Raw genomic sequence first — 144,179 nt, 5'->3', positions numbered from 1 at the left:
CTGTACATTGAATGGCTCTACCCCTTAAGCTGCTACATTCTGGCAGTCAATTTTTAAGGGCATTTCTCACATGATCAGCCAAGTGCTCTGCCCTACCCTCTTGATGGCTCTGTTGGGGGTACAAAAGGGATATTCTAGTTCGGGCTCGGAAATGCACACCTCTTTCATTGCACCCCACACAATAGGAAGTAGTAATGCCCTGGGGACAAGGGCAATGCTTGTCAGCCCAGGACTAGCTGAAGGATTTCATATCCTGCAATGACAACATGGATACTTAGCTAAACATACTTCAGCAATCTTCAGACCATGAAACAAATGGGCACCAACATGATTCTTTCCAATTGTACATTAAAGTAGCCCTTACTCATCTGTCCAATATGCGGATGGATTACAAGTGAGCATATACTCACTTGGGTGGGGGCTTCATGTAGAAGTCTGAATAGATTTGAATAATTCATTGACATGGCATTTTTAGGAGTATCACTCATTTAATACATAACTATAAAAGTTCAAAACTCAGATAGAACATTGTACCGCATTGCTGGACCAACTACTCAGTAGCATACTATGTGAAGTGCTATGTAATCTGTACAACTGCAATTGTTTTAATGTTTGATTACAAGTTACGTACCATAAACCTGAATAAAATAAAGAACAGCTCAGTAGCTGAAGAAAGACTTTTGCAATATGGGTGGACAACACTAGCTTTACCATTGAAGACTTGGCAAAACAAAGTACTTGATGGAAGGAATAAACTCCTGATTTTTTATCAAGAACATAAGGTATTGGGGAGAAAAGTGTCTATTTATACTTTCAAAATTGTCGACCTTACCCATCACAGAGCATCTTGTCTGGAGTGGTGAGTGACGAAAACTGTTCAGTTGTGCTTGCAGTAAGCATACTCTGAAAAGGGTTGTCATCTAGATAAATAATGTATACACTTGAATACACTTGATTTGAAACTAAGATTTGCCATGTAATGAGAGAGATTAGTAAAGTTTCCAACTATGCACATTTGTGGAAATGACAATGTTTTTTTATTAATCGATGGCTCTTACCTTTAACAGGGTAACAAGTCAGGGTATTGCATCAGGTTCACGCCATTAGGCAGCTATGTTTGTATAAAGGTATACATTTTATGTACACTAAATGTTGCTGATTAACACATTGTTTGGAAAAAGTGTAGTTATAAACAAACTTTCACATATTTGATTTACAAATGTCAAGTTGAACTTTATTACCACTGTGTAAAGGCCAACTATAGAAACCGTTGCTGAACGTCTCAAAGGTTACATTGCAGATTCAATTTACACAGGAAAGCAAATAGGGCTATGCTGCAAAGTCCTACTTAATGAGATTTTAAGTCACTGCATGGATTTAGCTCTATGTGCTCAGGCTAAATACCTTGAATTTAACTTTGCTCATTAAAAGTCAGCATGGCACAAACCATATGTAGTGTGCAAATCCACTGAGTGTGAAATTGTATTACCTTTGTTGAGGGTGGTGTCTCACCGCCACTTTCCTTCTTGAGTTGTGGCCAATCTCCATATTCAACACTGGAAAACCGCATAATACAGCCAGCACATTTAAATATATACATACCTTATCTCTAGAGAAAAAAGCATGCAGCATCAGTCAAAAATGGTTTCCTGAGAAATCGATCAGACAAAGATTTTTTAACCTCCGTGGCTGATAAATACGCTCTGAATTTATTTTAGATCAGAGAGCTGCAGATGATCCTTCTGAGTTCTAAGTATGCTGTTGAGGTCCTCGGAGTTCAAAGCCCCATACTCGTTGGCATACAATCGCATCTTGAATGCCTTGATACTGTAAAATTCCAGGGAAAGCAAAAAGTCAGGCACCACAGCAACTGGCAACTTACTTCAACCCTAGAAACATTGACAATGATCTATTCTGTGGAAGAAAGCAATCAATGGTGCTAGGGCTAGCAATGTTGAGATATTGTAATGTGTAGGAATATTAACGTCCTGTGTTGGGAAACTGCTCTAGTACATACTTTTTGTTAAATTTAAAAATCTAGAATATTTCAAAAATATTCAGAGCTTAGAGTTAACATGAGAAGAATCTGCTTGCGTATGTACACCTCTTATTCAACACGAACTAGGGGGAGACAGTTGTATGATCTCACTCACCAACTTATTGGAGCAATCAATATTGCTGTACAGGAAAAATCCTCTTGCGGTTCTTCTTTTGATGTGGCCAAAGCTTTTGACTGCATGAATTGGTCACTTCTGCAAGAGGCTATCCTTTAGTATGGCCTAGGGGAAAATTTCTCAAGAGTAATAGTGAATATATACTCTGCTCATGTGGTAAAAATACTTATTAATGGTAGCTTAACAAAACGTTTTCAGATCAAAAGAGGCACCAGACAGGGATGCCCGCTCTCCCCCCATCTTTGTAATCTCTATATAGAACCTTTAGCTAACATAAGGCTGTCTCATGAAATCATTTTTTAATTTCATGGGGTTGGAATTCGAAAGTGGCATTATACGCCGACGACAATGATCTATACAAGCAGCTTGAATAAATCCCTCAACAGCATAACGTGTCTATTAACGGAATTTGGGAGCATTTCTGGTTACCAGCTCAACCACCAGAAGACCGAGGTTATCTATTGGAACACAATCACACCAGTGATAGAATCTAAAAAAACATCAAATATTTGGGGATAGAAGTCTTAGAAAATATTGATGAAATTGCCTAAGTAAATTTGGACTTAAAAGCTAAAGAGATGAGGAAGCTACTAAAATCATGGAGCTGTTTATTCCTTACTTTCATGGGGAGAGCTAACGTTATAAAAATGGCTATTCTACCAATGTTTACTTTTGTATTCAATGCTATTCCTTTGGAGTTTAAATCACACTGGATAAAAAAAGATTCAGGGCAAGATAAATACTTATCTGGGCCTCCAGAGGAGTAAGGATAGCCTGGAAAAAGCTCTGCCAAAAGAAACCTTGAGGGGGGATAGCCAGCCCAAACCTCATGATTTACTTCAAAGCCTTACAATTTAAGAATATCATATCTTTTTCGACCGCACAAAATCTACTCCACCTATTTGAAAGCAGTAACTGACCATGATCATTGTTTTTATAAGTTTGTCCATCCTAAGTATTTTTAACAAATCAGATTAAAGGTACTGGGATCAGAGTACAAGTTATGGTACAAGATAAGGAAAATATGGAAGTTCCCATACTACAGTCCACTAGCACAGATATGGAAATCTCCAGGAACACCAGAATGCTTGAAAGACTCCCTAGCAGGCCCTCTAAAAAGAACAGGAATAGAGAAATAGGGAGAACTTTTAGAACATGGTAACTTGAAAAGTTGGGACATTTTATCGGAAAGAACTAATGCGGAAATATCAAAGTTCAAATATTACCAGTTGGCTAGCTGGTCTAAAGAACAAGTGACAATATCAGAACATATTGGGAAGCTAGAAGAAGAAATACAAAAAGAACCAGCTCGAAAAGAAATATGGAAATGGTACAGGTACTTGACTCAGAGGAAAGTGGTTGAATTCTACACACCAAACGTCATATGGAAGAATATCTTTCCGGCTCAAGACTTGCAACAACTTTGGCAAGTATCCTGCACTTTTTTATGGCATATTATAGTTTCTGCACCCCTTCAGAAAAATCATCGTTTCACTTTGCACAGGGCCTACTGGACGCCTGAAAGACTAACAAAATGAACAAACAGGTGACTAAAAAGTGTCCTAAATGCGGCGAGATAAATAAAACATGCGGATATTATTTGCATTTATGTGCCCATCTTGATGTTTACTGGAATGAAATTGGTAAGATTGTTGATAAGGCTCTAAACACCAATATTAAGGTAAGCACCTTTACTGTTATTTTTGGCATTTTGAACACTAATGAACCTAATATTTTTTAAGTAAAAACCAGAAATATCTTTCATTTACTTTAATGTTATTAGCCAGACGTGAGGTGTGTATAAATTGGATTCTTCCATCTCCTCCTAAGGTGCAAGACTGGCTCTGTTCAGTTGACAAGTTTAGGAAATTGGAGAAATCTAAAGGAGAAAGCAAACGCACAAGTATTGGGAACTTTGGGACATGATCTATGTGGCAGGGTAGGATGGGACGTCCAATGATTCCAACTAACGCGATCAAACTAATTCAAAGGAATCATCATGGTGGCTCTGTGGTGGTAATACTGTAAGAATTTGTAGGTTTTTTAAGACCTGGCTTTACCTCACTATCCAAGTGCGGTCTTTTCCAATGAACAGGAGGTGACCTTGCTTGCCATAACCATAAATGAGGACTTAACAAAATCCATGAACTATACTTTTTTTTGTTTAAGCTCTAGCACGCTGCTAAAGTGCACCTAAAATGGTCTTTTGGAAAAATGGGTAGGCTGAAATGATTCCCAATTTGGCTGAGAATTGAAGTATTTTGGAAAACCAGGCAACGCCAAGTAAAAATACTTCACTACTGGACAAACCGAGGTCTACATTTCACAACTTGGATAGTTTACAAGATTAAACAGTGAAAAATTATGAAACGGCACATAAATTAAATTAACATGCAAGTACCTGAGCAGGATGTAGCTCCTTCGGAATCAATGACTTTGAGGAATCCGCATTTTGTTTACTGCCTTTGATCAGTTAAATCACTAACCCATAGCAAAGTCCAAGACTAGAGGTCACATAACCCAGATAGGCACCGGTTTCTACAACTAATCTTTTCAGTAAGCTAATCAGGATATGAAAATGTATTTTTTAAGGCAAGGATACAATGTAATGTAAATGTATGTAATGAATAGGCTAAGGGCGCACTACATTACTTGATTACAACCTCTTTTCTAATATCCCCACACCCTTCGGGTTGTGCACTACAGGACTTGATTTCAACCTCTTTTCTAATATCCCCACACTCTTCAAGTTGGATCAAATAGTCTGTGCTTTAATGCATTGCCTCGTGAATTGCATTTTCTGCATCAATACATCTGCCAGCTGGTGGAGAGTTTGGTAGTTTCAATATTACTCCAATCTACACCATAGAATTTGTTCTTAATTTGTTGTATGTGTGACTAAGAAAAGGTGCCGATACTCCGTTTTACACAATCACATTTTGGAGTAACTAAAAGTCAATTTCTAAGCCATAATGAAAAACACAGACTAATGGTTAGATTACAGTAGTGTAAATGAGAATAAAGTGTGCTTTTGGACACCATTTTATTAATTGCACTACTTAAGTCTGCCCATTAGGTTCCGGCCAGATGGAACTTAAACAAACCATGTTTAAGTGAGCAAAATCTACAATGGCGGCATCAGTTACCAGGTCATTCATTGGTGATTATCAGAGGTCTGAGTTAGAGCAATGCTCTAAAAAGTGGTGCTCATAAGTCTGAGCCTGTGGCCCCAAAAATTCTTTATATGACACCATGGTGCACCACACTCAAATTTTAAAACTGATCAGGAGATACTGGTCAGCGGTTAAAAAAAAACAGGTTTAGAAAAAGGGCAGGGGTAGGAAATGTGAAAAGAAGAATTGGGTGGAAATGAGATGATGAAAAGCAAGAAGAGGGAAGGTGGATAAAAAAAGGTGGGGAGGGGAACAGGATAGAAAATAAAAGTGGTCTTATTCAAATGGTAACATTACTTAATGAGGAGGATGGCCAACCTTACATTTTCAGCAAGGAGGAGATCAAGCGCCAATTATGTTGTGGCAATAAAACTTCCTAGTAAAGTGAATCAAAGGGTTAGTCTAGTTCACAACTAATATTCCCAAAATACTGATCGTACCGCTTGTCTACAGAGGTTACAGTGTTGTGTATGCCTCAGAGAGAAAGCCTGTAAGCACTATGTAAAGACTTAAATTCATGCATTTGAGGGTTTTATGTAGCGCATGCATGGCCCCAGTGTGTCTGTGCTTCATATGAAGTACAGTACCATTAAACATAAGCAACAAAGAAATTACACAGGGAGTATTAAAGATATACACAATGATAAATATTTGTAATACACCGTTTCAGTGACCATAGAGACAATTAATGTAACATACCTGGTGAGTCTGTACCATACTTGAACTCAGCCCATCCACAGCCTTAACAGACCACGCCTGCAACCTCTGCATCATGTTGGACAGCAAGCTATCTGTGAAGAAACAGGCAAATGCGGTCTCATCTGCCTGCTTCCACACCATACATATGCTCTGCCAGATCTTCAGGTGGCTCCCAGTCAACACCAGATGGACCATCATGCAGGCAAGCGTCACCAGCAGGCAGGACTATCGGAACACTATGCAGGAATTACTGCACACCTCTAGAAGAGACTATACAAAACTTGACGGCAAGACTCATCCTTGACCTCCCCAGACTACCCCCACATCTCAACCCGCCTAAAAAAGCTACACTGGCTCCCGATCAAGAGGAGATACCAGTTCAAGATGTTGACCTACACATACAAAGCCCTGCACAATGAAGGACCAGCTTACATCAAACTCATCTTCCACCAACCGACCAGATACCTACGATCCACCTCCCTCTTCCCTGCAGACAAGCCCAGGTTCTGCTGAAGCAACAGCGGAGGACACACCTCTTCGCACCTGGCAGACAAAGCTTGGACTGACCTTCCCCTGCACCTCAATACCACCTCTTTGCTCAAGAAGCTCAGGAAAGGACTAAAGACTGTTTGTATGAACAGATCACCTTAAAGCAGTTAGCATCTCCAGCACCTTCAGACCCTGCGGGTGATTTGTCGCGCTCTACAAATCCTAGATTGGCCCCTGCCATATTCGTTCCACAGCATATTTTACATTTAGACTGAAAAACTATTGAACAAAGTGCAGATGGTGTAGGGAAGTGGGTTTCTGTTGCAGTAACCCCCCCCCCTTTTTGCCCGATACCTGATGCACTTTTCCTTGGTGTACTCTGGGTCCCTGCAAATCAGGTACTCAGGGGCCTGTGTTCCTTCCCTAAAAACTACCCTAAAGCCTAAACACAATTGGCATCTGTGGCCACAGGTCAGCTACTGGTAAATTGTACCCTAGGTACCCAGGACACTGACCAGAGAAGACCCCTAAGGGCTGCAGCACTTATTGTGCCACCTTAAGGGGCCCTGTACCCTGACACCCATACACTGCCTTGGCAGGCTGAGTGTCTTGGCACAAAACTAAACAGAGTAGACATACTTGTGTGCCATGCCCACAAACACTGCCCTGGCATACATTAGTCACCCCTCTAGCTGGGTGCCCTATGCCAGTGGTGTGGACACAGGTGCATGAGCCCTCTGCCCCTACAGTACCCAGGGCCTTTCCTGGGCACTGCAAGAGCAGAAATGCCATTAAGAGTATATGGTGCTGGGAGGTTGTCATTACGAACTCCACAGCACCATAATGGCTACACTGAAAACTGAGAAGTTTGGTATCAAACCTCAGCACATTAAACCCACCCTGATGTCAGTGTGGGATTTAATTTAAAAAGCACTACAGAGGGCATCTCAGAGATGCCCCCTGAAACCTAACCAACTATCAGTGTCCTGACTGAGAGGCTGCCTCACAGCAGACTTGTTGCTGGACCCCTGCGTAGAGCCATCCGCTCTCCTGGGCCTGCAACAATGCACATCCTGGGATGAGGTGCTAGGTCTCCTCCCTCAGGATGGGCAGGTAGAGCTATAAAGGCATGCCGCCTCAGCTTCTCCAGGCCTCTTGCTGTACTCAGCAACTGGCCCCCACTGGTTCTGACCCTCACTCTGGCTGGAAGACAGGCGGGAAAAACAAGGGAAGGGGGTGTGCCAGCCTCTGCCAACCGCACCCCTCAGGTGGGGGAGGCAAGGTTAAGCACTACTCTGGGCTCCCGCCATCTTGAGGATGGGGAGCCCTGCTCAATCAGATAGGCTCCTGCCCTCCTCCCAAAGGAGAAGAGCAGGATAGGGACCCATTCGTCCCTGCCCTTACCCTACCTGTAACGCCCCTAGATTCAGTATTTAGGGGCACCCTGAACCTTACTTAAGCAGATCCAGATTTCAAAACAAGAAAGAAGAACAAGAAGATCTGCCGTTCAGCTGCTAACAAGAGGACAACACCAACTGACTTGGCCCCGGCCCCACCGGCCTGTTGATCCTTGAACCTGCCCCTACTAAATCCCGGCATCTCCTGCGGACAGCAACCTCGGGAACCCCGGAGGACCTGCCTGCCTTCATTGGCCCTCTTAGAGACTGGGAATCCCATGAGCAGTAGTTCTGCTCAAACAGCAATACACCTGGTGCCAGCCAGGAACTGTGAATCCAGCACACACTGCACCCACTGAGCCCGGCCTGTGCCAGAGTGGACAAAGACCCTGAGGACGTCCCCCCCGGCAATTGTTAACTGGAATCCAGTGCCCAAGGACCCTCCTCGATGACCGAGATGACATCTGCAGCCTCACAGCAAGGGACCCCCCCAACCGCGACCAGCAGAGGGTAAGATTTCCAGACGTCAAAAGACACCCCTGCACCCAGCGTCCCACGGCCCCCTGTGCCCAACTCCTGGGTGCCTACCTATCCTCCAAGATCCCAACTTACCTCTGGAAGTGTTGGTTGCTCCTGAAGAATCTCCATCCCCGAGCCTGCAGCCTTTGTTCCTTTTTCAAGATCTCCATTGAATAACATTGAGCACCTGACTGATCAAAAGCACCCTGCACCCAGCCGCCTGAGTGCCCCTGGCGGTGCAACCTTGGTCCTAACCTACTTCCCCATTTGCCCTGAGCAAGTGACCAGGAGCCCAGCTCCCACTGCTGCTTGGACTGCTAGCCAGCAGCCACCAACCGAAGGCCCCCTACCTCTCATTGGATAACATTGGGCCTAACTACCTCTGCACCCGGTTACCCCTGAGGGTGTACCAACTGCACCTACCTGACCCTGGGAGACCCCCGAGTCTATGCCCAGAACCTTAATTGCCAGTTGAGTACTTACCCAAAAGCCGATAACTCACTTTTCTTCCATAGGGTAACATGGGCTGGTTTCACTTGAAAATCCTTCTAAATGTGGAGTTTTGAAACTTTAAAATATTCATCTAAATCAGCCTAACAACGAATTTAGATTTACTCACCTGTTATCAGGAGAGAACCCAGTGCTGCATCTGTTATCCCAGGACTGACTTTGAAAAGTAATTTTAATCGCACTTACCAGTAACTTGAATTTCCTTCTATAGGATATCATTGCCTGCTTTTTGCTGAAAAAGTTTCTAAGTGTCAATTTTTGAAACTTACAAATATTCTTTAAAAATCGTGCAAACGATAAAAATGTAATTACTTGCCTGTTTTAGATAGATATCCCAGTGCTGAACCTAGGAGCCCAGCACTGGATTACAAAAGTAACGCAAACCTAATTTACCTGCAAATTGAATTTCCTTCCATAGGATAACATTGGTAATTTCACCTGAAAAAGTTTCGAAGTGTCAACTTTTAAAATGCAATCTTCCTTAAAAATCTCCCCTGTAACCAAAACGCTTTTACTTAACTGTTTACAGGATGTTCCAGGACTGAATCTAGGATCCAGCCCCGAGGTTAGACAAGTAATCTACAAAGCAACTAATTGCATTTAACTAGCAATTCCCATTGAGCTCAATGTTGCATTGTGTTTAAAATTGTGTTGCCTATTGCAACAACTAACTATTGTAATCAAGAAGTCTATTGCCTATTTGTAAAAGTATTTAACTAAAGTATCTCATTCTGAGAAAGTATATTTTGATACCTTGTTGTTTCTAAAATAAAACTACTATCTTTTGATACAAAACAATTGGCCTAGAGTTCAGTCCTTGAGTGTGAGACCATTTGCTGACTGGGTGTGTACAACAGATGCTTTACACTGTCCTCCGATACGGCCTTACTGCTCGACCAAGCTACCACTTTAGAGAGTAAGGTTATATCTAACTTTAGTCTCTGCCAAACCTCTGTGGACTCTATGCACACTGTACCTTACTTGGGTCCAGTATATACAGAGCCACTTTCTTACAGATGGTCAGTGAGGAGTCAACACATTCAAATATGTTCATAAAGGAGTGCTCATAGCACGACCTAAACAAAGTCTGAGGGCACCCATCATAATTATTGTGTCAGTGTGCTTCGGAGTATTTCATAATGCAGCAATTGTCAATATATAAACAACCATTATCATGGAGTTTACCCAGAGAACACCCACAATGAGCTGATCACCAATTGTCTTTGTACAATCCATGTAACAGCTCAGTGCTCTTCTGAGGGTCCAAAGAAGGGAGTCTCTCCTCTACTTTGGCGGTGTGAAGTCGAGCAAAGAACGTCAGAAATCTGATGGACTGTCCACCATGAAAGGGAGTAACAACCTTTGATAGAAAGGCCATACTAAACCTCAGCACCAGTTTGTCTGGAAAGAAGGCAGTTTAGGGCAGCTGGACAGCACTTTACTCACAACAAGCTGAAGTTATTGCAATTACCAAGTCTTCAGTCAAGAGCCTTAGAGACAGGTTTGCAGCTCAAAAGGGATGCAAAGAAAAGTAATAACTAAATTGAGGGACCACTGTGGCATTACTAAGGGTTTAGGAGGAAACATGCAGAGTAAACCTTTGAGAAATCACATCACAACAAGTGATTTAAATAAGCACGGTTGGTTAGGAAAAATGCAACAAAGTCAAAAGGGGCCACAGATAACCTTTAACTGTTTTACTGCTAGTGCTCGCTGTACCAAATATAAACCCAGTAACAAAACATCGAGCAGTTTGGCTTGCAATGGGTCTGTATTATGGGTGCCACACCCACACCACAAACCTACCCCAGTGTGAGCCAATTTTGGTAAAGGGCACCTGGCCCGAGTATGACATTCACTAGTAGAAATATTGAAAACAGTCAACTGCTGCCACTCAGCTTCCACGCAATGAGGTGTAATTTGAGCAGGCCCAGTTGCATGACAGTGCCCTGCTGGTGTGACAAAAATATTCCCAAAGCAGCAGTCTGACTGGGGGACAGATGCAAATGCACACAAGTTCCAGGTACTACACTCTCATTGCCCAATCTGGAGTCACTAGGACAACTTTGGCACGGTCCTCCTTGATCGCCAGAACTCTGGGCTGGAGAGGTAGCAACACGAAGGTATACATGAGTCACAAGCTCCACTCTAAGTGGAATGCTTCTCCTAATGAGCGGTCTTGTAAACTCAGGTGCCCAAAAGTGTGGACACTGCACGTTCTCAGGAGTGGTGAGACTATCAAGATAGGGTTCTTCCCATTGCTGGAAGACACCCTGTGTCACCTAATTGTTACTGCCCTAATTTGTCTGGTAGATATCAGCCAGCTGAGTTCACCCACCCTAGGGTTTAAAGATTCGGCCAGGTGGTGTAAGAGGGAAACGCCCTGATTCAGCCAGTTCCATAGATAAAAAAACCTCCTGGCACAGGGTCCAGGATCCCACCCTTTCCTGCTGCTTGGAGCAATGCACATGAGGAAAGGCGTTGCACACCTGTTCATCAAATTTCTCTTATTTAGCATTATTATTCCTTTATATGCGTGCAGCCTGGGACCGTGCCTCGCCTCATTGCACGTACAATGATTAGTATCAGCAAAATGCAGCATGACTATGCTGCATACCCATTCGCACAGCTTCAGAAAAATAAGTTGCAAGCTTTTCGACTTAATTCATTTTATTCCGAGATTCGCATGTAATCCAACTTGACTTTATTCATACATGATAAAACTGTCCAAATATCCTTATGCTTCACGTAAAATAGTTGTGCCAATGCAGGCCTCTTACTACTTCAGGCCAGGACATTTAATTCATGAATTGCAGCACACATCATACTCCCAATGCATTTCGGGCATCTTTTCTTGCCCTTCGTCTGGGGAAGCTGTTTAAATAAAATAAAGCTCATGTTACTCTTCCACATTTCTGCTCCATGCTGTTAGTTTAAACGTACATACTGTAATCATAACCTACGTAAGTTGCCCTTTTAAATAACTAACAAAATCGTTAACCCTCGAAACCCTTCTAACTGTCAAAAGTGTAAAGTTTTCGAAGGTTACTGATTTCGTTAATTATTTAAAAGGGCAATTTACGTAGATTATGATTACAGTATGCAAGTTTGAACTAACAGCATGGAGCAGAAATGTGGAAGAATAACATGGGCTTTATTTTATTTAAACAGCTTCTCCTGACGAAGGGCAAGAAAAGATGCCCGAAATGCATTGGGAGTATGATGTGTGCTGCAATCCATGAATTAAATGTCCTGACATGAAGTAGTAAGAGGCCTGGATTGGCACAACTATTTTACGTGAAGCATAAGGATATTTGGACAGTTTTATCGTGTATGAATGATGTCAAGTTGAATTACATGTGAATATCTCAGAATAACATGAATTGAAAGTCGAAAAGCTTGCAACGTATTTTTCTGAAGCTGTGCGAATGGGTATGCAGCATAGTCATGCTGCATTTTGCTAAACGACTGCTTGCAGCAATGCCACATAGCAGTAGTGTTATTTGCAAGGACCTAAACCAGCCCCAATGATGAATAGCAGAAAGGCTTTTTTTTTAAAATGTTTTTATTTAACAAAGAAAACATGATTCAACAATCTGTGCACGCCGGGTGAGTCACATAGCATGGGGGATTTCGTCGCATCACAGGATACATTACAGTAATAATCACATTTAGGATAAAGGGGAGTCAGACATTTCCAATGCAGATACAGGAGCAGGCGGTTCATAAAGGTCTCCCCTGTATGTATTCCAGAGTCCCCAGACCTTCCCCCATTTGCCCAGACAACCCCTAGCTACATATACATTCTTTTCACGCATCATGCACCAATCCAAGTCTTCGGACCATTTGGAGAGGTCCGGGGCTCGGGCGGCTCCCCACAGTTGTGCAATGTTCCGCTTTACCACCTTACATGGCAGGGTCACGCATTGCTTCTGTGAGGCATTCAGATCAGTCGGCTCCCACACATTCAACAAGCACCGATGGGCCTTTAACGGAACCTCTATCCCCGTCACCTCTTCATCACCTCATGGATCTTGCGCCAATACACACTAACATTCACAAAGCCACAGTACATGGAGGAAGGTTCCCAGCTCACAACAACCTCTCTTATAATCACTCACTCCCCGTCCCATCTTAACCAGACGAGGCCCGGTTATGTAGATCCGATGTAGGATTTTTAATTGAACCAGTCTGAGTCTCATCTGGATGGCAACTACCTTTGGGGGGGAGACTGCTTCGACCCAATCTTCGTCATCCAATATCAGACCATCCTCACTCCACTTTTCACGCAGCCTCTTTAAAGGATCATCCATATGATTAACAAGCTTCCTATATATTAGGGAGATAATCTTTTCAGGGAGGTGGCCATCGAGCACTGTCTTCGAGAGGCGATGCCTCTATGAGCACCTCACCCCTTGGGACGCGAGCCATCAAAGCATGCCTGACCTGGCGGTAGCGGAAGTGCTCACTATCATTCAGTTCATATTTTGCTTTCAGTGACTCAAACGTGTGCATCTCCGTCCCGTTCCAGACATCCTTCACCTGGGAGATACCAATCAATTCCCAATTATGAAATCCTTTTGATTTCCACAAACTCCCCAATTGTTCTGAATTGATCAATGGCGTTGCTAGTGTTAGTTTACCCTCCCAACCCAAAGACTTATTCGCAATGTGCCAGATTGTTACCGCATGGGCGGTTGGACCAGTCAAATGAAATCTTCCATCCTAGCGTATAACGCTCTACCGATATCTCCCCCTGGTGCCTGTTCCCTATCCATAGCATATCCCAGGTCCCCTGGGAGTCCGTATACAATTTGATTGATGGCTGCCAGTTGGGAAGCCCAATAATATTTCCTCAGATCGGGGAGTCCGATGCCTCCGTCGTACCAGGGAAGGGTCAACTTTAGAAAGGCGATCCTTGGTCTACCTTCCCATAGAAGCTCCCTCTGCAATCCTTCTACTTATTTAAAGTAAGATATGGGGATGGGGTCCATCGCGTTTTGCAGTGCATACAGAAATCTAGGAAGGGACATCATTTTTAACGTCCCTCTTCCGAGCAATGAGAGTGGAAGAGCCCTCCAGCGCACCACATCGTTTTTCAGTCAATTCAGAGGTGAACCCAAATTACGCTCAAATCTAAGCTTTGCATCAAACGTTATGTATATGCCTAGGTAAGTAAATCCCACCTTTTCTATTTGAAGAGGACACGACCGCGGGATTACTGGTGGCTCCCCGGACAAGACAGAGCACAGATTTTGACCAGTTGATCATAAATCCAGAGTATCTACCAAAGATTGCTAGAACGTTCAAAAAACACTTCAGGGATGCTCTGGGCTTGGTGAGGTAGAGCATAATATCATCTGCGTAAAGTGAGATCTTGTCTTCCCACTCCCACGTCCACCTCAGGCCTCGTATTGGTAAGTCCCAGCGGACCCAAGCTGCCAAAGACTCCAGCGCTAGCGCAAAGAGTAACAGGGATAACAGACACCCCTGTCTCGTGCCTCTCTGCAATAAAAAGTCAGCCGATTTACGGTTGTTGACCATCACTCTTGCCAAGGGCTTGGCATAAAGGAGTCTCACCCACCCTACGAATTCCTCCCCGAAACCCAACTTTGCCAGCACCGCAAACAAATAAGACCACTCGACCAAATGCCATGGTGGCATCAAGTGACACCAGAGCCGCGGGCTCCTGCAAGGTCGACGAACGACCGAGGATCCCATGCAGTCGACGCAGGTTGAGCGCTGTGTTACGGCGTGGCATAAATCCCGACTGATCTGAATGTATCAAGGTGGAGACTACCTTAACCAATCTTACAGCCAGCAATTTAGCAAGGACTTTCGGCTCCGCATTAAAGAGGGAGATGGGCTTGTATGAGGAGCAGAGTGTCTTGGGTTTCCCAGGCTTATGAATGACGACTACGTTAGCAACCCATTGGTCATAGGGTAGTTCACCCTTTTCCCTACACTCCAGAAACATCGAGCGCATGTAGGGCGCGAGTCTCTGGGCGTGTAGTTTGTACAGCTCAATCGGTATCCCGTTAGGGCCGGTGGCTTTTCCGGACTTCGTGCCTCTTATGGCCTGTGCAACTTCGTCGTCAGTAAAAGGGGAATCCAAATACTTTCTGTCTTCATCAGACAAAGTCGGCATAGCAATATCCTTAATCATAGCACTATTTTGGTCCTCGGTATAAGAGGCCGCCGAGGTGTACACCTCTTTGTAATATGTAGCAAACTCCTCCGCCACCTCCTGCGGGTCAGTAACACTGCACGCTTCACTAAGAGACATCTCAGGCACCAATCTGGAGGCTCTCTCCCCCCTCTCGAGCCATGCTATCAATTTCCCCGCTTTATCACCATGCTCATAGATCCTGCTCTGTATATCGTTGTATTGGGCAACTGCCTTCTCCCGTGCCATACTCTTTTACTCATCCTGACGGAGTTTCAATCGGTGGAGACCATTCTGGGTCGGCGCCTCCGATATTTCTTTCTCTAAGGACATCACCTCTGTCTCTAGTCTAACAATATCTGCCTGATGTTTCTTTTTATTTCTCGCAACCAGGGACAGAACCTCACCTCTAATAACAGTTTTGTAGGCCTCCCAAATTATACCTGCAGAGCTTACACTACCAACGTTTTCACTAAAACATTGATCTGTGAGGCGTATAGTCTTTTTCACACACGGGTCTTTGAGATACCATGCGTTAATGGGGGCAAATTTACCCGCCGACGGACCACCGTAGTCTAGCCGCAACCACACGGGGGAATGATCAGATATACCTCTGCTCATGCACCCGGTTTCCCTGATGTTCACCGCTTCAGAGGCTGATATAAGAATATAATCTAACTTTGACATGCTACTATGCGGCAGAGACGTGGGATAATTGTTTCTGTTTGGGGTGTCGCGTCCTCCAGCTATCTACCAGACCCAATGTTTCTAGAAATTCAGGGAGCCACCACTGGGAGTGACGGAGAACCCTTCCTGGGTGTCTATCAAGCTCTCCATCTAACACTGCATTGAAGTCCCCTCCTACTACGAGGGGGCCCAGGGGGAGCGTGAGAAAGACCGCGCCCAGGTCTCGGAAGGTATTAGATTGCAGGCCAGGCGGTACATACGTCGACAAGAATGTAACTGCCCGGGGGGGCGTGGCCAACAGCATGGCCAGCTAGGACGTGTTCCCTCGTAGCTCTGGACGAGCTGCAATTAATCAGACTTCAAACTGATGCCCCAAAGCCCCATTTCGACTTTAAAAGGAGCATGAGCCCGCTGTACCTCTTTGTGGACTGCAACCATCCAGCTGAGCGACAAAAATCGGCCGAAAACGGCGGACCAAAGACAGAAATGAATCCGGCCGCGAGAACAAAGATCGCGGCGGTGCGCTGATCGGACAGAATTTGCCCAGAGAAGGGAGAGCTGATCGGGCCGCTACACGGGTGAGGGGACAGCCGCTGAGTACCTGAAGCCGCCTACAAGACCTTTGCGGCAGTGTGGAAGTGGCCCACGCCTCTAAGCGTGACGCTCCTGGGACCAGCGGCATTCCGCGGCAGACCCCAAACTGGACCCCTACACCCCCTCCGGGAGGGCGACGTGGACGCCGGATTGTACCATGCCGCACCGCAGAAGCAGGACGAGCAGAGAAAGCACCCGCTGGGAGGAGAGGACCTCGCCCGCGACGTCCAGTGCGGCGCTTCCCAGACGCTAAGGTATCGCCGGCAACCGGGAGGCGGGAGGAGTGTACGAGACTATACGCCACGGGCGCCTGGCCTGCAAACACTCGCTCGGTGACTGGGAGGCCCCGCAGGGAGGCCCCTTGGAGCTTGTGAATATTGGCGGCTTGAATAGGCCTGTTGCCCGGCGGCTGCACTGCTGTATTGGCTTCCCCCCCCCCCTATTCGGACATAGGAACTGGAGCCTGGAGGTGGGACGGGGAGGGGTGCGGGGACCTGGGCCTCGCTGTGGCCTAGGACTCAAGTCTGAATGTGGGCCGCTCTCTAAGGGCCGGAGGTGGAGGCCTGGCCTGCAAGAACTCAGAGGCGGCGCCTGAGAGGCGCCCTACCAACACAGGCTCTTAAGCCACATCTGCCGCTTTGCACTGCAGTACCGGTAAGAAGGGGCAAGACGAGGAGGTGAAGAAGAGGCACGTTCTAGCGAGAAGTTACATGTCCCCACGGCGCTCCCTAGGAATGTACCAAGGTGAGGATATATGCTATATTGTTCAGACTCAGCAAGACGAGCTGCGGACTGCGAGCTGAGACCGGGCTACAGGGCTAAGCGCAGAACGAGACCAAGGGCACGAGATACAAGACCCAAGACCGCAGACTTACAGCGCAGGTAGAGGGAGGTGTCGGTTCCACGCTGGAGTCGCTGCTTGGCATCGCCAGCCATGGGGACGAAAGATACTCTCCCCAAACCTGCCAAACAGGGCCCCATGGATAACTTCGCTGCACCACGGCCGACCACTGAGGCCGCGCCCATGACAACCGGCGTGCGTTCCACGCTGGAGTCGCTGCTTGGCATCGCCAGCCATGGGGGCGAAAGATACTCTCCCCAAACCTGCCAAACAGGGCCCCATGGATAACTTCGCTGCACCACGGCCGACCACTGAGGCCGCGCCCATGACAACCGGCGTGCGTTCAGACACTGACCTGTTGATGGCTGCCATCCAATCGTCCAGGGCCGACATTCAGGACTCCCAGGCAGCATTGGAGGTTAAAATTGGCGAAGTTGGGTCGGAGGGGACGCTGCGGAGGCAAGATTTCCGGAAGTTGACGCCCGGGTGACTACGGCGGAGACGCGAATAGGGGAGGCAGAAGACTCAATCCCCACACTGAGGAAGGATATGGCGGAGCTCCAGGCCTCACATCGTCAGCTGCTGTGGAAGGTTGACTATCAATAAAACAGGGCGCGACGCAACAACCTGCGCTTTGTTGGCTTTGGAGAGGGAATTGAAGGGACGGACATGGTGGCCTTTCTCCACTCTTGGTTGACGACAACCTTCCCGGCGGCGCAGTTCTCAACCTGCTTCATCATCGAAAGGGCCCATGGGGGCCCTATTGGCAAGACCACCAGAGGGGGCGAGACCTAGACCAGTCATTGCACGCTTCCTCAACTTCGCAGACCGGGACCTGATACTGCGAGAATCCAGAAAGCTGGGGGAAATCTGCATGGAAAACACGACTATTATGATCTTCTCGACTACAGCCAGTAAGTACAAAAGCAACGCCGTTCCTTCGACGCAGGCAAAGCAAAGCTGAGAGAAATGAACATTACATATATGCTGCTTTTTCCGGCGAAGCTGAAGGTGATCTATAAAGACATAGTGCACTTCTTTAACCATCTGGAAGAGGCCTGGCAATGGCTGGAGTAACGACCCATATTCCACAGACAGGAGAATAGAGGGGGCGGGTCGGACAGGCCGACTCCTCACAGACCACAATGGGAACGGCCGAAGGCCCAGCGACAAAGGGCACAAAGAAATAGGAGGCAGATGCAGACCACGCGCTACCCGGGACGCGCCCAGGTGAGCAGACGAAAAGGACAAACGGCATCACCCGGAGGGAGAGGCGCAACGGGATCTAGATTCAGTCTAGACAGAACCGCCCGCTCGGAAGGAGAAGAGAGAGAAGACTCGGAAGCCCGCTCATCGGGAGAAGAAGAGGGAGGAGCGCACTCTGTCCATCCACTGGAAAAGGCGATCCGGGATTAAGAACGAGACGCTTCGGGGCATACGACGGATACGCAGGACTCACATTCTTGAACAAGGGCAGCTTGGGCAGCTGAGATTGCAGCTCGTCGCTAAGAGGACACGCAAGTTGTTACACCATCCTTATACCTATTGGTTTCTATTAGTTACAGACTCTTTTTGTACGCATTTTTTGCCTTTGACTCTGTTTAATGGGGAATGTACTACATGTTCTGCATTGAGTTGGATAGAGTAGGTTGAAAGGGAGGGGGACCTCTGGGAGGGCGACAGACCCTCTCCTACTGACAGTTCTCCCTTGCAGAGGGATGGGACTGAAAGGGGAGGGAGGTGGGGTGGGGGTGAAGGCGGGGGAGTTCAGTTGTGTTGAATCAACAGGTTGGGGACAGCACAAGGGGGGAGGGCGAGAGAGTTGGGGGGAGTTGGGAGGGAGCGGGGAGACAGGAACTCAACATGAGTGACAAACTCATCTGTCGGACAGACACACGTACGAGGCAACACATTCCATCACAAATAGTCAGAGGCTACCAAACACTACATAGCACATCACGTCGACCGTTGGCTTCTGTCCCATACCGAACACCTTCACAGGAGATCCAGGGTCTTCCACTTACTCACCACCAATATGACTATGGGGGATCATGAGAGAGAAGCTGACCACGAGGGGGGCATTAAGGTGATGACCTGGAATGTTAACGGCCTGGGCTGCAAGATAAAAAGAGGCTTGGTAAACAACTACATCTGGAGGTCTGGGGCGGATGTGGGACTCCTTCAGGAGACAACTACAGGGCAATAGATGCGCCTTCCTAGCAAGAGGACAGTACAAAGTTTTGGCGCACGCAGGGTTTTACTCGGGTTCTAGAGGGGCTGCAATACTCATTAAAAAAAATCCACCAATGAGTGACACAAGTCTGAACTGATAGACAGGGCACCTATGTAGGTGTGCGGGGGACATGAAGAAGGGAATACACACTCATATCAGCCTATGCCCCGCCTAAACTGCAGGCAGACACTATGAAAGGGGTATCAGACATCATTCTCAATACATCGGACACGATCCAAATCCTTGGGGGGGACTTTAATGATGTAATGAGTCCTACCGCAGACCGGATAGGGGAGCGAGATAGACCCCAAACTATGACCCCACTAGCTAAATCCATGGAGACACTGGGCCTTCTGGATGTGTGGCGTTGGCTGAACCCGGACACAGGCGTTTTCCTTCTCTGGAGCACACAGTCTATTCCCACCTGGACTATATCCTCATGGCGCGACAGGCACTACAAGTGTCGGATTCAGCAGAATACTATGCTCGAGGGATATCGGACCACTCACCCCTGGCGATTCAGATTGGTAGGCGGAGGAGGGGGGGCCCGCGACCCTTCGACTCTCGGCCTGGGATTTACAAAACCCGGACATTATGAAGGGTCTCTGGGCACACGTGAAGATGTTCTTGATGGAAAATGTAGGATCTGTAGACTCGCAGGTAGTCCTGTGGGAGCCACTCAAAGTGGTGCTTCGTGATAGGGCCCACTGTAGACTGGCAGAGGTTAGAAGGAAGAATCAGACAGAGATACAGACCCTAGAAGCGCAAATACTACAACTGGAGCAAGAACATCTACTCACGAAAGACATAGGGACACAGCGACTCCTTGCGGATACCCAGGCACAATATAGACAGCTGGTGACGGGAGAGGCCAGGACGCGAGCGCTGGCTACCTTACACTGCATATATGATGTGGGCGATAAATCGGGGAGACTACTGGCCTGGCTCAGTAGGAAGGAGAGAGACGATCGCTGGGTTGAGAGAATAAGGGTAGGCCCTGACGCTTGGGTCTGCAATGATAAGATAGCTGACGCGTTTGCCGGCTGCTATGAAAATCTATACAAGGCCCGCGATTTAGGCTCTAAAACAGAGGCATTGCAATATATGGCATCCATTACCCTCCCAGCACTCGAGGAGACCGATTGCGCAGATCTGGAGTCTGACGTCACGGAAGAGGAAGACCGAGTGGCTCTGACCAAACTTTGCACAGGGAAGGCCGCGGGCCCCAACGGCTTTCCTGCGGAACTCTTTAAGAACATAGCCGACCTCCTGACTCTACATTTACTGGGCTTGTTCCAGGATGCTGAAGAAGAGGGACAGTTCCCTCCGGATATCAGACAGGCCACGATTGTCCCAATTCACAAACCGGGGAAACCGACAGAGGACTGTGCCTCATACCGGCCCATTTCCCTACTGAATGTAGAGGCCAAGATCTATGCCACCAAACTGACTCTACGCATGAGAAGGGTCATCCCAGGCCTGATACATATGGATCAGACAGGGTTCATTCCCGAAAGGGCTACCAGACATAATCTAGGGAAGACACTTAATTGGCTGCATGTGATAAGACAGAACAGAGCCACATTGGTTCATCCCTGGATGCAGAAAAGGTGTTCTATGCGGTTCATTGGCCCTTCTTAGAGGGAGTACTAGAACAAATGGGTTTTGGACCCAAATACAGAAGGAAAATTAGTCTACTCTATGCAGGCCCTGGTGCCCAGGTAAGGGTCAATGGGGTGATGTCGAGGACTTTTCCCATCCAGCGGGGAACCCGACAGGGATGCCCCATGTCACCCCTGCTGTTCGCCCTGACGATCGAGGTGATGGCCACCGCGGTCACACAAAATGAGAGGATCACGGGGTTCCGCATAAGCCAAGCAGACACGCAAGATGAAAAATTGTCCCTCTACGCCGATGACGTCCTTCTCTATGTCACGCAGCCGGAAAACACAATACCGGCGCTGTTTGATGAACTGACAAGGTATAGCGCGAGGTCAGGATACCAGATTAACTAGCACAAATCGACGCTCTATGACCCCCCAAGGGCGTAAGGACTGGCCTCAATTGCCGCAAAATCTACAGACGACCGAAGAAGGCTTTCAATACCTGGGGATATTTATCACAACTGACAGACGCCTTGTATGATCGTAATATTGCTCGTGTCATACGTGGCTTCAAAACAGACGCTAGTAGGTGGCAGTCCCTCCCTTTGACAATACTTGGTAGGGCAGCGATGTTCAAAATGATCTCCCTCCCAAAATTTCTCTATGCCTTCCAAAACTAATACTTCCCAGTACCACCCAAGACTTTTTGGGACATACACGCGGAGCTCCGGTCATTCCTATGGTTGGGGAAGCACCCTAGAGTCGCACTGGCAACGCTGCAGAGACACCAATATGACAGGGGGATCTCACTCCCTGACCTAGAGACCTACTATTGGGCAGAGCATCTGGCCCCCATTAATGATTGGCTCCACGTACCTGCCACTCACCCCACGTATGCCCTGGAAAGGCACCAAATGGGTACACACTCAAGCCTACACTACATATATGGTGGGAAGGGTCAGGCTAGATTACTGACAGCCACAAAAATTACACTGGGGGCATGGAACAGAGCCACGAATGTCACCGGGTGGGCTCGCAGGACTACGAAGCAAACACCACTATGGGAGTGCCCCTGGCTCAAAGAACTTGGCAAATTGAAAGGGTTCCAGGGATGGGACGACATAGGCATCTCTACCCTAGGGGAAGTCATCTAAAGTGGAGCACTAAAACCCTTTGCCTCACTACAGACCGAATTTGGGCTACACTGCTCTCAGTTCTTTAAATACATACAACTATGACATGCTTGCCAGGTGGAGGGGGCACTGCGGGAGCCGCTCCCCGAGTACGCACCGCTGGAGGGCAGTCTACTGCAGGAAAAGATCCCGGGGAAAGCGGTCTCCCTGACCTACAAAACTATTATGAATGATAGACCGAATACACTAGAGGGCCTTCGAAACAAATGGGAGCAAGAAGTGGGGGAGATGGATGAGGTAGATTGGGGGGGGGGTACTGATGCACCCCAGAGAAGTAGCAATCAAGTCACGCCTACGCCTAATCCAGTTTAAGATCTTACACAGAGTATATTATGACAGAGTAAGGCTCTGTAAAATGGGAAGGGTGTCGGACCCCAGCTGCTTACGCTGCAGACATAACAGGACTTTTTTTTTTACACATAATATGGTCATGCTTAAAAATACAGGCCTATTGGAGTCCGATCACCACGGAATTGAGTAAAATATTGGAGATAGACATACGACTTGATCCGAAGCTTGTCCTGCTGGAAATGACCAATGACATAGATCTGGCCCGCCCACTACTAATCTTTCTGGTGCTGGCCTTGGTAGTAGCTAAGAGAGACATAGCTAGGAAGTGGGGGGCACCTGACACGCCTCAGCTTGGGGAATGGAGGAGGGGACTGGACGTCTACATGGCAGCGGAGAGGGTCACATATAAAGCGAGAGGTTGTCCGAGGAAATTTCGTAAAGTATGGAGTAAATGGAGACGTTATGGTCTGGACTGGGGTCTTTGAAGGGACCAAAGCAAACACGAGCTGGCCAGCAGGGGTGGGGAAAGTTACACAAGTCAAGAAGGTGGGTGGGAACTACAGGGAGAATGGTTATGGATGAACATTCGGACTACGATGATGGGACTTTGCACTTTGACGAAAGAGGAAGGGATGTGGGGTTGGGGACACGGGGTTACTGCCTGATGATGACATGCATGTTCTATGTACTACCTTGTGATAAAACAAAAACGTTTAAAAAAAAAAATGTAAATGTCCTACCCTCTAACTGTCCGGATACACCCACATATCTGCCCCTCTGGTCCACCCATGTCGACCGAATCTCAAAGGGGAAGGAGTTTTTGACCAGTATTCCGACACCCCTCGAACCTGTGGTAAACCCCGCGTGTGCCACCAACTTATATCCTCCCTTGTGCAGTGCCATACATCTATTGCCTATCAGGTGTGTTTCTTGCAACACCACAACATCTGGGGAGTGTCTTCGTATGAACTGATTCACCATTCCCCACTTGATCCTGTCACCCAGTCCATTAACTTTCCAGCTCAGTATCTTCATCCTTTCGATTCTTGCGACATTTACCCAATTCACATGACCGTAAACACCAGACGTGAACATGCAACACTATTCAACGGACTCAGAAAAATTGAACGAAAACCAAAAACAATAACCCCCAACCACCAACCCCATCCCACCAACCTGCACCCCTTCATCAGGCCTGAGCCCCACCCCAACTCGCAGTGTGCCTGTCGCCCCCCCACTAATCTGGGAACTAAAGGTAGTAACGGGGAGGAACCCGAAGCCCAGCCCCTCCCCCTCCTCATTCTAATTCCCGAAGTACACACATCTGCCGAGTCCCCCTGAGCACTACATTAGTCCGCTACCTAAGTCCATAAATAAAACAATTAACGGCGACACCTTCCTCATCCCTGTCCATCTTCCTCAGCTGCGCGCTGGTGCTCTTCGGGATGTTCCGAAGCAATACTGTCCGCCCAATCCGCTGCCACCTCCAGAACAAGGCCTTGCCATCCACTGCCACTCGCAGTTTCGCCGGAAAGAGCAGAGTACCTCAGTCCATTGTCCCATAGTTTCCTCTTTACCGGAAGAAAACTGTCTCATTTTCTGCACGGCCTGCGTAAAGTCTGGAAAGAAGGATAGAGTAGTGTTTTCATAATGCAACGGTCCTGTGGAGCGGGACGATTGCAGAATCGCATCCCTGTCTCGAAAGTTCAGTACCCTGGCGATCATCGGGTGGGGCGGTGCTCCCGGATTTGGCCGACCTCCTGGCACCCTGTGTGCCCGCTCGATTGTGAAAAAGTTGCTGAGCCCCCTTGGCTTCAGATGGTAGAGCACAATATCTTCCACAAAAAGATCAGGTGTTTGGCCTTCTGCTTTCTCCGGCACACCAAGGATGTGTACGTTATTTTGCCGATTGCACCCTTCGTAGTCATCCAGTTTTCGGCGGGTATCTTCCCGCGCCGCCTGCAGATCACGTACTTCCCTTTGCAACTCCGCTACATCATTCACCAAGCTAGAAGTTTAAATGTCTAGGGCTTTGACCTTTTCGCTGGTTTTGGCGTGGTCAGTCATCAGCAGGTTGACTTCCAACTTCACAGAATCCAATTTGGCGTCAAGTGCGTCCATTTTACCGACCATGGAGGCCTGTATGTTATTTATCGCCGCCAAGAGATCTGTCCTTGTCGGCTCGATCGGCTCGCTTAGTGGGTCCCCTCCATGCGGTGGGGTCCTCCTTTGCTCCGAGGGCGACCCCTTGGGCTGAACATATCGGTCCATCTTGTGGGTCTGCACATTTTTCAGCCCACGTCCTGATCTCGATGCAGGTTTCTCGGCTTCAACGCCATTACAGTATTCACACCTCGCCAAGTGAATCACTTTAGTACCCCAGGGTACCACAGTATCTCCACTACAGACTCAAGCCCAGCTCGGAGGGCAGCTTTCAATTATCTTCGCCAGACTTCTAGCCAAAGTCATCGCATCTTCAGCGAATGAGTTACAGCTGTGGCCGCAACTTCCGGTTGGACTAGCCGCTGTTGTTCAACTAGAGTCCGGGTGCACGAAGCACCGTGGTCCCCGGATGAGATGGGGTGTAGGCCTCAAAACTCACGACGGCGTTACGATGGGTAGGAATGCTCGATTCAGTCCCAATTTTCATCAGGGGGGGATCAGCGTCTTCTCCCCTACCGATTGTAGGGTTCGGGCATCAGGATTAATTCAGGATAGGCTCGACGGAGGGACAGAGGCTCCGGAGCTAAGCCTTCACGCGGCCATCTTGGTCACGCGCTTCGCAGAAAGGCTTTTAATGCTAAGTGAATGGCTTGCAACTCCACAAGTTTTTTGGTGATGGGCCTGCGCCTCTGATCTCCACCTCTCCCAGTTAACCTCCCGCAGACAGCAGTGATGAGTCTTTCACACCATCACTGCTAAGTGGTGGTGGGAGAGGGGTCTGCTGCAGGTCCAGTTGCAGTCAAGAAGCCACCACTGCAGGTCTTTAGCAGTCTCCCACAACCCGTGGGAGAAATCACTGTTTCCCCTGGTGCTGGGACTACTGAGGCTTCAGATTACACTGCAGAGCCTGCAAATGACAACTTGCAAGGTAAATTAGCAGAATGCAGTAAGGAAATAGTCAAAAAATTCGCACAGCACCCTTACTCCGATCCAGGACAGGAGATGAAATATCAGGATCATAGCTCAAACTACTGGACTCTGATCCAGAGGGAAGGCCCTGTAACGCACAATATCCAGGATGGCTCAGATGAAAGGGAGGCTCAGCAAATGCTGATAGTGAACCCAAATGATGGATGTCTGTCAGCTGGAAGTGGTCCATGACTCGCTGAGGTGAGCTCACCTTCAACAGCCAGTTGTTGAGGTAGAGAAAGACTGGTACACCAGACCTACAAATGTATGCTACGTCCCTTACTTTCATGAACACCTGAAGGACACTGGCAAGAGAAAAGGAGCACCGTAAATTGAAAATGCTGATGGCCCCCATTGAACTACAAGTAGTACCCGTGGACCTGCAAGACTGGGACATGGGAATCAGCATCCTACAGGTCCAGTGCTATGATCTATGCAACTGGAGCCAGAGCAGATAGAACATTGTTCAGTGTTCGCATCATGAATTTGTCCTTCTGCAGGACCAAATTGAGAGGTCAAAATTCTAAAATGGGATGAAGGCCTCTACCCTTTTTCGGCTTAAGGAAATAACAGAAGTAACATCCAGGTCTGAGTTCTGCTGGATCTCCTAAACTCAAAACTGAAGTTTGTTGTGGTAGTGGGCCATGGCATTGCCTATAAGCAAAACCCCTCAAAAGACTCAAAAGGGACAAAACTGTTGCAGATACTGCCTTGCAGCTGTGATGTGATAGAGCATGCATGCTGTGGCTGTACTCTATAAAGCACTGTAGGTCAGAATCTGCCTTCTTACTAAATAGGTGAGACCCATCACAAGGAATAACCACGAGTAATGACTAGATGTCACCCAAGAAGCCTGTGTATCTCATCCACATGTAGCGCAGGGGCACCACTCTTTTTCCGGATGCTCTACCTAAACACTTGGACGTATCCAGGCTTGCCCAGACCACATATGGCTACATCCTGCCCATCCTCCTTGAGCTGCACCACGGTGGCACAAAGCTTCTCAGGGACTGCTAGCAAGACCTCTGCGTCATGTCCTATAAGGCATGGGAGTACCTACCGAGCAAACAGTTGGCATTGACTGACCGAAGGGCAAGGTGATGAGAATATCCACTTAATGAATGGCTCAGGTCAAGTGTCAAGAAATAATTTATTCGGTTCAATTTTCAAAAACCATAAAAGTACAAGACACATAAAAAATGGTCCAGGGATCACAATACATCATTAAAAAAGTTACATTTTGCGGTTAAAAAGAGGCAAGCGTTAATAAAAACATTACAGGATAAAAAACTAGATTCAGTTGTACAATAAGCAGTATTAGTAGTGGGTATTCTACGTCCAATTGATCTTTTTACCCAATCTCACTGCAATAGTTAAAAATTTGGCCACATTATAGATTTCCCAGATATCAGTTAACATCTGAAGATATAATAAAGCTGGTTTAACCTGCCTGAACCCTCTCCCCTTTAACAGGGGAATAATGAATTTTTTCCTGATATCTTTGAAGTGGGTACAAAAGAACAGGTAATGGGCAGTGTCCATAATTGAGTAGCCGTCACAGTTACATATGTTCAATTCCAAGTCCCTGGTCCAGCCAGGACGGCCAGAAATTAACAAATGGACTTTGTTCAATCGGAACTTAGTGAGAAGGTACCTATGGCTTGGATTGTTAACGACCTTCAAATAAAGTTCCGGTTCATGGTCTGAAGAGACAATCAATTGATGAGACCTAACAGAGGGTTTTATCAGCTCCCCGTTTTCTCTGTCCATTCCACTATACAACAGAAAAGTGTTCTTTGTCCACTTCAAATCAGTCTTCACAAGGGCGGATGGATTGTGAAACAGTTCAGGCCTTCCCAGCTTTACACACAACTGTTCAACATATTTCAGCCAAGGGATCTTGTTCCAATGATCTAATTTTAAGCAGTCCTTCAGGATTTCATGATTAACTTCAAGCTCTGGATTGAGCCACACAGATATCCATTTCAAAAGGGGGGCCATAGAAACTCGATCTTCCAAAAAATCCACCCCGCATTCCTGATGTACAATAAAGCTGGCCGTGGATTTTGGCAAGGAAAGAATGGATTTAAAAAAGTTATCTTCGATCACTTGGAGAAATTTAACAGGCCTAAAGCCCCACAGGTCAGCACCATACATAGCGATGGCTATACATTTAGCAGCATACGCTTTTAAAAGTGCCTCTATGGGCTTCACCCCAAGTTTACGTGAGAAACCAAGGACTGCAGATATGGATCGTGCCAAAACCTTCTTTTTCTCCAGCATTTGGGGGTGCCATGTAGAGCGGTCGTCAAACGCAACACCCAGATAAGGGAATCTGGAAACCCTTGATAACTTGTGGCCATTACAGTGTAAAATCATGACTTTTTTTTGGCCTTTGCATGGTGACCTACCACCATTACATGGGATTTGCCAAAATTGATACTTAAATCCAGTTTTGTCATAAAATTATAAAAAGAGTTCAACAGGCTTTGCAGACCCACTGCAGTTCTAGCTATAAGAGCAGCATCGTCTGCGTACAGTAATGCGGGCAATGTGTATTTCCCTGCCCTAGGTAGATCTTTACATGCTGTGCCCAGTATTCCACCCAAGTCGTTAATATATAGTGTAAAGAGCAGGGGAGCAAGAATGCAGCCCTGCCTTACACCGTTGGTAGTACTAATTTTCCCTGTGCAGTTCCCTTTTCTGTCATAGCGGACTGTAGCGGTAAGGTCCTTATGGAGGTCAGCTAGAAAATACACAATGTTTGGGTCAATTCCTATACTAAGGAGCTGGCCCCACAACTTGGATCTGTTAACTCGGTCAAATGCCGAGGACAGATCCATGAAGGCAATGTACAGGGATCCCTGCTTTACTTTAGTGTATTTTCCTATCAGCAGTTGTAGGTTTAAACTCTGATCAATGGTGCTCCGTCCCTTTCTAAAACCATACTGAAGGGGGGAGAGGGTGTTAGTCTCCTCTAACCATTCAGTGAGTTTGCAGAGAACCACTCTCCCTATGACCTTAACCGCAGAATCTATTAGGGATATAGGGCGATAATTTCCGGGTTCCCCCTGTCTCCTTTTTTAAAAATAGGGACAATTACTGATTGGGTCCATGATTCTGGGATACCTGCTTTAAAAATTCTGTTGAAAACTCTAGCTAAAATTTTGGACCAGAATAAAATATCCACTTTAAAAAGATCGGCGGGAACCCCATCCGGCCCGGGAGCTTTATTATTAGTCAATTTTTTGATGGCTACGGCCACCTCTTCCTCATCCACCGTTAGGCTATAGGGGAGTTGGTATAAACTAGTCATGTCCTCAGCCCCAGGGGTTTCCTGTTCATAAACAGATTTAAAGTGCAAGTGCCATTTCTCTTCTTGGATGCCACAATCCAGTTCATTGTTGCTTGAGTCCGAGAAGAATGGTTGGTTGACCACGGCCCAGAATTTGGCGCTACTTTTCAGGACATCAGTTGAGGTCAGATCGGCCCAAGCATCCTCTCTAATCTCACGCCGCCTTTTCTCAATGGTGGTCTTGTATACTTTCCTGAGGGTAGCCACGAGCTTTCTGTCTACTGGTTTGGATTTTAAAGCTACTTTTAACATTTGTTGTCAAACCAGCCTACCTTTCCTTGAGTTTTCCTTTTACACTGTTGTGTCAGGTGGGACACGATGTCGGCGCAGACCCTATTGTACGCCTCTATCACCTCTATGTCCCCCGCCTGGTCATTCAAGCAAAGTTTAAAGGCCTCCTGGCTACTTATACACAGATTACCAAAAAAGTCCTCAGGAATTATTTTACACCATTTAATTCTGCGGGCCTGGTCAGTTGGTCGTAAATCACATTTATCTACTAGACTCAAGCTGCTTTCCTTAATATCAAATACATTCTTAATTTTTAGTACAACCAGATTGTGGTCACTAAAATGGGACCTTACAACAGTGTAATAAATAATATGACTGCCATAACTACTGCTCAAAAAGATATAATCAATGGTGGACCCACTGCCATGACCCGTGAAAGTTGGAATGCCCTCTTCCCCCCCGAGTGGCAACATTAATCCGTTTTCAGCTAGCAGGGATTCTAAAAAGGTTCCCTGCTCTGAATGTTCAAAATGGATGTTTTCTTCTTCTGGGGGGCCAAATAAAATATTGGGGGGACATTTTTCCTGGCAACCATGGACATTAAAATCTCCCAGTAGAATAACAATACAATCAGGCTCCATAGACTCCTGGAAGTTGACTAAGAAAGAATTTAACCTCAGCAGGTTGTCAACTGGATGTTCTCTATCAAAGGAGTTGTAGAAGTTCACTAACAGTACAGCATTAAAGCCCCTATGTGTAATTAAAACTGCAAGACAGTAGGGACTACCAGTAGGAATTTCTTTATAGGTGCCTGAGATTTTTGCAGATATCAAAGTAACCAGACCACCTTTGGCCCGCCCTCGCTTTGAATTAACAGCTGGGAGAAAGAAGGTGGTGAAACCGTCCACTAAGTAAATTTTCGGTGGCCCACGTTTCCTGCATGGCAATTATGTCCATAGTGCCTATGAGATCTCTCCAATGAGGGTCATCAATTTTATTCCTAAGGCCCGCAATGTTCCATGTGGCCAGTGCGATCCCCCGCCTGCCCCTTTCATTCCCATCTGTCGCACACAATGCTGTCCCTCCCTCAGTACCCTGGCCTATAGTTAACATTGGATCAGTACTTAACTCAGAGTTTAGTTCTTGTGCAGGCTGACTGCTCTGTGGAGAAGTATAAGGGGCATTTTGCAGTTGTTTAGTGGATGAGCCCAGTGTATGTCAATCTACCCATTCCGTAAATGACGGGTAATCATAGTGATTGAACGTTGGGACATTAAAGTAGTTTTCTTGCCCGTTTACATAGTGATAATCATAATGTGGGTGATTATTTTGGGGCCCTGCAGCAAACCCACCCTGGAAAGGTCTAGCCCTTCTTCTCCTGACCAGATTCCATCCGTCCTCACCACCCTCCTCCCAGCCACGGGGTTGAGCCTCCCATGGGGGATTGAACTTCTGTCTGTTTTTATGTTCCTGGGGGCCCTTTAACCAACTCCATCTTCTATCGGGTTGATTTCCCTGAGCATAGAAGTAGGAGAGAGGCCTGGCAGTGACCGTGCTCGCCTGATAGCGCGGTGTGCCGGCACAGATATGATTTGCTACCTGTGGGTTCTCAAAGGTGACCACAACGCAGTCACCTTGTAGGTTTTTCCTGTTACCTCCAACCCAAGGAGTTCTCTCCACCATTAGGATGTTACTGGGCATGCCGGGCGGTAGTGGGTGATTTTTGGACAGCCAGTGACATACCTTATTTTTTAGGGTTTGGTAGGACTGTTTCAGTTGGTGCAAGTTCAGTGACCCCGGTCAAGATCACAACGTAGGAGCATGCATCCGGGGGAAGGTGGATGTTTCTCCGTAGTTCTCTCTTTTCTTTTGGGGCCTGATCTAGTTTAGGAGTCGGGGTGTGGGGTCTTTAAACTTGACCTGGGGGGTTACCTTAGGTTTAGCAGGTGTCTGTTTTGGGTCAGGGGTTTTCGAAGTAGTGCCTCCTGAATTGATGGTATTAGTGGGATTGCTGGGCACATTTCTTTTGATAATAGGGACATTTTTGTCAACTATGGAAGGCTTATTCGTGACCTTTTTTGCGTGGGGCATCTTATTATCCAAACTGAAACTGGGAGCACTTATGTCTTTATGAATGTTTTTTAAGATAGTTTCTAAGCAACGTAGCCTAACCTCAATGGGTTCAAGGAGGATTTTTAACATTTCGAAGATGTTATTTACCATGTTTAAGCTGTTCCTGTCCTCGTTGCTTCCGACATGATTATCTACTTCACCACTTAAATCCAAAATTTCCTCTAAACTGCTGTCTATAACAGTATCATCTGGTAAGCTTAGGGGTAGGCCCACATTGGCTTGGTGAGCTCCATCAGTGTCAATAGTATGAGCAACCAGAATGCTGTTTGAGTTTAGAGGCACCGGATCTAGGGTAGTTTGATCTAAGTTATGAGTAGTCTGTGCTTTTTTCCCTTTACGTGTAACAGGTTTGGTCTTTTGTTTGGGAATTGCCCCCTCTTTCATGCCCCTTTGATGTGCGTTAACCTTAGAGGCACTTTCAGACTCATTTTCAGATAAACCGCTCTCTACTAACAAAGCGAGATTAGGTGTTGCCTCCAAACCTTCTTGAGAGCTTAAATCATCATGGCCCCCCTCATTATGTACAATAGCAAGAGTATTTGGACCTGTTGCGGCATGTGGGGTGCAAGCTTGAGCTATAAGGCCTAAGGAAGATCTCTTGGCCATAGCCAAATCTTGAGACACCCTTCTAACCATTAAAATGATCCCTTCATCTATTGGGGCATGAGTCCGAACAATAAAATCATCAAGGGTACCAGTCAATTTTTTGGCTCCAGCAGCTGCCATGCTTCTGGTCTCTCGACAGTTCATAACAGACCCCGAAAAAAGGGCAGTGGGAGATTGCAGAGATTACGTGTAGGCAATCACAAATGTTAGTCTGTAATATTGGTCCCGGTAGTAGTAAAGTGAACAATAGGCAAACTTAGTTGTTTTGGTTGTCCGTAGGCCCAAGGGCTGGGAATCAACTGACAGAGTGTGTGGCCCAGGCCAGGCTCCTCAGGCCTCTGAGGGCCACAGAGGGCCCGCCCTTTGCCCGGGCTTAGCCCCACGCTTGGCCCCGCACGCGTCCCACTACGCGGAGGTGGAGACGTTGTTTTAAGCGCCTCCGGGCACCTTCTTGCGCGTCACTGTCGCGCGCCCCCGCACAGGCTCCTGGGTGTTGGAGTCCCCCCGCTCTGCTTCCGCGTAGATGTTGAGATGCGGCGGCAGGGGGGGACTCGGCTCCTATTCCTCCGGACACTGGCAGATTCAATCTCTGCTACGGTGAGGTGGCGGTCACTCCCTCTGGTGCGTGAATTCTCCAGGAAAGGCTCAGGTCTTTTCAACTCTATGTGGGTGCGGGGGGATGGGGTCATAGAAAATAATTTAGATTAACCCTGCTAGTAGATGCCTGAACTACCAGACTTTTGGGAGCAGGATACTGCCTCAGAAAAGCAGGGTCACCCGAAGCAGGTCTGTGACATTGTGCTACCTGTAAGTTCCAGGCAGACAGGAACAGGGTTTAGCCTAAGTACCCATGATGATGTCAGTCAGGACTTTTAAATTGCAGCAAGGGCTTGGACGAGGTATGCCAGGTTGTAAGACTTCAGTAGGGATGTTGGTTTTCACTTGAGTTGGTAATTGTAAGTTCAGGACTTCAGCCACTTGTCCTATGACTACAGCAAAGGAAGCTGTATTTTCCGTTTAAGGGCCAGAGGGAGAACCAAACCTCATGTCAGGGGAAGTATCTAATGCACTACCCTGGTCAAATTGTGGGGCAAATTCATCCCCATCATCAGTAAAAAGTAGTTGCCTCTGGTCAGAGTCCAATACAAAGAGTTATCGTAGCTGGGGAGAATAGCCCCTAGGCAAAGGCACTGTCTTAGAGTTGGAATGAGCTGGGTGTGTCAGAACTGTTCCAGGTTAATGATTTTGATGTTGAGACGGATTGGATTCAGAATCAGGTAGGACAACAGGATTGGCGTAACGCATAGTCAGATCTTGCTTCAACATAGCAGGAACTGGCATGGATCATGGTGCCAGATGTGAAGTCTGTTTTGGAGTCTGAGCTGAACCCAAAGCCAGTTTGGGAGACACAGGCAGCGCAGAGGGTGGACCCACCAGTGGTAACCCAACTGTAGGCCTCCATGGATCTGCAGGGTCTGAGGGTGCACCAGCAGGATGGCAAAAGTTTGCAACATGGCATCCTTAAACAAAGCTTCAATTTGTTGTGGCGTCGCCAACAGCCCCAGAAATTTGCGGGGTGAGCAGGCATCAGGATCAATGGTGGAATTAGATCCTCAGTGGGGGACTAGGACTGAGGGGACCTTGATGACATGGCAACTTCTCAGAGGAGTGGCAAGGCTGGAACACATTCTTGGACTTTGTGCTTATTTTTGGACCTCAACTTATCCAAAGGCTTGGACTGTGACTACTTGTTATGAGAGCAGCCTGAGCGCAGGAATGGGACCGTACACCCAACTGAGCAGTAGCAGATTTTATGTCACCACCTGCTGTGTTCGACATTGTACAGTCCGGCTTTGTGATCGAGAATCCCCATTGGAGGCATTATGATGTATTTCTCACCACTTGTAGTTGTGGCCCGAATCCTAACACCAGATAGACCTCATAGGAGTCTGTCATATACATCTGCTCGAAGCAGTCCCTCAAAGGTTTAAACCCTGTCGTTTTAGGAGACGACATGTCCAATTGAATACTAGAGAATAAATTAGAGGAAAAAAACTCAGAATTTCAGATTACTCTAGGGAGTCTTAGCACCCTTACATCTGAACATGGGCTGACAGCTAGTGCATTATTATCTTATTTTACTGATCATAGGAACTGTGAATTCAAAATGAGATACACCATCATCCACCCAAACTTTCTAATAATTTTGAGTTCTTTCAAGTAGGGCTGTTACAATTCGTAAGCGGTTGAACAACCCACTTTTGTATCATATATTGTTGATATTGAGAACTATAGAATGATAGTGTGAACAATTGTAAGAGAAATTATATATATTCTATAATGAACACTACAAATTTCTTATTGTACAATAATTTAGTAACCCTGAATTACAAGAATTTTTATAATCCTACAACTCAGTAAATTTAAAGATCGCAATTGTTTCTGGAAAAGACAGAAATCTACCACGTAGTCTTTGGAAGCAAACAGTGTTGTAGGTTTTGGTTCCTGTGTAAATACAGTATTTTCCAGAATGCTCCAAACAAGTTCAGACAATTTAAATGTGTCGCGAACACATTTCACTATTGTTGGCTGTATGTCTGGAGCTTTTGTCAATAAGTATTATTTCAAGAAATACTTGACTAGACACTACCACAAGTCACTACTTGTGTAACAATACATCTGTAAGAGATATTAGTTAGTGATAGATTCCTTACCGTAGAATATCCCCAGGCGTCAGACTGGATCCGGAAAGTTTTGCTTAGCAGTACCCCTGTGCATCAGTAGGTGGTGTCATGCGGCTAGGGATCCGTCGCTGGTGTCTGATGCGCCGAGATGACGGTACGGAGACTTAAGCGCCACCCCTGTGCGCTGGCATCAGTTCAGTACACAACTTTCCGCGTGGGAACGCAGAGCCATGCAAGATACTGACCACTGGTGCATTGAAACTAGGGCCCTGAAAGGGATGACCTTAACCCAAGTAATCAGTTCGCAGAACAGGGAGGATGGGAGGGGAAGTATGGAATCTATCACTAACTAATGTCTACAGACATATCGTTACACAAGTAGTAACTTGTGCATCTGAAAGACACATTAGTGATATATTCCTTATCTTAAAATAGATACCCCAGCAATACCAACCCTGGTCGTGGGTCTGTGAACAAGTTTACACCAGAAAGTCTGGGAGAACAGAACGGCCAAAGAAGCAGTCTCTCCAGACTTGACTGTCGAGGCAGTAATGCTTAGTAAACGTGTGCGGCGAGGCCCATGTAGCTGCCTGACAAATGTCCTGCAGGGGAACGCAGTGTCCCAAAGCAGTAGTGCCCACCGTCGCTATAATGGAATGGGCCTGCAGCACCACAGGAGTCTCCTAAGCAAACGCGTAACAGGCTTTGATTCAGAAAACGACCCATCAAGAGATGATCAGTTTGTGCACGGCCCGACCTTTTTTGGCGCCCGTGTAGCAAACAATGAGCTGGTCATCCATCCGGAACTGTTGTGTGTGCTTCAGATAGAATGAGAGCAAACGTTTCAGTTCCAGACGGTGGAGCCTCTCCCTCTTTTGAGGGATGCGGAAAGAAGGTGGGCAAAGTGATGGTCTGCCCAATGTGAAAGGGCAGAACAACCTTTGGCAAGAAAGAAGGATGGGTCCTTAATACCACCTTGTCCGGATGAACAGAAAGGAAAGGAAGTTTAGAAAAGAGCCTGGAGCTCACTCACTCTTCTGGCAGAGGTGATAGCTATCAGGAAAGCAGTCTCCAGAGTAAGAAGACGCAAGAGTATTATGAAGGGGCTCAAAAGGAGCGCACATCAGATATGTCAAGATGAAGTTTAAGTCCCATTGAGGCATTATGAACAGCACAGGAGGAAACTTATGCGTAATGCATTTCAGGAAACGGTTAACAACCGGGACTTAAAATGAGAAGGCTGATCAGGAAGCCGCAGAAAGGCGGAGATAGCAGAAAGATAACCCTTGATAGTGCCCAGAGCAGAACCCTGCTGTGCCAAGGAAAGTAGTAACAGAAGAACCTCGGAAAGAGGGGCAGAAAGGGGATCCACAGACTTATCTGTGCACCATGCCACAAATTTATTCCACCTACAGGCGTATACCGTTTTTGTGGAGGGACGCCTGGCTGCCAGAATGACATTAATTACAATAAAGGGGAGAGGGTCAAAATATTTATGCAACTCCACCACCCTGAACCCCCAAAGCACAGTTTTAACACACAAGAAGGGGTGTGGAGACTAGAAATACATGTATAACTGCATGAGACAGAAAAACACAATTGTTTTGAAAATCTGCCCTCACTCACACACCGAGGTGTGACATGCTTCATCATCGGGTCTGCTTACACAACGCCCTGGTGTAGCCACACTCAGGGCGGAGCATAGGGGAAGGGGTAGAACGTAAAAAAATCACAAGACAACACAAAAACAAATATGCCAAAGACAGTGATGGAAAGGTGAAAACCACCCTGTGACTGGGAATAGTGATACGACAAAGTGCAGTTTATGGACAGAACTTTAAAACTGGTTTGAGGATACCAAGCGAAACTTTATTCATAGGTTCCTCCCCCAGGATTAAAAAAAGAATAAGGTAGGTAGTGTTTAAGGGAGACTATTAGGTTCGCTAAACACCCCCCCCCCCCCCCTACTACTGCTAATGCCAACATGTTTCGACCAACTCACTGTGCCTTAAAGGTCACCCGATAGAAAACGGAACAAAAAGCCAATACTGCACACTTGCTTTCTAAAACCTATTTTTCAATACTTGTGATTTTAACAACAAGTAGAACCACACTTGTTTGGACAGAGTCAATCTGTTCTTTTATTTCTTAATTTTGTATTCTTTGTTTGGTTAATTTTCATTAATTTTGTATTCAACGCATTTTATACAAACATCTTTACATATAATACAAAAAAACTATTCACATATTATCAAAACTACGCCCTCCACTTATACATTTACATACCATAATGACAGTGATTACACTCACCTTACATCCATTCACACATACAAAACAACTTATACAATCTATTTACAAAGAACTTTTCATTTACAAATATTCATGTAATACCATAGACTCTTAATCAATACAATATGTCTTGAAATTTGGAGCGTTTGTTTACAAATCACCACTCATAGTCTTATGGTTTCAACAAAAACGGGTCTACGCGTTTCGAACTCTGGTAAATTAAGAGTTCTCATCAGGACCAAAGCTGCGAAAACAGAAAGGAGGAAAAAGACCTATCTTTAGTGTTTGCTCATTCTTTTTGTGTTGTGCTTACCCAAAGTTATTGTCTGCATCTTACCTCCAATTGAGGAACTTCTTGTAGAACCCGACGCTTAACATTCGGATAAAAAAACAAAATATACCAATCAACTTTGTCATTCTTCATTACCACAACAATTACACAGCAGTTATACTGCAGACTTACATGATGTGTATCTCCACATGAAACCATTCAAGAAAGTGATGTCTGGGCCCTACAAGGAATAATGTTTGAAATTAGAATTGGAATGGCTAGCAGCATGTTAGTTTGGGCTCTCGTGATTTTATGGTGTACAAGGGCAGCGCTTACTTAAAGGTAAACTAGTCTCTTGTGATCATAGTTTGATCATCACGTGTAGAGGATGTTACTCAAATACGAGTTTACCCATAGTAAAAACTCGAAATGGCGTCCGGCAGGGGAGGTTTCCCGAGAACACAACTGTTCCGAGGGAATCACCCCTCGTGATAGCCTGCTTCCGTAACTGCCAGAATGACATCACAGACTTCAGAAGGAAGATCGAAAGCTGTAAACTGTCGCCGCTCAATCTCCACGCATGGAGGTGGAGGCTAGACAGGTTCGGGTGAAGGACCGTCCCCTGCTGCTGCAACAAAAGATCCTCCAGAAGAGGCAGTCAGATCAGGGGATCGATCGCCATATTATGTAGCTCGGGATACCAGAACCTTTGTGCCCAATCCGGAGCCACAAGAATGACCTGGGCTTGGTCACGCCTGATCTTCAGCACTCTAGCCAGAAGTGGTATAGGCAGAAAGGTGTACAACAGACCGCTACTCCACTCGTGATGAAATAAGTCGTCGAGCGAGTGCCGCCTTGGAAATTCCAACGTGCAGAACGGATGACATTGCGTGTTCTCTTCAGTGGCAAATAGATCTAACCAAAGCTCTACCCACTGCTGTAAGAGACCTTGCACCACATCAGAGTTCAGACTCCATTAGTGATCCATCATGCACCAGCGGCTGAGTTAGTCCGCCCTGACGTTCAGAGAACCTGCCAGGTGTTGAACCACCAAGGTAATGCCTTGATGTTCCAGCCATGCCCAGAGGCACCGAGCCTCCTTACATAGGGTCCACAACCCCATCCAGCCCAGTTTGTTGCAATACCACATGGCAGTGGTGTTGTCCGCTAACACCTGCACTACACTTCTCCGGACAGAAGGAAGAAATGCTTTCAGTGCAAGCCGGATCGCCCGTAGCTCCAAAAGGTTGATATGGAGCCAGGACTCCGCTGTAGACCAGAGACCTCTGATCTCTGCCTCTCCCAAGTGGCCTCCCCATCCCAGGAGGGACGCATCAGTCACCACTGTGTGCTCCGGTTGGGAAAGGGAGAGGGATCTGCCATTGACCCAATCGCGATTCATGAGCCACCACTGCAGTTGTCATGCAGTGCCCTCTGAGATCTAGACATGATCGGACAGGCTGCTCTGATGCTGTGCCCACTGGAACTTCAGGTCCCACTGCAGAGCCCGCATACGCCATCTGGCATGGTGCACGAGCAGGATGCAGGAGGCCATCAGGCCCAAGAGCCGGAGGGTCATCCTCTCTAAAATCCAGGATAGAGGCAGAAAGATCGGAATCATAGCCTGAATATCCCAGACTCGCTGCTCGAGAGGATAGACCCAAAACTGCGTCGAATCCAGAACCGCTCCGATGAAGGGGAGCTTCTGAAAGGGACTCAGGTGCGACTTCGGCACATTGATGGAAAACCCAAGCAAGTGCAGGAGGTCAGCTGTAACCTGAAGGTGGGTGACTACTGCCTGGGGCAGCCAGCCTTCAATAACCAGTCGTCGAGTTAGGGGAAGACTAACACCCCTGACCTGCACAGATGAGCTGTGATCACCGCCATCCCTTTCGTGAACACCCAAGGAGCACTGGTAAGGCCAAATGGGAGCACAGCAAACTGAAAATGCTCCTGGCCTACCGTGAACTGCAGGTAACGCCGGTGGGCCGGCAATGTAAAAATATGCGGCCTGCAAGTCCAACGCTACCAGTCTCCAGGGTCAAGGGCAGCCAAGACCTGAGCCAGAATCAACATCTTGAACTTCTCCATCCAGAGGAAGCAATTGATGTCCCGGAGGTCCAAAATGGGGAGCAAACCCCCTTTGTCCTACTTGGGGACCAGAAAATAGTGGGAACAACAACAACGTCTTACTTCTGGCCCAGGAACGCGCTCAATTGCCCCCTTTGCCAAGAGGGCCGCAACTTCCTGTTGGGGAAGCGCAAATTGGTCCCCCGCCATTCGGTGGAACTGAGGAGGCATGGCCGGGGGATTAGACTCGAAGGTGAGAGAGTAGCCCCTCAGAAGAAGCTGCAAAACCCACTTGTACGAAGTGACAGAACGCCATTGGGGAAGGGGATGGCGGAGCCTGCCACCCACTGGCATGGGATGCAACCCAAAGCACAGACTAAGAAGGCTTCGAGGTAGAAGTCGCGAGGCGGAGGTGGACTGAACCTCACGCCAGTCCCTGGAGCCACAGCGGCAGCCGACACGCCAAAGGGCCTGCGGAGACTGGGTCTGCACAGGCTTCCGGCTGAACAGAAGGCCTGGGCTTCCTCTCCCATGGCCACGAAAGGAATGAAAAGTGGACGCGACCGGTTGCGTGGTGGAAAGGCCCAAGGACTTGGCCGTAACTCAAGAGCCTTAAAACATTCCAGTGCAGTGTCAGCCTTATCACCAAACAGGCGAGTGCCGCCAAAAGGCATGACCATGAGTGAGCTCTGAACGTCCAGGGAGAACCCAGTGGCCGAAGCACCACGGTCCTAGAAATTGCCCTCCCAAGGGAGACCGCGGTGTCCAAGCCACAACGAATGGCGAATCTAGCCGCGTCCTTACCCTACGCTACAGCCTGAGACAGCACAGTCTGGACCTCCTCCGGGCACCGAGGCAACACCTCAGCCACGGAATCTCACCACGTGAGAATAGCAGCCCAGAAGGCATGCAGTGTTTACTGACAGCAGTCCTAAGCCGGCCAAAGAGAACAACCGCTTGCCAAACTGCTCCAACCTTTTAGATTCCTTATCTGGCAAAGCTGTGGGAAAGGCACTCTGGCGTAGAAGCCTGAATGACCAGACTTTCGGGTGTAAGATGAGTGGTCAGAAAGGCAGGGTCACCCGGCGCCAGGCAAGGACGCCTGGTGACGTTCTTATCCACAGTGGCCCCCGTGGCAGGCCAGGACCAAGTGCCCAACAAGACTTCGGTGAGGGCATCATTAAAGGGCAGCAGCAGCTCCGAAGAAGTGGACATCGGTTGGAGCACCTCAGTGAGGAGGTTAGTCTTAAGGGTCACTGTGGGGAGATCGAAGTTAAGGACCTTCGCAGCCCGACGGAGCACCACCGTATACGAGGCACCTGCCTCCATAGTGGGTGGGGGAAGAGGCAATCCCCGGATCCGAGGAGACGTCAAGGCCCCCAGCCTCCTCCAAGTCATCCACCCAATCTTGCTCAGAATCACTGACGAGCAAGCGGTCCTCAAACCCTTCCCAGTCGCCCTCGTCCGCCAGCCACGAAGGCACAGGACTCGGCGGCAGGGCAGGACCTGGTGAAGGAATAAACTGCGCCGGCAACAGCGCCGGCCGGGGCTGAGCCAGCGCCGCCTCCCAATTCGGATCCCAGGAAGGGACAAAACCCTCCGTGAACCGGGGTAGAGGTGGAACCAGCGGTATCCACTGTAGTGCCGCAGAGTGCGGAGCCAGGGCTGGAGCCGGCAGCATGGGACCTCTTGACGCCGAGGCCGGAGCCAGGAGCGCAGGATCCTGTGGTGCCAGGGCTGGATCCGCTGAAGGAGTCGACAGACCAGCAGGATCCGGACACAGGACTGCAGAACCCGAAAGCAGACCGGCAGGAGCCAGAGGCCTAAAAAGGGGGTCCATAGCAGCAAGGAATCATTGCATCTGTGCTGGAGTCGCACACAGACCCGGGCCAGGCGGGTAGACCGCAGAACTTCAGGCTCCAAAGGAGACGCAGAGGCAGAGCCCCACCCCCCCTAGTCCACATCCAGGGACCAATGGGGGGGACAGAGCGAAACCGCTTCTACTTTTTTGTGCCGTTTTACCCGAATCCGAAGGGGAAAAGGAGTGGTGGTGACTACTCCGCGAGCGGTCACGGGAACGACCCGTGGATCTGGAACGGCGCGGGGACGAGTGCCAAACTTTGAAAACTTCCGGCGTTGTTCCCTCAGGTCCTTCGGGCCATAGACCTACAGTCCATACAGGACTGGGAGTCATGGTCGCGCTCCAGGCAATAGAGACAGACGTCATGAGGGTCCGCCACAGACATTTTAGGGCCTTTTCGGTAGAATCACTGACTTGCAAAGGGCGACGACTTTGGCCGCCATTGCAACAGAAATAACGCGGTCAGCGCTCTAGCGGTCGGGCGAATCACAGCCCGGGCGTATAAGAGCAGCAGGCTGCCAGTTACTCTCCTTGCTAATTTGCACTTGTGAACACTAAGCGCTCCTGAGGCGGAAGCCGGGAGTTAGGCATTCTCCTCTGTTTTTATTCTTTTTAACGAAATCACTATCGCATTTTAACCTAAAATTGTGTTGGCTTCGAAATTTACGTGTGTAATTTGTTTCCCGCTTCCCGCTGTCTGTCACAGCAGGGCGCTTCCTCCCACCTCATTTGTACATACCGGGGGCCGATTTTAGGGCCTTTTCGGTAGAATCACTGACTTGCAAAGGGCGACGACTTTGGCCGCCATTGCAACAGAAATAACGCGGTCAGCGCTCTAGCGGTCGGGCGAATCACAGCCCGGGCGTTACTTATGAAGTCTGTTTTCAGTCCGCGCAGCGGGCGGGCGCAGCGGGCGGGCGCAGCGGGCGCGCCGATGGCGCGCCGGAGGCGCGCCAGAGGCAAGCCCGTCTGGGCCCGTCCGGGCCAGACCGGGCCTAGGGCCAGCCACTATGCCCGTGTTCCCCCTTGGACCCACAAGGTTTTCTAGGGAGGAACTACTTTCACTTCGACTCACGGGCAACCCTGGATGCCCGCACTGGGTTGGTTCTAGCCTTCCTTTCTGCCGATGCCCTGCCTGTCCGGCCCCCTGCAGTGGGGAGTCGGTTGGTAAGAAGGTGGGTAGAACCTTGCAGATGGCTCTCTTGAACTGCAGATCGCTGCCGAAGCATGCGATCGAGATCCACTTGCTATTAGAAGATAGCAAGTTCGACCTGCTCTTCCTGACGGAGACATGGTTATCCCCTCACTCAGACTTTGATATTGTCTCGGCGCTCCCCAGTGGTTTCAATATCCAATGCTTGAACAGAGATAAAGGTATGGGGGGGGGGGACTCGCCATAATCCATCGGGAGTCTCTGACCTGCAGATTGAAGGAGGGTGGAATTTTAGACGCAGAAAGTGCTAGCTTTAACATTCAGCTCTCACCCACCCACTCCCTGTCAGGTCTTCTCATCTACAGACCCCCGGGGAGTCTAAAACATTTCCCTGACTCCCTCTTAGAAATCTCCTTATGAGCTACCTCTCAGGCCCCGAACTTTTTGATCCTGGGCGACTTGAATATACACTTCGACGACCCCAAGGATAACTCTGGGGCTGAACTGATCACCAATCTTAGCTCCTTTGACCTGGAACTGGCAAATAAGGAAGCCACCCACAATAAAGGTCATTTGTTGGATCCGATCTTTTCCAACATCCCCCAGCTCGCAGCCAAACCCCCTCTGCCCCAGTTATGGTCAGACCACTTCCTAGTTCCTTTTTCATGGGAATTTCACCATGGAGGAACCAAGGTCCCCTGTTCCCGTACGCTTCAAAGGCCATGGCCAAGGCTGTCAGTAGAGAATGTGTCAACTGCTCTCGAACAATCTACACCCCCTACAGAATCTGATGTTCTACAGGCAGATATAAACTTTCGAGACTGGCTCTCTAAATCCCTGGATTCGGTTCTGCCTCTTAAGCTTTGCACTAAAAAGAGCAGTACTTTCAAATCCCCCTGGTTCTCGCCTGAACTAAGAGAACTCAGGAAAGATTGCAAAAGAGCAGAGCGCGCTTGGCGCAAAGACTGGGCACCTATTCACAAAACTGCATATAAAGCAGCCCTAAAACTTTACAAACTAGGACGGCAAAAATCCAAAGCTGCCTTTTTTGAAGAAAAAATTTGTCTCTCTTCTAATTCTTCCAGAGAAACATTTAAAATTGTGAACCTGCTTCTTAAAGTCCCAGCTCCCTCCCTGGTCCAGAATGACCCAGTACTGAGATGCAACCAGTTAGCAGAATTTTTCGATACCAAAATTCGGAAAATTCTAGATAGCCTTCCTCAATCCTCTGCCATTGAACTCACCGAGACACCCTCTCCTGACCCTACTTGTCCTCAACTTGAGGCTTTCAGTCTTATATCCACAGAAGACTTTTGTAATATCTTTTCCACTATCAAAAGCGCCTCTCCCTCAGACCCAGTCCCGATGCACATTCTAAAGCAAACTTTAAACATCATTGCCCCCGTAGCCACTGAGCTACTTAACTCTTCATTATCTTCGGGCATAGTGCCCCCGAGTTGGAAACAGGCCAGAGTTAAAACGCTTTTAAAGAAACCAGGATTAGACATCTCCGATCTGGCCAACTTTCGCCCGATCTCGCTCCTACCTGGACTGAGCAAAGTGGCCGAAAAAGTGGTGAATAGGCAGATCTCAGAGTACCTTGAGGCTAACCATCTCCTCAGTGACTCTCAGACTGGTTTTCGCCCGGGTCCGGGCACAGACACCGCCCTTTTGGCGGTGACTGAAGAGGTAAGATGCATCTTGGATTCAGGGGGATCAGTGGCTCTGATCCTCCTGGATCTGAGTACTGCATTCGATACTGTGGATCATGCAGTCCTGGCCCAACGCCTGGCCCTGCTGGGCATTACAGGATCATCCCTTAAATGGCTGCAGTCCTACCTGGAGGAGAGATCCTTCAGGATCTGGGAAAATGGGTCCATGTCGGAGGCCTTCCCTCTTCAGTGTGGGGTGCCGCAGGGCTCCTCCCTCAGCCCCACACTGTTTAATGTCTACATGGCCCCGTTGGAGAAGGTGATAGCCCCATTCGGGGTTAAATCCATAAGCTATGCTGACGACACCCAGCTTGTCGTCTTGTTGTCACAACATGGGGGCAGCCCGGTCGATCTCCCAGACTGTCTTACAGCCATTTCCTCCTGGATGTCCAACACGAAACTTAAACTAAATGGATCTAAGACGGAGATCATGCTCTTAGGCAATCAATTCACCTCTCTGCCCCCTGAGATGTGGCCTGCCTGTATGGGAGATCTCCCACCCCCCAAGCAGCAAATTAAAAGCCTAGGGATTTGGTTCGAACCCCAACTGACCTTCAAGACCCATGCGCAGAAAGTGGTTGGAGGCTGCTTCGGCCTGCTTCGGGCAGCCCGGAAGGTCCTCCCTCTCCTTCCGTTTCAATCTAGAAAGCTGCTAATCCAGGGTTTGATTCTGTCCAAACTGGATTATGGTAACTCCCTTTTCCTCGCAGCCCCTCTTGCTACTATCAATACTCTTCAGCGAGATCAGAATGCCGCAGCCAGGCTGCTGATGGGGGCGCCGAGACGGGCCTCAGCCAAACCATTGCTGAAAGCCCTGCACTGGCTCCCCATCCAAGAGCGGATCTCTTTTAAGTCTCTCTGCATCGCACATAAGACTCTGCAGGGTAAAGGCCCTCCGGCCTTGAGAGGACTGATCCGACCTTACAAGTCGACCAGGGCTCTTCGCTCGGATGGAGAAAATATGGCCATTGTTCCACGAGTGAGGAAAGCACGAACAGGAGGCCGACGGTTCTCACTGAATGTGTCAAACAAATGGAATGCCCTTCCTAGAGAACTTCGAATGGAACCGGATCACCTGAAATTTAGAAGAGCACTCAAAACCTTTTTGTTCCCTACCATCCCCTAAACCTTGCTTCTCGCTTGAGTTCACCAGGTTCAGATTAGGATTAGCGCTGGGACGCTCCAGGGCAGCCATGCGCTCTACAAGTCCAAATCAAATCAAATCACATGTCCCGCAAGACTTAAAACCAGGCATCCCTACTCGCACCAGAAAAAATCAAAATGAGAAAATAGTCAAAAAATGACTAGGGGACGTGCTCTAACCGGATCAGCACTTACTGGCCCTGAAAAAGAAAACTGACGCCAGCATGCATGGGTGGCGCCTAAGTAGTCTCTGTGATGTCATCTCAGCGCATACAACGCCAGCAACGGACACAGAGCCGCAGGACGTCACCTACTGACGCGCAGGGGTACTGCTAAGCAAAACTTTTCAGATCCAGTCTGACGCCTGGGGATATTCTAAGGTAAGGAATCTATCACTAACGTGTCTCTTTCAGATTCCAGACGCTGACCAGGTTAAAGATGTCAAGGAGGCGCCTGCCCCTGCCACTGAGGCAAGAAGCTTTCGGGGAATAGTCCATTATTGTGGCCGGTTCATACTAGACCTCACTACCCTGACTCAGCCACTCGGAGAATTGACCAAGACAGCAATCCTGTGGTCTTGAGGCCCGAGCAAGAAGCTACCTTTCAAGCCACTAAAGATGTCCTGTCCACCAACACTACCTTGGCTTACTTAGACCCTCGAAAGAACACAAGTGTTGTGGATGCTGGCCCAAAGGGGCTTGGAACTGTGTTGATTTGGTTCCCAGTCACATCTGCGACTCGCTCCTTAACCTCACATAGCTAACTAGATGGACCCTACTGTAAGGACCCCACTCGCCTAAAATTAACCCTGGGTCAAAACGTCGACAGCTTCATCTTATGTTTACCTTTTTGGGACAACTGATCGATTCACCAAGTCTTCTTTTATGGTTTTGTAAATATATTAGCTGTTAATAAGGCTGGATTTGCTTTTTAATATTTTGATGTGTATATATATATTAAATGGAATCAGAGGGTTTGATATCGAATGAAGAGTACAAATTTCTATTCAACGCTCACCCCCGGCTACCCTTCCTTTATTTGCTACCAAATATCCATAAGAATACTACCCCCGTTCCTGGACGCCCTATAATTTCGGCGATAGGAAGCATGACTGAGAATGTGGGCTCTTATATTGACTTCTATCTGCAGGACTTGGTAAAAGCTTTGCCCTCTTATTTGAAAAACACTGGGGATTTTCTAAGACACCTCAACAACACAATTTGGTCAAAGGATTGGATCTTACTAACTCTGGATATAGAGTCCCTCTATACCAGCATAAGACACGAATGTGGCCTGCGTGGTGTTGAATACTTTTTAAACACACGTCCTGCTGAATATGCTATGCATAATAAGATGTTAATGTCTCTTATCTCATGGTGCCTGAATAATAACTACTTCTCTTTTGAAAAGAATATATATAGACAAAAACAAGGGGTAGCCATGGGGGCCTGCTTTTCCCCAAGCTACGCGTGTTTGCACGTGGGTTTTTGGGAAAAGCAGGTCCTCATGAACGTACACAGGGCTATGTTTGAAAATAATGTGATTTCATAGCTTCGTTATATAGACGACGTGTTCGTTATTTGGAAGGGTAGCATGCAAAGTGCACAAGAGTTTGTTAACTTGTTAAACATCAATGAGTTTAATCTTCACTTCACTTCCAACATGAGCGACACTAAACTAGAATTTTTGGATGTCCAGATACAAATAACTGACAAGACACTCATTACCTCAGCCTACAGAAAACCATCTGCTGGGAATGCAATACTACATGCATCCAGCGCGCATCCACGTCACTTAATAGCTAGCATACCCTACGGGGAATTGTTACGGCTTAAGCGTATCTGCAGTACATCGGAGCAATTCGAGGTCTGCAGTCAATCATGCTTAGAGCGTATGCGCCAGAGAGGGTATAGTGAGGAAATTCTCAAGAAAGCCATGATAAAAACAAGCGAAAGACCCAGAACTACCCTATTACCTAGCACCAGTGTGAGTAACATAAGTACAGCGGATGAGAACAATTCACCTAGACTCATCACCACTTACTGTAGACAGGAACGCAAAATACGTAACATCATAAATAAAAACTGGCCCATAGTTCTAACTGACCCCATTCTGAAAAACACGTTGCCAGAACATCCCAGCGTGACGTTCAGAAAATCTAAAAACATGGCCAATCTCTTATCAAGGGAGATTCCTACCGGGTCCACCAGTATTCAAACTTGGATGCCCACGAGTAACGGCTTTCGCAAGTGTGCCACTTGCAGGGCATGCAACTTTGGAGCCAACACTGCCACATACAAAACCCCTTTTAAAACAAAAGAAGTATCTATCAGGGGAAAATATGACTGCCGCACTGAGTACGCTATATACGTCCTCACATGTACATGCGGCTTGCGTTATGTAGGCAGCACAAAAAATCCTGTTTACATGCGTATTCTACAGCACCTTCGTGCAATCATTAACAGTGATCCAGCTTACCCGGTAGCCCGACATTTTAAAGTGAGTCACAATAAGAATGTTAACTGTTTGACATACTTTGTAATTGACCAGGCACCGGTGTTAAAGCGAGGTGAGGTGGGGATAGGGACAAGACTTTGAGGCAGTTAGAGACCAGATACATTTGAATCTTAACAGTAAGCATCCTAACGGCCTCAACGATAGGGAAGACATGCATACCTTCCTTTAATTCGAGTCATAGCTGTCTTGTCCTATATTCCATCTCTACAGTCATGTGATCACTGAAATTGTATCCATTCCGGGCCTATTGTAACAAATTAATTTAATAGGTGCCCTAGTGACTCATCCATGATTTACCACGAGTTTATCATTTTTTCTATCCTGTTAATTTTATCCCTCTCCTCAATCATCATTTTAAACCTCCCACAATTTTTGTTGGTTGCACTTATAACACTTAGCACTTTACAGTTGGGATTGCTGTTTGAGCAAGACCAGGTTGTGCAACCCTCCTGGGTTACCAAATGGGCAAGGGATAGGCGACTATCCCTGTTTACGTGGTTCAGCACTGGCACTTTAATTTAAGCAAGTTTTATACATTGTAACAGGACATTAGATTGTAATATTTGAGTGAGCTAACTTAAACTTAAATGAATGAACTAGACACACTAAGGCTATTTCAGCGAACGTGGAACACACTGCCATTTTTGCACAATGTCTTTGTTAGCATAATATTTATGTATTTATGCAATATAAATTATTATGGACTTTTGTATATTGTCTTTTTAGAATTTTAACATATTTATGTGTTATATATTTGATGCATTGGCGTTAGAAATTGCTTCGCTGTACAAACGTGTGCAGCAATACTTTTCTCAAAAAGTGTTGTTTACATAGTAATATGCTGCTAGCTCACTGTTGCACAATTTTAACACGCATTTAGGCGGTTATAAATGTTCATTGTTACTTAATTGTGATTTTAAAATCTTGGTTTTGATGTGCCCTGTACAAAAATGCTGCCAAGATTTATAAGTGGCCCATACACAGCGCCCAATTGTATGCACATGTAAAACACCTCACATTGGAAGTCTACTTTTTATGTCTATGATTAGATCACGTGGTGTCATTGTGAAATGAGAAAAAAATGAGTGTGTGCTCTATTTAAATGATGAACACTGCATGTCCGTCATGTGATCAAGGGCAGACCCCGCCCGAAACGCGTCATGCCAAAACCTAAGCTGCAAAATGGTTAAATAAACGCCTGCTGTGACACTCTGCAATTCGTGTGGTGGTCCGTACTCTGTGGGTTCAACCTGGAAACAGAATTCGATCCATATATATATATATATATATATATATATATATATATATATATATATATATATATATATATATATATATATATATATATTTTACCACCCTCACTCACTTTCCTACACACTTGCAAATTGATGCACCTTCCTCCCCTCTGGGGCACCTGTTCATGATTGCATCTAACAAATGTGATGGTTCTGTACATTGGAACCTATTGTTTAACATGAAATAAAATGTTAAAACAGGATTACCATTGTTTGGATTTGACCTTTTGGGTGTTGTTGATTTTCCTATGTTAATTTTGAAGTTCATATCCACTGGGACCATGGTCTCTTGTACCGTATATCACCCAGTTCCTAGTGTCCGGGTTTAACCCATTGTTTTGTAACTTGCTCCTTAACCAGCACGGAACAGAGGTATTCTCAGATCGAGAAAGAGGCAATTGCTATTCATTGGGGCTGTCGCCACTTTCCCCTTTACATATATGGGAACTCATTCACTGATGACTGACCGCAATCCATTAATTCTACTCTTCCAGGGTACCACTGTCAAGCCTCTGAGAATCAAAAAATGGATGCTGCAACTCCAAGAATGCAACTGTGATGTGGAGTATCAGCTGGGATCTCTAAACCCGGCTGAATATCTGTCACACCATCCCCGGGATGCAACTCCTGAGGAGGAGGCGGACACTGATGAAATGGAGGAATATGTGCGCTATGAGGCCGAGCAGTCACGTCCCATTCCACTCTGTAGATTATCTATGCCAAGTACCTCGCCAAGATGAATGCCTGCAAAAGGCTCTGCAGGCTGTAAAGAGCAACCAATGACAAGGTCAGAAGAAATTGGTCCTCGCTTACCACCTAAGCAAGGAGAGTAACGGAGAGCTTGTATCATGTACGGAATCAACTGAGTGAAGAACTGAATGGATGTACCGGCTGCCCTTAGTGATCGAATCATTCAACTAGCCCATGCTGGGCATCAGGGCATTGTGAAGACAGTCGACTGTGAACCAAAGTGTGGTTCCCTCTAATGGATGAACAAGTCGAAGAGGTGGTAAGATCTTGTTCTTGGTGCCAAGCGGCTGGGGCACCAATTCTCCCCCACCAGTGATTACTAATGAGGGGATGAGATGGTCCTGGGTGTATGTGCCAGCCTGGACTTTGGAAGTCCTCGATGGGCAACACTTTCATGATGATGGACTACGCCAAATATCCGGAGGTTGAAATACTCTGAGTGCCAGCAAGGTGCTACCCAAGTTGAAGGCTACGTCCATCCATGGGTTAGTAAAGGAATTGCGAACAGAAAGGTCTATCTTGATTCTTTGGGGATCTTCACAAAAACATCTGCCAGAGGTGGCCTCAGGCTAATGGCGAAGCCGAACAATGCATGCAAACTTTGAAGAAGGTAATCCAGATTGCCTCGGCCAGCCAACAGTCCGTGGGACTCAATATATGCTTTCTTACAAGAATATTGAAAAACTCCTCTCTACTATGGGGAAAGCCTCCATACACTTGTCCATGAGCAGAGTGGTTGAGGACACCATTACTCAGCACCCAACTTGGGTGCGTGATCCTGTCAGCCAGTTGAAAGTATATGGTCACCTGAAAAAGTCCAATGATCAGGCTAGTCATTGAAGACTAACCCAGGTGCCTGACCTGCAAGTGGGAGATAAAGTGCTTGTTCAAGACCGATGCACTGGCTACAAATTCCAGTTACCATTCTAACAGCATCCATGGAACATCATCTCGCTTCATGGAACCAAAGTTGCTGCTCATCAGCAAGTTATCACTCTGAATGTTTCAGCCTTGAAGAGATCATCAGGCACACCACAATCGTGGAGAGGACACGGATACCCCTTGCATGTATCTGTCAAAGAGGAGCAGGGATAAAGAATGTCCAGACTGGGAGTCAGTGGAGAGACATGCATCTGGCTGTAGGCCTGGTGATGGACCCGGACTGGACATTAATGAACTCCTCGGATCCCGTTCCTGAGTCACTGCCCAGCCAGGCTCCCTGCATGCGATATGGTTTATGCAGCAATCCGGTACCATCCTTCAGACAGATCATGTGGTGTAAGTGGACACGGTGGTGGTCCAAGTAAGGTAACTAGTGGTCTGTACAGGTATGTGTTGAAACGGTTATAACCTGGTGTCTTCACCCATCAGCTGTTTGGACAATAAACTTCATGACTGGTATGAGGCTGTGGGTTGATAGCACCGGGGAGTTTTTCTGGATATGGTATTCTTTTATTTTGGGGAGGAATGTTGTCGCTCCTGTGACGTAACAGGAGCGACCCAAGTAGTGCTAGTCCACAGAGGGGTGCCTCGTGAGCCCACTCCGCATACCCCTGCTATCATCGTAGGAAATGCTTTGTTCGGCACCACATGGTAGTTAGTTAATAAATACTCCCTGGACGAAGGGGCTGTCAGACACCCAGGCCAGGGCATGCAAACACTACACCAGAGGACCAGTACAATTATTTAATCAGCCCAAAATCAGCTATGCAACATGTTGGGTTGCCCGATGCCCGAACTGCAGTGTTGCTGAATGCAAACCACACTGGCCACAGGTTTTGCAGTGCAGGGGATGCCATTGCATGGCAGTGGGGCCAGATTCTCCCGCAGGAGGTAAAAGGTTTCATCTGGGGCAGACGAAGCTCTCGCTCTCTCTCGGTTCACCCATCTTGCCAGCCATAGCCACCAACATCTCTAAATTGTGGAATTACAACTCCCAAACCTGCATTACTGGCATCCATGCTTAGTAGGTTTTTGTAACCACTATCAGTTTAAACACCAGTACTAAAGCAATACATTTCTTAAAGTTCAAACTCCTTTCAAACTTCACACCGTACATCTTTTTTATAAGCCTATTTGTGACTTTAGTTTTACCAAACATGGGAATCAAACACCTTGTACACTGCTAATCCCAGAATTATAATGGAGTAGATCCTTAGATTGAGTAATGCTGTATCCTCAACCATCTTTATTAAAATTTCTTTTGGGAGAAATTCCCTGTATATTTAACTTAAGACCAATATATACACACATATACATACACACCTTAGTGCAAAGAAAAAAATAGTCTGAATACCATGCTATTACACTGGGGAATCCTTTAAACCTCTGGTGCTTTGCTCTATGAAACAGCAGCCGCCAAGGCAACCCTGAAAGGGTTTTTTTTAATCAATGGGAGACATTTAGCATGACAAAAACTCTAGAATAGACTCCAGCTGTAAAATAGTTTGAGTAAGCTAAGAAATCTAGCGTTGAGAAAACCTCAGCAGTTTGTCATTGGCAGTTCCTCTAGGCTAGTTAAAGAAGTCTTAACCCACATGCCAACATTGAGCGGTCATCTACAGAGCCAGAAAACACCAGTAGGGTTTATGGGCCAAACCAAGAGCCAGGCATTCCATTTCCTCAATGCCTTCTAGAATATGCTCCCCAGTCTTGCTAATTTGTTCCATAACAGCTCATGCATCAAGAATGGCAAATTATCACCATGTATGCTACAGGAGTCACTTTGGTTCCAACATTATTTTGCAGGTTAAAACCTTCAATAGGCCAAGTCAATCTCCGAACACTTCAGGAAATTTAGCCTTTTAATCTATCTATTACTCTAACCTCCTCAGGTCGCATACTGGATGCAAATGGTTGCAGGGCACACGTTATCCAAAGCCGGTTTTTGGAACCACCGCAATAAAACCAGACACTTTGGACCAGACCTTGTCCTTTTTTTTTGACCTTGTCATTCTTAAACTCCAAGTTTGTCTCAAAGCATAGTACCAATTCGAAAGACCTGTTTCAACAGGTCACCCATTTTATGTCCATTGGTTCCAAATTTAACCTCTCAAACCTAGGTAATAAATTCTCATTGAGGGTACATCGGGCAACTGAATCCGCTACAATTTGCTTATCCAGTCAATGCTCAAGGTGCAGTATGGACTATCGTTCTTACTACAGCCCACTACATCATTGTGCATAACAAACTTCCACATGGTCTTATGATTAAGAAATTTGGTCCATTGAAGTGATTTTCATACTTCCGCCTGATGCCCATTGCTGGATGTTTGACTTGTAAGGGGGCAAGCGTCAGTTGCCAAGGGTCCCTTGAAGCCACATTGGAAACATGTAGAATGACAATTAGCTTGGTTCTTTCCTTTGAATGCTTTGTTGCTTAAAATAACTTTTGCACCCCGCCCACATTTCCCCATTTCCATGCTTCCTACTTCACCCACCTCTCCTTTATTCCTTCAGTCTTATCTTCTACCTTTTGTACCATTCCTATAGCTGTTTTGCTAAGTCAAATCTACATTCAAAACTCTAAACTAAAATCTTTTGGACCAATTGCTTACTTCATGAAAACTTATATTTGTAAGTGGTTCTTCTGGTCTCCTTAAACATTTCTTCTCCTTTCATGAACATTCCATTCACATTCCCATAGAGGTTGGGGGGAAAATGCTTTAAAAACACTGAATCCCTATGCCCTAAAGAAAGACTCAACCTGGGCAATTTTCTTGAAGCTGTGACTGGGTTTCCTACAAGAGCTTCTACATAGCCTTTAATGTCTTAATACAATTCTTCCAATATTAACGCAATTCTGCTCAAAACCAAGGAAGGTACATGGATCCCTGCCATATATTTTGTGGCATGAAGGGAAAAAAAAACATATTTAGTGATTACTACACTCAGTTTGAAGTAACACTGTAAAAAGACAATTTACAAAAGTTCTTTTTCGAGGAAAACTTGCAATTGTCCATATTGAACAGGTTACTTACATTTGGTAAGCTTCTGGGGAATTCTCCAATTGCAGATGCCTCACCTTGAGAATACCACGAGGTGCAAGGCTGGACCCAAAGATTGTCAGTATTGTTATGTTAATGACTTATCGCGCATGACTCACCCAGGGGCATCTCAGCGCTCACCAGAAAGGGGGGATATCCTGTGGTTAGGAAGGTTCAGAACAACCAAGTTTTTAATTGTTTCCTAAAGGTTAGGTAAGTTGGGGATTTTTGCAGCGTCACTGGGAGGGAGTTCCAGTATTTTGGTGCTACAAATGAGAATGCTCTACCTCCTGTGCGGGTTAGCCGTATCCAGGGAATGTTCAGGAGGACTAGAGCATTTGATCTTCGGTTGCACTCGCTTGTGTGCTTGAAAAGTTTGTCCCCAAGATATGCTGGACCTTCACCTCTTAAAGCCTTGAAAGACAGGCAACAGATCTTGAACATGGCGCGTTTTTGGATTGGCAGCCAGTGCAGTTGTCTGAGCAAGGGGAGGGAAGGGGTTTCAGGGGGGCAATTCAGGACCATTCTGGCCGTGGTGTTCTGTATTACTTGCAGCTTTGATAGGGTAGTGATTTCTACCTCTGCCAGTAGGGAGTTACCATAATCCAGCCTGCTTCCTATCATTGCCTGTACTACAGTTCTACGGTGCTCGAGGTAGATAGGGAATAATTCTGCGTAATAGGCTTAGATTGTAATAGCATGATCCTGCAATGTTTTTCACAATTTCCTTCATGTCTAGTTTGGCATCCAGTTGGATTCCCAGGCTTTTTACTGAGGTAGGAGGTGTTGGTGCTGAGCCCAATTGGAGGGGCCACCAGTCTGGAGTCCAAAGGACTGCTGACTTCCCTAACAACATTAACTCTGTTTTCCCCGGGTTGAGTTGTAGGCATTGCTCCCTCATCCAATTTGCGATCGCCAGCATACCATCCATAAAACGTTGTTTCTCTTCAGTGATGTTTTTACCGATTGGGAATAGTAGCTGCATATCGTCGGCGTAAGATAATCTCAAAGCCGAAGGATTGAATCAACTTGGCCAGGGGAGCTAAATAAATATTAAATACGGTGGGGCTGAGACATGAGCCCTGTGGTACCACCTTATCCTGTAGGAACTTCTTTTTGGAAACAAAAGGGCCAAGCATGATGTTTGCCATCTATCCTTTAGGAAGTTTCTCAGCCACTGTAGGGCAGTGCCACTGATACCACACTCACTTAGTCTCTCCGCTAGCCTCTGATGAGATATCGTATCAAAGGCCACAGAGAGATCTAAAAGAATCAAGATGGAAGAGCCCCCGGCATCGAGGGTACGTCTTAGTGAGTCGGTGACCGCCAACGTAGCTGTTTCAGTGCTGAAACCGTTGAAACCCTGATTGGGACGTGTCAAGTATGTTATTTGCTTCCAGGTATTGGCCAAGTTGAGTATTTATGTTTGCTTCCAGTAGTTTCCTTAGTAAGGGTAGCAGGGATATCGGCCTACAGTTACTTAATTCCAATGGGTCTGCGGATGGCTTCGTCAAGATTGGCCGCACAACGGCTTCTTTCCAAGCCCTCGGGATGAGTCCAGTCTCAATTGAGGCATTAAAAATACGTTGGATCATTGGGGCACAAAATGGGGAGACAAGGGCCATCGTACTAGGTGGACATAGATCCTGAGGGGACCCGGATTTGGCAGCTAGTAACAATTTACTAATCTCTGCCAGTGAGACATGATTGATTTGACCGAGCATAGCACTATTTGTTGTGGGGGGAGTTTCCGACTCATTGTTTAATTGGATATTTTTTATATCCACAACTGGGAAGTTTGCGTAGATTTTAGCGATTTTTCATGAAAAAAGTATGCAATAGAGTCACATAATTCCTGGGATTCTGATGGCAATTGCTAGCATACTGGGGGGAAGCGAAGTCTCTAACAATATCAAACAGGGCTTTAGTAGGATTGTTGACTTTTGTATTTGGGTTTGAATATAGAAGCACCAAGCGTTCTTCATTTGGTGATGATAGTGGGATAGCGCTGTTTTATATGTTTCCATGTCTTCCGTGAGCTTTCTCTTCATCCATTTCCTCTCCAGTGCTTTACAAGTGGTTTTCAAGGCTTTTAATTCACTTGAGTACCAGGGGGTTGATGGGCCTCTTTGTTCTAAAGTCGCCTTTTTGGGGGGGGGGGGGGGGGGGAGGGGGGGGGATCACTGCGTCCAGTGTTTTCCATTGCTCCCACATGGCAGCAGGGGGCGTTGAGCGGCTCTACGTGGACTTAGTTTTGGGATTCACGTGACTTCGCTTTTTCTACTTTGTACAGTAGTGAGGTCAATGATTAATTTTGAAAAAGATGCCAGTGCCCATAATATTTCTCAGGTGGCCTCTGCAGTTTGCACCAGGTACAGTCCCTTTCAGCACTGACAAATACCAGAAGCAACGACACCTGATTACCATTATAGTCACACATGTGAAAATTCGGACTACACTAGGTGACCCAAAGCTGCAAGAATGGCCTGAGCACCCGGTTAGTTCTAGGTTTGTAATTGTATATTGAATTGTTAATCAGTTTCATCACATGCTTTTTTTTAAATAAAAAAAATTAACAAAGCCTGACCACGCCACAATCTGGACTTTCAAATATACAGGGTTACAAAATTAGCACCGGTGTAGAGCACCAGCAAACTGCACAAATTAGGCACAGGGTGAGGTGCAGCTACGAATGTCAGAAAGGTGATGCCCAACATCTAAAGGAATCTTAATTAAATTCAATAAAACACTACCACGAAATGTTATGGGTAGAATAGCACTGACCAAAATGGTAATACTACCCAGACGGCTGTATTTTGCAAATCACCCTTTATGTACCGGCCAAAACGTTCTTTGAGTTGGAGCAAATGATACATGATTTTATTTGGAATACAGGCCGGCATAGAATGGTACTATGGAATCTATTTGCACCCACGAACAAAGGGGGGTTGGCTGCCCCTAACATGGAACTCTATTTAGCTGCGCAGCTACAGTGGGTAACGAAGTGGCTTGCTGCACTAAACGTAGCGGAGACAGCCACGATGCAACCAGCGTGGACGCTAGCTCAGACATATCACTAGTTCCATCAGGCAGCAAGATCTCCGGCCCCATCACCCAACTTTTTGGCCCTGGCTTACCGTTGTCACAAACGTAGTTTATATCTGACCAGACACACAACTCCATATGTACACGCATTCCCCCTTCTCTGCACCCCGAGAGTTACGAGGCACTTCCAACAGGGAACTAGCTCCCTGGCATACCCTAGAGATACACACTGGGTGACTTGTATGAGGACGGTACATTATTGCCTTTTGAAAGACTGGCTCATGAGGCAGACCTACCGGCAGGCCAATTTATGATACATACTTCAATTGTTAAAGCCCTCACAGCAGCATGGGGAGCCATGAACGCTGAACCCCAGCCACACCTGGTAATTCAATACTTATATGTATGGGAAATAGAATTCACCTCATACACTGGCTGACAGAAGCGTTATTAACACACATGCTGCAGCCCCTGTCGTCCCTACGTGTAAAGTAGGAAGAGGATAGAGTCACATGGACGGAGAAGGAATGGACACAATACTAGCCAGGGCAGTGCAGATTCCACGTACACAAAATGTCTCATCCAGACATTATGCACAGGGCGTGTTTGTCGCCAGACAAGATAAATATTTCCAGCTTGCCTACTCCGTTTGTCAGTGCTGTGCCCATGTAGGAGCAGACTTCCTCCCCATGACATGGCCCTGCCAATCGCTGCAATTCCACTGGCAGGGTGTGACAGAGGGCCTGTCTGAGTACACTGACCCCCACCCCCCCACACACAACTACACACATGGAAGTGCATCTCCGGCTATGTTCCCGGACCTAAAAAGCACAAAGTTACCTCCAAATTTACAGACTTAGGACTTATAGCTGCAAAAATATGAATCGCCAGACGGTGGAAAAGTAAACATCCCCCTACAACTGAAAACTGGAAATATTCACTAGAGGTGTGGGCCCCAGCTGAGAGCGCTGCATTGTACAGGGTGAAAATAGCCGGACTACGCAAGTACCCTATTGTCCAATACTGGGATGCAATAAGAACAGCGATGATGCACCCTGGGCATGTGTTAGAGTATGACATTTCACAAGGTGGGGAGGAGACTGGAGGTGACACGGGTACATTATCTGTTCACACTGCGGATACTAAATGCAAGCAACAGGCACCCAGTAAGCACGTAACAGACACTCAAGGCCCAGAAACTCCAGTAGATGCAAAACTTGCATCAACTGGTTGATGTGAAGGACACAGGAATGAGTGGGTAATACACAAGACAAACGCTGAAACTGAAATAAGAGGCATGTTTCCGATGCGCGATGAGACTGGTGTATATAATCTAATGTTCCAACCACAAATTGAGATCTGAGCAGACTACAATGTAAATTATCAGCATTGGTTGTCAAGCAGATTGGAAAAGATTTAGGGACACTGGAGATAGAACGAAGCTTTACCCTTTAACAAATGCCAAACCAGTGCAACATATATTCAATGCTATTTTCATTTGCAAACCCCACCTGGATGGATGTGCTCATACAATACACAGCCGAAGGCAAGTCAAATGACATACGTGTCTCAATTGCTTAAATTGTTTAAGCCCAATGCTGGAATATATTTGTGACCCGTTTCAATTCTCCCCAAACAGAGGGATAACTCCCTGAATTGAAACATGTCACAAATATATTCCAGCATTGGGCTTAAACAATTTTCTAAATGGATTCCTGGCTTCCAGAAGGCCATCCACTAGTTTGGGAGGGAGATTGAAATCAGTCAACGTTCATTGTGCAATCTCCATTCAGATTGAGAATGTAGAGGTCTGGTTGCAAGACCTTGCTCTGCTACTGCGACAGAACATCCTCCTGAAGCAGAAACCTGATACATATGTTAATTCCCAGAAGTTCTGGGTACCACTCTCTCCTGGCCCAATCAAAACCACTAAGACTTTGGCTCAGTTGGACCTCATTTTCAGAACTCTGGTAGGAGAGGCACAGGCATGAAGTCTTACAGAAGTCTCAAGCTTGGGGTTAGCGAGAGGGGTCTGCTGCACATACAACTGCATTTAAGCAGGCACAGCTGCAAGTCTTTTGCAGTTTTCTCCGAAACCTGGATAGAATCATACTTGTTTCCTTGGTGGTGGGCCCACTGGTGAGGCGATTGCCATCTGATGAAGTAGACAAGGAGGATGCAGAAGGCCCAGGACAGACGCTGAACACTCTGGATCATAAACTGAACATCCTAGACGTGAACTAGACGGAAGGCTCAAAACTGTATTACGTCCAGGATGGCTAAGATGAATAGGAACTTCTGCAAAGTAATCAATTGCGCCTTCAGCATGTTGATCAAAGATCAAAGACTCCAAATATGTTAGGAGGTTTACAGTCATTCTGAGATGGTCTAGGACCGACTGTGGTAAGCCTGCCCTCTGTTAGTTGTCGATGTAGTGAAAGACTGGTATCTGAAACCTCCAAAGATCTGCTGCAATCTCCGGCATACATTTGTGAACGTCTTAGGGGCATTGGCAAGTACAACGGGAAGCATGGAAAATTAAAATTGCTCCTGGCTCATCTTGAACCGCATCTAAGGCCAGTGGGACTGCAGGTCCAGGAGATATAAAAGGTGAATTGCAGGTCCAGTGCTACAATCCAGTCTTTTGCATCCAGGGCAGATAGAACATGGGCCAATATTAACATATTACTTTTTTCCTTGTGTAGGAAGGAACTGATCGGGTGAATATCAAATAGAATTAAGTGCTCAGACCTTTTGCATCAGAATATAATTGCCACCGAGCTAAATAATGGGGGGGGGGGTACACAAGGCGCTAAAAAATGGACTATTCTAGAAACCAACCCCATTTGGAATACCACAACACTGCTCCAAAGAGAACAAAGATGGGTCCACAAGCTACGAACCAATGTAAGGGGTCATAATGATTAAATACCCTGGACTGAACTCCAATGAGGCCATTCAGCTATATTTACCACACTTTAGGCTCTACAGGAGCTTGCTGTAGGGTCTATTCACCAGACTAGGATGCTGCTTATGCAACAATATGACCGTCTCTGGCTGACATAACCACTACACCCCAATGCGATGGAATTTATATAATTATCACTCTAAATACGATCCCTTACGTCACCCTAAAAATATATGGTTACAACTGGGACTATCCATGCTCTCTTCCTGTACAATCACCATCGCCTTTAGCATGGCCAACTCGCATTATAGCAACACCTATGCAAAGACTGAATGAACACAAACTATACACGCTGTTCGCCATGCACCTTATCAAGCATTGTTTGACAAATAACACCACTGCCTTCTGACGTAGGTCAATTAACTTGTGCACACATAACATTGACGATTGTGTATTTTCCATAAATGTGTAAATGCTATACACAAGAGCAGCACAACTACTACCATCTACACATGCTGCTTGTTGGTTCATAAACTAATACACCATGACAGCGCCTCGATGTAGTATTCAATCCCGATAGGGTAAACACTCCTATAATGGCAAACATGGGACACACATTCCAGTCACCACTGGCACTCATGCTCCACAGACCCTTTTAACAAAAAAGAACCTCCGACCATTCAAATATGGCACCCGCGCATGCTCAGGCTAATGTGCAAGGGACCCCTTACTTCTAACAAACAATGGCGCCTGCGTTGACTTTTGCAATACGATTGCAGAGTCACTTAGCAACCAGCACACGATCCGAAAGCAAGCAGCAGCCTTACACGCCCACCTGCTGGTCTCAGCACCACTACAAAAACAGAAGCTGCCCCATAACAGCCTCTACAGAGACAGCTTGAGGTTGGGTAGGTGATCAGGCCTCTCATACCTATGAGATACTGTAAGCATGGAATAGCTCTGCCACAATGAAGGTACAGCAACCATGCAGTACGGCCGCACTTGTTTTTCTTTTATATGTTGCCTTACCTAATGCTACAACTCCTCATAACGGGTCTCGAGGATACCCACTGCTGCATCTCAAGGGGTATTTTTCCCTTTCTGACTAGGTAAGTGCAAAATGATAACTATGACACTTGAACTTACACAGTGACCGGAGGTTTGACATCAATGGGGATACCTAGAATAGACAACGTGTGTACACTAGATCTTACCTACCGACCTTGGCGGCCATGTAATGATTTTCTATCACTACTATATGTCCTTTTAACGATTTATACTATGCCCAGAGTACAAATACATGTTTGTCTAGTAATGTCAAAATATGTCTATAGCCCACAATAATTTCATTTACTGGACAATAGCTGATCTTATACCACGTGAACCTGGCTCACCAATGGAAACCCAGGCTCACGTTTGCTTTGTTTTTAAGGAACACTCTTAATATAGAGTATAAATGCATCTACTATACATCTCTTCCCTCTCCTTTTCTGTCGTTTGAGAATACTGTAGTTATTTCCAGTAGCACTAGATTAACCAATATCAGCCACTTATTCTTTACACACACTGCATCCTTTTCTGGTCCTGAAGAAGCGCCTGGGATCTCCTCCTGAGACCAATAGGCAGCGCGAAACATGTAGACCACTAGACATGTCCATTAGGGGCATGCTACACCTCTCTAGCTACTGAGGGCCATTACCTCCCTCTAAGCAGCTGATGGCAGAGGGACATTCTCTTTAACAAATTGCTTAGCCACCCCCTCAGTCATCTTTTAGACTTCACATTAGGACTTCACTGCCACTCACCCCCACGGCTTTATCTTGAGAAGATCTCCGACAAAGTGACTCTTCAGGGGACCCCTAGGGCATTGCAGTGCCGGCCCGATGAGGAGCACTGCCCAATGATGAAGCATGACATCCTTCGGGGTGTGTGAGGGCACCAAGATCAGGACACACTGTCTCCAACAACCACAGTATTAGAAAGACCATAGTCTCTCTCTATCCCTTCTTTATTAGGAACAGTGACTCCTGTGGCATTTACATTTGCCACTGAAGCCAAGCTAAAGTAGTTTGACCGGGATAGCAGAAGGGGCAGGGGACTTTGAAGCTTTCTGTTCCTGATGGGCTGGACATTGTCAACTGGATGCCAGACACTAGTCTTGAATGGGCATGGGGGGTCTGCTGCTGTGGAGGTACACCAGAGTTTTCTTTATCCCAACCCTCTTTCAAAAGTCTCAAAAAGGATAAAACTTGGTGGATATTGCTACACAGGTGCAGAAATGAAGTGTGAGAACACTGACCCAGCTTTCCTTGAAGCACTCTATGGCGAAGTCTGCTATATGTCCAAAGAGACTAGTTCCATCAAATTACATTGCCAATAGTAACACCCAACATCCCCTGATAAACCTGTGTAGCTTATCCACATGTGCTGCTGAAACGCAACACTGGCAGCGACTTCCCTGCCCAAGGAATCTGCTGCACCAGCCTTGAGTGGATTTACTTTGCAGTGTACTTCACTTCTTGAATGAGCAGTGCTTCATTCATCAGGGACTACTGGCAAGATCTCTGGTCATCCCATGATGCATGCAAATATTGGCCCATGCGTAACAAAGGGTGAGACTGGTAGAGAAATATATCTTCCTAAACGCCTACATGAGTTTGGATTCAACATCCAGAGATGTTGGAGGGAACGAGGTAGGATCAGTCTATTCATGGATGCCCGGACCAACAGACTTACAGGCAAGGGGTGTTACAAGAGAAAAGGTGGGGCAACAGGAGCAGCTCTCTTCTGGCCACTGCCCCATTTACTAGTGGGCGAGAGAAAGGTTTGGCCCAAGAGCCCATTAGTGTGGGTGTATAACAGGTTGCTGAAAGGGAGAAGTTCTGTGGAAGCCTGCCCAGGTTGCAGGACATTGGTCTCAACTTAAACAGAACTGCAGGGCTAAACCTTCGTCAGCCCATCGCATAACCACTGCTAAATAGGCAGATTACTCTGTTGAAGGGCAAGCTTGGGGAACATTCAACCAGGCTTTCAAGGAGGGCAGGGTTTAGCTCACTACCCTCTAGGAAAGTCCATATAGAGATTATTCTAATCATAGTATGTTGCATCATCCCAATAATCTCCAGTATCACCATGCTGGCTATGTTCAGATTCTGACGCAAAAGGAATTTGAGGCATGAGTTCTGGGGTCACGTGAAACCAGTGCTATACCAGTGGGATTGTCTTCAAACCACACAATGCAGGAATTGCTTCCAATTTCTACAAAGGCAACCGTCACATTTCTTACAGCAGTCCATTGACCTCTTATAGATTTTGCGGGCCCTGGGCAAGACATTTATGGGGTCTCTGTCTGGAACAACTTTGAATGCAATTCATTTTTTGTGCTAATTCAAGCCCACATGATGCCAAACTATGCTTAATCATATGCAAAACGCTCAGTAAATGACAACATCATATTTAAAGACGTAACTGGATAGCTAAAGACAGTAAAAGATAGAGAAGAGGAAGAAGTTAAGAAAAGGAAAAAGGTGAAAAAGATTAAGTTATTTTTTCCAGGGGGCCCCCTTGGAAGGTGTGAGCCCTGGCAATTGCCCACTTAGCCCATGCCTTATAATGTCAGTTACAACTCTTCGATCCTGGGACGGTTTCCTTCAGCAACAGGAACCTTTCCCAATATAACCAGTTAAGAGCAACTGGCTGGTGACCACTCTACGATCATTCACAACACTTCCAATCAGCTATGGGCCCTCCACCAGCAAGGCCCTACTGTTGCTACAGAAACATGTTCAGTGGGAAAACACATTTTTCAACAGCACTGTACAGAGAGCAACCACCAGCCAACCAGATAAAATACAATACCATCCCAAGTATAGTTATATCTAGAACAATGTTTTTCACAGTTCGGCTTCTCAGGCAGGATGCTACACTAAATTTGGGAATCACAGATTCTACTCTACCCCCCCCCCCCCCCCCCCCCCGCAAAAAAAAAAAACAGCAGTTACAAAGGCTCTGAACAATCACTGGCTGGTATCCAACTTACCACTTATTTCCATAAACATTTCATAGATTAAAATGACCTACATTCAATAAGGTTTTAAGGCAAGCACACATATAAACATAAATGGAAGTGTGCATGCTTGTTAAAGCAGACCATTGCCATTTCAGCAGTGTTTAACACTAATCACACAACTCATTAACAGCCTGAAATAAAGAATGGAGATTAATACCATCATCGATTGGTCCTCTTATTTTCTGCAAAATAGTTGACAAAACTCAACTCCAATTATTCATCAAGAAAGAGCCCCTCAATATCTACAATGCTCAAACACTACAATATAGCTTACCATTTCGACGAGACAAAACATATGCAAATCACCCCTCCCCCAAGGATCTTCAACAACCTGCCCTAGTCTTAGCTGAAACTCGGTTTTAGAGAACGGCTGAAGCTCAACCCCCTTAAAACCATGGTCAACAGCTCAGGAGAAATAACCACCCCCCCTCGAAATCCCTTACTGTAAAAAACAGCTCTTATTGACAATGCCCCCATAATGAATGCGCTCCCCACCTCAAAACAGTCTACTGCTTCAGGTCCATATTCTTGAAATGGAAATTTTACTCAGATTAATAATTATGTGCATTTGTAGTTAGTATTTATCTTATCCATAACCAGAGAACCAATCCATGCTTTTTTCCTGGACTATTTTTGCATGTCTTAACGTCTCAAATTCTAACTTGTAGTCACCACCTTTGAAAAGTGACCGGTCACTGATGTTTAGTATACATATACGCACGTATATACACATTTCTATATGTTCAATTCAAAGAATCTTTATTTCGGCGAGAAGCCATAAAAGACGACAGCAGCAGTATTTAAAAAACAGTGTAAACAAATGACAATAGATAGTGCAATACAGTTAGCAGCAACAAGTTAATTCTCAAACAGGTTGAATTAGTACCTAGCAATGCGACACAATTTACATCATACACAGTTAAAAAATAAAATAAATTTCATAGTGTCAATTAAAAGCAGATAAAAAAACCATTGTAGAACCGTAAGCAAAACCGGCACAAGATCAGGCAATTAAGAGCATGCGCTTATGCCACATGGCAGCAAGAAATTGAGACAGCGCATACAATTACGCCAGTAGAGTCGGTTTTAAATATTCTAAATGCGTGCATACATTGTTTAAGGGCCACATTTTTGCAAAGTGGAACTAACCAGTAGTTCCCAACCTTATAATACCCTGGGCAGAAGAATAACACATGTAATTCATTTTCTTCCTCGCATTCCCAGTCCGGGCAATTTTCTGGGGCGTTGGGTAGCCACCTACTAGTAAAAGCTCTCAGTGGGAGCACACCATGCCTCTACTGGACATACCATTATGATAATGGGGTAACCCAAAAAGGTACAGGACCTGGGTATAGCACGTTATTAGAAGACAGTGGTCCAAGACCTCTATAATTCATACACTGACTTCATCAGTAAATATTCATTATTTCAACTCAGTTAGGAGCATGTATGCATTACTCAGCTCTTTAAAAAATGCTTATATTTGTGAAACAAAAAAGGGGGGGGTTGGGCATGGAATAGAAAACAGTATCAAAGGAAAGCAATCTTTGAATTTATTGCTCCACAGTTACACAAATTAAACTACTGTTAATTTGTGTAACTGGAGCAATAAATTCAAAGATTGCTTTCCTTTGATACTGTCTATTCCATGCCCAACCCCCCCTTTTTTGTTTCACAAATATAAGCATTTTTTAAAGAGCGGAGTAATGCATACATGCTCCTAACTGAGTTGAAATAATGAATATTTACTGATGAAGTCAGTGTATGAATTAGAGGTCTTGGACCATTGTCTTCTAATCTACTGGACATACAGTTTTTTCGCTAAGACAGGGTATATATCATCGGGAAACTGCTCAAATAGGTAAGAGTCTTTGACTTGTAGGAATGTGGCAGTGATTGAACCAATTTGAGGATTGAATAATGCAATATTCAGTCTGTCTGCATGAAATATATGCGTCAACTGGGTGCGAGACAGTCTTTTACATCCATCCTCAGGGTCAAGCCATAACTCCGGGACCTTTAGCCCAGAGAATTACTTTATGTAGACGAGCCAAGGAATATCTCCTGAGCCATTGGCGGCCAATATTTCCTTGAGTTCCTCTCTGTAGGGTGCCAACTCAGGGGTAACCCATAGCCTACGACAGAATCTCAGCGGTTTTAGGGCTAGTTCTTCATCAATAGGTCTAATTCCCAGATCTAACCTTAGGGGAAACAATGGGGAACTGAGCGGTAGAGCCAAAAGCCCCCTTAGAAATTTATCCTCAGTTTTAACAATTTCAGACCCAATACTGAAGGCCCATAGTTCACAAGTACATTATAGCACCTCTTGCTTGTATTTTGTACACCTCCAATGGTTGACTCACAGGTTTAATAGTGGACTTATTTGAAAGCCTGAAGATTCCGCCAGAAAGTTGGGCCAATTTAAGTTGTGATTTTACCTGCTGGGGTTCCCATGTCAGATTTTCATTTAGAGTGACCCCCAGGTAGTCAAAAATATTAACCCTTTCTAGCGTTGCCAACCCAAGGTTTGGATTTGGGCGCAAGGTTCTTGGTGGATTAAAGATTATATATTTCGTTTTTGAAGTGTTGATCTCTAAACCTCTGGCACTACAAAACTCAAAGCCGTCCAGAAATCTCTGTACACCCATTGGAGATTTAGAGAGCAAGAGGGTGTCGTCGGCGAACAATCGCTGGAACCCTGTTCGCTGCCAGTTTCGGAGCATCAGTTTTCTCGATCCTGTTAAGGTGCCCAATTACCCCATTGACAGAGGCAAAACCGGATCGGCGCAAGTACGCAGCCCTGCCTAACCCCCCCTGCCAACGGGGAATTTAGATGAAAGCCTGCCGTTTTTCCCACATCTGACTTGGCCATAATTGGACTCGTGCAGCCTTATCAAAATAGTCAGGAGATGGGTGGGGACACAGCCAACAGTTTCCCCCGAGGTACACTGTCAAAGGCCGAACGGAGGTTGACAAACACCAAATAGAGGCTGCCACCCTCTAGTCGCACCGTTTTCCAATATAATAGTTGTAAACGGAAAATTTGGTCCACGTGGAGATGTTTTTTCTGAACTCTGCCTGGTACGGACTGAGAATGTCTGACTCATCGATCCAGTCCTGCAACCGGTCCAGTATGAGTCTTGCAAAAATCTTTTGGGGGACATCAATAAGGCTGGTCGGTAGTCGGAGGGGAGCAGAGGAGAGCCCTTCTTAAAAATGGGCACCATCTCTGCGCCCAACCAAGTACCTGGAACAGACATACCACACAAGACCGCATTAAACAATATTTGAAAATATGGGCCCCAGATTTTAGGCTCTTGCTTGAACAGGTCCCCTGGCAGGTTATCCAGCCCGGTGCGGAGAATAAGTAGCCCATATCCTCCCGCTATGTCAGTGCTGCGGGTGGGCGTGGCGGATGCAGCATGTGACTGCGCATGCGCCAAATCGGTTACCAGATACGAAATATCCACTAGGCCGTACCGAGGAGTCTAGAGGGTGGAAGTGGCGGCCATCTTGGGTGTTGCAGAGGTCTAGAGGGTGGAAATGGCGGCCATCATGGGTGTTGCAGAGGTCTCGAGAGTAGTGTACACCTGTACAGGGGAAGAGCCAAAGCACTGTCAGCAATGTATGGGCAGGAATAAAAGTAAAGTCCCGGGAGTACAAATGTAAAGCAAACTAAATGTACAGAGTCAATGGCCAGCGTGAGTAGCGATTGACACAGGTATCTGTAAATAGCAAAGGTAGTTCAGAGCGGGTAACAGTGTATGGACGCTTGAGTCAATAACAATAGTAAATGAAAGCGGTAAAGGGGGGGATTGTTTAATTATTGATGGTGTCGTGACAGCCACTAGCTAATTACCGTTGAGCGCCAAAAGGGTGATGGCCCTCAATGTTATGGCAAAGTTAAGCAGTCAATATGACTGATGTAAATAGGGTGCAGTTAATACTGACGACATACCAGTGGCACGGTATAAGTGGTCGACTGAAGGCCAAATCGCACACGTGGACATATATGCTCAGGGGCAGCCAGACTGATTCATCAATAGAGTGGGCATGATATTCAAGGTGTGGTAACAGTAAATGAGAGATGGAGTGGGTGCCCAGGATCCTCTTTGTCACAGATGGTAGTGGGACAGTGCCTCAAATGTAGTTGTATTGTCTGTGCTCAAACATAACAGAGGAATACAAGTGTATAAGGGATAGGACACCCAAGGTTTCATCTACCGTGCCAATGATGACCATGGGACAGAGTCATTCAAACCCATTAAGTCAAGATTGAGTCGGTGGACCCATCTTTGTTCAATCCTGAACAGTGCCTGTTGTGTAATGGCCGGGTGGGATTCTAGTACCAACCAACAGACACTATCTGCTTTATGACCATGCTGTGTGTAGTGTTCGTATAATCTTGTGTGTCTTGGAGCATCTAATGTTGCTCTGGTGCTCCATGATTCTTAGTTTGACTTGTCTCAGTCATCACAATGTAGTGCTTTCCGCAGGGGCAAGTGAGCATGTAGATGCATCTTGTACTGTTGCAGTTGGTGTGTCTCTGTAGGTGCCACAAAAAAGTGTCAGTAAGACTGATTTCCTTGCACTGGATTGTTTGGGGCAGACAGCGCATCCACAGCAGGGAAAATGACCTATTAACGGTGGGAGGCCCCATAGTGTGTTCTGGTTACTCATTCTGTTTCTTAGGCCGTGTATGGATCAAAGCATCCTTCAAGTTAATGTCCATTTGAAAGCTAAACGAGGGCGTGGAATGTCTAAACCCCCCCGAGTGAATTATATTCCAATGCTGGTTTATTGCTTTCTTCATGAAAGCTGAATTTTTGGTAAAACAAGTCACACAGGTTATATGCTCTTCAGAAGCTTTGGGGCGCGTTACAAGCAGTCCCTCCCTCGGGTTATTCAAAGCTCGTTTGCATGAATTGTGAATGAGTCTGGTGGGGTACCCCCTATCCTGTAATTTGTGTTGGAGGAGCTTAGCTTCCTGTTTGTAATCAGACTTGGCAGTACAGTTCCTGTGCACCCTGAGGAACTGTCCGAAAGGGAGGTGGTCCCTCAGGGCTCTCGGATGGTGGTTCTCAAAGCAGGAGACTATTCCTGTCAGTGCTTTTGCGGTAAAGGGTGGTACTGAGCCCTGTATCGTTTAGGTTGATACTCAAGTCTAGGAAAGGTATTGTTGTATCCGAAATCGTGCCAGTGAATTTGAGAAACGGATTCTGAAGGTTAATCCAAGTGCAGAAGGCTTCGCAGGTCATGCGGTCAACTTTCCATAGAACGAGAAAATCATCTATGTATCTGCGCCAGAGGGTGATGTTGTCACAGGGGTTTTGTGCAGATCTGATGGTGTTCTCTTGGAAGGTGGCCATGTAGATATAAGCCAGACTAGGGGCAAAGGTAGAACCCATAGAAGTCCCCCGGATCTGGTGGTAGAGTTGTGGCCCGTATTGGAAAAAATTCTCAGTCAGGGCTAGGGTTGCACAGGCTATTATAAAGGAAACTGGTGTAGGTGTGGACCACTCTTCAAGTAAGAGGGTAGACTCATCAGAAGAGTAGCCGTTCCTGTTGTTGGTATAACCTTCCTTGAGGTACGGATATACCTTCTCTTTATCGAATCTAGCCACATCCTTCTGTAGCTTGGACATTTTCGGTTTAAGGAGAAACTCTTGGTTCTCCGCGATTTCCTGATTAATCTCCGCCACTTTTGTAGTGAAAGGAGTTTTGGTTAACGTTCCTCGGATGGCCGTCTCAACTGCTGTGATTTTTACAAGCAGAGCATCTGCCAGTCTCTTGGCTGTTTTCAGAATCAAGAAAAGTAGGTCTTTCGTGCATTTCCACGAGACTTGGCACCAGTCTCCCTTAAATTGACCATCCTCAGGGAAGAGTCTCGGCATGATGTTGACAATAAGTCCCAGGGGAGCAATGTTAGCTCTCAAATATTCAGTCATCATAGCCCCATGGACAGTAATCTGAGCCACTAATTTTTCATTATAGTAAGGGTCGCCCAGTCTTCATTCGCAGAGCCTGAGGCGGTCGCTCCTCCTACCCCAAAGAGTGAAGGAGCGGATATCAGAGCCTCAGCTATTACATCTTCGTCAAAACTCAGACCTGTGACGTCCTCCATAGTTGGTAGGATTTGTCGCAGACAGGTACCGAGTACGGTGGATGTGGACAAGCTAGGTAGGGTCCCTGGAGTACCGGATTGGTATCATAAGGGAATTGATGGTCCTCTCAGTAAATTGTTACTGTAGGTAACCTCAATGGTTCCGCGGGGAAAACCCTGCGCACAGTCCATCAACAAAGGGGGGGGAACCGTAGCGGACCATCTTTAACGGGGTCCAGTGTACAAGTCCGAACAACTAGTAACACAAGAAGGGTACAAAGTTCCCCGGTAGGAATGTAAAGGTCAGTGTGCGTGTGTAGCGTAGAAGAAAGAAGAAAGAAAAGGGGGAGAATTCCCTTTGGAACTAAAACCCTCACACACCCAGCGAGCTAGGTGTCATGCTTAATCATATGGATTCTGCTCCTAGTCAGACTGGCGCTGCAATGTCCGATGGGCACCTGTAAAGGGGCTCTTTATTGGAGATCTTTTGTTCCAGCCATATGGTGCATGCGTGTGAGAGGGCGTCCTGACTCTGGACGTCGAAGCACTCTATACGAACATCCCGCAACAAGCCACCTTGGAAGCTGTTGAGTCTACCCTCTTACTTGAAGAGTGGTCCGCACCTACACCAGTTTCCTTTATAATAGTCTGTGCAACCCTAGCCCTGACAATTTTTTCCAATACGGGACACAACTCTACCACCAGATCCGGGGGACTTCTATGGGTTCTACCTTTGCCCCTAGTCTGGCTTGTATCTACATGGCCACCTTCGATGAGAACACCCTCAGATCTGCACAAAACCCCTGTGACAACATCACACTCTGGCGCAGATAAATAGATGATATTCACGTTCTATGGAAAGGTAACCGCGTGACCTGCGAAGCCTTCTGCACTTTGATTAACCTACAAAATCCCTTTCTCAAATTCACTGGCACTATTTCGGTTACAACAATACCTTTCCTAGACTTTAGTATCAACCTAAACGATACAGGGCTCAGTACCACCCTTCCGCAAAAGCACTGACAGGAATAGTCTCCTTCATGAGAGTCACCATCCGAGAGCCCTGAGGGACAACCTCCCTTTCGGACAGTTCCTCAGGGTGCGCAGGAACTGTACTGCCAAGTCTGATTACAAACAGGAAGCTAAGCTCCTCCAACACAAATTACAGGATAGGGGGTACCCCACCAGACTCATTCACAATTCCTGCAAACTAGCTTTGAATACCAGTAACCAGTTGTTCGGACTTGTACACTGGACCCCGTTAAAGATAGTCCGCTACGGTTCCCCCCCTTTGTTGATAGCACTGCACAATTGACAATGTAAAAAATCTTTTACTTCAGCTGCTTGCACATACCTCGACTTACACAGAAATAAAATCACAAGGTTTCTTCAGTGGTATTTTACCATATGGCACAACTTTCACTCATTCCTTCCTGGCTTTGATTCAATATATTTTGTGTAAAGAAGCATATATGAATAAATACCATGCATTAACCACATGCAAATTGCAGAGTACAATACTCCATTTATTACCATTATAAAGGGGAGAGGCATCCAGAATTGCTCAAGGCTTCACCTCGCAAGTCATTGACCTGGCCAATACGCATCACTAGTAAACAGCACATTTCACTCTGCTTCTCCACATATCAACTGCTTAAATAACACTAATTCTATTCAGTCTTTCATACACTAGGCCTAATTTAACAAAACTCAGTTGGAATGCATATTTTGCCCACATTTAGATTTGAATTGATGCGCTTGTCTACAAGAAGTCACTAGATTTAGAGAAACCATTTGTAGTACAAATGGAATGCTCCAGAAACCCACCACTTCGCACAAACAACTTTTCAAAAGGCTCCATGTTCAATTTGTCCTACAGATATTTAATCCAGGCTTGAAGTTCAATAGACTAATGCCAACACGTCTACCAATGAGCATGGTTTTAATCTTGATTTCACACAAAAATAAACAGACTTCAGACTACTTTGGACATCTGTAGGATTGCTACATTGCAGGCAATATGGTTATTTCCCCATTGTTAAAAACGGAAGCACCACAGGGTTTACTCTTATGAAAAAATAGCCATATTTTCAAATATTTAAGCATGTTTTGTATGTGTTATGTCCCAATTGGAAACGGTCTAAACTGACACCTTTACTTGTATATTACTAGGTTACTAAAAGTGCACAAATGTTGGATGAATGAACAGTAGAGCTGTGTAGGTGCCTCGTGTGTTTTATTAGTTTAAAATACTGTGTTTAAACAATTGAATGACATTGGTGAATTGTATGCTTACAGTTCACAATCAACTCCTTTTATGCTTTTAACACTGGATGTGGTTGGCCTGTTTACATTAGAGAATCTAGCAGTCTTTTCTCCTTTTCGTGGCACAGTCTGTGCTTACTGGGCAGAGTACATTGTAGGAACTATCTGCTAACCAAGGGCTTTGAATGTTAAGGTATTACACACGTGGCTGTCCAAGCTGTTCTCTTTGTACACCCAGACTGAATGTGTAGAAAGGTCAAGAGGTCAAAGCTTACTCCTGTAAGTATTAGAGTGTTTTGAGTGCACACGATAGATTACACAGATAGATATTTAATAAGAGCTTTATCTGTTTGAAAGAATATGCTCTATGTACAAACCAGAAGATATGGCAGTTCAAATCAGAACAGCACCAAAATAAATTGCCTTAGCAATTTATGGGTCTCAGATACAACCCAAGCATAGTTCTCATGCACAGCATGGTACTGTAATACAAATAGGATTGGCCAGGCACATATATGAGCTCACAAAGTTGTGAATGGTAGGAAAGATGGGGAGGATGTCAGTTCACCTTCCCTCAGTAATGGAATAACCTATGTCTGACCCTCTTGATGAAGAGGTCCACGGGTTGTTCAGGTCAGCTGATACAAAGTCCTCAACAGCTCCCTTCAGAAAGACTAAATGCAGTTCCAATTTGCAGAGCACTCATTGTAACTACCCTGTATCGCTACACACCAGGCAGCAGAGTATCACGTTTTAAGGGGTTTTAGCCTAGGCCTGAGTGCATGCCCGGGGAAGCCAGTAACTTGCCCTGTTCTTGGTTAGTCAGTCTGTTGGCGTACCAGAGCCCCCTGATGTTAAAATATAATTCAATGAGATTAAAAACTTGCCTACTTCAGTATCCGGGAGAGGTTTCCATTGTCAGTCCAGCTTTTTATTTTTTATTTTTTATAGTCCACCACCTCAAATCCCACTGCATCGACATGGTTTTTCTTCCCTGGCTTCTGCAAGGAAGATGCAGAACCAAATGATCAGTTGTAGGTTTCAAGGGTAAGCTGGTCAGCCACTCCAAGCCAGCATCCTTTTACTGGAGAAGGTCCAACATTCCAAGGGAGAAAGGTAGTTCAGTTAGAATGTATGCCATGGAGACACTAAATTACAGTAGAGACTGGTTCTGGCGGTTGAGCTTCAACCAAATTGAGAACTTCCGGTAGATTATCAAAATATATAGTCTTTAGTGGTGAAGGAACAAGTATAAAATAATGCAGCTGGTCAGCAAAACCTAAAAGAGGGTCAGTGTAGACCAGCTGTCCCAGCAAGGGAAGACCTTCATCCATACATTAAAAAAATCAACATGAAGATGATTGCAATACTTCACCATCATGATTTTTAGAGTCACTATTGATAAAGGAGCTTCAGTTTTGCAATACCTCTAGGATTTACCCGGTACATTAAGTCAAGAAACTACCATACACCTACACAAGGGTTTAGTTAGGCATTCTTGACTAGGAAGATGTCTGACTGCATTCAAGATTTAGGGGGCACTAAATTCAAAGTCTGTACAAATAATATGAAATGTATTGTTTCTCAGACAAACTCCAGACTTATTTAGCAAATAGACCACCCAGCAATTGAGTTAGGAGGGCAAGCTGCCAGGTACCCAAGACCTTCAAAGCAGTGTTAGGTTGACGACTGAGGACAAAGCAAACCTGCATCCATCTTATCAGACAATAGGCTGAATGCAATTAAACTTTCAGAAGTTAAATTGTTAAGATTTGTGGATGGGCTCCACAAACTGCAATGAAAGCGTAACAGGCGTTTGCTTAAGCTCCAATGCAAATGTTTTTTACATCAGGCCCTCCTTTTGAGGAGGTGGTTTCTCATTTGTATAGGGATGCTTCCAGGTAAACGAAATGCTATTTTTACTCGCCAGAAAAGCAAGCGCACTGAAGGTGGTGCTTGTTCACTGCTTTCCCTAGCATTCACTCTGCATGGAGTTACTTTATCCTGCACACCAGGTGGAAAGGAGACATCATCCAAGTCTGGGAGGTGGGGTTGGAATGGATGAGGTAAACTTGAAACAGTCGGTCTGGAAGGGTTTTTATCTTAAGACCTAAGCTTTAAATTCAAACTCAACAAGTCTGGTCTGAGGGAAAAAAAATAAGAAACATGGCCAATACAGAGTTAGGCTATTTTTCCTCTCAGATTACGCAATACAGTTTGGATTCTTTTATCAGAAAAAAAATACCTTAAGCATTGTGGCAAATTTAGTCCTCCAAGAGTTCATGCACTAATAGCTGTACATCAAGTGCTACAAGGAGGACTGACTGCTAACGGGATCAGAGTTTACAAGTACGGTAGCTATTGTGGTCTGCCCCTCAGTGACTTAAATACAATTAAGTAATTTCCCCTGATGAATAGATCTGTGGCATACCTAGAGAAATTTGGTATTTCTAGCAAATCTGAAATATTTCCAGAAAACCATTACTATACATGCTCTACTGCTCAAGATATTTACAGGAAAGACCCATTAGCATTAGATTTACCGTGTTCAGGAAGAGCACAGAAGTATAACCGGGAACAATGGCACACTTTTGCAAGCAATGCGACGGCTGCTGTTCCATCAGGCCTTTAAAACACTATTTGCCACGGGGCAGGCAAGTCTCCTCTCCCCTTTAATATCAGTTCTAAGCACAGGAGAGAGGCCAATACAGTCCTACAGCAAACACTGTATAAAACTTGCCTCTTCACCACCAAGAAAGCACAGCCTAGTTCTGAGAGTTTATGAGCTTTATTTACATTTTTGGAATCAAAGGCACGATCATACACAAACATAAGGAAAGAGTAGAAAACAATAAAAAAAAACGAACAGAAATGTCCAAACCCATTACACGACAGATGGGACAGAGCTGTGACCTATAAGACCCACCTTTCCTGAGGCATGGAAGAGATGAGTGACATGACTGCACGCATGCTGGCGCCTTTCAGGTGGATCTAGCCCAGAATCATGAAGTCCATGGAGCCACGAGAATTTACCAGTGGATCCCATCCAAAGATTCCATCCTTTCCCTGAAGGAGACAACCAAGTTACTCTGTGCCTATAGCATGAAGTAAACATGCAGTTGATGGGCAAGTGGGGTGCAGGTAAGGACCAAAGCTTGAAGGACATTCCAGGGTAAGAGCATGGTCTTTTGGTGGAGCAGGAACAGGTAGACATTTAAACAAATCGCTCATGATAGCTTTTGGCAGATGATGCAGTCAGGAAATTCTTTCCTCCAATGCAGGATACTATTCATTAGAGGACAGTCTGCTTAAGCACATAGGCCCACTGCAACAGTCAGTTTGTCTTTAACTGATAAAACGGTGCAACAAAGTTCCCACAGCAGAAGTGCATCACAGATGGCACGCAACCAGATCGCTATCAAAGCACCCATAAGTGTACCTTTAAAGGGTGGGTACCTCATGAGGGATGTAGCGCATAAATACGGACCTTTGTACACATCTGTACTGCATTGGCAAACAAGACATTGCTGAAGTTTGTGTTGGGATCAGGAACTAAACCTTGTTCAGGAGAAAACAATGATCAAAGAGCCGTACACCAGTATAGATGGGAGTTCTACATGTTCCATGGCTTATTTCCAAGTCATATGGGAGGAGAGGGTGCCCCTCACCCTGGCTCTCATAACCACATCCAAGGACCATTCTTGCAGCCTTCGGCTTCCTCCAGGAACTTCAACCAGTTGAAAGAAGTATCCTCAGATTCCCAAAGCTGGGAAGATGGGCATATCTGCAGGATAATAAATACAAACATACTTAATAGAACTGGTAAATTAAAATGTAAAATTCATATTGACCACAGCCATAGTTACATTGCAAACCTTTTTCCTCTCGAGGTTAAACAGACCTGCAGTTGGATGGAGGAATATTCAGTGGGCTCAACAGAATCAGCAAAGAGCTGAACTTAAATTCTGTAATGCAGCTGATAGTCATCGGTCTAACATGGTTATTGTAGAGACCATTGTGGAAGTGGATTTTGGAGTGCTCTGCACAAATATCCCAAAATAACTAGGAAATGACAATTCATTTAACTTCAGTGGGTAAGAGTGAAACATAGAAAAAAATTCAAATAAACTTGTTGCAGAGATTCAGGAGTATTTCAATGCATTTTTTTATAAAATAAATTAAGAATGGTCTTTTAAGTTAGTGGAAATGGTGGGGTTTAACACCCCTTGTTGGTGGTTGCAAAGCTCTGGGGTTCTGAATCTAGCCGCTACCACGGTACATCATCCTTCCACTGGTGGCATCTCCTGACTGCAGGCTGGGCCAACTTAAAGGTAGATTAAGCGTAGCAGCTTTCCTTTCCTCAGCTGGAACCCCATGCAAAAATGGAGACAGTCACAGCTGACTGCATGGAAGACCACATACGATGGGGAGATCGGCTGGCAAATCCCTGTACCATTTTTGCCTTTGATACTGGATGAAGGGATTCGGAGCTGAATGGCTGTGCCTAGAGGGCGGTCCAGGCTCTAAGTGGTGGCTTCTCAGACAAGTGAAGCTGCCACGCATAGATTGTGGCTCGACAGACCTGGCCAGGACTGAAAGATATGTCCGCTCAGCATGAACGTGAATGCTGTAGAGGGTAGAATGGGGCAAATCCCAAACTGATAGACACCAGGGCTGCTGCAGGCTACCCATCCATTAGAACACAGGAACCGCGGTGGGCGCCAAAGTTTCTTTAGACGGAGGTCAGGTCCTGCGCCCTTGGAGGCCCAGACCAGCAAGGCCACTTGGGAGTAAGAGCAGTTCCAGGTGGTGACTTTCCTCCTTCCTCTTTTCTGCAGCAGAGGGGAGTGCAGCCCAGACACATTAAGGGGCCTATTGTTAAGTGAGCCTTTGACCTAAAAGGAGAAAATTGCAGCCTGCAAGTATCAATGGCCCCAGGAGAAGATGCTGCTAGGGCTTAGTGGGGGGCTTCCCTATCCTATTGGTTATGCTCCTAGAGGAGCTAAGGAACAACAGAAGGCCTAACCACAGAATGTAATGTACCCCAAGCAATCAACAAAGGGACAACTGGATCTTGGCCCAGAGGGTCTGCCAATAATTGAAGTCCGAATGCCACTCAAACTGCCGGAGCCTAGCTGTTCAGAATCTGGGGCTAGATCCTGGACTGACAAATGGGTTGGCGCTTCGGGGTGCAGTACCCACCCTACCTGTCCCCACACATTACCCAGTGCTAGTCAAGGAGTCACCCCCTCCCCCTGCAAGTGGGTGACTGGGGTGTATTTCTGGGCCCGGACTCTACCTTTCAGAGTCTACCAATGGTGTACTGGTAAAGGCAGGGACCAGCACAGACAAGATGAGCAAGGATATGGCTCAGGGGCGTCATATAAGGGAAAAATTGACAAGTCTGCCAAGCTCCCTATGGGATGCCCTACCGAAGTGGCCACCCCAGCAATCATCCTTAAGGCCATCAGAAAGAAAAGGGTGGTACTCTAGGAGAAGATCTGGAGAGTCTAAGTAGATGTTTTGCTGCTACTGCTGAACCATCGGAATGTGGCAACCACACCAGAGGCTGAAACCTGCATCTCTACAGTGAATGATAAGATACAGATGCTAGAAATGAAATGCTTGCAGATGTCAGCTTTTCATAAACAGAAAGCAGAGGATGCAGATTGCTGATCTAGGAGGAACAACTTTAGCCTTGTCAGGGTCCCAGAGGGGGCGGAAGGCAACGGACCTGAGCAATTTCCACAATTTGGTTTGAATCCTGGATTCTGGAGACAGACCTGCCTCCAGTTTAATGCTAGAGATGGCTAACCATGTTCTGGCCCCTAACGCCCCCCCCACCCCAAGGGCCCCACCAGATCCAATATTTAGGAGGATTTAAAACTGTGTTGACCACGTCACCATTCTGAGAGCAGCATGATACACAACCACCGACAGCACCAAGGACCTAAATTTCCCAGCTTAAACAACCTGGATGCAGCATCAGCAAAAATACTTCATGAAAGTCAAATTCTTTCCTATCAAAATCATGTAGCTGTACATGGCAAAACAAGGCGCTGTCCCAGGGGAAAACTAACTTGAGATTATTAAAATCATGTGGGAAAGGTGGAGGAATGAAACTTCACACAGTCCGGATATTCCCAGCTGACCCAAGTCAAACCCCCTCGTCCCCCCCCCCGCCATGGCCCCACCTAACCCCCAAATAGATACACCATGGGATGGCGGGGAATGATATCTGGGCTAATAGCAGGTAGATCCTGGACTACCACCAATATCTACATGCACCCACATTAATTAACCTGGGCCACTACCTACTACACTGTACTCTTCTTGTGCCAGGGTCACAACCCTCTGCAAGTGAACATCTTCACTGGGATTCAGCCATGTCCGGTGAGTGAATAACCCAGTAGAGGAATTACCCCCTTTCAGACCACCATCACTTGCAGTCCACACTAGACTTTTTGTATCGGTGACAGATCTTACAAGTATTAGTGACAGCAGTATCTTAAAAAACAGCTCTTTGACTAATCTTCAAATGAGAACACCAACCCCATCCATAGAGAGGAAAAGTTGCAAACGGAGACAATGTTACACTGCTGCTAGATGAGATTTGTTTAATTTCTGAAAGAAATAAGCTATTCTGAATTAATAAAGGATTGGTCTCCTCTGAAACAGTGCTATGGGACGTTGAGCTATAACAAGGGGTGGGATAATCTCATACATGGCTAAACAAGAAGTCAAGTAGACATCACATTGCTAGAGCAGTCGATTGTCACACTTGTCACAATTCGCAGCATGCCCTTAGAAAGAGTGAACGAAACACTTGAGGCTAAGCTGCTGGAGTCAGCAAAAATAACCCAGATTGCATCCCAGCATAGGATAAATGAGGTGGTGATAAGAGCACCAAACTTCTATACTGGTTTTCAAACAGGGATGCAGAAAGCAGATCCATCTCCCATGTTCAAGACACCCAGCTCGGCTGACCACCAACTCTTAAGATATTGTGAATGCATTCACCGGTTATTACAAAACACTATATGCCAGGCATGAACCATATAAACTAGATTGGAGAGGCTTATAATACAAGACTTACCTATAGGTAAATTAGAAGATGAGAATATGAAAGCACTAGACCTTTACATAATGAGTTATGCGGTTATGAAAGCTATACTCACAGGGAAAATGCTTGCCCCCAACAGCTACTCATTCAAGTTGAATAAATGTAATGCCTGTGGTCTGGTACCCCATGGGAAACACTTATTTAAAGAACCAACCCACAAATGGAATACTGCTGCAGAACCTGCATGGGCCACGGTGGTGGTCGTCCATAAACCTCAGAACAAACTGACAAAGTGCTTTCAACAGACCTATTTTGCAGATTAACAGGTCAAAATACTATCTACAAGATCAGTGAACAGACTAAAGTAATAAAGTTCCTAATTCAATGAGAAAAAAACGACTTTATGCCAGGTAGGGGAATAAAACCCTATCTGGGGGTTGCAAGTTGCATTGGACAGTGTTGAAAATGTTCAAGAGTAAACAGTGCTGTAAGTAGATTAAGAAAATTTACAGGGCTGTTGATCGGTCCTTACACCACATGGCCTAGAGAGGATTAACTTAAGCCCTCTTCAGAGCATATATGAAATTACTTTATGCATTGCCATGGACACAGGTATGGGACAGTCCGTTCTGATAATCTGTTTATATGTAAAGAGGCATGGTTGCCCCCGCTTGCTTGCCCTAGTTATGGATTTCTTGGCAGAATGGCAAGCTGCACCAGTGTGGGGCGTTCAATGACCTGGAGGACACTAATATCGTATCGCACTCCACACAGAGATCCGAAAATATGTGCAACCACCATACACTCCATTGCATGCCTAATGCACATGCAGAGGTCTTTGTGGAGGCTTCAGGACAAATAGAATTGGGAAAAAGCCATGCTAGTTCAGCAAATGGGCAGGGTGAAGGTAACATGGTTATCAGACATGAGCAGCTCATTAAAGTACCAGGGCAGAGTTATCTTAGGGTCTACAGTTGTGTTAGGATGTAAATATTGCCCCTCTGTTACAAAAAGTAGAAGTGTGATATGGATATGTAGAGCAGACTAAGTGTATTACAGAGAGAGGTGTGCTATTTAAAATGCCAGCATTACCTAATCTGCTGCAGGTTCTTCAAATTACTTTTTTGCCACATAGCAGGAGGGAACCCAGTAGGTTGCAATTACCAAGTGTGTACAGTCTACTTATGATGGTGGTCTGGTTATTGCAGACACAGTTCTACTAAAGGGGAGCTCAGCTACTCCTGGTGAATGGCCGGTCCTTTGTGAATAGTAAAGGTCACACTAAGATTAGAAATGCACTTTAGGTATTTCAAACTTAGAATGAAGTAAGTAATCACAAATGTACGGTAGAAAACGAACACTGGCATTTCTTCCAATCACTAGAATAGCACGGGAGAGCAGACACCAGGCCCTAAAGATGACCGGGTTGTCATGAGCTAATAAAAAACCTTGTGGTATAGTTTGTGGCTTTCAGAAGCTGAAAGGCTTCCAGGCACAGGATACCAAACGGATTTCCACAGTAGGAGACTTCTTGGATTGGAATCTAGTCAAAAATATTTCTGTCATTGACTGAAGTTTGGCCTCCCGAAATCTCAGTTCTTTAGATTTCTACAAATCAGACACTCCTTACAGGAATAGTAGACATACCTCATATCAGTTCCGAACTTAGACCCACTACAATCCAAGTTCGTCCTTGAAAACTCAAAAGGGAAAGTATATCTAGATCATAGAGAGTAATAGAGAACACCCCAGATCACCTACAAACACTAAAGAAAGAAAATGGGAAGCTTCAGGGGTGCGTGGCCAAGTTGGCGGTGTGAGCAGACGTGCCTCGCCGAGCTCCCGCCGTTGGCCGCCGTTCCACCGTTTCGAACGCATCCCTTCTGGCCCCGGGTGGTTCCCCGGGATGCCCGGACCCGACGCTAGTGCAGCGGTGACCCTGAAGGGTGGTACCGCGGACAGGCGGTGCCTGGATCCTGCCGAGTCCGTACGGACTTGACGCGGCCCTTTGGGGCCTGTGGGGGCCGGAGCGGCGAGAGCGAGGCCGCGAGGGGCGGAGCCAAGCGGCCGACGCTGAAGCATCCCCGGCGGGCAGTGGCTGTGACGGCAGGTCCGACCCGTGCGGCTGTGCACGAGGCCTCCCGCGGCTCCTCGGCGGGGGCTTCTGCGGACCTGCTGTCCTCTGACAGCACTGCCGGAATTACTGGGCTGCGCACGGAGCTGCTGGTGAGCAACAGCGGAAGAGAGGTACAGCAGCATATGCGACCGGCAGGAGGTCCGAGGTAAGGAGAGAGGGGTGACCGGATGACCCCCCCTGCGGTACACCAGATAAAGACTGCAGCATGGTGGCGGCAGGGGGGAGCTAGTGACAGCGCCGACAGCCCTTACGCGGTGTATTGCGCCTGGAGCCATCCTCGATCCTGGCCGTGGTCGACTGTCTGAGGGCTGCCATTTTGTGGGACGGGTAGCCGCGGCCCGTGAGGTGCTCTAGCTAGGCCTAGCCCTTTGCTCTCCCCTATTTGGGGCAGCGGACCACCCCTGCGGCCTTGCTCCTACCATAAAGCGTTCACAAGACCAGGGTGCGGAGCCTTGTACCCGCTCGGGCCCCGGGGACTGGAAATGTATCAGGGGGCCCCCCGTATGCGCAGCGGATGGTAGCGGGCCGGCAGAGGCAGCGTGGAGACTCCACGACGGAGCTGTGACCTTGGTGGCCCCCTGCACACACTGAGCTATCCTTAACCCAGGTGGTGGTCGGCTGCCTCGTGGCCTCCCGGGTTCTGCGACCCGTGGGCCGCCATTTTGTGACCTTGCCCGGTCCTGCACCTTGCCCTCCCACACGGGCCGTACTGCCTAGGGCTGGACACTGAACGCTATCTCCGGGAGGGGGTGAGGACCCGTGCGCCCCTCGGCTGAGCGACTGGCCCGGCGGGTGGAGCCGACGCTGGTACCCCTGGAAGCAAGAACAAGTGGCACCGAGGGACTCCACGACAGTCTGCTAGGGCTGGTCTCTTCATCCCTACTATAATGGACCTAGATATTTGAGCCGCGACGTACTGACGCCCCGGTCTGCCCTGCCCCGTCCTGTTGGCGGGCCTGGGGGGCATGGCTGCTGGAAGAGCGCGCAAAGACAGGACCATTAAAGACTTGTTCACTCCTGCCACTATGGGGAAGAAAACCGACCTTCACATAGCTGGACCCCAGGCGATGTCCGACAAATCAGTAGCCGGCTCGCCGGGCAAAAGCCCCCAAAGCACGGATGAACCTGTCACTAGGTCCTTCTTGGAGTCTCTGTTTAGCGGCCTAAGGGAGGATCTCCAACTCCTTAAGACGGAACTGAAGGGAGAGATTCGGGAGCTGCGACGGGACACGGACGCCATTGGTGAGCGAGTGGCAGACCTCGAGACGAAGAGCGATGGCCGAGATGTCGAGATGGAAGCGCTCCAGCAAGAAATCATCCGCATTCATGACCAACAAGTTGACTTGCAATCGCATGTTGAAGACCTGGAGAATCGTTCTCGAAGGCATATTATCCGAATCCGAGGGGTGAAGCCTACCCCAGACACAGCGGACCTCTTCCAGTTCACACAAGGCCTCTTCAACCACATTCTGGGCAGGCCGGCTGACTCAGTTATAAATCTGGACAGGGCACATCGGGCGGGGCCGCCCAGGGCCTCTAATGCCCTGCCAGCAGATATCTTGGTGTGTGTCCAGGACTTTCGCACCAAAGAGGAGATCCTTAGCAAAGCACGACAGCTAGGTCCCATCACATATGGCGATCACTCACCAACGCTCTCAGGACCTAGCCGCCATCACCCTGGAAAAACGCAGGTCGTTCAGGCCGGTCACTGCTGAACTGAGGCGCCTTGGTATCACATACAGCTGGGGGCACCCGTTCCGCCTGGTATTTATATGGGACAATAAAGTGCACCAGCTGCGGTCCCTCACTGATGCTTGCCGGTTGTTGGGCATTGAGGAACCAGAGTCGGAGGGAGGCCCGCAACCTGGGAACGGCCCGGAGACTGGCTCCACCAGCCGATGGCGGCAGCAGAAATGGCGGTGCCTGAAGCGTCGCCCACCCCAGGAGGAGATCCAAGAGGGCCAGAGAGCGGCAGTTGAGACAGCGGCACTGGAGGTGGCAGCAACGGATAACTGCTAACGGGCGGGCACCGGGGGCCCGGGACCCCTCGGGCTGGACATGGATTGCTTCGGTGGTCAGCGGCGGGAGGGAACTCTATGGAGCCGGACACATTAACCCTGCTTTATCCACTCATCTGTGAGAGATGAGGGACAGCATTGTACTTTCTTAGCACTTTGTTTTGTGGTTCTCAATTCTATGTCAGGACCGGAGGCTTCAGATTATGCTATATCTTCCTTCGCTTTATTAACATAAAGAAACCACAGCAGCTCAGGAAAAGATATAATAAGAACAAAAAAATGCTTTAAACATAAAGCATTGACGTAATGTTCAACAAAAAAATCAACAACTCCCAAGAGTCTCTTTGCTTATAATAATAGTCCATAGTCCTTTGTCTCTGTCCATCATCACTATATAACCGGACTTCGCATCATCTTCCTCCTCTTTCTTCGCTGCTCCCGCAGCCAGATAAGTGCTTTTCTGTTTCGACTGCTTTTTATTGTGATTGATTGTCTTGTGTGCGGTCTTTAGGGACTCCTTGCATGGTTTATTCCCTTTCAGAGTCCCCGGTTGCGGGAACGTTCTATCGTTCCTACGCGACTTTATTCCCACTTGTGTGCGGTGTGTACATAGACCGCAAGGGGGCGGCCTGTCGTCTCGCCGACCCTCCGGCGCGCCTCCGCAGTGCGAGGAGCCACGCCGTGGGGTCTGCTTGCGCAGGGGCCGACCCTCGCGTACCCCTCTGACACCTGGTGATCCGGGTCTGTACTTTACCAATTTTGACGCCCTCTGGGGTCTGTATAGCGGTTCTGACCGCGTGCATCGCCCTCGGGCGAGATCTGTGCACCTCTTTTCCGTGTGTGGCCTAGCGCGCTTGAGGGGTACGTAGACCCGGTCCCGGCGAGGAGGGTCTGCGCGCTTGGGGGTTGGTGCAGCCCACCTGCCACGTCAGCTGGCCCAAAAACGTGATCGCAGCCGCTGGGCCTGCCCACATTCGAGAACTTTCTCGGTTGCCGCCCTCTTGGGTGCCCCGCATTTGCCCCTTGGTTCCGAGATGGAAGGGGAGTACGATGAGGAGGCCTGCCCCTATCTGCAGGATGATGAGTTTTATCAGGCGGTGGACAACTCCATCTATCGTTGCGTGACGGAGGTGGTAGGGCCCATGGAGGACCGCCTTTCTGCCCGCATCGTGGAGGAGTGTGCGAAGCTGGCAGCGGCGCAGGTGCCTCCGTCCCCTGAACTCCCGGGGACGTCCGGCGGGTTGCCACCCGCTCCGAAGAGACCCCGTGGTGAGGGACCTTCATCGGAGGCCCAAGGCGTGGACAAGGGCGCTTTCGAGCGACTTCGTGACGCCTTCCTGGCCAAGGCGACGGCGGTGCCTCCGGCGCCCTTGGTGGACCCTGGCACTTCGGGCGACGTGTCTACGGCGCCCGCCTCCCCGATCTACGACTCCCCGGACACGGATGACGACGGGGAGTCGACCCGCTCTTGGCTCCCGACACCTTCAGCGAAGGAGATGCCCCGAGACGAGTCGGGCATGCTGGACCCGGACGAGATCGTCCACCCCCGATCCGCGGCCTGATACGGTGGCGAAGTTTGTCGCGGGCAGGCTGCGCAAGCCCCTGGAGAAGGAGGCGAGGGGTTGCCTGCGCGGGGAATGCCCTCCGCCTACTCTGGAAGGGAAAGTGGCCATGACACCAGAGTTGGACCCCAAGATGGCCACCTTCCTGGCGAAATTCATGAAGGACCCCAGGAAGGGGATCGACCGGTCCTGGCGGGCCTGCCAGGACAAGCTGTTGGATGCGGTCGGGCCCGCCACGAAGATCCTTGATATGGCGGAGGAGGCCCGAGCGAATGGCACCGCCATTTCACCGGAGGTGCTCTCCAACTGGGCCCAGAGGGTGATCGTATTTTTGGGCAACGCCAACTGTGCCCTATCCACGGAGAGGCGGCGTTCGCTCCTTATCAAGCTGGATCCGAAGCTGGGGGACCTGGCCTCGTCGGAGGCAGGTGCCGTGGCCCAGGGTGGCCTTTTCGGTGAACCTTTCATCCGCGAGCTGGGAAAGTTCGTGAATACGTTCACGTCGCTGGACAAGGCCCAGTCCAGCATCAAGAGGGTGTTCCACCAGCGTTTTTCTGGAGGGGCCGGTCGCGGCAGGGGCCGCGCGATCGGCCGTGGTCAGCAGACCAACTACCGTGGACAAGGCTCCGGAAGAGGTCAGTACCAGACCTCGGCCAACTACACCAACTTCTACCCCACGAGGGGACAGCGCTATGGTGGCAGAGGGTTCAAGAAGAACTCCGTACAAGGAAATGCCCCCGGTAAGTGTACTTTGCTTGGATCAAGCACCGATTGGGGGGCGGCTGGCAAGCTTTTACGGGGAGTGGGAATTGCTCACTGCCGATGCTTGGGTTTTGCAAACTGAGAGAGGTTTCCATATAGAGTTTTACGACCAGCCAACTCAGGCGCGGCCCACGCGCCCGATGGTTTTTTCAGACTCCTACGCGCGATTGATAGACGAGGCGGTCTCAGACTTGCTGCGCAAGGGAGCCATCCGTCTATCAACGCGCCACCCACATGGGTTCCTCAGCAACGTCTTCTTGGTAGACAAGACGGATGGGGGCAAGAGGCCTGTGATCAATCTCAAGGAGTTCAATGGGTGGTTGGTCTACCGTCACTTCAAGATGGAGGGGATCCACCTCCTTCGGGACGTGCTCCTCCCTCGGGATTGGATGGTGCGACTGGATCTCAAGGATGCCTACTTGGTCGTTCCCATCCACCCCCCTCATCGTCGTTACCTACAATTCCTGTGGGACGGCAAGGTGTTCGAATTCACCGCCCTGCCGTTCGGTCTTTCTTCGGCCCCGTGGTGCTTCACGAAGGTCCTCCACCCGGTAGTGGAGTTTCTCAGAAGTCAGGGGGTCCGTATGCTGGTATATTTAGACGACATCCTCCTCATGGGGCAGTGCCCGGAGGTGCTGGCAGGACAGCTGCGCCAAGCTGTCGGCCTGCTTCAGAGACTGGGGTTCGTCATCAACGGCTCCAAGTCGGTTTTGGTTCCCACTCAGCAGATCACCTTTTTAGGTTTCGTGGTGGACTCGGTACAGGCGGTCTTGAGCCTTCCGGGTCGGAAGGTCGCAAAGATACGTCACCTGCTTCGGCAGACGATCGCGAGGGACCGTACGTCACTGCGCCATGTCGCCAAGGTGGTGGGTCTTCTATCGTCCTCCATCCAGGCGATTTTCCCGGGCCCGCTGCACTACAGGGCTCTTCAGCGCCTGAAAGGCGCAGCATTTGCGCCGTGGGATGTGTTACGATCAGTGGGTCCCCCTCACGGACGACGTGGAGGAGGAGATGTCATGGTGGCTGTCTCACATGGAGGCATGGAATGGGCGAGCGATCTTCGGGTCGGCTCCGGACTTGATCATAGAGTCCGACGCCAGCAGGTCGGGCTGGGGCGCCCGGTGCGGGGATTGTTCCACCGGCGGCGCCTGGTCGTCAGAAGAACAACAATTGCATATCAATTGTTTGGAGCTCCTAGCGGGCTCCTTCGCTGTTCGCTGTTGGACCAAGGATTCGGTCAAGGCCTGTGTCCTGCTGCGGATGGACAATATTTCGGCGGTCCGGTATGTGAACCACCTAGGAGGTCCTCGGTCCCGCGCCTTGGCGGACTTAGCGAAGGACTTCTGGGATTATTGCCTGTCTCGTCACATTGCGGTGACGGCGGAGTATCTGCCAGGCCAGCGCAATCAGGTGGCGGATTGGCACTCTCGACATCTCAGGGATGCCAGCCAGTGGAAGCTGGATCCGGGAGTCTTCCGGTGGCTACACTCCCTTTGGGGCCCCTTCTCGGTGGACCTCTTCGCGTCCCGTCTCGACCACCAGCTGCCGCGGTTCTACAGCTGGAGGCCGGACCCTCTGGCGGAGGCCACGGACGCGTTCTTGCAGGATTGGAGTCGGGAACAGCCGTTTGAGTTTCCCCCGTTCTCCATGATCATGCGAACGGCGGCTCAAATACGCCGCCAGGGTGCGGAACTGGTGTTGGTTACACCGCTGTGGAGGTCTCAAGTATGGTTTCCGGTTCTTCTGGAACTTTCTTGGGATTTTCCAATCCTACTCCCCCTGTTTCCTCTGCTCCTGATGAGCCCGGATCAGGAACCTCACCCTCTCGTCATGCAGAACACTCTCCGCCTCGTGGCGTGGAGGCTCTCAGGAGACGCTGGACGCTCCCGGGCCTTTCGGGGTCGGCTGCGCACTTGCTCTCCAAAGCATGGGCCGATAGTACGACGAAGCGTTACAGATCCGCTTGGCTTAAGTGGATGCGTTGGTGTTTACGAAGGGATTTGGATCCCATGGTAGCCGGCCTTGTTCCCGTGCTGAATTTCCTGGCTCATTTAGCCGACAAGGGTTTAGCGTATAGGACGATCAATGCTATCCGGTCGGCGATATCTGCGGGCCATGATAACATCGATGGCCATCCGGTAGGGGAACACCCTTTTGTGTGCCGGCTTCTGCGAGCGGTTCGCCTCGCACTGCCGCCGGAACCCAGGTACTCCGTCCTTTGGGACGTCAATTTGGTTCTGAATCTGTTCCTGTCGTGGCCAGCGAATTCTTATCTGTCTCTTAAGGAGCTCTCGGCGAAATTAGCCATGTTGTTATGTCTGGTCTCTTGTAGGCGCGTCTCGGACGTGCGCGCGCTGGATGTTTCTGCACGCGTTTTTTCCCCCGGATGGGGTTACTTTTACGGTGGGCCGACGCACTAAGACGTCGTCGCGTTCCATTTCTAATCCAGCCTTTACTGACACTCCTAAGTTGTGTGTCGTGCAATGCCTCAAAGCATATGAGGACCTGACTTTGGATCTGCGCCCTCCGGGCGAGCGTCAGTTGTTGATTGCCCTGCGGAAGCCACACAAAGCTGTCTCCTCCCCCACTATTGCTCGGTGGGTGCGTTGGGTCATGCAGGAAGCGGGCATCAATACTTCTCTCTTTGGAGCACACTCCGCCAGGGGGGCCATGGCCTCTAAGGCATTCTCAGTGGGTGCTCGTCTGGAGGACCTAATGCGAGCTGCGGATTGGTCCTCGGATTCCACCTTCAAGAGGTTTTATTTTAAGCCGGTGGTGGATTTGGCTCAGTTGGTGGTAAGTAAGCTTTAAACTAGCATAATCTGAAGCCTCCGGTCCTGACATAGAATCGAAATTTGCCTAGCTTACGTAACGGTAAGTTTCAATTCTATTAAGGACACGGAGGCGAGGATTATCCCACCCGGACTACAGTGGTGTCTCTACCCACCCGTAGGCAGTAAGTAAAGAGTTTTCCTTTACGTTGTCAGTACTGTGTTGTTCACTGAATGCTCCTCGCCTTGTTGTCGCATTTCCTGGGCCACCTCGCTGATGCTGTTCCTTTTTTGGCAGGCAACGACGGTGCTAAACAGGACCAATGAGGCTTAAGCGTGATCTGCGCGAAGAAAGAGGAGGAAGATGATGGGAAGTCCGGTTATATAGTGATGATGGACAGAGACAAAGGACTATGGACTATTATTATAAGCAAAGAGACTCTTGGGAGTTGTTGATTTTTTGTTGAACATTACGTCAATGCTTTATGTTTAAAGCATTTTTTTGTTCTTATTATATCTTTTCCTGAGCTGCTGTGGTTTCTTTATGTTAATAAAGCGAAGGAAGATATAGCATAATCCTCGCCTCCGTGTCCTTAATAGAATTGAAACTTACCGTTACGTAAGCTAGGCAAATTTCGATTCAGGGGTGTTGGGGGGGGGGGGGGTGGAGGGAGGGAGCATGGGGGTTTGAAAGGGGGTGGGGTAGGGGTAGTTCATTATCGTGGGTTGCCGAGGGAGGGGTTCCAGGTCCAGGCGGTACTACAGAGTCGGGTCGTTCGGTATCCTGGGTTGCAGGTGACAGACCACGGCGGGATATGGCTCCGCGTGATGGGGGAGCCGGGTGGGCACGAGGCTGGGTGCACTGAAGGCCGACATGAGAGCTTAGAGCGGGCGGTACGGACGATGACTTATGGCATCCACTGAAGTAGGCATCCTCTCGCTAAACGTGCGGGGTCTCAACAACCCTATCAAACGAAGGGCGGTACTGTCTTGCCTTGAGCACACACAGGCGGACATCTGTCTCCTCCAGGAGACGCACTTATTACAGAAAGATTGCATGAGAATGAGGGCACACAACTTTCCGCACAAGTTCTTCTCGTCCACACCTCATAAGAAAGCTGGGGTTGCAATATTGGTTGCAAGGAAGTTCCGGGGGAAGGTTCTGAGACAGGGAGCGGAGATAAAGGGAAGACTCATCATACCACTTTTCCTTGGGGGGCTCAGAATTCACGCTTTGCTCAGTCTATGCCCCTAACGAGGGACAAGAACAATTCTTTCATGATGCGCTTAGTATGTTGGCGGCTTCTGCAGACAGACATGTCCTAATGGGGGGTGACCTTAACCTGGTGTTCGACACCACTTTAGATAGGTCAGCGCAGCGCTCTGAACAGGCTGGGTCTCTGTCCGAAGGGGGGCTAGCGAGACTGAGGGAGCTGGGTATGGTGGATCTCTGGCGCAGCTTCGATCCTGGCACCAGGACCTACTCATTTTTCAAGCGCGCATCGCACTTATGCCAGGCTGGACTACTTCTTGGCCTCCTCCTTGCAAGCGCTGACATCCACCGTAGAGATAGGCGTAGCCTCCCTTTCGGACCATGCTCCCCTGCTGGTGACTTTCCTTCTCCCTCCAGCACAGCGGCCCTCACGGTGCTGGCGCCTCAGGGACACGCTGTTGCACCGCAGGGAAGTACCGGAGAAAATAGGCGCGATACAAGATTACCTGCTACACAACAACACTACAGACACCTCCCCGACAACACACTGGGCAGCGCTAAAAGCGGTCCTGCGAGGTGAATTTATAGCCTTATCCGCAGCGGAGAATAGGGCACGGGCAAGAAAAAAGGGACGAGCTGACACAAAAAGTCAGGGAACTGGAGGGCATGCACCAACGGACTTGCGCCCTGAGGATCTGGAGGCAGTTGACCATGGCTCAAAAACAGTTGAGCGCGCTGGACCAGGATAGGGCGGAATTTGCGGCGCTAAGGGTGCCCCACATGTACTACACAGGGGGATAGATGCGGGCGCCTCTTGGGGCAAGCACTCAGGGAGAAGCACCAGCGTCAAGTAAAAGAAATCAGAACACCTGGCGGACGCCTAGTTACAGAAGATAGGGAGATCGCGACCACCTTCAGTGATTTTTACACCTCGCTGTAATCGGGGGCCACGTTGGAAGGGGAAGTGAGCGACGTCTTTCTGGATGCTGCCCAGCTCCCTGCACTCACTACGGATCAGGCAGCAGCCCTGGAGGGTGACATCAGACCCGAGGAGGTCATATCGGCCATTGCCAGGCTCAAGTTGGGGAAAGCCCCGGGGCCGGACGGCTTCACGGCCCTCTTTTATAAAAAATTCTGTGCGCAAGTGGTGCCGCTGCTTACCACCCTGTTCAATCAACTCTCAGAACCCGGAGCGATCACGGAGGACTTGTTAGATACTACCATTTCCGTGATCCCTAAACCAGGGAAAGACCATTCGAGATGCGACGCATATCGGCCCATCTCGCTGCTCAATATAGATTTGAAACTGTACACGAGCATCCTTGCCGCGAGACTTGGCCCACTGATGCAGAGACTGATTGACCCTGACCAGACGGGATTTATCTCGGAACGTCAAACCATTGACAACACCAAACGGGCGCTACATCTCATAGAAAAAGCCATGCGCAGAGGGGGAATACATGTTTTTATCCATCGACGCGGAATAGGCCTTCGACCACGTCCACTGGCCGTACCTGGAGCGGGTCCTGACGCGGGCCAGCCTGGGTGATCGTTTCCGCGCTTGGGTGCTCAATTGCTACTCGAGGCCCTCGGCAACGGTTCGGGTCAAAGGGTGCTCATCACCCCGTTTCCCCATAGAACGTGCAACGAGGCAGGGGTGTCCACTCTCCCCCTTGTTATTTGCCCTATATATGGAGCCCCTGGCACAAACAATAAGACTTGACTCTGGGATTAGTGGAATCAAGATGGGAGCCTTTGAACATACTATTAGCTTATATGCGGACGATGTTCTGCTATCCCTCTCTTCCCCCCGTGCATCACTTACGGCCTGTGTGGCAGTTCTGGATGCCTTCGCTGAGGTGGCTGGTTTTAAAGTAAACCTCAACAAATCTGTAGCACTTGACCTCTCCCTGGAAGCACCCACAAGGGTGCACTTGCAGGGCCTTTTCCCCTTCCCATGGGCATCTGAGGCCGTTCCTTATTTGGGTGTTCAGTTAGCCTCTACACTACACGGCACGGTCCGCCTTAACTACACGAAACTTAGGCAAACGATTCGTTCGGAGCTCGGACGATGGAAGCACCTTCCGTTGTCATGGCTTGGTAAGGTGGCAGCAGTCAAAATGACAATTCTACCGCAAATCTTATATTTATTCAGGGCTATCCCTATGAGACCGCCGGAAGGTTGGATTCGTCAAGCCCAAGCTGAACTAGCTCAATTCATATGGAATGGACGGCGCCCGCGCATGAAGCTGCGCCTGGCAACATTACCTCCTGAACACGGAGGATTGGGCCTTCCGGATCAGTTACTATACTACCAGGCAGCGCAGTTGAGGACACTCATGGAGTGGAGTAAATGGGAGTTGGAAAAGCATTGGCTCTTCCAAGACCAAGCGGTGGCGCGTCGCACTTTGCAGGAAGTCCCTTTCCTGCGGCGGCAGCATTGACCCACGAATCTTTATGCCTCCTTCATCACGAGAACGCCTCTGGAGGAGTGGGATCGGGTGAGCATACCACATGAACTAACGTCCTTCCCGTCCCCACTGACGCCTCTGGTATCCAACCTGGACTTTAGACCTGGCATGGACGGAGTGGCATTCGCGAAATGGGACCCCGCGGGTTGTAAGCTGTTGTCCCATATGTAGCCTAAGGAGGGGATCATCCCCTTTGATACCTTTCGCCGGGAATTTGGCTTGCCGGAGGGGGAACGGCTACGTTACCTCCAGGTGCGATACTGGGCACTCCATCCCACCGTTAGAGCCGGGGCTGACCGCAGACTCAGCGAATAAGAGTACTGGCTCCTTTCGAGGAAATCTGACCGCAACTTAATATCGGACCTTTATCGCATGCTGTTGGGCAGGTACACACACATTCACAACGCGGGGAGAGCACGATGGGAGAGGGACCTTGGGCGCGAACTGAGTAATAAGGAGTGGGAGGGCATTTGTTTTAGGGCCAGTCATTCTGCCCACCACATGGGCTTAACAGACACCCTCACTAAAATTGCCACATACTGGTATTATACCCCTGAAAAACTACACTAGATGGACCACACACGACACTCTGCTGGCGGGGATGTGGGGAGAGGGGTACACTAGTACACCTATTGTGGGATTGTTCTCACCTACAGGTGTATTGGAAACAGGTGCTAGACGAGGTGGACCTCCATTAAGACACTACCATCCCGAGGTTCCCTGCTTATGTGCTGCTGGGCTCTCCCAACCCCATCACCTACCCGCTGCGCTCCCACAGAGGAAGGTTGATGGCAATAGCCCTGGGATCGGCAACACAGAATATTCTCACTTATTGGCGCACTACACATGTCCCCACTTTTCAGGGCTGGTTACACAGTCTCTGGCACGTCTTGGGGATGGAGAAATTGTCCCTGATTGCCAAAGGGGAGGGAGACAAATACCCAGAATTATGGCGACCCTTCTTGACGCTCTTAGCTTCTGAATTCAGGGAGGTGACCTGCCCTAGATACTTACGCCTACTCCGGCTGTCCCAGCCTGATGTCGGACAACCCGAGACCTGAGAGATCACTACTCGGTGGTAGAAAGTTGGACCTGGAACTGGGGTGGGGGGTGGGTAGGCTGGGGGGTGGCGGGCTTGGGGTCCTTCAGTTTGGTTATTGTTCCTTTTCCCTTTTCTGGACGCTGCTACGTAGCTTCGACGCGGACCGGTCCCTGAAGCCATTACCTTGAGGTGGCGTTCCATTGCTCGGAGCCACCGTCAATGGTACTTGGGAAGCCTTCTGTTGACACTTAGACCAATCACCGGGGTCTGCAACACACGATTGTCTATGCAACTCACCCTCCCTTTTTCTTGTTTATACCCGTTAAAAGCTGCATTAACGCTGGCCGAGCTGAATGTTGATGCCACGCCAGCTTGTCAAGCATGTTGGTATGTCAAATTTGATGCGCAATAAACAAAATTTATACATAAAGTAGGCTTCAGGGCATCAGATATAAGTTGGTTAAGCCAAGTACAAAAAAGGATCCTCTGATTAGGAGGTGCCACTCTCCCCTCGGTCCTAATAGTACTTTGTTAAATCTTGCCGAGTCTTCAACATGGGGCACTGCCTTTTGTGGGCGCCTCGTGTCTTTTCTTTTCCCCCCCCCAGTAGCTTTCGGCATGCAACCTCTCCCTCAGATGAGGCAGACATTTTTGGACTGTTTACACTGCCAATTACAGATGCATTTATAGTGCTGATAATATTCACTGTTCGAGAAAATGGGCCCAGAGCATGACAGTAGCCTCCTGGTCCTTGGTCAGTTCGGGGGGAGGGGGAGACTAGTGATAATCTTCCTTCAGTCAGTTTGATTTCTTTGCTAATTGCACCCACTGCTTTTCGTAAAAAAAAAAAAAATCCAGGGTGAAGACCGTGACTATTGGGGCCAGAGTGTTTTTTAGTCTACCCATGCCCAGCCCAGCCTCCTTCAGCCGAGGAAGGGCGTGCCCGTCTGCGTCCTGCGCTGCGGAAGTCTCTTGGCGCTTAAGTGGCATCACAGGAGGCTCCTCCTCCTCCAGGGCAGTGTGCAGCGATTATCTCTGGGGGACCGACTCCCACCCCAGAAAGAGTTGCAGGGGAACCTTCCAGGGTCTCCACTTAGCCCTTCAATTGCAATGAAGCTGTTGGTGCATTATTTTATACTCAGTTACGTGACAGTGAAAAGAAAAAGCACTTAAACGATGTATTCTTGTAATTTTCTTTAGCCATCTCTTTGAACTTCGCCCCCACATCATCTTTAATTAAGTGTTATTAAAGAGGCATATGCCCCCCCCCTCCCCATCCACGGCCCCCCTCCCCACGGAAGGGGGGGGGGGGGGGGGGGGAGTAACGCGCCTCACAGTTTGAAGACCTATGCTATAGAACATGGTAGATCAAATCAGGAATGCTTCCCGACTCCCGAAATGATTAGAAATGAATTGAAGTTTTCATGCAAACAAAAAAAGAAAGAATATGGGAGTTTGTTTTAGGACATATGGAGACTAGGATAAGGCAGGAGCCAAAATAGCTGGTAGGCAAATGGCGATATCTGCCCACCTACGCCTTATTCAAATCAAGTTTTTCAAACAAGTATACTACACACCAGCAAGGGTACATAAACGCAAGGAGACCAAAATGGTCTTAGGTGTACATTGGAGAAGGCAACCTTTTGCAATGAGGTGAGTCCATAAGATACTGGAGCAAGTGACCCAAATACTTCTGATGGGGGGGATCCCTAGGTTGCACCATTGGGAATGCCAGAATGAGATGAAGTGGTGAAAGCAAAGGTTTCTAGGCCTAGTACTGGCCAAAAGACATTGCTCCTCACTGGAGATTCATGGCTGCCCCGTCCCATTAACAATTAGCTTAGGGATATGGACAAATGGGCTGTTGTGAAGGCTTTAAAGCAAGGGGCTGGTCAACATGGCAATATAATTGGAGGGGTGGGAAGTGCACTTTTTAGTTAATACATTCTACTGCTGTATCCCCTTAGACCCGCAACACGGACATTGTGTCTGATTTGGGGGTAGGGGGTGGATTAACAGCCTTATTAATCAGTTTATTCTACGTATACCAGTTATGTGCTCCTTGCTAGTGAGCTGCAATATTTTAAATAGGTTCTTATGTTTCTCTTAGTATTACATTGAACTGCTTTTATAATAGAAAAAGTATAGTCCCAAAAAACAAAAACGTGGAAACGCCTTTGGAGTCCAAGTAAGGCATCTCAGGGAATTTTCACACTTCTACATGAAATTGCTGCATGACTGCACAATGCAGGTTAACCAGCACGAAAACGGCCTTTCACCATTAATATAAGCAAATTCGCAACATGCCAAGAACAGGCCAACCATATTGTGAATCAGTTACAGACTACTGTACTTTAGCAATGCAGGTTACTCATGGTTATAAACTTAACTGACAAGTTTCCTTCTCTCCTAAATGGAGGCCATACACATTTAAGAATTCAAATATGCCACTGATCAAAACATCGCAAAAATATCAAAGCATGACCCGCTTCAAATTCAGAAATGAGACCAAATGAACATTGTAGTAATAACTAGGACAGAATCCCACAAATGCAATTTTGCAAATGCAACAAAGCAGATGAAAAACCTTAAAATGATGTCTGGGAATGTAAGATATTACAACTGGATTTTTATCTAGATGGATTAGAGTAAGCACAGCTTCGTTATTAAGGGGTTAAGAGGCCTCAACTTCCTGTCACTCCTCTCACTAGCGCTTCTTTGGAAGCCCTGATCTTACATCTCAAAATTTCTAACAAGAATTACATCATACATGGACAGAATCTATATGGAACACTCAATACAATATAATAAACAAGATATACATTTGAATTCTATATCTTATTTCTGTGGCCTACATAGGTCAGTCATCAACTTTCATATACAAATAAAGATATAAATATTCAGCTACAAGAAACTCAAACAGCGATGTATAGTTTAAAATGTAGGTATCATTAAAAAGGTGAGGTGCCTATGTAACCTTACTCAATTCATGGTAGAAATTGAAAACCAAAACACCTTTTGGTTCCTTTAAACTAAAAGTTTGAAGACAGAAGAAAAAAATGAAAACCAAACTTAATGGATAAAGATCAAATGGACTTTAAATATGTACAAATACTAGAAACCATGCAACTTTGAAAGGGAGCTGTGATTAGTGACCCTGCATGCACTTAATTACCCATCTCTGCACCCTCTAGGCTCACATATCAATGTCCCACTCAAACCATGGTTTAGTTTATTCTGCCATCTTAACTGTAAAAACCATCAGTGTTATCCTGCTCACCCAGTGCCCATCTCGCTGCCCCCCACCCTGCAAACTTGGTGAACAAACCTGCTTCTCTATGGATTCTGCCAGGACATCTTCAAAGGCCTTAAAGCTTCCGAGACATTCCTCCAACTGCCTTTCTGAGCGGTCGTCTTCTGGTAACTGGTCTCTGTAAAAGTGGAAAGAAAAAATGTAAGGAGCACAAAACATTCTGGCAGACATTTACTAACAACTAAAATCCAGACTACAGCCAAGCACCCAAGGAGGAAGGAATTCTGGACAATGGAAAATCATGACAACTCCGCAGAAGTCTAGACTACCATTTACTCAGGGTCTAGGGGAGGGACTAGAGGAATTGTCAGGGAGGAAATCCAGACATCTACACCAGCTAGCAAGATGTAAATAAAGGATCAGATCTGCAGTGTTTAACATGCAACAAAGGGTTGGTACCCAGACATACAAAGGGTAGAGTTCAGATAAGAGAACATGAACGAACAGTGAGGAACTTACAGTACAGAAGATTCAACAGGGGCATCCCATGTGTGCAAGGCACGCCTCCAGAGCTTGATCTGTGTGTCCCAGGATCTCCGGCTGTACTTGCGGTATTTGTTGGGGCTCTTTGGATGGATTCCTGGCTTCCTCTCGGCCCTGTGTTTAAACACACAATGGTGAGAAGCCTTCCCCAGGCAATGACTTGCATGCCTGACTGGGAGTCAGATCTCCCAATGCAAATATACAATGCTGCTCAACAATAAGTAAGACAAGGGAAATGCTAGTTCGGACCGAGGTTTAGTGTAGGAAAAAAGGGACTGAAGTTATAAATGCATTAGGGAACAGTACTGAAGATAACACAGTATAAAAGATGTTGAGAGATTAAGACCTTTAGTTTAAACACCCTCACAGAAATAAGATTAAATGGTAAAATGGCAAAGAGGATAACTAACAGCTGGTGCCCACACTGCAAGCCTTCTGCTAATACAGGTCTCAATCCAGAGTGTCTCAATTGATGTGCTCTAAGAATGGTTTTGAATAAAAAGGAAAACCTTAGTTCTACAAAACACCTACACCTCGCTGTGTCACGATTTATGCAGCATAATCAAAAGTGTAGCTAATCGCAGCAACTCAACCCGGCATCACATCAACTGTTCTACAAAACAAATTTAGGACAGCAACTCCATAAAGACAGTTCTACTTCCTAACCGGGGTCCTGCCGGTGGGGAAAGCGTTGACTGCAGAGAGGAGTGGCGTTAAATATCACTGCAGGACCTGCTAGCGTGAGATGGAGGGTCAAGTGTACCTACCTTACTGTGTTACAACCAATTCTGCAAGGAAGGCTGCGGCTCGAATGAATTGGTTTTAACGCATTGACATTTACAACTCATGCATTGACCACAGATTTTACAATGTGTTTACAATGTAGTATTTGACAACATTGCAAAAACTGATATTATATAGAACTATGTACAAATACTTGTAGGTATGTTCCTGTATATAGCTAGATATTCAATATAGTCACATATGAACATTCCCCCATACAAACATTTAAGGGAATCCATAAAGTACTTTTTTATAATTGGAAGGTTAGCCCTATAAGCCCCTTTTTACACGCTGTGTGTGTTTTTAACCTCACTGTTTGTGGCTTATTGAGTAAATTTACTGCTGTATTTTAAATGCGCTTTGGCTGGGCTTTCCCCTTCCTCCCCCTTACCTGCATTTAATTTTTGGAACATTCACCACCGTTTGGTGGGTCCGGGTTCCGTGGGTGGTGTGGAGATCGTCGACAGGCGCCATCTTTGATTGGGACGCTGGCATTTTCGGCGGGCGCCATCTTGGAGCGTCCTTGCGCTCCTTCCTCTATTTCGCCGCCTATTTAAAGTAGCTCTCTCCCGCGCAGCGGGAACGCGCAGCTAGGACGCCGTCGCTTGCCGGAGTCTTGCCAGAGTCCTGCCCGTCTGCGCCCGTCCGCGCTAAGGACGCGCGGGGCGCAGCGGGCCACTTCCGCCCATCATTCTCTGGAAGGCAGGATGCTTGTGTACACCAGTGCAGCGCTCCAGGCGATTGGCCACTCCCTCCCTCGATGTGCTGTCGCACTTAAACATCCTTTGTGTGGCCCTTACCAATGTGCCTGCAAGAGATGGTCGCTTGACCAGTCCACGGGTATTCGAGCCTATGATAACTCCGCCGCCCCATTGGCTGGCATAAGGGTGCCTCGGTTGAGTGATGGTCGAGTTCAGGGTCTGCGGATATTAAATCTCAATACCAGATCTCTGGTTAAACACCATCTTTCTATTATGGACCTCATTACTGACGAGGAGCCGGATCTATTTATCATCACCGAGACCTGGCTCCAGGATACAGACACAGCCATAATTAATCTGGCTTGTCCCCCAGGTTACTCACTTTTTACATGGAACCGGCTGTCTAGAGGCGGAGGTATTGCCCTAGCTTTAAAATCTACTTTTGCGTGCTCCTGGACTGGTCTGCATATTGCAGGCTGCGAAAGCGCCCTGTTTAAGATCACTATCAGTCCTCAGTTCACGCTGTCTGGGATGGTCGTGTACCGCCCTCCTGGCAGCGATGTAGCTTTCAGGGGAGCTTTCCCTGAGGCAGTGAGTACGCTAGCTAGTGATTGCGCTAATTTCTGCATCATAGGTGACCTCAACCTCCATTTTGACACCCAACAGACCGCGGCCGTCAGTGATTTCCTGGCGGATATGGAGGCCCTTCAGCTGACCCAACTTGTCACTCAACCCACGCACGTGGCAGGGCACATCTTGGACCCATTCTTCACCAACTTATCGGATGTCCAAGTCTCGGCTATTTCTCCAGTGTGTTGGACTGACCATTATTTGGTGTCCATGTGGCTACCTCTCCCCGTAACCCCTACTATTCCACCTCCAAAGTGGGTTCCGCGGCGGCATTGGAATAAGCTCAGGCTTGAGGATCTTCATCGTATCATGGCCGAAGAGCCACTTGGCCCTCTGTCTGACGCTAGTCTGGGCTACGACCAATTTTGCAGCTGGATTACTAAGGCGCTTGACAGATTGGTGCCTGTTATTGCAAGTAAATCCAGCTCCAGGCAGTCGAGCCCTTGGTACGACAGTGCTCTCCGCGCTCTGAAGAGCTCGTGTAGGCGGGCAGAAAGGGAGTGGCGGAAGGCGTACGATGCCGTTAAAAAAACCGCGTACTTGGCCGCTGTTAAGCTCTACCATCGAGCTATCTGTAGAGCCCGCGCGGCGTTCTACGCAACGGAATTCCGTAATAGCCATAACCCCTCGAAGACCATCTTTAAAGCCTTAAAAGACTTGATGGCTAAGAGAGCGGCTCTGCCTGTGGATGGTTCCACCTCACAGTGTGAGATTTTGGCTACTTTCTTTTTGGAGAAAGTTAAGAACATCTATTTGTCATTTCCCAGCATGACATTACCACTTTCTCCTCGGAATGACCTCTGCAGCCGCCTGGTATTACATTCTCTCCCTACTCTCTCTTGGGATGGGTTTGTCAAGCTGGCACAACGTGTCAAGTCCGGCTCCCCGGCGGACCCACTCAGACCTGCTCTCTTCAGAGATCCGTCTTTTCAGGGGCGCACGGCAGTGTGTTCATTAATCAATCTTTCCCTGACTTCAGGCACTGTTCCTGCCAAGTGGAAGCAGGCGGTGGTTTCCCCGATCCTGAAAAAAAACATCTTTGGATCCTCTAAAATCGGAAAACTATCGCCCGATCTCATTGCTTCCCTGGCCGGCCAAAGTCATGGAGGCCCATGTTAACCTAGCCTTATCTGAGCATCTGGCCCTGGCCAATGTTCTCGATCCTACGCAGAATGGGTTCTGTGCTGGGCACAGCACGGAGACCGCCCTTCTGGCAATGGTGGAACATCTGCGGAGTGTGTTGGATGCAGGTCAAACGGCAGCGCTTATTCTATTAGATCTTAGCGCTGCCTTTGACACAGTGTCCCATCGCATCCTCCTACACCGCCTGGAGAACATTGGCATTTGTGGCCCCGCTCTGCAGTGGTTCCGTTCCTTCCTCAGCGATCGTTCCTTCTGCGTTGCCACCCCTCCTTTCCAGTCCAAATTCCATCAGTTGGACCTGGGGGTCCCCCAGGGCTCCTCGCTGAGTCCCACGCTTTTCAATCTCTATGTGCGGCCGCTGGCTGATGTCGCCAGGCAGTGGGGCCTTACTATGGTCTCATATGCCGACGACACACAGCTAGCGGTCACGATCAGCGGGGACGCCGAACTGGATGCCCCCAGGTTCCGAGATGGGCTGAGAGAGGTGGCCAGCTGGATGAATAACAACTGTCTCCAGCTGAACGCAAAAAAAACCGAGGTGATGATCGTGGGAAGAGGAACGGACTGCTGGGGGGACAATTGGTGGCCACAGGAGCTCGGGCCTGCCCCCATACCGGTGATGGAGCTCAGAAACCTGGGAGTATGGCTCGACCACACCTTATGTTTTACCACCCACACCAAGAGTGGCAGCATGCTGCTTTGGTGTTCTGCGCGGACTGAGGCCGGTGCTTACATTTTTCGATGCCCCGACGAGACAGTTGGTCATCCAAGCGACGATCATCTCCCGGCTGGACTATGCCAGCTCGCTCCTGCTGGGAGCTAACCAAGCTGAGATCGTCCGCCTGCAGCGCGTCCAGAACGCGGCTGCGAGAGCAGTGGTGGGCCTGCCGAGGTCATGTCCCACGTCCAACACTCTGAGGTCCTTACACTGGTTACCAGTGAAAAGCCGAATCCATTTTAAGGTACTCAGCCTTGCTTTTAAAATTTTAAAAGGATCGGCACCTGAGATCCTCAATAACCTTATATCCCCTTATGTCCCGACTCGCTCCCTCAGATCCCTAGGGCAATCCCTTGCGGTTACCCCGCGTTTCAGGCTTAGCCGGATGGGCGGCCGCTCCTTCCGTGTGAGAGCTGCGGCTCTCTGGAATTCGCTTCCTTTGGAAATCCGCCTTTTAGAGGATCTTCTAGCATTTCGCAGGGCCGTGAAAACCTACTTATTTTAATCTTCTTATGTTGACTCTCACCTTTTTTCCGCGTTGTGTTATGTTCACCTTTTCCATGCGCCAGGACGCTCCTTCGCTGGAGCAGCTGTGCGCAAAATAAATGCAGTTAACATAACATAACATAAACTCAAAAAACATCCTATCCCTTGGCAGCTAACCTCCCTAAACTCCCTACCTTCTTCACCTCTACCCACTACTGGACCCTAAAAAAGTCTTACCTCCACTCACCCCTGAACCCTACAAAACACCTTCCCTCCCTTGAACCATCAGTGAACCTAAAATCCCTTACCTCTACCCAGACTTGAACCCTTAAGACCCTATTCCCTTAACCCTTAAAACCTCCCTTTAAGTAACAATTGTGTAAACAAATACTTACCCGCTTTGTAAAGGTACACATTGTAAAGTCCACTGTGGTAAACACGCTGCAAACATTACCCTCCTTCCTTCCACTCATCCTCCTAGCAAAATACCTCACATTCGTAAGCTGTAGATTTGGATTGGATTTTGTATAGTCCTCTAATGCCCGGAGTCTTGGCACTGCTGCGGTCTTGTGGTTCAGAAAAAAAACGAGGAGAGACTGATCTGCTGATGTTACTAACATGTAAATAGTCAGGTCTTTATCAATTTCCAAAAGGCCAGGAAATCAGAACATTTCCTTATAATTGGTAGGCCAATTCCATGCAGAGGATACAGAGCAGAAAGCTCCTGCCACTCCAGGTGGAACGCTTTGCTCTTTGAAGAACTAGTAGCTTTGCATCGGATGATCTGAACCTTCTGCCTGGAGAAGGCCAGGCAAATAGAGCGGAAATTGCTTGGTCCTGTATTGTGCAGTTCTTTGAAAGTAATGCATAGAGTCAAACTCAAGTCGTTTGGCCATAGGTAGCCAATGCAATTTGACCAAAGCGTGGACTGCTGTGTTTGGGGATTCCAGTAAGGAGCTGACCAGCTGTGTTTTTGTAAAGACTTTTTTCAGATGCCAATAAAAAGGGCAATTCCATAGTCTAACTTGGCCAGAACCAGAGTGGTGACCTGTTTTTTGAAGATAATGGCGAATGCAAGGACAGATCTTCCTTATTATTTTCAGTGTATTAAACAGAAGATGTAACTGCCTTTACTAGACTATCAAATTGGAGTTTATCACAGAGGATGATTCCTAGGTGCTTTGCTTTCTTTACTGGCGTTGGTACCAGTTCCATATTCTGGGGCCACCAGATTGTTGACCAGAGGAATTTCTTTCCCGAACGGTAGGACCTCTGCTTTCCCAGCGTTTAGTTTTCAGCAGTTTCTTTTATCCCATATTCTATTTGGAGCATGCAGGAGTTTATCCTATGTCCAACTTCCGCTTGATTTTTGGGGATTGATACCACAATTTGGGTGTCGTTCGCTGTTGGACCAGGCCCTTTTGGCAGGTTCACCTGAGACTTTTTGCTTTTTCCTAGCCTGTTTCTGGAACCTGGTGGTGGTGATTTTAGGCCTCTGCACACTTTTTCACTGTGGTACAGTGTAAAGTGCTTGAGCTCTCTAATGTAAATGTACATGTATTTATATAGCGCAAATCACTGACTGAGGTCGGTATCTATGCGCTTGCTTAGGGAACCCATCCTGGTATTCCCCTGTGAGATAACCCCGGCAGGGTATCCACAAGGTGAAAGCCAGGCATCCCGCCGCGAGGGGCCGTTGTGGAGATTAAGCAAGCTATTGCCCAGAGTCGCAGAGTGTGAACCCGTGAGTCGAGAAGGCACCGGAGCGAGAATTATCGAGTCCGTGGAATTTTTTTGAGCCCAAGACCCGCCGAGGCGGGGAATTGAACCCTGGTCCAGGGCCGATCTCAGCTTCCGGGTCTGCCGCCTCTAACCCCTGAGCCACACTTCTCCACTCTGTGTATGTGTGGTGAGTGACCTGCCCTCCCATAGGAATGAATGGGGAATATGTATGCCCATGGTAGTTCCTGTTGTGTGGGGAGTGCAGGGTAGAGTTTGATATGTACGAACTCGTGAGATTGAATGCTGCGTAATATATGCGGCATGACTGTCTAGTCTAGAAGTGCCACTTTTAGAGGTTGGCATATTTGTGTAATTTGTGTCTGGCGTGTGATTGGCTGGTGAGCCTGGTCCAGGAGTGCCTGGGCCTGCTTGTGGATTGACTGTCTGGTTTGAGGGTGACAGGAGCTGGAATGCCTCCGGAGGTTGTCTGAGTCAGCCCGTGAATGAAAGGCTGCATCTGCTGCCAGGGAAGTGAGAGGAGATGGCACCAGGGAGTGACTAGCTATTTGGACCATGCAGGAGTTTAACCTATGTCCAACTTCCGCGTGATTTTTGGGGATTGATACCACAATTTGGGGGTCGTCCGCGAAGGGCACCACTGAGAAACCTATGGTCTTAATCAGTTTGACCAAATAGGGCAACATACAGTTGAAAAGGGTGGGGCTCAATGACGAGCCCAGCGGTAGCCCACAAGGCAAGCAGAATTGCTTTGATGTGAAGTCGCCCATGGCAACATGGTTTGTTTTGTTTGTTAGGAAGGCTTTACGTAGCTTCAAGGCTACATCTTATTCCCAGCTCTATTAAACAATCAATCAGAATGGTATGGTTCATAGTATCGAAGGCTGGAGAGATAAAGCAGTATCAATATGGCTTGACCTCCATTATCCATGATCCATCTTGGTTCTTCTGAGGCTGTGAGCAGTGTCTTATGTACTGTGTCTTCCTAAAGCCGTATTGGGAGGGATTCAATATATTATTGCTGTCAATGCAAGACATAAGTTCGTTGTCCAGGGCTTTTCCCAGCAATTTAGCCGGAAAGGGAAGTTTGGAAATCGGCCTATAGCTACTAGGTTCCTGAGGATCGAGATTGTTTTTACTTCCCCATAAAGGAAGGATTGATACCACCTTCCATTTAGAGGGAATGTGTCCCGTACTAATAACTATTTAGGATTTTTGTCAACTGATCTCCAAAATTCCTGGGCGCTAAGTGTACGATTTTAGGGGGCAGGGATCTAGTGGGGAATCCAGATTTGCTGAATTTGATCAGTTTCAGAACTTCATTCAGAAGCGTAAACCTATCCAATATTGTCTCTGATGGTGGCGAGTTAATCATTTGAGGTTTAGGTACTTCTTGGTGCTTTAGAGTAAAGGAGTCAAAGACCATGGTTACTTTATTTAGAAAAATGTTTGCAAGAGTATCACAGAAGGTACTGGTTTTTGTGACCATCTTTGATAGTTTACTGTATTGAAGAGTTCTTTGGCTGAGTTTTCTAATTGGTGAATTTTATCAGTGAAGTACTGTGTTTTTTTTCGCTTTGTGGGAGTCTTCTATATTCAGAAATAGTCCTTCTGTAGGCCTCTCCGACATGAGGATCATACTTTGATCTCCATACTTTCTCTTGTTTCCTACATAATTTAGTCCTTAGGTACTCAGAAAACCAGGGTTCAGAAGGGGTGCTGCAACGATTTATTTTAACTTTCTCCGGTGCTAGTGTCTATATCCTATAACCAAGTTGTATACTTCTGTGTAGCCATTTCAACATCATGGTTCGGATCTTTACTGATTATGGGCAATGTAGATTGAAGGGTCTGCTACAGATCTGCGGTGTTAATTATACCCCATGCTCTAGTTTTGGGGTATAATAGTTTTTTGGGTCCTTGAAAGTGTCGCCACAGCTGCTTTTTGTATCTGTGGTAGATGGATTGAAAAAAAATTATAACATAGCCTAATGGTCTGACCATGCCAAGGGAAGAATGTTAATTCCAGATACAAATTATTCGTAAAAAAAACCATCTAGTGCATGTCCCGCAGATTGAATGGGGCCCTCAACTCTGGTGAAGCCCTAAGGTCTCCACGATTCTTCTGCCATCCAGAGACAACCTCCATTATCAAGTCACCAATATCAATTTCAGTCATTTTCTTGCAATGAAACCGTTACAAACAGAAAAAGCTCAGTTATGAAAAACCCCGCTCCCCCTCCACCCACCCTGAAGACCCACCCCCCCCCGCGCGCGCCACTGCCTGCTCTACCTGTATCATACATATCAAGTGTAATGTACGCCATGCACACCAATGCGCCACCAGTGTCATCACGGCTGTCAATCTGTCAAAGGGGCTGGAGGGCATTGTCTTCAGGTGGCGGATCCAGCTCCAGTCCACGATAGTCCGCCCACCTTTTCCAAATTTTGTAGTGCTTCCGAGGGCAGCCCCTAGCAATAAATATGGGTTGTTCCAACCCCATACAGAAGTCCATCCCATTTTTCCAGGCCATAAGCGATGGAGCTCGGGGCGCCTTCCATGACTGTGCAATCTCTCTTCGCCAGCGTTAGACCCAGTAAAAGCAAATGGCGTTTGCTTATACCTATTGCCCCCTACCCCAGCAATGACATGTAACAGGGCCAGCTTAGGTTCTCTCTGAAGCACCCAGGCCAGAGCCTCATCTAGACATTGGAACACTCCATCCCAGAATCTCTGTAATGCCCTACAGTCCCAGACCGTGTGTAGCAACATTCCTACCTCCGTCCTGCACCGAAGACAGGAGACGCTACCAAACCTTCCGTCCTGCACCGAAGACAGGAGACGCTACCAAACCTGCCCTCCACAAGCGCTGTCTAGTGTAATATGTGCAGTGCAGTTATCTGAATTGGATGAGTCGCAGGAGCATGGTTATTGCCGCCTCTTTAGGACCCTCCAGTGCCTCCACCAAGTCTTCTCCATCTAATTCCCCAACGTCCTGTTCCCATGCAGTTTTAAGCCGTTGCAAGTCTGAGGAGCAGTGTCGCACCAGAGTTTGGTAAATGCTTGACAGTTTCTTATCAGGCAGCTCCCCCATAAAGATTTTAGCTTCATGCGGACTGAACTCAGGGAGTCGCTCCAATCCCGCAATGTACGGTGTTATGGCATGACGGAATTGGAGGTATTTAAAAAATTGTGTACGTGGCATTCCAAACTCGTCCCGCAAATTATCAAACGATTTGAGCACACACCCTGACATAACGTCCCCGAGGGTAGAGATGCCGATCGCATCCCATCCCCAGAAGCCCACCAGGTTGTCCATCTGGGCTAACCGGGCATTATGCCACAACTGGGTTTCTTGAGTAAGAACATTCCACCAGCCCATTCTATGCAGAGCCTGCCTCCACACCCGAAAGACCACCTGCGTGATGGAAGGAAGGGACTTCCTGAGCGGTGCTGAATATATGTGTATGAACGGACGCAGTGCCCATCAAGGCCCTCAACTGCATACGCTGGGTCGCCCCTGTCCGCATACCACCAGGATCCCATGTGCCCAGTCGCCCACAGTCTGCAGACCTCCCAATATCCAAAGCGTGGATTTCTCGGGATTCATATATAGGCCAGAGGTTTCGCCAAATATTTGCAAGATGCGCAGGAGTTGGGGCCCAGAGCGATCCAATTCAGTAAGTAAAAACACATCGTCGGCGTATAGAGCGATTTTATCCGTTCGACCCGCCGACAACCGAAATCCCTTAAGCTGAGCGTCTACACGCACCCATGCTGCGAGGGGTTCCATAGCGAGTGCGAATAGATATGGAGACAGGGGGCAGCCCTGCCGCGTCCCACGCCTGATACGGAAGGAACGGGACACCCCACCCGCACTGAGGCCGTAAGATCTGTGTATAGGAGCCGCACATATGCCAGGAAACTAGGGCAGAGGTTTAGGCGCCCCAACAGGGCAAAAAAATATGTCCAACTCAGGGAGTGAATCGCCCTGTAGATGTCCGCCAGAAACAGCGCCGCCTGCTCCCCCATCCGTCGCAATGCCAATATCGCGACCTGGGCCGGTCTAATATTATGGCGAGTGGCACGCTGAGGCATAAAGCCCGCCTGGTCCGGGTGAACTAGGTCTGTAATGTATGGTTTAAGTCTATTGGCCAAGGCCGTAGCCAGTATCTTGCCCTCTGTATTGAGCAGGGAGATTGGGCGGTAGGACCCGTGGCTCTCCGGAGGTCTCCCTGGCTTTAGGAACACCACCACTTCCGCGTGCCGCCAGTCCGGGGGGAGTGTACCGCGCGCGCCTCTTATCACCGGGCAAAATTGGGGACTCCGCTGCGTCGCAAAGCGCCAAAAGAATTCACTAGGGCACCCATTAGATCCCGGTGCTTTGCCTGGGTTCAAGTCACCTAGCGCTGTGGCTAACTCATCTTTTGTCAGGGGACGGTCTAACAAATCACGAGCCTCATCCAAGACAGCCCTCGGTGGGAAATCAATAAATCGTTGTAAGACCCCAGCCTCTAGACTCTCCCGGGGCGAATACAGTTCCTCATAATCAGAAAAACTTCCAGCCAGTGCAGCAGGTTCTAAGATAGGTGCCCCATCTGGGCTCACTATCCGGGGCAGTGGCTGGGCATGCATGATGCCTTGACACAGGCAATGCAGCATCTCGCAGGACTTATCGCCCCATTGGTAAATACAACGGCACGTGGCCAACCAAGCCTGCTGTAACTCGTCTAGCAATACCGTAGCATATTGCTGCTGCGCCAGTGCCAGCTGCCGCCTAGCTGATCTGCCATCATCCTCCCGACCCCTGCGCTCCAATGCCTCCAGGTCCGCCTCGCGCCAGGTCTCTACACTTCTCCCTACGCGTCGCCGCACACCATGAAATATCTATGCCTCGCAATGAGGGCTTCATCGCTTCCCAAAGCGTTGCCGGCGAGTCCACCGTACCTACGTTGATAGAGAGAAACTGATCAATTTCGCTAGTCATATGTGTGCGGTAGGTGTCTTGCATCAATTGCCAAGCCGACATACGCCACCGAAATGGCTGCCGGGCACAATCAGTATCGTAAACCTACACCGGCGAATGGTCCAAAAGTGCCGGGGCAGAATCTCAGCGGACAACACCCTATTAGCCAACACTCTCGGAACAAACACATAGTCCAGCCTAGAGAAGGATTCCCGCGATGTGGAAAAATATGTAAAGTCCCTAAGTGACCAATGCTTATACCTCCATGTATCCACCCAATCGAGACCCGTGGCCAAGGCCCGCAACTTGGATGCCGGGCCCTCCATCCCCCCCCCCCGGGTCCTGGACGCCAGCAGCACTTCGCCATCTATCACACGAGTCGTCCATGACGTCGTTCCAATCCCCTCCTACAATAGACAGAGCAGTGGGCATGTCAACCCATAGGGACAGCAGCCTCTCTACTAGTGGCCACTGTAAAGGTGGTGGGGCGTATACGCTGCCAAAGAGTACCATATCCCCTCCAATCTCACCCTGCACAAATATATATCTACCCTGCGCGTCTGTCCAGGTGCGTTTATGAGCAAAGGGAACCCTACGATGAATGAGGATTGCCACCCCCCTGGATCCCCTTGTAAACCCTGAGTGGTATGTGTGCGTGAATCCATATCGCTGATGGCACAATGCTTTCGTACCAAGTAAGTGCGTTTCCTGCAATAAGAGTACGTCCGTCCCCCTCCTCCTAGCCCACGTGAATACTGCCCCCCTTTTCACCTTATCCAACATCCCCCGCACATTCCAGCTCATGATCCGTATCCCACCTGGGCCTAACCGCCCTCCCTCACCAACCAGAGACATTTATGTAGAGCAACATGTTGCGGCCTGGCGTTACACAAGCACCATCGGCATATCTTGAGACCGTCAGCAAGCCGCAATTTCAGCACAGACCCACCCTCTCGACGCACGCCCCTCTGCATCCTCAACTCTCAAAGCCAGGCCTTTCTGTGTTTTCTCCAAGGCTAGGACTCTTCGTTAGGGTAGATACATCGTCCTCCACCTCTGATACACGAGTCGCCGGGCCTGTGATGCGTTCCACAGCGTTCCGCAGGTCTTGTAGAAGGAGCATAACATCGGAACAGACTTCACCAATTTTGGCATCTAGGGAGTCTCTGGACTGCTTGATCGCCGCCAAGAGCGCCGCATTATCCAGCACCTGCTGTCCCCCTGGGCCAACCGCCTCCGTGAATCTATCTATTGGCCCTTGTTTGCCCTGGCCTCCACCGGCTCCGCCTCGTGTCATGCTGGCTGCAGTGCGAAGGGCGATGCACTGGTCGCTGTATGGCCTGTGTCTTCCGCAGGCCCGACACCCAAGCGTGTGGCTGCCCACCGTTGTTTACCCACCTGAGGGGGGGGGGGGGGGGTTCCACCTGTCACTATCAGAGCTGACTCTTTATCTGTGTCCCCCTGGCAGGCTCTCTCAAACTGGGCACGAGCCCCACGGTCCCAGGGCGTCGCTGCAGGGGGGTCCCCTCTGGCCGGCCAGCGCTATGATAGTGTTCACCGGGGCCCGATCTGACCCCCGAGACCGTAAACTCCAACCGCCCTTGCCTCACTGCCTGTCACTGGGCCGTCAACAGCAGCAAGTCAGCCCCGGGGGTCTCATCTCTCCTCACTGACCTGGGTACTCGGCAGCGCTGCTCGTCCGTCCAGTCGCGCCCTCCTGCCGATCAGTGTGACAGTGGAGACCTCACAAAATGGCGTCCCCTCTCCTGCTGCCCCCGGGCCGGACCTCCGCATCGGCCCACAGAGTCGCCAAGCCTTCCTGTTGCCGTCCCGCAGGATATGTGGTCCCCAAGACCTTCTGGCTCCCGGGTGGGCCGTGGGTGCACGCTGCGCCGGCGCCCGACCCCAGCAGCCTCCCCTAGCCGGGCCGCGCCTAAATTGAGGCCCCGGCTTTATAGGCCTCGCCAGACCGCTCTGATCGCGGCACTCTGCCGGGACGCTCCACGACCGTCGGAGCAGATTTCTGCGCCGCTTTTAGCCATCGGAAGATGACCCCGGGACCAAGCACCAGTACCGGTAAAGTGGGTACCTTTCAGATGACCAGGGCCAAAGTTATATAGCAGGATAAGTGCTGGCTGGTCGGAGCTCACGCTCTACACGACCGCCTTGCTCGTCGGCTAAGCCACGCCCCCGTCTCAACGATTCTTAATTGGATAGTATCACGGTCCTTCAAGATGCAAGTTGAAATCACCCAGCACTAGGTAACCCGTGATAATGACGCTCTGCTCCATCAGTGTGCTTATGCTTATGCCTCTTGGCATCAGAGGGCTATAAAGTAATATTCCTTTCAGAGGGTAGTTTTTAGTTAACTCAATTTTAAAGGAAAAGTTTTTGCAATTGAGTCAGAACTTCACTCTGGCTTTTAGCCAACTCAAAAGTGGTTATGTTGATAAAGACTGATCAGAGGTAGTTTTCCTGATGTAGTTAACCTGATTAAAAGCGGTCCTATTTACAGAACTGCCTGGCAGAGTATTCTGAAACTTCTAGAGTACAGAGAATGTAGACCTAGTCATACACAAATTCCATACATTAAGAGCAGTTTGAAAAAGTGTATATTAAACTTATGTACACCCCTAGGTAAGGAGAAATGTGTCCAAAATGGCTACAAAGTCTCTGGACATTTTTCAAAGAACTTGTTTAAATGACTTGGTGGGAACCGGAAAAAAGTAGTCAAAAAGGTCAAAACTCCATGTAACCCAAAAAACGAATTAACCTTAAAAAAAACTTCATTGAATGATTTCAGAGACCACTTTGGCTGCTTCTGTGTTTAAACCCAGCAAATCTGGAATTTCTGTAATTAATGGTTACTTACAAGTACACAGATTGCAACAGATTTGGTTTGGAGTATATGCACCTTCAGTGGGAATGGGTTTTAAACCCAGAGTTCTTGAATCCGAGAGATCGGACAAGCACTGGCTGCCATGCATGCAGCAATCACTTTGGAATAATTTAAGAAAATTAATTACATAATGCATACACATGGACTGCCATCTTTCAGCGGGTTTATAACCATGTAGAAATGGCAGCCCACTTATACAGCAGCAGTTGGCTAGTGCGCAAGGGGGGACGGCGAGCTAGGCAAGGGGGCCTAGGGAATGGGTACTTCGGGCCAGACTGGGGACACAAAGCAGCCCTGGTAATTTTGTGGAGTGTATGGGTGGCAAAGGTGTGCACTGTTGCTTTTTGACTGGGGGCATAAATTGCAGCACTATTGAAAAATGGGCATCCAGTAACAAAATCAGCCCCCACTGCTGAAAAACTAGCCCCCACCTTTCCAGCCTCCAGGAGAATTGCCCAGTGGGTACTTTATACAATAGAGCAGGAGACCCAAAGGGTGTAAGAGATTGGAGAAGAATTAGTCCCTCATGCCCTGCAATGCAATGATCTGACATCAGTGGAAGGATACAACCACTTCCAAAAAAAAAACCACATTGCAAACATGGTTGTAAGGACAATAGGATGGCAAGCTAACAAACCAAGAGCATGGTTCTGAAACAGACAACAAAGTCTTTGTATCATGAGCAAGAGGCAGACACAGAGCCCTCTATATTGCAGAGGCATGTTAGCCAATAGACAACTAATGCATGCTGTAAGACCTAAAAAAACAATTAGACATCTGCCACTACCTAGTTGAAACTATTCCAGTGTCCTTCTTGGACTAGAAAACCACCACTCTTATGTACAAACCAAATCCATGCTTCATCCAGTGACTGCATGCCTACAAGCCCCACTCCTCCTGGTTAACAGAGGTGGCCCTTTCAATATTCTGATAAAGAACAAAAAACATGACAAAAGCACTTGAAGCACCGAACAAAGTTAATCTAGATTTTCCCATGTCGGTGAGCTAGCTAGTTTGGATCCCTTCAGCCCAAGATCCCAATAATCAACTCCTTGTAGCACAAATAGACCAGCGGGAACCTTGAAATGCCATGGTGCCTGCATTAAGGTTCTCGGCTGCAGAGATCCCACCTTATTACAATGAGAGCTCACCAAATAAGTTACTCATTAACCCCCACCCAAAAATTGCAAAATGGATGCTGGTTGTCCCATCACCATGAATTTCTAAACCAAGATAGATTAGTAAGCAGATTAAACCATACAGAAGCCAGTATTAATGGGAAAAGAGGAGGCAATAGTATGATCAACTGGTCTAACACTCTGGTGTCTTCTCCGCTGCAGCAGGAGAAAAGATAATTGGCCGACTAACAATTTGGCTCTTTCAATAAACCAGCATCCTTGTGATAACCCTTTTCCTTCCTATAGGTTAGGCTGCAGGGTGGCAGTGAGCCGTACTGCAGTTTAGCTAGTGAAAGGCAGACTAAAAGCTCAGATTGGCCCTTCCTGCATGACTGGAATGCATACAGCAGTAACTGGATGCTCATACGTGGGAACCTTCAACTAACCATGGTCCGAGAAACAAGTGAAGGCTCAATTGGGATGTGACAAAATGGGATTGAGGACCGGCACATGTAAGTCAGGTGGAAGATCTGTAGACCAAATGGGGCGATATGATATGGAATGCGTTTACAGGACAAAGAAGAGTTGCATTCTCACCTGGGGACCTGCTGCAGATAGCGGAGATATTCAATGGTATTTTTACCATAATCTATCTGCTTCTGTCGCCTCCTCAGAGTTGCCTCATCAGTCTCGTACTTGGATGGGTCTCTAGGGATGAGAAAACAAATCACATCAAGACATCAAGAATATACAAAACGCAGGTAACCCATGCAGTTCAGCGTGTGAAGGCACCAGTCACGTAAACTGAACGCAAGGAGTCCGGAATCATAAACAAATGACTTATGGATCAGATCAGTTAGAGAGACACTGTTACAACTGAAAAGGGGTTCCATCATGTTCCCACAACAATTTCTCAACTTGGACTTAAACTTTTCATTGTTGGATAACAAAATAGAACTTGCGGAACAGGTTTCATAACAATGGTGCAAGATCTTCCTGAGCCTGCTGAAAATGGTAGCTGGAGCAATGTTTCCATAGAGCTGTAGGCGGGCCACTGGAATGAAGAGATTCTGCAGCTGCTGCTTTTTTGTATTCTGGATATGCTGCATTTGCCACATAATCCATCACCTTCTGCAATGCATAATTTGCAGGTTTTACCCAAAAAAACAAAGTGGTACCAGCTCAAAATGATGATACAAATGTGGGAATACTTGTTGCTGTGACGTGCAAGGCACTTCACGAAGTTGGACTGTTCACTTTTCAGTTGCATATTGCTATATTTGGGTGTTGAACTAGCCCTAATTAGTCAGTGTTAACATGTGAGAAAATGACTAAATGAACTGATACCATCACAAAATGTGATGCATCAATGCACCATGCTGCATATTTTGCTTTTTGTTGTGGATTTAGTAAAATCTTTGGCATAATGTGTTCCTCATTTGCCACATAATTCTACGGGCCTTGCTATAGGTGTGTAGCATATTACTGCCCTTTACATTTGAAAAAGTAACTTGTGGATGGAGCATTAGGTCCAAGTAAGATTTTTTGCAACACAACTGGGCAAAATTTCAGAAAGGACTCACCTGGTGAGTTCTTTAGAAATATATGCGACCTTGGCTAGAAACTAATTTGAGCTCCAGAAAAAGTAAATTTATCTTTGGAGTTACTGCAAATTCTTTGTAAAAAGACTTTGTTGTACGGAGGGTGACAAATCTGAGCAATTTAAAGCTCGGAGGTCACCCTTTGTGAAAGCTAGAGGATACCCTTTGTGACTTAAAGTAGAATAAACAGATAGATTTGCAATGAGAAATGAACAGCATTACTGGGAACCATTTCCACAAAAGTGAATGTGGAATCCAGTGTACTAATTGGTACTGCTCTTACTAGTTGATCACAAACAAGGCCACAATATTTTACAGAATAAAAACATCTTATGGCAGTTTAAGATGTTCCAAGAAGGGTGGCAGTGGCACACCAGTGTAAACATCCACTGCTAGAGAACAACCCCAATCCATGCGCTAATATCTGAAGCACATGTATATATGTAGGTGGTCTGTATTACATGCATTGTGAATATCAAGTGAACCAGACTGGAAAAGGCCTCCGTGTTCCATTTTAGAATCACTAGCCTGTTCCTGTGCACAAGATGGAGGTAAAGTCAATTTCACAGAGTGAAAGTCTATGGCTGACATCTCTGAAATTGGAGGGATGGGACCTAGACAATTGGAGGGGGTGGTGAGGATACGCACTCCTTATAGATATTAAAGTCCTTTTGCTACAGAGGCCTAATTATTCTCCCAGATTGTCATTTGGCAAATAGCCGGGGGGGTGAGGGGGGGGGGGGGGGGGCTGGTGATGCGGTCCATGTTTAGAGAGATCAGCCCTTTAGAAAAAGTCAGCGTCTTGTCTCGCCCAAATACTGTCAGATAAGGCTGTTGACAACCGGTGTATGAAAGAACCGCAAGACCAGTCCTGAAAGTGCAGACTAATTATACATCCCATGTCTGCTGTACCTGTATTAACCCCTTCGACGCTGATGACGAGCTGGGCTCGTCATGGCGTAGCCTCCTCGCACGCTGATGACGAGCCCAGCTCGTCACGTAAAGTGCGTTTCCGCAAAACCCAACGTGCGAGCGGAATTCCGCTAGCGCGCATGGTGTTAAAGCAGGAGCTATTGGTGCAGTTTTTATTCCTGTGCCAAGTTGTCTTTGGCCAATGAGCTACTCCACAGAATGAACACCTGCTATTATTAAAAAAATAAATTATATATTTCAAAAAGATGTTCTGAGCCAAACCATTACATGGTTTACATTTTTATTGAACAGTTCACTCTACAACAAGACCAGTCTGGCAGAAGGGATCCTCCATAAACAAATAATCAAATGTACATTTATCTCAAGCAAGAATATTTAATTTATAAAGGTTTTAATTTTCATACGGTCAGTTTGAGTTACATAGCAGAGTTAATTTGTATTTTGATATAAAAAAATCAGCTTAACGGGGAGGAGCCAAGTTAGCAACCAAGATGGCCGCTTAGGCTCCCGGCTCCGCCGACCTCCGTATCCTACCAGAAGATCCTGTCAATCCCGATTTACCGCCCGACCTCCGCACAGATGAACAGATGCTCACTCCGATGGTGCAACTCCGAAAACGTATTTTACTTGTGAGACAGAGCTGCGTCGAGTTGAAGTTTGCGGCCTAATCCAGCAGGAGAGCCGGGGCCTCGAGTTTTGACCTGGCCGTGTCGTAGTTGAACAACATGGGCCGTGAGTGGCAGTCAGGGTCCGGTCCACCGTAGTGGAGGTATTTTTTTGTTCACCCGATCGACGGCGCTCATTTTGCCTGACTAACATGGAGGGAGGCGTCCCCTAGCACGACAGTGACGGGGGGGTGGAGGTCCCTGTCCTGCGGACCCGGGGTGGTCCGGCCGGGGTTCAGTGGGTCGGGGTCTTCGCTCAAGTAGCGAGATACAACTGTTGCCGCATAAATCAATCAGTCCCCTCTGACCTCGTCCGGTCCACTCCTTTGTTTCCCCTGAGGTAACCGGCTCAACGGGGGAAGTGAACGATATCGTTGCTGCACGTGGAGAAATGGAGAATTGGACCGGACGGAGAGTGAGCCGTCGTTAAAAACGATATTGGCAGCTATCGGGGCATTGCATTCACATGTGGATGCCCGGATTCACAAAATGATGACCGGCTTATTGGCGATGAAGTGTGTGGAACCGGACCCTGTTACATCTCAGGTATTGCCACAAGCTTCGACTTCGACTACGACCCTCTTGATTTTGAACGAGGACCCCGTGCGACAAGAGGAGCAGCAGCCCTTGGTTGGTCTCCTGGAAAATACTGAACCCAGTGTTTTAAACATATTGGCATACCTACCATCTTCACAGACTTTGGGAGACTTGACTTGCGTCCCCTTCCTGGAGAATCCTGTGGGTGATTGTCCTTGGACTTCTATACCATCCCTTCCCTCTGTGGTGACTTTCCGATCTAGGAGAAAACTATATTGGGACTATCTGTCCATGAAGGAGTGTTCCTGTGCTGCTGAAGTTCTTGGCCACTTGCCGACCTTGAATTGTATTGTACCGCATTTATTCAGACTCTTTTTTCACCTTGATTCCCCTGCTGAAGTAATGGGAGGGGTTCATATAATGATTCGGAAGGGCCAGGGCTGAGAGAGATCGACTGTAGCTGTTATTAAGACTGCACTGGATGTAGAATTTGTGGCTGTCGGTCTCGCGGGCGGTTGGGCGGTGCATTACTGCTCCCCCTAATTTATCCTTTGGTGATTATAGATATTGACTTTTCCTTATAGGGGGTGCAGGTCTCTGGCAGGGGGAGAGGGGACCGGGAGTTTATATGGAAATGCCCTCCCCCACAGTTTCTCTTTTCTACATTTAGAAGTTAGTTAGTTGGGGCGACAGGCACATTGCTAGTGGGGGTTAGGCGATATCCGTTGCAGGGGTGCAGGGTGGGGGGGGTGGGTTTTTTGTTTTCTTTTTGTTATCGCTCATATGGTTTTCCCTATCTCTTTTTTAGTTTTCCTTTACAAGTAACATTGGCGAAATATCCTGATTCTGTGTTTTCGATTCCAATGTCTGGTTGCCATGATTCTTCTGCTATCTTGATTTATGGGTGGGAGGTTCTTGAGGGTCCACATTTAAATTGCTTATCGAATGTAATGTTGTAAGTATTATTTATTTTAGTAGGGGCAAACCCATCAGTCTCTGCTAGCGGGGCACAATTGCTTAGACGGTCAAGCGTCCTGGAGTAAAATCTCTACTCAACTCCAAAGATCTTTAAACAAGCATTTGCAATGCAATAGGTCTCGCATTAGGAAAGTTTGAGCTATTGGTCTTGTAAATGACAATTTTTTTATTTATGTGTTTTTGAAAATAGCTAAATTAATCGCTTTGTCATTTACAATGCCAATAGGTATAACTTTCGCAAATGTGACACCTATAGCATTTGTAATGCAACATGTTTTGTATTTACGTGACTTAGATGTATTGATATTACAAATAATGGCTTTTCATTTTTTTAAATAATTAATACTTAAATAAAAGTGATCGTAATGTATAATGGCAATAGCTTAAACTTTTGTAAATAACTTTTGAAGATTATGTTCAGTGTATTTTATTGTGACGAAAATCCAAGAACAGAATAAAAAATTAACATCTTTTTTGTGACATTTGCAATAAAGCTTGAAACATTGAGAGAAATTATTGCGCCGAGTGGGGCTGTGGTTGCGCCGAGTGGGGCTGTGGTTGCGCCGAGTGGTGCTGAGTGATAATGTGGTGGTGCTGAGTGATAATGTGGTGGTGCTGAGTGATAATGTGGTGGTGCTGAGTGGTGCTGTGGTGGTACTGCGGAGTGATGTTGTGGTGGAGCTGAGTGGTGCTGTGGTGGTGGTGCTGAGTGGTGGGGCTGAGTGATAATGTGGAGGTGCTGAGTGGTGGCGAGTGATAATGTGGTGGGGCTGAGTGATAATGTGGTGGGGCTGAGTGATGCTGGGGTAGCACTGAGTGATGATGTGGTGATGCAGAGGGAAGAAAGGCACAAAAAACGATTCTAACAGAGGGCAGTAAAGCACCCAAAACGAGTCTTAAAATACATCGACCGAGGGAAGACACATCCATAAAATAAGCTACTTGACCTCCCAACAGCAACCTGACCCTCCATCACTGAACTGCTGTATCTTGAACTACTTTTGCCAAGACATGAGTAAACGTACCCCCTAGGCAAGGGCATTGCAAATATCGGCTCTCATGGCATCATGTTATAGCAAATTCCCAGCAGTGCTTTTATCTCTAGTTTTCTGCTAACACGTAGGGGGCTATGAACACAATGTGTGTATCCTGGAAACAACTGAAGAGATAGCGAAAGTGGAAAAGTTGAAGTGTGTTTTCCCTTCTTCAGTTAACACGATGACTTAAGAGGAACAACTAAAACTCCTTAGTCGAGAATTACCGTTGCATTGTTAAACTTAATAGTTGTTTTAAATTGAATATGTTCTACCATCTGTAGCTCTTCCCCCCATTCGTTAAGTAGCAACTAAATCCAAAAGTCCATGTAGCCCAAAAACCACATACAGCAGAAATCACCTGGTCAACCGGAACTCCGGGCAGGGCTTTAAAAGCAAACGTAATCATCCGACTTAAAAAGCTAGCGTGGAAACCACGCGCACAAACTTGTTTCCAGTAAACTAAGCGCCTAGAAAAAACCTGTGGCCACTCGCCCTGCAGGCACACAAAGTGGGCGGGGACGCCCCAGGCACCGACAGGTCAGGGAACTATGTTCTGGTAAAAAATAACACCGCACTGAGAGGCAACTGCGCGGGGTCAGCTGCCCTAAGTGATTAGAGAGGGGGACTGGTCTATCCCCCATAGAATGAATACTGAGGACAGACTGAAGGAAGCTGACGTCATCCAGCCAAATCCTGCGCAGCCGCAGTCTTGCCCAGCTCATGCACCGCAGGGACCACCGTAGCAGCACTGGAGCCCCTGGCCGCGTTGCCCGCCTATCCATTGGGATTCGGGCAGAAGGAGCCCATAAGAAAACAGGGATTCCAGCAAGAAAAGAGCCCGGTAAGTGGGGGGGGCGTGTGTGTATGCAGTGTGCGTGTGTGCCTGCCTGCGTGTGTGTATGTGTGAGTGTGGCTGTGTGTATGTGTGCGTGCGGGACTGCATGGCAGCATGGCTGACTTCCTGGGAATCTGAGATAGGATATGTGCAGGCCGTGCACGCCCACGAGGTGCAATCGGCGGGTGTCCGAACCCTGTCTCAGATTCCCAGGAAACTGAAAACAATAGTTGTCGAGCTAGACTGCATGCTACGCATGCGCAACTCTAGCTCGACCTAAAAAACTATCATGAAGGCAGTGAAATAGCTATGCTCATCCTCCTAAGTATTTAACATTTCCATAAATCAGGCAAAGCAGAGTGCATTTCTTCAGTGAAAGGCAAGAGCCAAACAAAAAAATCCATGGCTGGTCAACAGTTAAAAGCACCAATTAATTGTCTCACATAGGATATGACCTGGAACCTGAGCTTTCCAAAGGAACCAGCAACACACATAAATGTCTCATAATGCATTCATTTCTACTACACTTAAGCATCATGGAAAAGACTGATTTGATAGTTTTGCTATTCAACCCCAAGCACACTATGCGGTGGTTGATTTTTACCCAATAGGTCTATCCTTTTTCAAGGGATCTTCCGTTAGCATAATCCAAAGACATGCATGGTTTATACTGAAGGGCCATGTCCACTGCAAAGGTGCATAAACTAATTTATTTAAATGAAAAATTAATGTGTGCATGTTTAGGGCATTAGTGATGAATGTGGAACCTTTCTCTGACAGGATTAATCTCTAGGTTTTAATCAGCCGTTTATTCGTACTATGCTGTTGGCTACTTTAATGATTGGCGGTTCACTAGAAATCCCCCTAAGTCCAGTGCTAAGCATGAATCCAAAAGCGAAGGAAGCAACTGAACTATGCCAAACACTGAGACAGAGGAAAACTAGTAATGCCAACCATTGTAGACTTATTTTCAGAGATGTTGGGCTGGAGTTGCAAGGTCAATGGGTTACTACCAGCAGAGGTCCATTTCGAATAGAATGCGATCTTGTCTATTTTAGCAATAATCCACCAAAGCTCAAGAGCATAAACATGATGCAACTGCATCAATGTCTACAAGGACATGGTAATGCCAATAATTTTGTTCCTGGCCCCTCATCCATCTGTCCTTACAATTGAAAGCAGTAATTGAGTTATTTGCAAACATGTAAAGATTATGTCTGAACAAATTAGCCAAACAGCTCTTAGCACGTGTGCTTTTGAATTTCCAGGCTACAAGGTACTAATCGTAATTTCTCCAACACCCACTCTGATCGGATTGAAAACTGAAGGCAGCCACCTCTAGCGGTCCATATTTATTCATTGACAGAATCAATCTTTCGTTAACTTCAAGACCAACTAGTGCCAGACATTCTTAGCCTACGAGGATACGTGAACAGGTGAATTGGCACAGACCACAGCCTCTCTTTACAAAGCTTTGATATACCATTCAGATTCTGAACTAGAGGTGAAAGAGCCAGTTAAATTAGAAATGCATGACAATGTTGCAAACATCCTTTAAAGGTGCATAGAAAATAAATATGCACTTCCCTTTCTCTATAAAAATAGAAAATATTGTGAATATCAATCTGCATGGGTTGCTGGTCGGTTGCATCTTTCCATAGCCAAATAGATTTAAAGTCTGCAGCACGTTTTGGCAGAAGTGCAGATCTTCTCATGTTGAGGATGAAACAAGGCATACATAGGACACAAGAATGCATAGAAAATATTGTGCAAATAAAAAAAAATGTGTATTTTTTAGTTTGTACTTCCAGTGGGAAAATTGTGAATGCAACGAATGCTTGTGCATAAAATTAGTATATTTGTATTTTAAAGATACAAGTGCCTGGACGGAGAGCAAGAGATTACGTTTAAATTTGAGTAACACCTATGTTCTATTCCGGTTATTGAAAGTATTGTATGTATTAAATGGTCACAGTATGTTCAGTATACATGTATTGTTTCTATTGTTCAAAACCATATAAGACTATTATACTTTCAAGTGGCTTATTTTCAGTCACACACTAGGGTCATTTTAGAAACATTTTTAAGCAGCATACTTTGGTCAAGCACATTTGAACTCATTTTACAGTGCTTCCTTTATGGAAAAGTTTTTGGGGGAGACAATTTGATCTTGTTGTTCAACCTTAAGATTTGGCTATTTGATTAGTATCTTAATGTAGCTTGCATATTTTTTGCTATTTAGGTGCCCCAAACATACTGTTTTACTGACTGTTCGTACTAGTTTAGCTGGTTACATTATTACTCCAATTTAACAGGTGAGCAACTTTGGTGGAATTCTTCAGGGTGGAGTTTATGACTCAGTTTGGACTTCCTCTGATCCTGCGGATTGAGCCTTCGTGGTAGAACAGAAATAGCCTATGTACCTCCTTGGAGAAAGCACTCGCCAACAGTTTCGAAAATTTATTTGAAATAAAAGGGCACTCCGATTAGGTTACTTTACATGAACTGCATGTTCATCACCAAGGCGACAGGGACTACTAAAAGCATGTAGCATACCAAAAAGGATGCTCCTGAATGTTGCCTTTTATCAAATGAGCACATCTGTATTTGTCATGCTTATCTGTGCCCCAGCAAAGATTGTGCAACGTCCATCTTCAAAACAAGACATTTGGGAAGTAGGTTGTACTGGAAGATAGTTTAAGTCCGTTAAATACTCAACAGTCAAGCAATTTGAAGGTCTAGCTTGACGCTGCCCAATAGAATACTCTTTAAGTGCAAAATAAGAAATAAAGAGTGAGACGTCCAATCTCATTAAGTTAAGAGTCCTTCAAGGGGTACTAGAATGGTCTCAAACGAGAACAAGCATTTGCCATGCAATAGGTCTCGCAGTTAGAGTTTGAGCTATTGGCATTGTAAATGGCAATGCCTTTTATTTATGTCTTAAAAACCAACACGTAAATAAAAGGCATTGTCTTTTACAATGCCAAAAAGTTCAACTCTCGCAAATGCGAGACCTATTGCATTGCAAATGCTTGTTGATATAGTGCATGCACAGTTTGCAACAAATGTACAGAGCTGCATAAGCAACTCTGCTGGCACAGACAGCATACATCAAAGCATGAAAGCACAAAAGGCAACTCCTAAAAGTACAGATGCTCACAGACTGGTATCCTGCATATGGCAAACACAAGACTGATGCATACACAGAACCTCGCAAAAGAACACATATCCAGTTCACTCGTTAGGCAAGTCTGTACACACAGGATAACACATACATGCAAGTTTCGTCTTTACTATGGAGGGCTACGCACTGTGCAAGAGAAAATAAGCTGTCATAGCACACAAGAGTACAAATAAAGTTCTAATCCGCAATACCACAGAGGAGCACCAAGTAAAAGAAGGACATACACAATAGTTTTATTACATTCAAAGCTAGGACTCTAAACATGTACCCAATGTAAACCGCTTCCTGGGCAGCTCCATTTTCATAGCCAATGATTATTTGCTTTAGAAAGAGTGGGAAAAAGCCATCGCAGTATGGGTACTATGTACGCAGCAGGGTGAGGCAAAGTGGTACTATGTTCTAGAACTGTATAAGATAGCGGTTTCTTCTGAACAGAATACCCGCCTTCTTGACTGAAGGCTCTGAAGGCTCTGATGAGGACACAACTGCTCAGGCCAAGGGATCTAATCTCTCACACTTTACCAACAGAGGGGCTGTTATAGGATGAATAGGTGGAATGACGACAAGAGCAGCACAAGTATCAGGCACCGAGATGTACATGACTCCCTGGGTGCACACTGCCAGCCTCGTGCCACCCACTACCACTCCTTGGATCTCCATCCTTTCCTACTGCCTCAGGTGACTCTCCCTGAAGCTACAATGTCTCCTGTGGATGGATAAACAAAACGGTGGCAAAGAGTGCTCATACAATTCCAGAATGTCTGCCCTGGGTCCCCAGTGTGTTGGCACACCCGAGACTTCTCATGATCTTCAATATGTGCAGAGTCGTGAGCAACTCCGACAGCAGTGTCTGTAGAGAAAGCTACACTGTGGTGGCAAAGAAGTAGAGAGCCCCATTGTAGAGGCCTACCTGTCTAGAAATAGAACACACCTCAGCTCATTTAATATCTGGGATGTTACAAAGCTGAGCCCCATCAAAAATCTCACGCTATACCTACTGCAATTTAAAGATTATGGTGAAATTGCAACTCGGCCCGGGTCTCTACCAATCCACTAAATTGGACAAAAAATAAACATTACATATATGTCAGTAATATTATTTTCATGGTACTGTCTAACTGCTCATCCCTTTTTCCCCGTAACACTGTCATGTTGGTGGTTTTAAACCATTCTTATATACAGACTGCTCCACTTTCGCAGAAAATAGGTACAGCCTTCCTGATCGGGTAACTTAATAAATGAGCAGAAATGAAAGAAATCAGCTCTGGCTGTCCATTATTAGGCGGCATCGAGCGCTGCGAGGCAAAATGCTTCTTACAGACATTTGAAACAAATGTTCATGAAGCGAGCCTTTTAGCTGGCTAACTGGAGCCTGATCGGATTGGCCGAGCATGTGATGCGACGTGGACACCCTCTTCAGAGTAGTACAATGGGCAGTACTGAGAAGCATGCACTCTTGAGATCGCCCTGCATGGCCAGGAATAGTTGCAAAGCTGAGCAGAGGGCCTAAAGGCACTGAAATGGGTCATGTGCAACGTGCACCATGCACCAGCCTCTGCAAAGCAAACACAGCACAGAGGGGCGCCCAAAGCCCACTATAAGAATATTATAAGCAAATGGTCCAATCTTGACCTAAAATGGGAACCAAAAAAAGTTTTAAAAAGTGGAGCACAGGTTTGTGCGCACACTTGCTTCCCCTTCACAAGAAAGGAAAAGGAAAATAAAAAATACATTTATGAGAGAGGAACTAAGGGACATCATATGAGGTGGTAGCGGGGAAATCCGAGAAGAAGGTCATCTTTGGGGGCAGGGGGGCGTCAAAGATTGCTGTAGTGGGCGTTACCAACGCTAAAGTCAACCCTTCATTCCGACAGCGTACGCTTCAGCCAGAATTGTAAACATATCTGCTGCTCCACTGACATTTCCGCCTCCAAAGCCACTAAAAGTCCGACACCCGTGCAGATCGACTGCTTGTAGGTGCACTTTTTAAACAAGTCAAAACAAAACTTAAGAGCCGGGCGCGTGAGCTTCTACCGTAGACAGCTCACGTTGAGCGGCTCTTAGGTTTCGGTTTCCAAGGCGCATGGCAGAGTCCGATTCAGACACGCGCGACCAAATCCCAAGGCGCGCGTCAGAATCAGACTCTGCCATGCTTCTTAATGGTGCGCGCGGCCACCTCTTGTCTCCACTCGTTAGGTCTCGGCTAGAAGCTGAAACGATCACTATAGTTCTCTGGCGAGAACGCGCTTCTAGCCGAGACCTAAAAAGGAAGCAAGAACAGCACATTCTCCAGGTAAGAGGCCAAACATGAAACCACAAGGGTTCCAAGAAAAAGGATTTTGTTTACGGGCAGGGCATCCCTGGTAAAGGATGTGATCTCCTGTATTGCAAACTGCATCAGCACATAACTATACCACTGTTACTCTGGACTCCATGAGAATGCTATAGATACTGTAACCTTAGTTGGTAGGTTGTGCCAAGCAAAACAAGCATAAATGTTATGTAAGTTACAGAAATTCTGTAAAAAAAAAACTCACTTTATACCCTCCACAACTAATTCCGACCCTTGGATCACCTGAAGGAGCAAACAGGTTTGTTCGTCATCCATCGGGTCTTTGAGTACAATAACTTTGTTGTTTGGCTCTCAACTTTGCAGTTTCCATGCCCTGAATGGCAGAGCACATAATCTGCCCACAAGTACCTAAACATGACAGCTGCCGAAGTGACCTTCAAACACCTCTTCAAACCAAAGAGCTGTGCAAAGAACCCCGGCCTTACCTGAAGCAGATCTTCCGTCCACAATTCAGGTCTGGCTCTGTGGACACAGCAACACTGACCATGCCAGGGGGTATTGGCTCGGGCATCCAGGGCCTGCAATCAAAATCAAAGCATCAAAGACCAGAACACAACCCTTCACATGGCCAAGGAGTGCTTGAATGAGCCTACAGTTTTCACTAACATTCCCAGACTACTATAGGTAAAGTCACTCACTGCTCTCCTAGACCCCCTACCCATAAAGCACGCAACAGAAGACACCACGACTCCAAGACTACATCACTCCAAGCATGCCTCTAGCCTGACCCATGCAGCCTCATCACATTTATAGTACTATCCTTCCTAAACATGCTTTTCCACATTCCACATCTCTCTGGGAGGCAAAAATGAACCTAGATTACCCAGACCATCTGCAATAATCTCAATTGAAGTACCATTTTAAGCAGTGATCTGCTTTTCTTAAGTGAATTGTGCACTAGATAACTATGGGGGCACTTTCAGGCCAAATATCCAAGTTAGCCCTCCTACAGTTGTCTTGTGTGCGAGGATAACTAATTTCAAAAACAGGGTACAAACCGTTGCATGGGTATCCTGTCCTCAGGGTTCACATCTTCAGAGAGGGTCAAATTAGATGAAAGAATACGAGACCTGCTGTTCACACTGAGGAGAAACACGTCTGCATGTTAAACATGTGCTGGGACAAACTAAAACGTCCAGCCAACACCGCCAATTAAATTTCTCACCCAAGTAACTCCTCCAGAGCAGAGCTGTACTCCACCAGCATCCAGGGCTCAGGGAGCAGGGCCGCAGGCAGGGTGCCCATCTGCTGCATAGGTTCCTGAGGAAGACTAAGAGGAGACCAGTCAGAGGCAAGAGCCACCAGTGACCTTACTTTAATGGATCTTGGATAAATACTTGTATCAAACATTCATCCCTGGCATTACACCAACCTATGAAAACACCCAGTGCACGCATGTGCAGCTACACAAGAATTTACATGCTCATCTGCTTATATCTTGCGCAATCCTAAAACATACAAATACTATAAGAACCAGATTTTACAGGAGGACCCTATTACACCAGCAACTCTGCACTAAAAATCCTACTCCACCCAGTATTATCTCACCCCCACTGTACTACCTAACCATGCTGGAGCCAGCAATTTCCCTACATTAAATTTTTAAGGACATGTCTCATCACCCTCCGTGCTGCAGTCCCTCGTTTCTCTTGCCACCAATATTCAACAAATTTCCATACATCCCCTTCCATCCCCCACAGCCCATTACCACACTTGCCACTGTCTGCACCGACGGTCTGCATAGGCAAACCAAGTTGGTCAACAGTCCTGGACCATATTGACAATTTGACCAATATAATAAATTCCTGCATAATACCCAGGTTGCTAGTAGACACTAAATCTGGCAAGCCAAATTTGCCCTTTGACTAGAAGTAGCCTGTATACACACTATTCATATCACTTGCAGCAGGCAGATTACAGTAAAACAATGGTGAGACATGACAATTTGAACTGTGGGCAGAGTAAGTCAATATCTGAATATTTTACTAAAGGTACCAGGTGCACAGGACAGCAACGCTATCAGTCTTAACTAGGTTTGGTTAAATACTTGGGATCGCAAGTTCAAGAGAGGAATTTAGGTTGCATGCAAAGTCACCAAGTAATGGAGACAACCAGATTTGGAACTGTGAGTGCATTACAGAAAGTGTTATACCCTTTAAGTGCTAGGAGAATTTAAAGTTAGCGAGCACGCATAGGGAGCAGGGCCCACATTGAAGGCAGGGATAGTCTGCGCAGAAAGAGCAGATTGGAAAGGTGGCATCTGATGAACTGTCTGGGTGGGGGGGTAGGGGCACTGGAACACTAGGATGAGAAATGTGTATGAACACTGTAGGTGGCAGAGAACCATGCAACCGGGAGTCAGTGGAACAGCGGCTGACTAATGATGGTCAAAGGGAGACAACCTATAGGGAGAGGCAAAGAGCAAAAAACGTGTTTGCTCATGACAAGAAGATTTATTAACAAGGCTGCAGACAGGGTTTATGATTATAAGATGTAATATAGCACCTTTGAGCATACAGGTTGTGAAGGAGACATGATAGATTCAGGCTTAGCTGACTGAACAGCAGAGGCTGGCTGACGAAGAGAAATAGTAAACCGCTAGGTGCTACTGGGGTGTAGATGTGGATCCTAGTAAGCTTAACATCAATCAGCAGAGAGCACTCTAGTGTCTTACAACAGTGAGACCAGTTGTGATGGCAATATCAGCATCTGCGACACTGAATAAACTGACAGAAAGAATGCGGACCTAAATACAGAACTGACAGCTGTTAACAAAAATGTATCTGGTGTCTCCTTTCCAGAACGGAGAGAAAGTCTGATTCCAACCAGTTATCTGCAGTGAATCCAGATGCTACAATACAGCATACTAAACAGATCAACACTGGTATGGGACAAACTTGTCCCTACTCCATCATGGTATTCTATGGTGCATGGATGAGGGAGTCTGTAGCAATGTCATTTATTATTGTTGAATGCAGGTGTTTGCCGTCACCTAGGTACTCAAAAAGTAATTGAAGTCTCCAAGCGCGGCATTAGCCCTGGATTTTGTTGAGTGAGAAAATCAATGAATGGTTCTGTAAAGCTGTGTGGCCCAACCACTGTATTATTCTTATCTGCCCATGTTTCTCTGACAGTTAACTAACAGTAAGCGGGCCTGCGCAAGACTCAAGAAACAGAACGCTTGGTCTTGTAAAATCAGGTACAGTAAAAGTGTGCCCCCATCCAGCAAGGGCAGCTATGGGCCCCCTCAAAGCTACGCAGACTGAAAGTGCCTACAGTTCTGACATTTTTACCTGTACCACTACTGTGGAACCTGCCTATTTGCCCCCCACTGTTCAGTCAAGTCACCTATAACTTAGGTCTAGGACCTTCCCTATCCTTGTGTGTACTTGTGGGTTAGGGGGCAAGTTTAACATTACTAGTTCAACCAAGAGGTCATGCCTTCAGGAGCAATAATATGCAACGAATCTATCCACTTTAGTACAGTCCTAAAAACTAACCTGTTCTCTGGTAATATTTAGAAAAACAGCTTTAAATCAATCTAGATGGAGTGCATTTATTTGGGACTGAATGCATGGCTACAGATCAGGATGTTTCACTGCAAGTTGTCCTTTGTCCAAACTAATCCGACAGCCTCCCTGATCCTTTATAAGATGCTGCCTAGCAGGCAGAGTGGTTCAGATAACACATTCTGACCAGGACTAGCACAAAACGGACCCATAGAATTCAGCTGCCCACAATTCTTAAATCGTGTCAGGAGGAACTGAAAAGATCCCAACACATACCATCCATTACCCCTGAATGTCAGGAAACAGACTACTGAGGTCACTGAATGCTAAAACACTTCAGAATCTACACAGGGTAACCATGCTGAAAATCGAGTATTCCTGCTGACTGGTAGTGTTAGAAAGAAAGGTCCAATCCTCAACTCTAGAATGGCACAATTCTTAAAGTTCATCCAATAGGTTTATGATAAAATGTTAAGACTTAATGCACATGTATCACAAATTCATTATACCAAACTACAATATGCAAGGCTAGTCACACACCCCTGTAAGCTGCCAGGAAACCCTTCCAGGTGATACTGCACGTTACAAATATACACAACAAAAAGTTCAAAGACATGGTAGACACGTCTTCAGCCTGGCACCAAGCTATGTTCAACAGCATCTCAACAATAAGACTACCTGGTGTGTCACGGCAGGAGAATTAACACTATGGGTGCCAGGTGTACAGGGCTCGGGAAAACAAGAAACATGTTTTCAATGTTCCATGGAAGCATTTTGCATAATAGCGTTCGGTAGCATGCTGGGTATCATTCAACTTCAGATGCATGCATATTTTTGAGACGCAGTCCGGCTGGAGGAAAGCTGTTATATTTGGCCACATAGGAGTGCCCTGTCCAATCAAACTCTCCCAGAACATTACAGAACCATCAGCAATTATGTCACACGCATGTTTACCTCAATCTTTATTTTAGTTCATAGCAATGCAAGCTTCTCTATAGTGTGGCCAGACCTGAAAAGAACCAAATGATCCAACAGCAGTGCAGCCCTCCTCTGGCCCGAAATAGATTTTTGCACCAAAGGCTAGATTACCAAGTTTTCCTTACATATGGTCAGCTTTTATCCTGAATTGCATTGGAGGGGATCTGGCCAGCAACTCCAGGGGAGATGCTAATTTTATTGGGGTTGTGGGGATAACTAGGGTTAAAGGACATCTCAGTCTTATCGCAGTTCATCTTTATGGTGATGGTCCGCATCCTGTAATTTCGTAGGGGTCAATAGAACGAACTTACCTTACTCAGGATTGGGTACTGGTTGCGGAATATTGGACCTCAGAGGGTTGGAGAGGCATGGTTGGAGAGGAATGAAGCGCTTCCTCGCCTACATGCAGTGGTCATGACCTTTGCCACTGCTTGTGGGGCACAGGCAAAACTGGCCACAAATAGTCTGAACCAGTGGAGAAAGCAGATTAATACATACACATACCAAGGCAACCCACCTTCTTGGGTCTACACACAACTTTAGAACCACCATATATCCATGGGTGGGGTATTCCAAACCCTCATGTCCAGTCAACTCATGCTTAAAGACGTTACAGTTACAGAAGCAAGGTGTTTCATTCATGGATGCCACCCCAGCTTAGAGTGCTGGTACCACTGATTGCGCCCTATAACTTAAACAGCTGTCACCAATCTTTAGTTGCATCAAGCCTGGGGATGGACGCAGTAGTCAGCATAGCTAAACGGTAGCACTTAAAATTATGTTGAGGACCTGCCAGGTGAGAGCTTACTCATGCCACTAACATGCACATTCTTGCTGCTATAGAGATCATGGATCTCTTCAACTTGGACTAGTCTCTCTCTGTTAACAGTTAAAAAGCACAATAGTGGTCCACGAAGGTTGCATAGATGCTAGTTTTTTCAAGACATTTAAGTTTTTCTGAACTATACATCTTTATTCAGTTGACCAACAGAAAAGCCTTCTTAGGACTTGTTTATTTGACTGTTCTTCCTCCACCCAGACAACCAAGTTGTTCAAGATTACTTTGGTATAGCTTTGTCTCACAAATGAAGCAAACTTAAGCGGTAGGATTTTGATCTTCTATATTTTCTCTTTTTATAAATTGGCACCAATGCAGCACTGGGGACTAAAAGTAAAGATACTGAACACATATGTTCCTAACAACTGAATCAGCTTAAGTCAACATCGCATCCCTGCCAGAGATTAGGCATGCTTGAAGGGACGGGATCTGCAAGTACAGTGTGCTCTTTAATAGAGTTAGGCCTTAATACACTTCAATCCCAATAAAGTAGGCACTCTCAGCAACACTGAAGCTGACAAACTTATTTATAACATAACCCACATTAGAGATAAAATTGTATTGGTTACAGTTAGTGAGACATGGACGTTGCACCTACTCGCATGTCCAAGCACATCTCCAGTTAAGCATTTTAAGATGAATGATAGCATAAGAGTGGCCCCAGCTTTTGTAGATCATATTGTACTGCTTAATTGCAGTATGCTAAGCGGCATATAGTGGAAAATCAGATTTGCTGATGCTTCTATCAGCGAGGTGTTAGTCGAATTATGAGGTGAACCTGTTAACGTCATATGGGTTTATGTCCACCGTCATACTACTATCAGAGCATGAAGGAAAGCAGCATGCTATAAGGCAGACAACGTAGGCTCCCCTGAACAGATCTCACTGTGGTGGGGGAGAAGAAACTTTTCAACGGTCACTGAAATATCACCGAGTCCAATCACCTGTATCAAACACTCAACACTTAATATGAATCAATTGTTTCAATGTAATAACACACATATTTGGATTCGATTCCCATTTGATTCTTTATTAAATATCTTCTCAGAAGGATATTGATTGTAGCCATGGCCAAGGCATTTCGTCCCCCTTGGGACTTCTTCACAACTCCTTCCAATAAATGCACTGGTGTCAAAACAGTTCGTACTCTTCAATGTACGAAAGAAGTGGTTAGGAAAATGATTTTATTTGTGGAGTTAATCCAACTCCAGTGAGAAGTGTGGTACTGGCTGCACCAGCCATCTTTTGTAAGACTTTTCGAAGGGTTCTGTGTGTCATTAGAGTTCAAGTCAGGAGTAGGTAGACCAAGTCTGCACCATTCTGAGTAACATCTCTAGTAATCCGAGACTTGGTGTTCAAGCAATTCTGTTCCCGTTGGAATTGAATAAGCCACTTGCTATGCTGTAAAAGTAGGTACATTCTTTAGAGACTAAGCCACATTTCAAGCACTTAATAGGACGACAGTGCACAGAAAAGGGTGAATGTAATAGGAGACCTAAATAGAGATTGTGCAGATGGGAGTCTAATTGGCAGTGTGGAAGGAGGATTCTCCAGGATTTATAAATTTAAATGTGTAAACTATTTATAATACTCATACATCACAGCAGAAACGAATTCATATCTACTCATGAATTTGAAGTACGTTGGGGCAGCTTGTGCGTGTTTAAATTGCCTTCATCTTACTGCATTTGGGGGCCCATTAGTAGAACTCACAAAGGTAATAACTGGTTGGAATTTAAATGCATCTCTCCAGCTACTACACTTATTAGGAAAGTTTCTGGTGTGTTAATCCAGAAATGGACACCTAAATGTAGATGTTTGGTTTCTTTCTCTGCTAGCCAATGTAAGATTTAAATATGATTAGTCAGACATCCTGCAGTCCTATTAATGAAACAAAATTAGAGAAGTCTCAAAGGGCATTAAACTAACCAAGACTGGTGAGTGGTAGGTGCTGATGAGCCATTTTAATTTATATTAAAACTGTTTTGGGACTCTATCACTGATGATCTTTGACTTTGGAACCCTTTGATCTCATTAAGAGTGAAGTTCATGCTTGTTTAAACAGTAGGTCAGACAAATCTAGTAAAAACAGATTTACCAAGTGACTTGTGCTAAAACTTAATCGAACTGTTCTTTCGATCAATCAGTAGAAAGGTTTAAGACATAAAATAGCTGTGATATTAATTGCCAATATCAGCGTACAAACCGAAAGGTAAACCAATAATGTGGCAACAGATGCACACAGGGCAATGTAGAGATAAGCCATAACTGCTAAAATGAAATTCCATATATATTTTTTAGATTCTAAGAAACCGCTTGGCGAAAGGATGCAAAACCATAAAAAGGAATCAATATATGGTGTGCAGAAAATCTAAAATGGAATAAGGTATCTCAAAATGCAATCTAATACAATGTCTTCAGCCCCTGGGTTATAAATCTCTGGGGATCCAACATATACTTGCTCTCCATCCCAAACAGTTAGCCAGGGAAGGGATCCCACAACCAACTAGGCAAACAAGAAGTAACTCCTTACCCGGGGTTCCCACGTGGGGGGAGGGGGCTTTACCTTTTGGCCGCCCACATAAGTGTTGGACCTAGGTCTAAGCAGAAACTGGTTTTGGCTGAGCAAACATGTTATCAAATTGAAATGTGATGTAACACAATCAGATGTTTCATACAATATGTATAGCCACTTTCTATTAAAAGCGGGGACCATGTGTTAATGGATGTACATTTAGTCTAAGGACATGAGATTAGTGATAAACTACATCAAATGATAGAACTGTTTGCAAAACTAAAGCATGCCGTTTACAATTATGGGTTCAATGATGAATACTGACCCTAGTATATTTACCTACAGGATCCGTTGGTAAAGGCAACCATCCAGTGCCCTTACAGGAGAGACAACCATATTCAGTAGTCTTGATAAAGATGGTACATGAATAAACAAAACCATCGAAACACGTCGACGCCTAGCATCGCACAATCCAATTTCCCAACCTACTCCAAGAATATAAGAAAAAAATCAAGTCTTGGAGCGGGTGCCAGAAAAAGAGGGTTTTGATGTGCACTTGATGAAAGACAAATTGTTTATGTCCCAGTGTTTGTATGTCTCTTTCTAAAAATCTGTTCTCTAGATACACAGGAAGTTGATTTAATTGTACTTTTTCTTTCACGATAGGTATTTTTAATATGTATAAATTGTGAAATTGTTGACAAAAAACTTTTTTTATTCAAAGGAATAGTTTCTTTTTATCTATGACAATGAGTTTTAATATGTTTTTATTGTATGTTTGAATAAATTTTGATACTTGTATATAACTGTTTTATTTGTTAAATTCTTTTGCTTAGTGAAGCCTTGTGTCCAAGACTAAACTTTTTGGGCATCCTTACATAGTCTCTTACCTAAGGGAAATCTTTTCACTTCACTGTTTATAAGTATCCCTTTCCCCTGGGTCAAAAGGGGTCTCTCCCTCACTTTTACAGCTAATTCAGCCCTTTACGATTTCCAGGTTAGAGATAATCAGACATTCAATAACCTCACAAAAACATTTTTGGACATGCATACATAATCATTTAGCAGAACACAGCTTAAGGATACTGAGATTCTGAAAAGCAGCCAAATATAAAACCAATCACATGCAATGTTGTCGTTGGGAGAGTCGCAAATCTTCAAGACCCCCATTACAAACTAAGTGAACTTCTGGTGCTACGTGAATGTACTGGAATATACTTTGCCTGAAAACAAAACTCCAGATTTCTTTGTTCATGGGGTGCGTCAGTCATTCCATTCTAATTAATAATTAAAGTAGTACTCTTCATCCTCCGGTTCTTTTAAACCACAATTTTTTTTTCTGCTTCTTCACCCACCTTTGGCCTTGCAGCCAGATACCAAGCCAGGTGAACATGGCTGTGTACAAGTTTGCACGAAAAGAGCATAAGGACAGTATGTCAGGTCCATGAATCCAGATGGTGACAAACAAATATTTTATAAATAAATAAGCAATCAGTAGGCCTACTTCTCTACAGGTCAACCAGGCTGGTTAGATTTCAAAGTCATTAGCGATCCTATTTCTAATACAGGCCAAGCATACAGCAACTGTTCAACATATATGGAAAGGTACATCATCCAAAGGTGAACAGCATAGTATGCAAGAATGCTTTGCGTGTCAGGAAGCCATATCAGATGGGCTATTTGGTCTGCACCATAGGCACTTTCAGTAGCAGTGAAATTAAATTACTATTTACTGTCCACATCAATGGTGATTTGTTACAGGATGTCAGTGATTTAAATTAAATAATTCATAAGTTATCTGTGACGTGGGAAGTCATGAGCAGAGTGCGTATGTAGTGCTAGAGGCACACCTATGGTTTGAAACTACGTGATGACCTTTGACAACCATGATTTTAATTGACTTTTGGTCTTTAACATCATTTTCCCCTGCTTGTGCCTTGTGTCCCTTGAGGTTTTCTTGAATATCTTTTGTAGTTTTAAAGTGGGAGCTGTCACAGTAGTACAGCTTGCCAAGAACAGAACGTGTGGGTTGTGCATTTGAAAGCATGAGAGGTGTGGAATGTACTTTTAAACCCAAAGTGTAGTGTTATGAGCAGTGGTGCACAAATGTGCATCGTGTTGTACACTGGGAAAAATTATGATGTTCTTACTATTGGCTTTGACATGCCTTTATGTCATCTTGAATTCGGACTCATCTTGCTTGAGCTTTTTGAGCGCACAGGCATGCCTCCAGATTACTCAAATTGTTTGGATTATTCACGTAAAAGGTGCTTAGTTTTCTGTACCTTTGGAGATTGTTGAATGTTACGCCTGAGACTTTCGTAAGCTTCGTTAAGATAAAGGCTGGAACATGTCAGAATGCAGGAGGAACTGGAGAACTCCTTTGCCTTGGAATGCTTGTATGGAAAGTAGCCAATTCCAGTAAATTACCTTGGTGCAGAGGGAAGGCCTACCTTAATCTTCTAGTGTGTTTTGAGATTATAAAGCGGAGGTTTGTGGACTTACAAATCAGAATTGTTTAGTTTGAACTGAGGACGCATCATCAGTGCAGGCATCTGGTTGCTGAGTCTCCTGCCTCAGCTGTAAAACACCCAGTCTTGAGTGTGCCATGATGAAGATTGCACCAGGTGAAGTGTTTGATTTTTGATTGTTGGCTGTTTGCGTGCATATGCAGTTTCCAGTGGCTATAACAGTCATTGTGCACCTTCAGTTTTCAGTTATAATCATCTGAGGTGTTTTCTTTGAATATTGACTGTGATGTGTGAGTGTGCACATCCAAGGTAATCATTTGATGTACTTTGTGTATATATCTTTCTGATTTCTTGCAGGGCGTCTAGTATAACTTGCTAGTGTTTAATTCCTGCTTGAGTTTCATTATCCATGCATTTAACAGTTGCATTTGCCAAGTGTGTTATTGCATATAAACACACACACTTGAATGTTGTTCATTTGCCATGTGGGAAAGCTTTTCTGTTAGAAAGCATTGCAAAAATAAAACCCCAAGTCTTATTCTGAAAGCAGTCTTTGATGTGCTTCATTTTATAAAGTGAAATACCTTTCCAAGGGGTGTTGTGTAATGTGTATTGCTTCGTCATGTTTGAGCCACCGTGTGGGAGAGTGGTATTCTGGAATATCTGGGAGTGTGAAGCAAGACATATCACAGCACTATTTTGAAAAAGAGGCACATCTATGTGCACCAAATCGTTCCGAATCATTCTCCTGAGAGACTGATAAGCAGTCCGTGAGCTGGCTTTACACCACCACCATCAAGCAGCAACTAGAAGACCATCTTCTCAAAGTTCTACACTCAACTACTCCAGACCTCTGATATCAAGATAACCCAAGAGCATTTACCAAGTCTAAATTAAAGTTACAGGAGCCCTAGCAGTGTCACCTCCGCTAAAGAACTGCAAACTCAAAGCCCCATAGGAAGTCTCAGAATTGCCAAAAGATAATATTCTTATTCTTTCAATGGGTGTGCATCCACAGATCGATATTACTAAGATTATATCTTAATTCAAGAAAGCTGAACATATCTGCAATGCTAAAACGGTCACCTTTTACACTCTTACTTCAACAAAAAACAGTCATATTGGGGAAACTAAAATGCTGTTAACACCCCATTAGCAATGAACTAGGAACATACCTAAATAGTAGCAAGTTACAGCCATGTCTGGTCTAAAATACATTACATGGGCTGTAAAGAATATATACCAGAAAAACTATCCACACATTATGAAAGACTGCCATACTAAAAGGCTTCTGTCCTTATCGTTTTAATGTAGCCACCCTCCTGTGTTTCGGGGACTAATTTCTTTTTTTTTTATTTAATAGTGAAAATACATACAGGAACAAAAGCAATTCAAGTCGGAGCGACCCCCCCGCCCCCCACCTACCCACCATTTTGGCTGTTTATTAGTTGAGTTTTGTTGTTATTCAGGGTGTAGCCTGATCCTCAGATTCTAAAGCCAGTATGATGTTTAGGGGGATCAGGTGAGGTGATAGCTTGATAGTTGGCATAGGCCATAATTTTAGTATTAATTCCCTGTAAACGGACTGCTGGAATACTGTGTTTTTTTTCAATTTGTTTGATATACGGGTCTAAATAAATGGCAAACAGGGGGGAGAACAAGGACAGCCCTGCCTGGTACCCCTGGAGATGTTAAATTGACCAGTGGGTTGCCCATTAATGGATACACATGCCATAGGCTTGAGGTAAAGGTTTGCACCGGCTGTTTAAGTTTTGGCCCAAAGCCCATTCTGCTCATGACGGCCCACAAGAATCGCCAGGAGACCCGGTCAAAGGCTTTTTCAGCGTCCAGAAGTATCTCCCGCTACTTGTGCGGCATCGAATAGGGTAATAGCCCGCCTGACATGCTCCGTTGTACCTTTTTTGGGGGACGAAGCCATGCTGTCATTCTGGGGCTAGGGACTGCCACAGAGGAGATTCTAACTGCTAATATTTAGGAAAATAAAATTTGAGTCGCAATTGATAAGTGTAATAGGCCTATAGGAACTCCTCTAGTGGAGATTTGTCCTTTTTGGGGAATATAGCTATTCTTGCATTAGACCAAGAGGCAGGAGGCGCAGCCCCACTAAAGATAGAGAATACCACGTCAGAAAAGATAGTTTTAATTTGCGGGGCAAAGATCTTGTAAAACTCTACGGGAATGCCATTCAGGATTCCAGGATTTCATCCCAGGTTGGGGTCAAATAGAGAGACTGTTGTCTGGGCTAATTGGTCTGAGATCAATCTCGCTGAGATAGTGAGTGATCTCGCTTTCGAGAATATCATTCGCCCAGAGGTTTTCCTCTGTATACAACTTAGTGTAAAATTCCTGGAATATCTTCCGTATAAGGTTAGAATCACTGGTCTCACTTCCCGAGGGGAGTTTTATTGTGTGTATCTCACTGCTGGAGACGTGTTGCCTAGTCCTTATGGCCAAGTGGTGCCCAATATTGGTGCTGCACTCGTAGTTTTTCCTCGCGTGAGCTTGCCCATTTGGCTGCGGTCCTGTTTGGATAAGTTGGATTAGTTTGGTTTCAGCTATCTTTAGTTTCCCCTGTAGATTACTGATTATAAGTACTCTTATTTTTATAAACTGAAAACCTAAGGGTTTACCCCCTCACCCCTGCCTTTAAAGTGTAACAAACAGTCATTAAGGAGGCAGAACCAATGTTTATTTCTAGAAATTCCTGGATCCATCTTTGCATATCTGTTTGATAGTTAATATCCTGCAGAAGGGCTTCCTCGAAACTCCACACTGGCACCTCCTTCCATTTCCCAAACCCCATGATGTTAAGAATAAGAGGATTGTGGTCAGACAAAGCGGGGGGCTGTCTCAATGGTACAGTTGTTAACGAGTTCAGATGAAAGAAAGTAGTAATCTAGTCTAACTAAGGAATGATGCGGGCGGAGAAGAAGGTATAGCCAGGTTGAGTAGAATTTAAACTGGCCCAGGTGTCTCTTAATCCGTGAGTCTGGGCAAGATTGGCTAGTGCCTGAAAAACCTTAGGTTTCCGGCCTTTATATCTCCAGTTTTTATCATTCTCCCAGTTGCAAGGTAGTTGTAGGTTAAGGTCGCCGCATAGAATAATGGGGGTGAGCCAGTGTGCTAGTTCGCCTGAAACCAGGTTGATGACCCCTGGATCGTCAGTGTTGCTTCCATAGATTGAGCAGAGAGTAAAGGGAGGACAATTAGAGAGATGACACTCAGTTATAACCCATCTGGCCAGTGGGTCAGATTTGACCTGGGGATTGTTGAGGTAATCTGTCTGCCAAAATTCCTACCCCTTTACTTTTGGCACCCTGTGTAGTAGCCCCTAGGACTTTAAACCCCAAAGTATACAGTAAGTGCTTCTGAGAGCCTTCTACGTGAGTCTATTGTAGACAATGTTACCCCTGCCCCCCCACCCCACCCCCCAAGGACCGTGCCCTAGGGCCACACTTTGCCTTTTAGAGGGATCATTAAGCCCGCAGATATTAGCAGAGACAATTCTTAATGGATCTGACTTAGCCATTTATAAAAAAAGAAAAGAGTAGTCCAGATCCTTTGGTCCTGCCCTAAACCATAGTAAGTAGATTTACAGGTGTGTATGTGCCAAAAAAAACATTAGTGCTTCTGCGCCAGCTCATTCGGTTAATGTACCCCACCCACCCCTTCTCCGAGCAATCAGGTGAGACCTTCGAGCAATCAACATAAGCCCCGGCTGCCTGCCACGCTAGAAAAAAAAAAAAGGAACAGAGAGACAAGTACGGCTAGTAACCCTTTGAGCAGCACTATAAAAAAAAAGAAAAAAAATTGTCAACAAAGGCATGTCTGCCTCTGCCCGGTTCCAGTGGAAAGGTTAATGCTAATTTTTAAGCAGAGAGGCTGTAGGCCAGCGGGGGGGAGAAAAAAATATAACAAAAAACAGATTAGAGTTCATTGCAGTAAAAACAAAGTGTAAGAAAAAAGCCCGCCCAGTGACAGTGAGGTTAATTGCGGAAAAAAAAATCTGTGGGGAATAATCTTTACATCGGTTATTTTTCTTGGACTTCAGCTCATCCAGATACTCCCCAGCTTTTATTTCGGATAGAAAAACATTGGTGGTCCAGTTGGTGATTACTTTGAGCCTGGCGGGGTTCATTAAGCAAACCTCAGCCCCTTGCTGCTGGAAAGGAGAGATCAGTTGTCTCAGACGCCATCTCTGTTCCACTGTCTGGTGGCAGAAGGCAGGTTTGGCAAAAAATGTTATCCCATTGGCCCCTTTCTTAGAGTTAGAGCGAGCCTGGTCGTATATCAGCTGTCTGAGGAGGAAGTTTCCAAAATAGACACGGAACACCCTTGGCTGCCCTCCAGTCACACTACCACTGTTGTATTGCAGTTTCTGATTAAAAGGAAAGCGGTGGGCCCTCTGCACTTCGCGATCCCAGTCCCAGCCCAGGTGGTCTGGGAAGGAGTCTTGTAGTAGCTTGATGATGAAGCATCTTCGGTCATACCCCTCTTTCCCCTCCGGGATACCCAGCAGGCGGAGGTTATTCCTGCGCTGGCAATTTTCCTGGTCCTCCATCTTGGACATCAAATCTACCAGGCAGGCGGTGTTGGACTCACCCTGTTTAGTGGCCAAGGACTCTGAATCCAGGTGCTCACTCAGTGCTTCAACCATGGTGATCCGGTCGTTAATGTCGGTGCAAGTTTTGCTCAACCTTCTTAGCTTCTTGGCAGAATGTTTTGCAGCGTGGTTGTCACCCCGAAACTCCTCTTAAAATTCTTTAATGGAGGAAAGTATAGAGGCTAAGGAGGGTTTGGTTAAGTCTGCCTGCAGGCGTTTAGAACTCCCCCACTGTGTTGAATTGGGATTGTCTTCATCTAGGGGGTATGACATTTGGGAGTCAGAGTAATCCCATTTCAGCTGGCTACGGCGCTTGTTCTTGCTTCTGGGCTTTTTAAAGCGCGAGACTGCCTGTGTCTTTGTGGGAGACCTTGCTGTCAACTTCGCTGACAGTCAGACCCACCCTCATCCGATGAGGTGGGTGTACTGTTTGAGACCGAGTAAAAGTGTGCAAGCCCTGCCTCAGGAGTCCAGGGATTTTGCGAACCGGAGGGAACTACTAGGCATTGGATTACGTTTGTGCCACCAACCTACGCCTTTGACGCTGTAGACGGAGTGCCATGGCTGCCATTGCTGGGTCCCTTATCCTGAACCTGAGACTGTACAGCGGGAAAAGACTGGGATGGAACCAATAAATGTGCTGTAGTACCGATTGATTGATTGCCTGGGTTCAAGGCGAGCTTGGTTGTTTCAGCAGCAAGTTCATCTATAATTGCGTCAGCATCGGTGTACAGATTTCTACTAGGCCGGTTTTCTTCCATACCACCCTCTTGTTGTAATCTTAACTTAGGGCTCCCTGAGGGTGTATGCATATGGGTCTTCTGGTTAGCTTTGGGAGGTGGATTTTTTGCACCCAAGAATATTTTCCCTGGGCGGGGCGGGGGGGCGGTATCAGGGTTCTTAGAGTCTCTAGGCACGGTTCCCCCCCCCTGTTTTGCCCAACAGTTTTTTTGTATAGTTACTAACATCTCGCCTGGGCATGGAGGCATCCTCGGTGGCTGTAACATCTCCTCTGGGATCCTTTGGCGTTTTTAGCTTGCCCCCTCTCCGCAAACCCCGGGCGCTCATGTCATGTCTGCTTCTTTAGATGGGGGATATGATCAAAGTCCAGCTGCAGGGAAGCCTGTGTGACGCAGCGGCCGCGTCACAATGTGGAGAAAGAATCATGGCCGCTATTAAATGAGGAATGGCCCGTGCGTGTCCATCCGAAAAAGTAGCGTGTATATCCCAGAGAGGCAGGAAAGCCTTGCGATTTGCTTCACTGCTGCTTAGTCGCCCACCGTGCAGTCACAGATAATCACGTTCACAAGAGAGCTGTCGTAACTGAGCCGTTCATGGTGTTTGGTGCTCTCGGCAAACCGGCATCATCTCAGGCGGCGCAGGGCAGCTAGCCGATCGTTACGCTTCAGGCGTGAGCAGGCAAGAGCTCACGCTGACTCCATCTTTGCTCCACCGACTAATTTTTTTGTGCCAGGGACAAAGGTCATGCTTGCACTCCAATAGCACTGGACTCTAGCACAATTTTATACCATCTGCCACAAGTCGCTATTTCATCACAAAGTGGAAGCCTTGTTTCTTGGTTCAGTTCCTTCTTTGAAACTGCACTTTAGATCTAATTGGGCTCTTTCTTCTCTAATTCTATATGACTTGGCACTCCTAAGAACCTTCCCTCTGCCTATTCACGATCCCTAATCCCATATCCGGGATGCACTTGGATACTATATGTACATGGAGGATTGCCAGATAATTCTCATTTTCCAAACTCATTTTTTTCATGACTTACGTGCATTTGTTATGCCTCATACCAATTTCTTAACATTGATGGAATAGCTTGACCTCACACCCCTGCCGATTAAGCTACACCCCCTGCTGGCTAAGGTACTATTTTTTAATTTATGTTTCAGCACTCCATGGCAGGGCATTACTTTATTCACTCCTCCCACTGTTATTTTTTATTTATTTATTTTGTGACTACCTGACAGCTGCACACTCCCGACAGGGCCTTCCTACTGGTCTTTTGCTCCACAACATTAATCAACCCCCAACACGGCTTGCTTTATTTTTGTTTCATTCACATTTTTTAAATTATTTTTGCGACTTCCAGTACTAAAGAGCAGCTTGCATCTCTGTGTTGCTTTCACATACACACTATTTCCTTAATTTACCACGGCCGTCTGCCACTTTGGAACACTAAATTATGATTAAATCATACAAAAACATGTTCTGATGATTGCCATAGAAAGGGACACATCGGTGGCCATCCAGAAATAATTTGTTAAATTTTGGGGGGAAATGTTTCATGATGGCTGCTCAAACACGGTGGCAATCTAGGAATTCTATTTTATACTTTGAAAAAGAGCAAAACGCCCATACATTAATCTGCACAAACATACATTCATAGGCAGCCATCCAGGAAATGTTTTTACCTAAGGATGTGTCAAAAAACAAGCACTGGCAAGGACAATAGCTCATCACACGCAACTAAAAAGGCAAGAGCAAGTAATTGTAGCTGCTGTGACCCAACAAAGCAAAATGGTCAGTCACACAGGTAAATTAGTTAAATATGTTTCAAAGCAATTATTTTGAAAGCAATTGTTTAAAAAAAAAAACTTTCATTGTAGGAACAATGAAATATTTACTAACAAAACTGATCACAATCGAAGCACAAGTTTGAGACAGAAACGGGATGACACTCCCGCCACCATTTTTTTTTTGATAAAGTACAGCCGTATACCTAGGCTGATGGAGGCCTCACTATGCTATGCGCTGACCGTTTGCATCTACAAACATTTCCTTGTAATGTGGCTACAGAGTGTTGTAACACCCCATTTCTCGGTCAGCACCCTCTGTGAGAATGGCTCAACAAAAAGCTGTAACTAAATCGCTTATCTGTGAAGGGTTGAGAAGTACACAACATACCATTAGCCCATCCATCTGACGGGCATGGAAGGGAGTTTGCGCTTGGAAGCAGTTGAAACCCCAAAATCGCATTACTGCAAGAAATTAGCTTTAAATAAATGATTACGTATTCGAAAGCGGTTTATAAATGGGTGAAATGGGCAGCATTCGTTTAAGCTGCCAGTTAGTATAATTTCGAAACCACGTACTCAATTTTGAAACCTACACGTGACATACGTTTTTAAAAAGCCAAAGTATGTTGCCTTTTGGTAAAATGTCTGATTTTTAAAACGTGCATAAGAGTGTAGAGGCCACACAGTAGTAAAAAAAAAAAAGTGCGCCCTTTTTTTTACACCTTCATATACCTACGATCAAAAAAAATATTGGGGGTAGCAGTAACCTGTACTGATGGGTACGTGCACTTAAGTGATAGTGAGGTGATATTGGAAGGGGAGGGGGGCGTGATGAGGGACGCGTTACACACAAGATTAACCATTACTCGCAAGGCAGGAGTTTCCGTTACAGAATAGATAAGAATGAGGACCCCCTCTCAAAGTTACTTAAAGGTGAGGGAGCTTCCCTTTTCTTGCCAGGAGTTTCCGTTGCATGCTGGTTAATTATGTATGGAGTGAAAAGGGATGTATGAACGGGACTCCTGATCAGCAGAGACTGGCGTACCTCGCTACAGACCCGAAGGGATAAGGTCAGCGACGTGAGACATTGTATCGCCCAGGAAACATTATTTTGTAGCAGGGATCATCTGTCATTTTCCGCTATAATTCGGTAGGTGTGTTTACCTGCAGCCCGGTAACTCCTCCTGCATCCATCCCGCAGCACCCGGCTCCATAACTCCGTCGGGCTCTGCGAGCACCAGAAAAGAGCCACACCTTCCCCACCTTTATAGCCTTTGATGGGTGGGCGGGGCTACTCATTGGACTAAAAGCCGGCCCGAGGACAAGTTATGTATTGTGGAAGAGGCGTGGTCCTGCATGCTAATAACATGATGAATGCTTCAAGGCGTTTACACGCCTCTGGAGTACGTCTGTTGGCGGGGGGGGGGGGCGGGGGGGGGGGGACAAGACAAACCGGAGCCCCCAGGCTCTTATCTTTACAGATCCGACTGCCTGGGATACATTGAATTTGAAAAGCATCCACCTGAAGATAGACAATGGAAATAGTAAAAGGACTTAGCGGTGTACACCCAGGGAAATAAAAGAAGGAAAATAGGGATCGAGCACCAGTTCTGCTAGAGCTCATTGAGTGTTCCAAGTCTGCGGAGCATGCTGACCAACGAAACCGGTTTCAACTAGAGGAAGCACTCTTTATTGTACAGATTGATGAATCTGTGGCCGAAAATAAACACATATTGTCAGTAGGGTGATCAATTTGCATGGGTGCAAATTCAAGACGGTGAGTGTAAAAATTCAAGACAAAGGGCAAAAATTCAGGACAAAATTTCTGGACACCCGGTCGAAATTCAGGACAAACCTTTACGTTTTACAGACACAGAGGAAGCTGCGCAGTAGTACAAATACATAAACGGGTCTTTGGTGAGCCAGCAGCATTCATTGACCTGTTAAATTGTAAGGGCCTCATTTATGAGACTCTTTGCGCCACCGTAACGTCACTTTTTGTGACGACCCGTGGCGCAGAAGCCTGCGTGATATTTATCAGGCAGCAGTAAGCCACTTTTTTGGGCTTATTGATGCATCTTGATAAATATCAGTCCCTTTAAGGAGTATTCAGTGTTAAAGGGGCGTGCAATGGGTGTTGCTGGGGGCGTTCCCAGAGAGGACCTAGGAGGTCCAAGACCTTATCCTGGCAAGCCCGCCAGGAACGGTCTAGACCCTTCTTGGGGTCCTTAGAACATTTTTTCATATATGTCAACATGGTAGGGTCGACCTCAGGCGTGTCCGCCAGGTTATCCGCTAAATCTGGCCGCGGACACTCTGAGCGAAGACGCGCACGCACGTCCTTATCAAAGGGATGGCGGATATATTGTTGAACATACTCCGCCACAGCTGGGGAGGGGAGCCAGGCAGATGAATTAGGGTG

At 46.8% G+C, this 144,179-nt stretch overlaps 1 protein-coding gene across 4 annotated transcripts; it reads right to left on the bottom strand.

Moving 5' to 3' along the window:
• Positions 1–74,919: 74,919 nt before the first annotated feature.
• LOC147703386 (oocyte-specific histone RNA stem-loop-binding protein 2-like) lies at positions 74,920–143,097 on the bottom strand. 4 transcript variants are annotated; one of them, XM_086928916.1, is made up of 8 exons: positions 142,922–143,097; positions 125,457–125,561; positions 125,290–125,373; positions 124,717–124,809; positions 112,766–112,876; positions 96,960–97,097; positions 96,516–96,618; positions 74,922–75,932 (listed from the first exon to the last, which is right to left on the bottom strand). In XM_086928916.1, exons 1-8 carry the CDS (start codon positions 142,969–142,971, stop codon positions 75,825–75,827), a joined length of 792 nt encoding a protein of 263 aa, XP_086785042.1. In that variant the 5' UTR covers positions 142,972–143,097; the 3' UTR covers positions 74,922–75,824. The 4 variants fall into 4 exon arrangements, with proteins under 4 accessions (XP_086785044.1, XP_086785042.1, XP_086785045.1 ...); XM_086928917.1 differs by lacking the exon at positions 74,922–75,932 and adding an exon at positions 95,819–95,914; XM_086928918.1 differs by lacking the exon at positions 125,290–125,373 and having other exon boundaries at positions 74,920–75,932.
• Between the last annotated feature and the right edge of the window lie 1,082 nt (positions 143,098–144,179).

Source organism: Lissotriton vulgaris, chromosome 7 (assembly GCF_964263255.1).
Source record: "Lissotriton vulgaris chromosome 7, aLisVul1.2, whole genome shotgun sequence".
Classification (NCBI taxonomy): domain Eukaryota; kingdom Metazoa; phylum Chordata; class Amphibia; order Caudata; family Salamandridae; genus Lissotriton; species Lissotriton vulgaris.
Note: the sequence above shows the minus strand (reverse complement) of the source record. Positions and strands in the feature narration are given on the sequence as shown.

What these genes read in the sequence shown, in the direction of transcription:
- LOC147703386 (XM_086928916.1), bottom strand. Translation starts at nt 142,971, where the DNA reads ATGGAGCCGGGTGCTGCGGGATGGATGCAGGAGGAGTTACCGGGCTGC. An exon ending in GACAGGATACCCATGCAACG is followed by an intron (nt 124,810 to 125,289) that starts GTTTGTACCCTG and finishes TTTTGATTGCAG; the next exon opens with GCCCTGGATGCCCGAGCCAA. An exon ending in GGACGGAAGATCTGCTTCAG is followed by an intron (nt 112,877 to 124,716) that starts GTAAGGCCGGGG and finishes TCTCATCCCTAG; the next exon opens with AGACCCATCCAAGTACGAGA.